Genomic DNA, 144,179 nt, shown 5'->3' with positions numbered 1-144,179 from the left:
ATAGACTTTGGGCACATATGTGAAACTCAAGGTAGCCTGAAAAATTTTATCACAATTAAGAAACAGTAAGATCAGGCCAAATTAAAAATACTGTTGATAATAATTAGTTTTTTAATCAGAAGAATTATACTTGTTTTAATCTTTCAACCAAAATATTCACTTTTACTTGATGAGGCGTAGCCTGGGTTGAAAGATGTTCCATTTGCACATTTTTATTACTGGACTATTTCTACAACAATGGTGCCTAGCAATCAGAAATTTCAGTGGATACCAAAGTGAGTCTTCCTTTTGCTCACCCATCTGGATCTGCTTCAGGTGATTTTCTTCCTGGCTCAGCCAGGTTGACTCTGTTTCATGTGTCCCTCATCCTCCTTGGACTAGCATGATAATGTGGTGTGTTCTCCTTGAGACAATGGCAGGGATGCAGAAAAGAATGCCCAACTTGAATAGGTGCATATCATACTCCCACTTGGTTCATGTTTGCTGATACCTCATTGACCCAAATAAGAGCCATGGCCAAGCCAAAGTGAAGGGCGAAGACTATAGTATCCATTCTTCTCCCTCAATAAGGAGGCCATGACAGGGGATTGGATGCAGAGAGAAGTGAAGTACTGTGGTCAATAAATAAATCTACCACATGTAATTATTGCTACAAAATTGGAAAAACCTATTTGTGGTAGAAATTGACTGAATCAGATTTCTTAGATACCCTGGATGGACACTTTCAGTTCTATGCTGAATGACAAGACAATGAGAGTATCTCATCACACCTGAAACTCTGAATGTTTTTTAACCTAGAAGGCAATAATAAAGCACTTCATGGGATGCCTCGGAGGCTCAGTGGTTGAGCATCTGCCTTCAGCTCAGGGCATGATCCTGGAGTCCTGGGATCGAGTCCCACATCGGGATCCCTGAAAGGAGCCTGCTTCTCCTCCCTCTGCCTAAGTCTCTGCCTCTTTCTGTGCCTCTTTTAATAAATAAATAAAATCTTAAAAAAAAAGCACTTCATAACTCATACTTTAATGGATTTAATGCTGTGGAAAGCATTTCCTCATGTTCTGTGAAGCATTTTGAAGTTATTTTAAAAATATGCCTAGTAACATGCCATTGGTTACCTTCTCTAATGAATAAGTAATTATTTTTCTTTATGGTGCAGTCTTTTCAGCATATTCTAGCCTCAAAATTATGAGTTTTTTCCTACTCTGGAGTGACAACTTTTAAGCTATTCAAGGGAATTCATCACTGTTTTATGTATCCTGGCATTAGCAGGGTGGTGAAGAACTGTTTTATTCCTCTTTCTCTAACCTGTATGCACACCTTTTCTTTTAATGGACAGCATACTATAGCAGGAAGAGCAGGATCTCATATCACTGCCTAGTTTTTTGTTTTTTTTATCGGGCAGCCTCAAAATACTTATGCTCAGGGGCACAATATAATTACATTCACATTTTTCACAATTTCCTTCAATGTTGAATCAAGATTAGGAGGCAATGCCAACTGTTCTCTATGATTAATGGAGTGTGGTAATTGGAATTAAGGAAAAAAATTTAATTTGAGTAGCTACACTCTTTATTGCTGCCTTCATAGCTTCTACTCTGTTAGTATCAGTCACAATATATTTTTTTCTTTTTCTAGTCTACATTTTGGTGTGCAAAAAAATCATTAACAAAAGCAAAATATATCTTTTCTAGTGTATCATGAGTTTTCAGCAACAGAAAAAAAAAGCTAGCAATTTTTCTTGTAAATTCCTAATGTACATGTGAAGAGATGATTCAAACTCTGTCCATTGGTGGCTTTATGTAACTCTAAAGTGGAATTTCTTCTGATAGGCATGAGAATAGTACTTGCTTTTTCAAATTATGCACTCTTGTTGTCATGTCATCTTGTCATTCAGGACTGTCACTCTAGGAAGAATTTTGCCAATAACTTGCTTTGTTTTCCTTCTGACTTTAATTTTTGCCATTAACTTTGTAGCTGCTTTTCTAGTCTCTTAGCAATTGTGTGATTTTTGTGTGTTCTTGTCTCAGCTGTTCAGCTTTGAATGTTGCCTTCAAAATTAGAGCCACTCTTCTGTCATGAGCAACCAAATAACCATTTGTAAGGGAAAGTATTGCTCTGCACTAGTCTTGGTTGGAAAGACTCATCTTTTTCCCATTACTGGTGAGATGTCAACACATGGAGTCATTTGCCCTTATCCAGTGAGATTCCCTTTGTAGATTTTCACTGGAATGTTGTTTACTATTTATATCTATGTCATTATTCTATATTATAGTATTTATGTAGTTATTTTCATAGCTCTTTCTATACTCCAAAAAAAGTGCTTTTTTTTCAAAGAGGCACTGACCTATTTTTTGCAGGCAAATATATATTAAATATATATTATCATCCAATGATAACAGAAAATGCCCATTTGAAAACACATTTAATGGGATGCAAGTAATATGACAGTGTATTAATCAAATCAAATACAATTACTGAGACTCAGTCTTGGCTGAGAAAAATAAACTGACCACAGTAAAAGACATACAACTAAAACAGAGTGTAAGAACATAGGATATATAATGATCCTTCCATTTTCAATCTGTTAAATGAATGTCAGTAAAATTTGTCAATAAAATATCAGTAACCAAAAAATTTCAATAACACTTTTTCATAGAGCCAACAAATAGTGTGTGTACCACTTACTTGTAGAGTTTTGTTGATCACCATTAATCTGTGGTGCATACTTTGAGAAACATTGCTTACTATTTAACTGATATTAACTGATATAGATTGTTGGTGAACTACTTGGGTTTCTGTTGCTGTTTGTTTTTGTTTTTTATAAAACACTTCTGTGTGTGTACTTAAAGTGGAGGTAAGGGAAATGAAGGTAATGCTACATGGTTTAAATTTAGTTATTAATTTAGTGCAATTTATTTGATTAACATATAATCCCTTAGTTTTATGCAAGGCACTATTTTTTTTTCTTATTTTGTCTTGAGAGAGAGAGAGAGAGAGAGAGTATAAGCAGGGGGAGGGGCAGAGGGAGAGAGAATCTCAAGCAGACTCCATGGAGGCCCATGTCATGACCCCGAGATCATGACCTGAGTTGAAATCAAGAGTCTGGCAAGTAACTGATTGAACCATCCAGGTGACCCTATGTGAGGCACTATTTTAAGTGCTTTAAAAATATTTTCTAATTCAATCCTTATAGTACCTCTATGAAGTACATACTTCTATTATTCCTTTCTTTGCAGATGGGGTAACAGAAGCATGGGGAGGCCATGAAACTTTCATTTAAATAGAGGAGGTGGGATTCAATCCAGACAGTCTGGCTTTAGATTGACTATATAAACACACATCTTTGTTACTGTGTTTTTTTTTTTTCATAAATCTTTGAATTTCCAGTGTCTTAGTATATTGAATTGTTTTCATGAAGACTAAATGAGAAGAAAACCCATTGCTTGAAAGCAACTATTTAGAATAAATTGTTGATGTAATAGTGAGTAGGAAGCAATGAAAGCAGATTTAAAAACAATAACCTTAAATTGATATTATTTGACTGCTCTGGAAATGAACAGTATGACACTTTGCAATTTGACTTTATTTTGTGAAGTCGAGTGTTTATGTAAACTTGTTGGTAGTGAAATTTTAAAAGAAATTCAGTTTAAATATGTGAACAAGTGTTTCTTATAGTTAATGAGAAAACCAGGTAGCCACAATTCGAAAGGCAACTTTGTAAATGACAGTTTATTACAGTAGGTATGTTTTCTTTTCAATGTAGAGACAGGGGTAGAAATGTTGTAAGTGGCCTTTTAAGTATTTATAGTTTAATACTTATCCTTAGCTCTATTTTTATTGGTTTTTGGATAATTTTGCTTAATGAACTAAAACTCTCCTTATTCAACATTACTTTTCTTGTCTATGTTTCAACATGCACACTCCTGAGATTTCACAGAATTCCCTTAATCAGTCTACTAGCTATTGTGTCATAATATGATGTAATGTTTCCATGAGACATAAGCGATTAATTTGAACTATGTATTTACATTCAAACTATGCCCTTTAATATGTGTTTAGCAAAATGGGAAGCTCTAAAGATGTGAGACTGTGTTAGATGTGTGAAATGTGTGTGTGTGTGTGTGTGTGTGTGTGTGCACGGGTGTGTGATGGCTTTTGAATTCTTTCTATTTCAGTGTCATTTCATGTAGGTGTAGGAAAAGTAAGTGATAAATTAAGGTCTTGCTTATACTTCAGTTGGAAGTTTCATATTTTTGGCTTTACATGCATTACATTAGCTAAGACCATGAGTGACCCAGAGGGAAGGAAAAAAAAAAAAACTTTGATATGGTACAGATTCGTATTTTGCAGGAAATCATGCTTAACCAACAAAATTTACAGACCAAAGCATACAATCTATCTGAAACTAAAGTAGTATTTCATATTACAAAGAGCAAGTAGGCTAAGAATGATTGGAAATTTGACTTAACATCCATGATCACAAGGGCCTCCTGTTTATCACAAAATCCCCAGGGTCTAGGGAAATGCTTGGTGTACCACTGAGATTTCTAAAATGAATGAATGAATGAATGAATGAATGGGCAAGAATGTAGGCTAAAAGGGCTTTTCAAATTAAAAGGTGTGTTTTATCACCAAAATTCTTTTTCAAATTTGCTTAACCAAAAAAAAAAAAAAAAAAAAAAAAAAGTTAAGGAATCCTGGGCTCTATTCTGTTACCCTGCAGGATAGTTCCCCCTGCCCCCAAGAAAATGTACCTCTCATGGTTGAGTATTGCAGCAAACTCAAGGGGCTAAGTAGCTTTCCAGATCACTTAATATCCTTCACAGAGTTAGGTTTTGTTAAATTTGCTATTAGCCAAGTGCAAAGAGAAGAGTTATCAGAAAGACACAATTCCACAGTCGAGCACAGTAAAAGAATAAATGGAAATAGAAATGTGTAAGCTGTAGGTTCTTGGGTGGGGGGTGGGGGGGTTGACACTTGCCTACTAGCTTGTTATAGGAGTTCCAACAAAGCATGGAAACCACTGGTCAGTAAAGGACACCTTGTTTTAAGACACAAAAAAATGAAAGTAAACAAATTATAGGAAGAATTCAGCAAAAACCTTCATTGAACGTATATGCCCCTTAAAACTGTGATAAAACAACCTCCATCCATAGAGTAGGTATGTTTTTGCTGGAACATATTGCTGAAAAATGCCTACAGAATATCAGTCTGTTGTAGATATTTGGTGGAAGCTGGTAATCTATGATATGGAGTAAAATTGCCCTTTGGGTTTATCAAATTTGTTTATTTAGTCAAGGAGGAAAGTCTGTAGTAATGCTTAGAAGGTAATTAGGATTTCTGCACCTGAATCAATATGGAAAGATAAGGGAATGCCGATTAGTTGGTTCAGAAGATAAACTTGAGAAGTGACATGATGTCAGTCTTCAAGTGTATAGAGAATATCAGGCAGGATAATTTTCTCTTTCTTTTCTAGCACAGTACAGTGGGAAGTGAATTTAGTCATTCTTTCATCAAATATTTTTTAAGTGCACATATTTTGCATATTACTATGAAAGATCCTATAGACAACACAGAGAAGTAAAGAACTCCCTGGTGCACAGTATCGAATGCAATTTTAAAAACTTGACTCTTTATCCTTTGTAAGGATATGAATATATACAATTTCTTCATGGCTTATTTTTGGAGAGACGGTAGTAGCTATTCCAGTTTGACAAGGACCAGAAAACCTCCTTATTTTTAGTTAAACACATAACAACCCAGAACAAAGCACATTTCTATTCCCTTTTGCGGGTAGATGTGGTTATGTCTCTAGGTTCTGACAATGATATATGAGCACAAGTAGAATGTGGAACTTGTAGAAAGTACCCTTAAAGGAAGGAAGTATGTCCTGCTCTCTCCTGTAGGCTGAACTGTGAAGCTGGATTTAGTATCACAAAGTGAAAGCTTTAAGATGAGGGTGTTGATGTGTCTTCACTATCTTAGATGGTGAGTTTGTGTGAAATAGATAACAGGCGTTCCTCCTTTAAGCAGTTTGCTTCCATTTGCATAAAATTGTTAATAAAAATCTATAATATCTATGCTCTGAATGATAGTCTTTAGAATTGCGCAGTGCAGAACCTGTATGACCATACTTGGTAAACTTGCTTGATAATCACAGAGCCACTATAAATGATCCTGAACTCCAAACACTTTTCACAATTTTCTTTTTCTTTACATCCTTCTTTTTTTTGTAACACCTTCCTCAGGAATGTAAGCTCCCCTGGAGCAGATATATTATGTCTTTTTTCATGATTATTTTCCAGTGCCTAGAACAGGGCCTGCCATATAGAGGATGCTAAAATATTTGTTGGATGACTTACTAAAGAAGACAAAAAAGAAATTAAAAAAAGAAGAGGGAAAGGGAGGAATACATTTTCCTTTGCTAAGAGTTTGTGGCTATTTGAAATGTTATGGTATGTAAAACTCTTCATTAGAATTATATGGAAAATACGATGGTAATTGTACCATTAATATTAATGATACTTTGGGATTAAGAAAACCGCTTCATTTTAAAATGTCATTTTTTTAACATGATTAATGTGTTTAAAATAACTTCTTTTATAAGCCACAGCCTGGCTACCTATGTATATTGAGAAGTGAACCACATAAAATTTAAATGGTAACCATTTTCAAGTGTTGACAAAAGAATTAAAGTTCTTTATTCTTTCCCATTTATGGAACTTCTCCCCATTTATGTAACACTGCCAGGCACTGTGTAAAACAAAGAAGGAGAGTCTCCATGTGATAGCTAACCACATTGATTCTTTCTGTGGGTTTTGAATTAGTGGAGAAATATATAAAATTTAAATAGAGAACAAAATGCTTGTTTCATTGCTATGGAAGCTGGACTGGAGAATTTAGCCTATGAGCTTTCTCACCATGGGACACCAGGCATAGAGGGAAGTATGTGTGTGGGTTTTGGGTACAACTCACCCAAGTAATTTCCAAAATCATCAGAAAGCAACTCTATAAGCTTCTTTCTTTCCCTCTGTTGCCATGTAGATTTCTCGAATATATTTGTCGTTTTCCTGAAAATTTGGGATAGGCATGAGGTAAATGTATGGGTCAATTTTTTCTTTGCATTACTCTTGTATATCAGATCACCAGGACTTAAGTATTTTCTCCTTTTTACCCCATGCTTATCTGAACTGACCAACCACAAAGAAAAAAATTCATTTGTTTCTGCATTTCTATATATTTTGAAATGTATTTTGCTCTTCCTTTTTCAAAAAAATGTTTCCAACTGTGAAGTTCATGCTACCTGGAGATAAGAAGAGAGGTGGTCACAAAGAAAGGTGCTTGAAAGAAATGTTTGATATGTATGAGAGACTGTGTTTATCCAAGTGCTTAAGTAATAAAGTAGCATCCCTGTGTGTGAAGTTAAAAGTTGGCACAGCTATTTTGAGATTCATACAGAAGCTTTCATTTAATCCCTAGCCAGACTTGGTAAGATTTACACAAACAGATTTTTAATGTTGATGTGAATTTTCCCAGGGGGGTCATTTCAGATTGGTAAATTGGAAACTGGAAGAGTGCCCTATTGGACTGAGAACTATGGATCGAAGGGCAGAGTGTATCCCCTCTCTTTATATGGATTTGTCCTGTTGTGGCATTCTCACCAGACTGCTTATCTGTAATATGGCCACTTAAAAGAAAAGAAAGCTCATGAATGTTGGTATATTTTCCAACAGATTTTTCTTCTTCATGGAAATATTTTAAGTGTAAGAAAATCTGTTTTTTTTTAATGTGCCCTTATTGAACTTAAGATTTGTTGTAGTTTTTTTTTTTAAAGCTTTTATTGATTTATTTGACAGAGAGAGCAGGAGAGCACAAGCAAGGGGAGCAGTAGTCAGAGGGGGAGAGGGGAAAGCAGATTTTCTGCTGAGAAGGGACCCACACACGGCGCTGGATCCCAGGATCCTGGGATTACAACCTGAGTAGAAAGCAGATGCTTAACTGCCTGAACCACCCAGGCACCCCATCTGGCTTATTAACAGACTTTATCTAGCTCTCAACTTTAATTAGACAGATTATCCAGATTTTTAGGAATTATCCAATGGTCAGAGTTCCCCAAGACCACCATAGGTTCAGTGATTCAGTAGAAGGACTCAGAGGACTCAGCATATAGTTATACTCATGGTAAGATTTATTACAGCAAAAGGCTACAAAGTAGAATCAGCAGAGGAAAAGTGGTGAGACAGAGTCCAGAGGAAACCAGACACACACAAGCTTCCAAGGTTCGCTCTCAGTAGAGTCACAAAGAATATGCTTAATTCTGAGCAATAAGTGGTGACAACACATGTGAAGTGTTGTCTTCCAAGGAAGCCCCTTATAGGCGTAGTGCCCAGGATTTTTAGGGAGGGCGAGAGCTGGCCATATAGGCATCCTCTGCCTGGCACGTACCCAAATTCTAGACTGCCAACTTCAGACACCGAATACATCCTGGGCTGTTACAGAATGGTGGGAACGCTCGAAATCCAAGTTCCCAGATCCCAGCCAAAGGCTGACATTGCAAATAGACCTTTCTAAGTATATTTAGCTATCTCTGTTTGGGCTTGCTAGTTAAGGCTTTGCTGCATAAAAGGTTGCTTCCTCTCTATGCGGGTTATTAGTATTTTGTACCATTTTAGTAATTCTTCAAGGAACAGAGAAAAGTAGAGGAAATTAGTCTATTAGAATATACATATATACTTACTGTAGGTTGCATATAGTCTTGCTGCATTTTTTTTCCCACTCAATTCCTTCACATTTCATAAGAAAATTAGGAGTTAGCTTCATATCCGAAGTAAGTCAGTCAGAGCAAGACAAATACCATATGATTTCACTCCTTTGTGGGATTTAGGGAACAAAACAGATGAACATATGGGTGGGTGGGGGGCAAAGAGGGAGGGAAGCAAACTGTAAGAGCCTTCTAAGGATAGAGAAATTGAGGGTTGATGGAAGAAGATGAGTGGGGGAGGATGGGTGAGATGAGTGATAGGCATTAAAGAGGGCCTGTGTTATGATGAGCACTGGGTGTTATATGTAAATGATGAGCCTCTGAATTTTACTCCTGAAACCAGTATTGCACTGTATGTTAATTGACTAGAACTTAAATAAAATCTGAAAAAAAGAGTTCATATTTTATATATTTTGTTATTAAAGGATTGATTCAGTTATTTAATTGAATTAATTATTGATTCAATTGATTCAATTTCTATAATTAAACTTTTATTTTGAGATAACTGTAGATTCAAATATAAGAAATAATAACACGAGAGAGATCTCATGCATATACCTCATCCAGTTTTCTCCAATGATAACAGTGTTGCATAACTATAGAAGCACACCAAGAAAATGGACATTGGTGCAATCCTCAGAACTGATGTAGATATCATCAGTTTTACATGTAGTCATTTGCACATGTGCCTGTGTATGTCTTTTGGTTCTATACAATTTTAGCACATGTAAATTCATGTAACTAGTACCATCGTTAAAATAGAGAATAGTTTCATCTCTAAACAATTTCTTTCTTTTTTTTTTTAAAGATTTAATTTATTTATTCATGAGAGACACAGAAAGAGAGGCAGAGACGTAGGCAGGCTCACTGTGGGGAGCCCGATGTGGGACTTGATCCCAGAACCCCGGGATCACAACCTGAGCTGAAGGTAGATGGTCAACCACTGAGCCACCCAGGTGTCCCTCTGTAACAATTTCTTGTGTTGTCCTTTGACCGCCGTAACTGTCTTCCTCCTCACCCACCTCTATTCCTCCGTCCCACCCCTTAATTCATGGTAACCAGTTATATTTTCTCTATAACTTTGTCATTCCAAGACTGTTGTATAAATGGAATTGTATGGTGTGTAACCTTTGTGTTTTTTCTCTGTGTTTTTTCACTCAGATAATTCCCTTGAGATCTACCCCAGTTGTGTGTATCAATAGTTGATGCCCTTTTATTGCTGAGTAGTATTCCATGGTATGACTGTACCATAGTTTGTTTAATTATTCACCCATTGATAGACATTTGGGTAGTTTCCAGTTTCAGCTATCACAAATAAAACTGCTATGAGAATAGATTTTTTGTATGAGAATAAATTTTCATTTTTCTGCAATAAATGCCCAAGATTGCAATTGCTGGGTTTTATGTTAATTGCATATTTATTTTTTGTAAGAAACTGCCAAAATATTATCCAGCATGGCTGTACCATTCGACAGTCCCACCAGAAAAGTGTGAGAGACAGTTTGTCCGCATCTTTACAAACATATATTGTCATTGCTTTTTATTTTGGCCTTCTGATGGGTGTTACCCATTTGGTTTTAATTTTAATTTCCCCAAACTCTAGTAATGTTCAATATTTTTCACGTATTTGCTTGCTATCAGTAAATCCTCTTTGGGGAAATGTCTACTATTCATTTTCTGATTAGATTAATTGGATTCTTTAGTTGTTGAGTTTTGAGAACTCCTTACAACTAGCCATAGATATTTGCAAATATATTTCTTGCTGTGTAGCTTATCTTTTGTATTCTCAACCACAGAACAAAAGCTTTTAATTTGATGTCCAATTCATCAGTGTTTCCTTTCATGGACTGTGCTTTTGTGCCAAATATAAGGCCTGTTTGCTTAGCCCTAGGTTCTAAAGATTTCCTTCTAGTTTTTTGTTTTTTCTAAAAGTTTTATAGCTTTTGTGTTCTATATTTAAACTTATTGCCCAGAGTGACAATTTTTAGCAAAAAACACTACCCTTAGAATTTCTTTGTGAATGGTGACACACTAGATGTGTTTTGTCACTGTATAATTGTCACATTTGCGTGAAACACAAACACATCTTGTGTATTCTGTTCTAGGGTACAGAATGTTATTAGTGGTGAGAGGTAGTAGACGAGGAAATACATAAACTTTGCATATTTGTTAAACTATCACACCCCAAATTAAATTTTATCCCAGGTTTCCATGTCAGGCTATTTCCTTTATTTGATTTGAATAATTGAAACACTTTCAAACAAAATCCAGAAGCAAATATAGTAAAATATGAGTGTTCCTTATGTTTTTTTCTAAAATCTAAAACTAAAAAATATTTTAGAAGCATTCTATCTTATAAAATTATATAGTTTTTAAAAATCTATTTATTCATGAAAGACACAGAGAGGCAGACACATAGGTAGAGGGAGAAGCAGGCTCCCTGCAGGGAGCCTGATGTGGAACTGGATCCCAGGACCCCAGGATCATGCCCTGAGCCAAAGGCAGACGCTCAGCCACTGAGCCACCCGTCCCTAAAACTATATTTTAAAAGCATTTGGAGAGTGCTTATTCAGAAATGTCTTAGAGAAAAAAATTCTCTTTGCCATTTTAAATGAAAGTATGAAATAATGCTTGACCATCATTAGTGGCTCTTCCCCAGGCTGTACTTTTTTCCCACTTTTGTTCAACTTTAACAAAATCAACAGCATCTAAAACTCAATTCCACAAAAAATGTCTGATTCTGCATGTTTTTATTTTTACTGAATTTTGCTTGAAACAAAAAAAAAACACACCATAAAATTCCTTTTAGCCTGCCACAACTGCCTTTCTGTGCTTGCCATATATTAGAATATGGTTCACTTCCTGAAAGCTAACCAAAGATTGGCTTTTTTATCCCTCTTAGGAGAAAAAATATCCCCTTTTGTAAATTGCAAAAGTTGGAATTGCAAGGAAGATTTTTCGTGCCTGTGGGTCTGGAGTCTGGGGAATAGCTCTGTTCAAATATATCAAACTATTAAAAATGTCCTTATTGCCTCTAGATGGCACACTACCATTATTTTTTCTTGGTTTTAGGAAGTCTGCTTTTTAGCCACCAGGTAGCACAGATGCCTGTTGCCAGCTCCAAGAACCATTCAATTTTCAAATACTTAAAAAAAATGGTTTTCTATTGTATTCTGAGGTTGCCTTGGACTTCTGCTACTTTCTTTTGACTCACATTTATGTTAATGCGCCTCAGTGTTCAGACATTCTGTGCCAATTATTTACAAACATACTGCTGTTTCCACCCTAATAAATTTTATATATACATACACACACTCTAAAATTGTTCACTGGCATTTATGTACTGAATCTGCCTAATAGTATTACTCATAGAAATAAAATGTAAGCATATAAATCTTAAACAAGTTTATGTCATGTCATTTCTCACCTGAATAGTGTTATATAAGCGAAATATGAACTTTGTCATATATAAACTGCCTTTTTAAATGTCATATGTAATTTTCCTTTAACTTATCATTTATGTAAAGGGGGTATGAATATGAACATCAAAAACGACGACAGAAAGGCATTAAGTAGTATGTTCAAAAATCTCATGCATGAATTCTCTATCAAAAAATAAAAAGAAAGCTCTCTTTCAGTTGGACACAGGCATTTCCTATTTGCTTTTCAGTTCTTTTAAGTCAGCATTGTTTCACAATAACATTTGAAGAAAGATTAATTTTGAATTATGTTTTAAGTATTACAGGATTTTAAGATAGAACTAATATTCGATTTACAAATCAGCCTGTATTCCATCTTAAAATTTTAGCTGATGGAAAATTTCGGGTTGGGTTATTTTTAGTGACTATAGCAAATAAAGTCAGGATACATCAGAACCAGTAATATTTACATTGTGTGACAGGAAAAATTTTGGAAGTCTCTTTAGACTTAGGGTATTCTATGAACCCAGAAGCAATATAATGGGAGAAAGAGCCATCTCCTGAGGTTATATTAAACACAGAAATGGGATGGAGAAAAACATTTTCATAGGTGCTTGATGCTTTTAGTCACTGGGCCACAGGGAAATTAAACTTGGGAATGAAATGTGGCAGGAAATTTCCCACCCTTAAAATGGTTTTTGTCATTAATTCTAACCCTGAGATTCTATGGGATTCTTTTTTTTTTAAAGATTTTATTTATTTATTCATGAGGCACAGAGAGAAAGAGAGAGAGAGAGAGAGAGCGCACCAGAGATAGGCAGAGGGAGAAGCAGACTCCATGCAGGGACCCTGATGTGAGACTTGATCCCAGGTCTCCAGGATCACACCCTGGGCCAAAGGCAGGTGCTAAACCACTGAGCCACCTAGGGATCCCCTCTGGGATTCCCAATGATTTTCTGTATTTCTCTTCAAACTCAAAAATAATGATTTGATTTGATATTTCGTGGAGGAAAAAATTTAATCATGTATCATGTCTCCTAATTTCATTTTTATAAAATTTATGTGCTTGAGAAAATATTTGTTAACCACATATCTGACAAACAACTTGTATCTAAAATACATAAAGAACTCTGAAAACTCAACGATAAAATATACACAATTGAATCAGAAAATGGGCAACAGAAATTTCACTGGAGAAGATATACAGATGGCAAATAACTACATGAAAAAATGCTGACATCATTAAACATTAGAGGAATGAAAATTAAAACTACAATGAGATACCATTATGTCTCTATCAGAATGGTTGAAGTACGAAACAGTGACAGTCCCAAATGCTGATGAGGATGTAGAAAAACTGGATCACTCACAGTTTAGTGGTGGAAATGTAATATGGTGCACCCACTCTGGAAAATATTTTAGCATTTTCTTATAAAAATAAACATGCAATTTCCATATGACCCAACAATTGCACTCTTGAACATTTCTTACAAAGAAATGAAACTCTGTGTTCAAACAAAAGCCTGTACATACAAGTATGTTTTAACAGTTTTATTTATAATGGTCAAATATCTATCTATGGGGGGATGGTTAAACAAAGTGTGGTGCATCCACACTATGGAGTACTACTTGGCAGTTAAAAAGAATAAATTACTGATACATGTAACCACCTGAATGAATCATTAGAGAATTAGCTGAGTAAAATTATAGAAGGTTAGATACTGTATGATTTCACTTATATAATGTTCTTAAAATAAGAAAATTACAGAGATGGAAAACAGATTGTGGTCATAGGGGTATAGAAATGGAGAAGTGGGCGTGGTTTTAATGGAGTACCACAAGTAAACCTTGCAGTAATGAAACTGTTCTGCATCTTGATTGTGGTGGTTGCTCCACGAGTCCACACATGTGATAATACGGTATGGAAACATGCACACATACACAACACATGCAGGCAAAACCAGGGAAATTTGAAAAGTCTGTTGGATTTAAGGTCAATTTTCTAGTCATGATAATTTACTGTAGTTATGCAAGATACTAAAACTAAAGACAGCTGGATAAAAAGGCTGTATAGGATCTCTGTGAATATATTTTGTTTTTGTTTGCAACTACTTATGAAAATAGAATTATTTTAAAATAAAAAGTTAAAAAATTGACAAGATTATTTCATCTAGAGATGATGCTATGCTAATCTCCCAGAGATTAAACAAGTTTCTACTTTGAGGCTATAACCCTTATTTTGATAATTATATGTTTGATTATAAAAAGAAACACAATTATTAGATACAGGTGTTAAATGCAAAAATGTCTCGTTTAAATAATTTTCTTCCGGAATTTGTAATTCAGCCTTTTAATGTGTCAGATATTTTATGACTATTGTCCCTTAATAGTTTCTTAATTTTTTTCCTAAGAAACCCCAAAATAAAATGAGTCAAAAATGAAGAAATATAGTACATGACATCTTGCATATAGATTTTTATAATCTTGGCAAATTCTTAACGCATTCTTTGTGAAATGGTTGACTGTATATCAAAACAAATTTCTCTTATAACACCATTGGTATTACTAGAAGTCTCCCAAATAAGTTACTAATAAAATATAAATGGATTATATAAATAAAAACCCAAACCTAATTCTCTAAGACTGAATCAGAGTGTCATGGAAACAGCAAAATTGTGGCTTTAAAAATGATAATTTATTTTAAGAAAGCATTCAACTTCAATATTTTGGCCTTTATGCAATGCTAGAATGAATCTCCTTTGAGACTGGTCTTCCTGAATTAAGGTTATATTTCTGAGCCAAATTCACCAGTTTGGAAGCAATTAAAAATCTTTGACCTATTTACAGATTTCTCCAGATTTTCTCAGCTTTCATTTTATTCTTTCATATCTTTCTGCCCTGAGAGGCTGTGGGGTGAACTTTCCAAACTTTCTGGCAAGCAATTGCTCTGTTAAGAGAGCAAATCTTTGCCTTCCTGCTCAGAGTATGAGGTACCGTATATGTGATGGCGATCTAAGTAGTCAGAATTAGACCAGAGTGGCATTTATCAAGCATCCATCCATAGTATGTACGGAGGAGAAAGAGGGAGGATTGGGCTGGGGTGTCTAGGTTGGGAGAATAAAATAGCTAAGAAATGTATCAAAATGAATAGAAAATTTTTTCATTGTTATGCGTTATACCATGGATTAGCCCAGACACTGAAATTTCTCCATGTATTTTTAGAAAGAAATCTATAATTTAAACACCATGGCAAGATAATTGGTTTAATATCAGGAGAACTGGGTTAGAGTAGGGACTTTCTAATGTTCCAGCCCCATGATCTTGAATGAGTTAATCCTGTTTTTTTAATATTCTCATATGTAAAGTGAGTCTTGTAAATACTCTTCTAAAATGGCTTTTTTTTAAAAAAAATAAAAAAAAATTTTTTTTTAAAAAATGGCTTTCATGAAGATTAGATAAATCAATGTACATGTGCAATGAATTTCCAAAGTGTTAAGGTATACTTAAATATAAGATGTTATTCCTCATTATAATTTAGCTAATGTATGTAAATTTACATGTGTAATATGAAAGTGAATGTATTCTGCATATTTGTGTGTGTAAATTTGTTCATTAAGACTGAGAACATGCTTTCTTCCCCTCTCTTAAACCAATATAAATCTATAATCCAGCACATAGAAGGTACTTAAAAATATATATTAAATGAACAGATGCCTGAGCTTCAAGAAAAAAGAATGCCCAAATCTAAAGAATTTATGTATTCTAGTTTAATTGCTATCAGGATAAGAATAAGCACAGAAACTTTTAGAGCAGGAACTGAATTATAGCATCTCTTAAGTGGAATTAAATAATTTTAGAAATGATGGTAAATGTTTTTTAACAGTTTCATTTTACTGGTACTGGCATAGTTTGAGTATCAATCATGACATTCTTCTGCTCATAAACCTTAAGTAACTCCTACTGCTTAGAAAATAAAATCAAATTCTTTAGTCTGGCACTAACCTTTTCAAATTGTTTTTCTATATTGACATTCTTGTCTCGTTTAGGTACTTCCTACCTATTATTGCTCAATTACCCTTCTTTCCCTCCTTTCTTGTCTCTTTGCCTGTGTCCAGGCTCTATCCTCATATTCAGATTCCCTTTCACTTATTTCTATGGAAACAGCTTTCATTCATCTGTCAAGTTCTGCTTCTATGTCCACTGTCTCTGTGAAATATATGTAGATATCCTCAGAGGTGACTTCTTCCTGCCTAAACATCCACTTTATGTTTACCCTCCTGCAACCCTTGTCACTTCCTAATCTAGACAGTAAACTTTTCGGTAGCAGATTCTATGTCTAATTTGCCTTTGTATTGTCAGGATTATCTGCATTGTAAATACACACTAATTATTCGTTTAGTGAACAAATGTAATGCATATGTATTTTGGTGCTTCCGCTTGTAAATGAGTTGCATTTATAAGTAATTGTTATTTACAATAACAAACATATAGGTACCCATGGTTTTGGCATATTCATCATCATTATTAGCAATTAATTTTGGCAAAGGTGCAAGGTAACTCTATAGGGAAATGATAGTCTTTTCAACAAATGGTGCTGAAACAATTGGATATCATATGCAGAGAAATAAAAAAAAAGAAACAAAGGCAAAAAGGGAATTTAGTTTTTTACCTTATCAATAACAAAATTAGTTCATAATAGATCCTTAAATGTAACCCCTAAGAGAATAAAGCACAAGACAAAGTCTTTATAATCTTGAGTTATACAAAGAGGTTTTTGATTTAATGTCATCAAAAGCATGATTCGTAAAGAAAAAAAAAAGATAAATTGGACTTTATATTGTTAAAGTTTTGCTCCTAAAAAGACACTAGTAAACGAATAGAAAAGACAAGCCAGAGAACTCAAGAAAATATAAGTGAATTATAGATCTTGATAAAGGACTTGTATCCAGAATATATGAAAAGTTCTTACAACTCAGTAAGAAGACAAACAACCCAAGTAAAATATGGGCCCAAGTTTCGAGTAATCATTTCAACATATGGATAGCAAATACGCACACGAAAACATGTTTAACATTGTTAGTCATTAGAGGCTTATAAATTAAAGCCGCAATGAGATACCCACACACCCTCTAGAAAGGTTAAAATTAGAAAGAGAATGCCAAGTGTTGTCAAGAATATGGAAAAACTAGAACCCCGAATACCTTGTTTGTGGGAATGTAATACAACAGAGCTACTCTGGAAAGCAGTTTTATAGTATCTTAAAAGTGTTAAATATATGTTTGCCATTTATACTTTTAGGTATTTACTTAATAGAAATGAAAACAAAATCAGTAAAATTTGAAAACAAATATCGGTAACATTCTATGAGAATGTTGATAGTAGCTTTGCTCATTATAGCTCCAAAATTAAAATGAACCATATGTCTGTATCCAATCAATGAATAAACAAAATGAGGCAGGCATATTCTTACAATGGACTATTTTATGGCAATTAAAAGGAGCAAATTATTGATGTAATAATGTTTATGAAACTCAAAAAATTCTAAGTAAAGGAATACATATGAAATGCTTCAATATATATAAAGTTTCAAGATAAGATAAAACTATACAGAAAGTGGATCAATGGTTGCCTGCTCTTGGAAATAGTGACTGTCTACAAATGGACTTGCTGGAACATTTTGTGGGGTAATGAAAATGTTTTAAATTGGAGTGTTGTTTGTAGGTTGTTATATTTATCTACTAAAAACCAATGACGGGCACACTAATGGGGGAATTTTGTGGTTTGTAAATTATACTACAGTAAAGCTGGTGGTGGTGGTAGGGTATCGGGGAGGAGGGGGGAGAAAGAGGGAGAGAGAGAGAGAGAAGGAGGAGTGTGGGAGAGAGGGAGAGACACAGAGATTTTATTAGATTTTGATGTCAGGGAAAGTCTCTAAGGAAATAATATTTAAGCATAGACCTAAAAGATGAATAGGAATTAGGAAAAGTAAAGAGTATTCTAGGCAAGAAATCTAAACAAAAATGAGAATGGACCTTTCAGATGACCAACGAAAGGCTGCTGTGCTCAGAGTTTATTGATAGAGAGGAGGAGTGATGAGAATTAAACAAGAAAAGGTCATATTAAAGCATGCAGGAGGCACTAAATAATTACTTGCTGAATGAATGAATATAATGAATCATGAAGGATTGGAAACTTCGGTGATAAGAACTCAGTCTCTCAAAACCATTATGATTTGAACTATTACCTTGATAATAGAAACATTTGTTCTTTTATTGATTCCAGATCTGCTTTCCTATAATATCCATTGATCCTATTTCTGTAAGTCTGGGGTTATACAGATGTCTAACTCTTCAAATGTTTACCTAAAACTAACAGGTCATTCTATAGTCTTCTCCAGGATGTGGTCTATAATTCCCTAAACTGTGTCTTACCTGACCTGTTTTACCTATCCTTTATTATTGGATTATCGTGGTAACTTGATGTGTTTCTCTCCCTGCTAAAATATTGGTCCTGAGAACAGAGAGCAGTTTTTACAAAGGCTGGAGCTAGCTGTGAGTAGAGTAGCTCACCTTTCTTTCTCCTCTTTCTGCCTGATTTTAATAGGATGCAGGATCGGAGTAGCTTTTTAATGACTATATTGTGACATGGACTCAAATGGTGTTTATTGTCAAATATGAACCTTTTTTTTTTCAACACATGCTGCTGCAGCTCAGTTTCTTTTTCTCTCTCAAGTTATTTATTACCATAAAATTAAATGTCAGAATCTTACATTTATCTCCATTATTTTTCATAAAGATTTGTTAGATCTATTTAGACTGAAATTGTTCTAAATTCTCATTCATTCTCAAAATAATTTATTGAGCATCTCTATATGGTAAATGTGGTAAACGAGGAGGTGAAATGCTTGCTATCAAAGAGCTCATATTCTAGTGGCTTTATATAACTCTAAAATATGACCCAGTTTTTTTCCCCTAGCTTCACCCAGGCTTTTAAAAGTAAAGAGTTGAAGTTGAAGGGGGCACGTGTCTGGAAACTTCGCAAAATTGACTTTAATAGATTAATAAGTACTATGTCATTTAACTAGCACAATGATTATTCCTGAACTTTCAATTTCAGGCTGAATTCCAGATGCTTTCTGCCTCCCATCTTTCCCTCTATGGACGGGATGAATTTAACATATCTTTACAAGGTAGAAGATCCTAGTTAGCTCATCTTCTCCTGCTAGGACATCTCATCACATTCCCAGGGATCAGGGTCCATCTGTGATAATGTTCGAGTCATTGCCTTGTAATAATCATAGAAGTAGTTGTAGCATGGACAAAAGTAACTGCTAATGTTTACTGATCAATTGCTAGCTTTCATACTCCTATTAAGTGCTTAAATGATTTATTTCATTTAATCATCCCAATGCTATTCTCATTTTATGTAAGAGGAAAAGGAATCATAGATCATTAAGCAACTTGCCTGAAAACACACAGCTAATAAGGGCTGTATTTATTCCCAGGCATCCTTAGGCATCAGGTGATACTGCCCTTCATGAAAACTAGAGCCATTGCATCTCCTGTCTACTGTGATGCTTCAACGGTGGCCTGGGGGCTATGTTAGAGAGAGAAAAGTGTCAGCAAGCGAGTCATGAATTTTAACAGATGGTCTGCACGTAGAAGAATGAGTACTCTAATTCAAGTCTACACTCTCTATGGTACCTCACCCTCGTGCAAGTTTTGATCAGTATGGTAATATATCTCCCTTTTTTGCACAGTAGGCTAAATGACCTGTAGTCTGAGCTTTTTGCAAGCAAGATTTAGTGGAGGGCCTCACTGACATTCAAGAACTGAGCAAAATTATCTTGACACCGTGCCCCCTCCAACTCGCACAGCTTCTTCAGGATTTCTGCAAATTTCTAGCAGGCTTATGTTCTCAGGATCCCTTGGTCCTGCCTCTCTTCAATCTTTCAGCTCCTTTTTGATTTCCCACAAATATAACGTCAGTTCAAAGCATTTTGAGCTGAAGAGATTTACTGAATATGTTTTGAGACAATATATAGAGCGAACAACTTTGAATGGAATCATAGACACAACCAGATATGGGTTTCCATGAAACCCGTGAAGCTGAAGCTTCATGGGCCCCTGCTTCCATGTTTCTTCCAAAGATCTGTTCCTAATACGAAATTGAAAATTGGAGTTCTTTTTTTCTTAACAAGGACCACCAAAATTTGTAAGCTCATCCCTACAACACTTATATCTGTCTCTGGGCATCATTATTAATTTCTTTCAGCTGTCCTCCCACCATGGGGTTTCTTTTACCCATACTCTCCAGTTTTTCTAATCTTTCTCAAGCTCTAAGTCCTTTCCCTTCCTCTTATTTTGTCACTGAACAAAAACTTTCTATTTATCTTATTTGGATGGATTTGGTTCTATCCTCTGGTGTTTTGGTGCTCCAAGTAGGGTTTGCTCCAAGTAGGCTATTTTTTTCTCAAGGATGGATCTCACAAGAAAAGGAATTCTTATGCTAACCCTTAGGATAAAAACATTTTTCCACTTCATTACATAGCTTGTCCCTCCATTCTCTTTCACCATTGATTACAAACTCTTCAACTTATTTCCATGAAAATATCTGTCTTTGATCCAAACAGGTCTGTTTCTTATGAAAGAGGTATAAACAACCATTGCTGTATTTTAATTTTAAGCCAACTTTTTGCTTTCCTAAGTAAAACCTACAACTTTGCATCAATTCTCTTTTTTATAATTCCAAATTCATTTTTGTACTCATGGATGGGTGTCCTGAGTTAAAAGTACTATTTCTTTTCTTTTTAAAAAAGATTTTATTTATTTATTCATGAGAGACACAGAGAGAGGCAGAGACTTAGAGGAAGAAGCAGGCTCCCTGTGGGGAGCCCGATGTGGGACTCAATCCCAGGACCCCAGGATCATAACCGGAGCTGAAAGCAGACGCTCAACCACTGAGTCACCCAACTGCCCTAAAAGTACTATTTCTGTTTCCTCTCGTATTCTATTCATATGTGAATCACTTCTTGGAGTCTAAGCTTCCATTCTGATTTCCTCTAGTCCATATTATAGGGATAGCCTAGGCTGAGGTCTCTTAATATATATTTTGATCATGTAGGCCACTTTTAGAATGTGATGAAAGCTGTGGACTGTGTCCTTAAATATACACATTTATAATGTTTTTTTCTGTAAGATTGGGGGCTTTCCATACCCTTGAAGTCCACCCATAAACTGTCAGGCCCATAGAAATCTGTTTAGTATGATTACTATGACTCAGAATATGTAGCAATATGTATTGAATCAGTCTGAAAATTTATTTTTTTATTTTCTGTAGTTTCAGTTTTCTTGTTATGTTCTTTGAGATATTTTTGAGATGTTCTACATTAATGCAGTGTGTTGGGTTACTATATTTTTAGCATTTTGTGGAGAGGACACTATGTAGTTGGTTGAAGTCTCCTCTAGCTTTTTATTTTATTTTTTATTACAGAACAAAGTGACTCTTCTCTTTTAAAACACATTAAGGGTTGAAAGAGTCATTAGCATGTGAATGTGGATATCTCAGGAATTGATGTACTACAATTGGAGCTGTTATATTAATGAAAGTGAGATTATCATAGAAATGAATCATATAGCCATAAACTTGTAACACACAGTGGGATCCATTAGTATGTCAGTGGAAATGATGTGATGTTATCAAAGAAAATGGGTTTTGTCTTAATGGAGAGCAAGTGTGAGCAAAACATAGAGCTGAATTTTAGAAGACTCTAAGAGGACTTAAAAGCTAAAACTATCCCTATATCTTAAAAGTCTTTAAAATAAATTCTATTGTTGAAGATGATTACATTGAGATGAGGATATTATTTATTATATCAGCTAATGAAAGTAGAAATTAATTACTATAAGATTGCTAATTTCTGCCTATCTTTTAATATGTGCAGAATTTCTGCTGATATATAGACATTTTTCTATGCCTGCATCTATCTTGGCAACCTAAGAATCTGATATAAATTCCTTTCTCTGAAAGCCATTCAAGTCCTCTCTTTAGAAAAGTGGCATTTGGTATAGAAATTGAGGATAAAATAAAAAAAAATTAAAATTTCACCTTTTATTTCCTGTGATTGCAATTATAATGGAATTGTAAATTGCCTTCTATCTTTAAAAAAAGTGAGTGGATTTCTTAAGACGAATGCATACCTATTAGCTGTTCTCAAAGTTGGAAATCTTCTCCAGTAGGTTCAGTGTGATGCTGTGTTGTAAATGAGGGGCTATTGACCCTGATGAAAAAAAAGTAAATAATTCCAGGAGATTATTTATCTAAAGATCTCAGAAGACTTCCAGCTAAATATTACCTTATGATCATCTTGGAATTGACTGTTTTTGAACTGAAGGAAATCTCACATCCCAATCTAAAAATAATATCTTCATGTGATTTCATATTTTCCTCTTTGTATTCTGGAAAACAAAAAAAAGGTTATGCAAAGAAAATATATTTTCAGTGTTTAATCAATTATTTATGTGAAATTATGTGGGAAACAAAAGCAGAAGAAAAATTATTAAATTTCCTTACTATCTACAGCCCGCTGACAAGTCCTTGAAACAAGCAGAGTGACATTGCTCTAGGGACTCCACTGCCTCCATGTTGATACTTTGCTAAGGGAAAAAGACAATCTTAGCCCAATCCCCAGGATCCTGTAAGTCTACTTTAACATATAAAAATTCCTTCAGAAATTTTCTTTATCTCTAAAGCCCCCAAGATATGTGTTGGCAATCCTCCCCCAAACATATGGCCCACCAATACACATCTGAAGGATCTCATGCCTAAGGTTTTATTAGACGGTAATAAGTGACCTTTTCCTAACAATAGCTAGCTCCCTCAAGATCCCGGAAACCTTGTTTCCAAAGTTCCTTGGAGACTTTCACTATCCCTAACCTCCTCCCAACTTGAAAGTATAGAATGGGTCACACCTCATGACTCCAGAGCAGCTCTTTCTGCCCTTCAGTCAGGTCCCCGTGGTTTAATAAAACCACCTTTTTGCACTGAAAACATCTCAAGAATTCTTTCTTGGCTTTGAACCCTAATGTCTTTCCTACATCGTGAAACATTGAAAATAAGTGAAATAATTAAGGTATAACAATATATAATCTGCTCAAAAATTTGGGAACCCATAAACTAAAACTAAAAATTTTCATGGAAATTTTAATGTTTTATAATACAATTGTGATTTCTAGAAATAAAAGTAGAATGCTTCATAAGGTAATCAGTTGATGTTTATTAATTTTTTTTAAATTTATTTACGATAGTCATACAGAGAGAGGCAGAGACACAGGCAGAGGGAGAAGCAGGCTCCATGCACCGGGAGCCCGACGTGGGATTCGATCCCGGGTCTCCAGGATCGCGCCCTGGGCCAAAGGCAGGCGCCAAACCGCTGCGCCACCCAGGGATCCCGATGTTTATTAAATTGATGAACAATGAATAACCAAGGAAAGCCTTCTCTGATTCCACAAAACAATCATTTGAATAGGTAATTGAAATATGATATGATAAATACTAAGTAATAGAACCTATAGAAGATGATGGGGTACTAATACTCTGGGCAAGTAGTTTAGGAAATTCTGAGGTTGCTATTAGCTTGTTCTCCACTGTATCTCTATATAAATCCAGGTAGATGTTTAACAAATATTTATTAAATGAGTAAGTAAAGGTATCATGACTGCCCTCTAGTAGCTAGCAGTCTGAGGAGACAGATATGTAAAATTGTCTTAATTATATGGTTGTAATAATAATGATAATGACCATTTAGTAGGTTATTTCCTTTGTGATAGAACTATGGTAGATGTTTCACTTCTATTATTTCTAAGCTTTTAAATAATCGTGAAAGATAATTATAAACTAGTAGCTGAAGTTTCTATAATAGATACTATATGCTAGTTTTTCTTTTTTCTCTGGTTTAGAGAGGGTGAGCTAGGGAGAAGAGAGTAAGGTGTGAGACTTTTTCTGGCAAAGGGTACATTGTGAACAAAGACAGAAATATGAGTGAATGGTTTGTTCAGGGATCGAGGTAGTTATTCGCTTTATTTCAATGATCAAACAATTTGTAAAAGATGTCGGAATTCAGTTTTACCCTGGACCTACTGGCCCTCTGACCTTCGTGTGACATGAGCCATTACTTTCCATGAAAGGTGAATTTTTTAATGTTAGATTAAATCTTACTCTTTCTCCAGTATATGTTGTTATATGCCACAATCTTGGCTTCATTATGGCTGGAGGGGAGAAGGTCATGAGTCCTTCTGTGTCATGCCAGAGAGAGTATGAGTGTGTCATCAGTGAGATTCACAGAGGAAGGAGGAATTATACCATACTGACTTAAAATTCTCACAAAATGTTCTTTTACACTCTTGAAGGCTAGGTCTCCTATAAATTGGTGAAGGGCCACTGAAATTGCTCCTAGGCTTTCTCCTCCCTGTTCCCCACCACTGCTTTTATATCAGAATAATGCACAGAAAACAAGCATGTGATCTCAGCTGCTCTAAAAAAAAAACAACAACAACAAAAAAAAAAAACGCCACTTTGGGTTTCTCTGTTTTTAAGATATGGCAAAAGTGATTTAAGCAAATTATGAGTCACAGTGCAAGGATATGACAAATTATAGATGAAAGTGAGAAACCCCTCTAGGAGAGGTTTATAATAAAATTGTCAACACTCTCTTTAAGAGGCCCAGCTGGAGGCAGCTCCAGTCTCTAAGATCCCGAGCCTCAGATTGTCTTTTTTCTCCTTTACTGAAGCACTAACATCAACCACAGGTGGTAAGCGGAAGCCAATTAAGCTCCCACTTTCAAAATTAACAGCATTCTGCAGCCTGGCAGTCTCATAGTCTTGGCCTATGCGTGTTAACTGTTAGGCCATTGTTACTGTCTCTTTTTCACCAGGGAACACATTAAACGCAGCAGCCAGAGCTGACCAGTGAGTCTCTACCTCTCACCTTCCCTCCTAATGAGCCTCCAGCCGTGGCTTTACCAGCACCACCCTGAGCAAACAGTGATCCTCATCTTAGAACCGACCCCCACCAGCAGGACCTGCTTCCTGCTTCTGCCTTTGGCTCCCAGGTGTGGACACAGGTGTCCCTGCGAAATCTAGTGCGCGTGCCAAAGGGAACAGAGAGCTAGCTTAGGTTCAGGTCTTTCTTGCTTGAGATTCCTGAGGCAGAAAGGATAAATACGCCGGGTAATGAGCTGCATTATCTCCTACTATCTGAAGTCATTTTGATTAATAAGATTGATTTATATATGAGTCAGTGTCTACTTTTTTTTTTTTTAAGATTTTATTTATTTAAGATAGCAAGAGAGAGCGAGAGAGAGAGAGCTGAGAGGGGAGCAGAGGGAGAGAGAAGCAGACTCACTGCTGAGCAGGGAGCCAGACGTGGGGCTCGATCCCAGGACCACGATGCAATCATGACCTGAGCTGGAGGCAGGAGCTTAACCGACTGAGCCACCCAGGAGCCCCCAACATCTACATTGTAATCAGTCCTCATATTTATCTCCCAGTGCTCTTACCCTGTTTTTCTTCACATTGTTGTTGTTGTTAACATACACACATCATTTTAAGCCATGTCTTCACCAGTGGAGGTTTGGATGACTGCAATAATTTTCTAACTCCTAGATTTCCCAAGGCACCTCTGCTTCCAATCCGCGCTTCTATTCCATCGTGGACATTTGTGGCAGATTAATCTTCATGTCGTATTTTCTGTTTGGGAACTTTAAAATGTTTCCATATTTCTACTACATTAAATCTAATGTAATTCAGGAAGTAGATAGCAGTGTGTCAGAAGGTAAAAGTCCTATATTTGGCTTCGATGACCTACTTACTCAGTTTTTTTCCTCCTTTCCTTATGTCACTATACTTCCTTCATTTAAAAAAATATGCTTTGACCACTGCCAGACTCAGTTCTGTCTTTGCTGATAAATAATATATAATCTTTTTTTTGACAAACTGCCTTTATTGTTCATAGACAATTATTTCATCTTCCAAAGTGATTTCAAAAAATAAGCTTTTGTCCTTTGAAAATTTTTCACGCACTTTCTTTGCACTATATTCCATAATATAGTTGCGCTCACCTAAAAATAACATTTCAAGTTGCTTGCCATTCAGTCAAGGTCGAGAATGTGTTTCATATTTATTTTGTGGACCTTGAGGACTCACACATATTCCTCAGTGTTATTTCATGAGGAGCACAATCTCCTGTTGGAGAAGCGGGTCTTTACACTGTCCACTTCCATGTTGTGATTTTCCATCTTCCTGCTCATTCAAATCAAGCCAATCTCATCTCCCACTCTTCTGAAAACTTCCTGGTATTCTTCGGGCTTTGTAGGTCTCCCCTACTAACTGCTGTCTCAGGAATTTATTTGGCATCTGATTTTGAAGGAGAGAACCCAGCCACTTACTGCCTTGTGATATTCTTTCTGCATGAATCATGGTTTCCCAGTTAGCAAATTCCTGAAAGGCAAAGGCTGTATCTTACATTAAATGAATGTTGCCAATGACACTTAACACTCAATAAATAATAACACTCAATAAATCCTTTTTGAATGAATAAGTGGCTGATTGTGGAGGGATTCTTAATTACTGAAATGAGAATTGAAAAGGTGAAAAATCATTGATATTTTGTTTTGCTGGTTGGGTTGTCTTTTTAGGAAATAATTAACTGTGCTTATTATGGGCAGAAAACTTCAGAACTCTGACCTTTTAGTGAGAAAAATGACAAAATGTGCATTCATTTGTATTTTTCTTTTTTTTTAAATTTGTATTTCTCTAGTTGGTTTTATTTGACTTCTTTTTCATGTGTTAAAAGCTCCTACTAATGACAGTTACTTCAAGAATCATTAGATGGAGGGGCAAAGTTCATTACAAGGATAATATAATTTTCACTCAGACTCCTGATGATTACTATTTTTTTCTGGATCCTTGTTATACTTGTGGTCTTAACCACATCATGTAGTAGTTGGATACATGCTAGTTTTTCCTTTAATGATTTTTGTATGGAGCTAGTCCTCCTCAAAAGGGCAGAACGTGTTCTTGCAAATGCTTATGTACCTCATTGTGCTGGGGATCTAAATACTTGACTGATTGGTGTTCCAACCTGAGCTCAGACACAACTGAGAAATGAACAGTCTACCTACACAGGAAGTGCCGGAAGGCTAAGCTCTTATTTTGTATTGAATTTGCATTTCATAATAATACTATGACCTTGTATGTGTATGTAAACATTTACCTTTTCAAATGCTTTCAAATTATAATCTTATTTCATCCTGTTTGGTATTTTATCCTACTGGTTCCTAACCTTTTATGATAACGTGCCTCTGGTTGATTTTATAAACTACACATGACATTTGTAATTCAGTTTCTGTTGCCCTTTATGTCATAGTGGTTTTAAATAATCTTTATACAGAAGACTTTTGCTTTTGAGAAATCAAACACCATTTTCCTCAATTTTATAGTTTAGAAGGTTTTCTATAGGCTTTTAAATATTTTTAGGACTCTATAAATTTTCTCAGCATGTCCAGTGATGAGTTGTAACCCGTAAGGTTTATCCATCGCCGTCTTTGGAAGTCACTCAACTTGTACAATACAAAGTGGTCATCAGAAGAAACATATCTGACCAGCTAGTTAGCTATATCTATCTATTATCTATCTATCTCATCTATCTCTCTGCACCGCCCCCATCCCTTATGTCCTATGTCCCAGGGCCAAGAGATAAAATAGATATCATCATTTGTTGTGCCATATCCAACTCATTTTTCTCATTCCTCATTCAAGAATCTTAGCTTCTTTGAAGTACACAGCACTCACTACCACAACTTCTAACAACCTAATGACTCTTATTCACTGAAAAACTTAGTTCCCAACTCATTATTGTCTTCCTCTCTACTCATAATACAATTATTCTTCATGGTCAAAATTCAACATTCATATGGGTGACTTATCTAAAACACTGGCCTTCTAAGTCATAAATCTCATTTCTAGAAATCTCTTCTACATCTATCTGGATCATTGCTGCCATGGCCATATGCATCGTAGGTCTTACCTCAGCTCTTGCTCTTCCAATACCCTTACTCTAGTACTTCCTAATTCCAAAGATCATTCAATCCAATCAAAACTTTATATCCCTTTTTATTTCTATCCTGTGTCTTTTACCTTTGCTTCCTTCATAGCCATCAGGGGTTCCACAGCTTAGTTGAGTGACTTCTGTAACAATCTCAACTTCTTTGCCTCTTTCTTCCTGTTACCTCCACTGTCAAAATCCCAAACTTGATTTATACCAAATTATTTTCTTTCTCTGTGGCTTCCCTAGAGAGACTGAGCATTTTTAAAAAATAAGAATTATGTAACACTATATGGTCTTTATAATCAAGAATATTTTATTTTATCTGTAAATGATGTGCTAATATTTTTTATGAATAAAATTTATAATAAACATAAGTTTGAGATATATTTCTATACTTTTTTTCCTGGAGAGTTTAACATACGTTGTCAAACATTTACTGGCACACCACTGCTAACATACATGTTATATGTAGTATATCTAAAACAAAACAAAATAGAACAAAACTCTTGATATTCTCTCTTCACAGCCCTCTCTATGATTGTTCCCCTAGGTGACTTAAATGATGTAATCATTCAATGTTGGAAAACCCTAAAACCTCATAGTCATGCTTGGTTACCCTTTTTTCTTGTCTTCTGTATTCAAATAACCAAGTCTTGTCACCTCTACTTAAAATATAAATTACTCTTTACTTCTACTGCCATCATCTTAATCTAGGACACCATTATTCACCACTACTTCTGAAACATGAAGGCAACGGATTCTGCTTCTCTTCTACTCCCAAGTTTCACACAAAGTTACCTCCCTGACAGAATGTAAATCACACTTAGGCCCCAGAAACAAGGAAGTCTGGGAAAGATATTTCGTATGCTTCTAGCCTCTGACATTCAATAAAAAAATCTAGAAAGTGGTAGGGATAAACCTGGTTGCCAAAACAAACAAGCAAAAGTGAAATACAAACTAAAAAGAAATTCCCCTCCCCACATTAAAGTGAATGGTAATAAAAGCAAACCAAAACAGATTCCTTAAGAATACCATTTTCTTCTCTAGAGAATTCCTGGTTAAAAGGAATTCTTGTATGTCTGATTCAGACAATCCCTCAGATTCATTTTTTTTCTGCCTTTTTTTTTTCTGACATATAGCAAAAACGGTAAGACCATTTTATGAGGAAAAGTGGAAAGGTTAAAGGACCAAATGGAATTTCCATTGATTCTGGACAATAGCTGCCCTTTGAAGATTTAAGAAAGACCAAAAATATTATTTCCTAAGTTACACACTTGAAAACCTAGCTGAGGGAGAAGATTAAAGCATATAGCACAAATTGAGAGCAAATATGCTGTATGATAGTACTATGCTTGATTTTGTAGCTTGTCTTACAAGAAAGAAAATATTGGTATGTTTGGAATAATGGAAAAAGAATTACTGCCTAAACCTTAAAGATCAATCAATAGTACTTAGAGTAGTGAGAGGAAGGAGGAGAGTTTCGAGTGTACCTGTGGGGGTAGGACAATAGAAGCGGAGGCTGGAAGGAGCATGTAGAGCAGTCAAATGTTTACCAACAACCTTTTAAAATCATTTCTGTGCTCTAAATTTGCCCATGCCAATTCATTCTCCATAACAATTACCACATTGAGACACAAAGACAATCATTTTTATTACCTACTCTCAGGGATTTACCCATAGTTATGCAAATTTCATCTTAGCTTTGAGTCTATCCTCTTTATTGGAAAAGCAAATCAAAAAGTAAGTGAAAAATTGTGATGAATCATAGCAATGACTTTCAATTTGAAAATTAAAAAGTGTATTAGAAAATGAGTCAATTATTGATAAATAATTGAGGGAACCATTAGTTTGTTCTAATATAATTAAAAAAAAAAGTTTCACAAGGGTGCCTGGGTGGTTCAGTTGGTTGAGTGTCAACTCTTTATTTCAGTTCAGATCATCATCTCAAAGTCCTGGGATCTAGCCCTGTGTCTTGCTTCAGCGGGGAGTCTATTTGGGGATTCTCTCTCTCCCCACCCCTGCCCTGCTAGTGCTCTTTCTCTCAAATAAATAAATAATAAATGATCTTAAAAAAAGTTTCACAAACTTTTTTTTTATGAATAATGAATAAATTTCAATGTGCCTTCACATTTTGAAGAAACATCTATTGAGTTTTGATACTGGGATGGTGGATGGCTGTCCTGTCCAGACACGAGAGAGACAGATTCGAAATGCAAATTTGGATTTGTTACCTTTTCAGAAATCGTTCGGTCATTTCCTATTATATCTATGCTTCCTAGTGTGTCATCAATTTCTTATCCCCTGTCCATCTCTTTGCCTTCATCTTTACCTTTGCTTCAGTAATTTGGTAGTAGTTGGCTGCATGCTTTATGCTGTTTTGCATCACACTTTGTTCATGTTCTTCCCCAATCTAAAAAGTCCTCCCCAAACCTGTGTAACTTCATTAATTTTTCCTCAACCTTTGAAATTTGGCTCAGGCATCAACTGCTACCTAGTACTTTCCTTAATCTTTTGTGGCTAGGTTTTATGTCCCTGTGCTTTCATAGAAACCTGATTATACTTTTGTCACTGAGCTTTCCGTAGTTTATTGATGTTATCTGTTTGCATTTCTGTCTTCCTCACTAAAATACAAACTGTGCAAGAACAGGAACCATGTCATACTGAATATTGATCATTATATGCCTTGTCTTTAGCAAAGTGCCTGACATATAATAAGAACTTGAATTGAATCGAACTGTTGTAAAGTTGGGGAAATTATTTGAAAGTCCAGATAGCTGGATTAGGGAGGGTGAGAATGCCAAGTTTTGGAATTTAGGCTACATGCAATGAGAAGACACTTTGATTTTGTGACTTTGTCCTATGCATTTAGAAAGTGCTCTGCTCATGTTTAATGTCTTCAACTATCTGAGGGGGCAGGGATTATTGACATTTTATAAATATTATGTAAATAACTGATGCTCAAAGATGAGAAGTAACTTTCTCAGTATCAGAAAGCTGGCAAAAGATGGAGTGGTGTTTTAAGCTAAAATCTGTCTGGCTTTAAAATTCTTTTACATCATGTTGAACAATATAAAGGAAGTAAGGGATGCAAATGATTATTTGATGCAATCAGTCACTCACTGATTCCTCACCAGAACACTTAGGTTGCTTTTTAAAACTTATACACATTATAAGTGAGCCCCGTTTTTCTCAATTCTATGGCACTTCTTTGGCCTACTAGAATCATGCATCCATTGAGAGAGCCAATATAGCACACAGCCTATTACATTAGGTGGGATGCCATTCAAAGTGCGGCCGGCAAATACTTCTGCCAAAGGAAATTTCAGTATAAAAGTGCTGCTGCAGGCTATTGAGCTACCCATTTGTAAGAGCTATCTGAAGTCATTTTTCTTTTCATTCTGTATCACCAGAGGTGGCTAATCCTTTGGTTCCTGTATTGTTTTTCTAGACATTCTTCTTAGAATAGTAAGCTCACACTTACTGGTTGCCTGGAATGTTCTCAGCCGACCTCTTGTGCTGTTCTGCTATGATCGCTTCTTGATGATGTCAAGAGATAAAGAGTGAAACCCGTGAAAATGACCTCCTGAGTGAAAATGACCTTGTGATGTATGAGCTAAGTCAAACAGGGTTTGTTTTAAACAGACTTTCCAGAAACCTGTGAGAAACTTGTATAAACCACAATTATTTTCTTAAATTTGAGTAAGCAAAACTGAGTTTAGGTCCTGCTTTGATACATTCCTGTATTTCTCCTTTCATAGCAGTTATTACCCATTTTTTATTTATTTATTTGATCTCTTTGTTACCTCCTAGATTCTCAACTCTATAAGTACAAAAATCTCATCTGTCTTGAGAGCTTTCATCTCATATACTTCGTGGTGCAGAGTAAGCAGTTAAAAGATAATGAATGTATAAATGACCAAATTATGAAAATTCAATTTTTGATTATATTAACCAATTATTTGATGATTGAGTTTTCCCCTGTGTTACAAAACAAAACATAATCACCTATGTCCTTTAAAACAGGGCTTCTCAAACCTTCATGTATATCTGAATCACCCCAGGATCTTGTTAAAATGCAGAGTCAGCTTTAGCAGATCTGAGGAAGGGCGTTTCTAACAAGCTTCTGAGTGTTGCCACAGTGTTGGCCCTCAGAGGACATTTTGAGTAGCAGCTGTTAGAACACTTCAACCATCATCTGGTATCCTCATGTTACCACTTCTTCGATTTTATCTATTTGCTAGCTGGCACCTGACCTTCCATCAGAAATTCATTAGCCATTTTTAGATAGCATCTATCTCTGTGACTACTCAGTCTGGAGGATACTACATGGGGACTTTCTCTAGAAGCAACTCAATCACAAGTGATTCTCTTGGAGTATCTGCCCTGTGACTTTTGATTTAGAACTCAGATCTGAAATCTCCATTGTGTGTGTGTGTGTGTGTGTGTGTGTGTGTCTTAATAGATAGTGTGTTTCTCTTGTCAGCAGATACTCAGGTCTGGCTTTTTACCTTGTCAGCTGCTTTGCAGGACCTTCCAAAATAAAATTTGTGTGCATGCCATGGCCCATGTTTTATGTCAGATCATTCTTAAAATGTCCTACTAAATGTCACAAAGATCTATCCAGATATGTTAGAATAATATAAAAATCAACAAATCGGATCCATACATGCAAATTTTATTTAATTTATGAAAATTCTTTTTCTGCACAATGGGCATAAATTGGCATCATGGGTTACTGTGAAGAATAAGGAAGATAACACTATATAATGTCTAGCTAAGCTATGTAATAAGAGCTCAATAAAGGGAGCTATTAGAGTATTTTAACCCTGACTATTGTTTAATTTTATTGCCCTGAGTTATATACAGTGCTACACAATATAGGAATTTCATGGATTTGTGGACAAAAGAGCATTTTTTTTTTAAAAAAGATTTATTTATTTACTTGAGAGAGAGATCAGGGGAAGGGGCAGAGGGAAAGACTCTCAAGCCAACTTCCTGCAGAGCATAGAGCTCAATCGGGAGCTCAATACCATGACTCTGAGATTATGACCGGAGCCGAAACAAAGGACACCCAACTGATTTGAGCCACTAAAGCTTTCCAAAAGATCAGTTTTAATATAAACTAGTTGAAAACTGAGAAGTTCTATTCCCAACCTCAACCTGAATCCAGGCTATTTACTGACCGCCTTCTATTTCATTTTTAATAGAAGAGGAACAAACTCTCAAATCACTAAATTTCAGCCAAGCTTTTTTCTTTTTTTAACCTTAAAAGTCATTTAAGAGATGACATTCTCCCCCCCTCCCCCCAAGTATTTTCTGAGCTTTGTCAACTCTGTTTTTACAACTGCCTGTTGGTGAGGCACCTTTTTTCTTATGTTTTCTATTTTTGACGTATGCTCTAATTTTGTAACTTCTACTCCTTTCTTAACTTTGTCTCATTTTTAATATTAGGTTACAGTTTTTTTTTCTGCTTTGTAGCCGTATTTTACTGTGGTTCTTTCATTATCTGTTGGCACATTAACCAGAACTTTTTGCTTTTGTTCGAGGATATAATTTCATGGGTTTGGATGGCAATCCTTTTCTTCTTTTCATGTTTAATGAGATGGGTTTTCCTGTATTCTCAGGAGTAGGCTGCTATGCAGGGGTTGGAGTGGGCCAAGGCAGCTTTTTCAATTTTACTGCTTTAAAGACTTTCTCTTCTGTTGTTAATACAAAGCATTCAAAATATGGCTTCTCTCTGTAAACATCAGACTTGAGATCCACCTTCTTGACACTCTCAGGGTCTAGTAACTGAAACTTCAATGTTCCTGACCTGTTCAATTTGGATTTTATTCCCTGCGGGTTTTTTTCGCCCCTCAGTGTGGGTTTCTGTCTTTTTGGCAGGGAGATTATTCTGGGTATTTCTGGGGTGCTTAAGGGTTTTGGCAACCATAGTACCTACCAGTCTTTCTGGAGACCCTGCTGGAGTCCACACAGTCTTCTGGTTGTCAGGAGGTATATTTGCTAATTAGTACAGTCAGAGTAGAGTTCTAGCTTTTTTTGCGGTATTTCTTGGAAATAAAATGAAGTTTGTGGGCATCTTTAGATCATCAGAATTGTCTATATTTTCCCTCCACTGTTTCTGCAAAGCTGCTAAATCCATGCAGATTTGGCTTTTCTTGTTCATGCTCTGGGTCATTGCAGAAGATGTTTATGCTATCCTAAATGTTTTGTCAGGATTTTTTTTTAAGGTTTTATTTATTTGAGAGAGAGTGAGAGAGATCACAGAGGGAGAAGAAGATGGAGAAGGAGAAGCAGATTCCCCACCAAGCAGAGAGCCTGACACAGGGCTCAATCCCAGAACCCTGAAATCATGACCTGAGTGGAAGGCAGATGCTTAACCCACTGAGCCATCCAGATGTCCTACATGTTCTGTCAGTTTTTAAGAGAGAATTGAAGAGTGATCAATGGAATAAAATCGTCTGGGGAGCTACTTAAAGATACTGGTGCCTGCCACTTGCCTCCAAGATTCAAGTAGTCTGAAGTGGAACCCAGGCATTAGCATTTATAAATCTCCGTAGCAGATTTTGGAATGCACCCTAGCAGGTAGCTACTGCTCTAGGTCAGTTCCATCATTAGTTTTTGATTCAAGTGATAGTTTGTCTCGCCGGCCCACAAGGCAGACTGGGACAACTAGAAGTGATTCCTTTAATACAAATGTAGAATTTCCTTTTCTCATATAAATGTGAAAATGAAACCCTTTCTCTCAAAACATCATTATGTATTTCCTCTATTTTTGTTGTTGTTGCCATCAGAAAATATTTTGAGAACTTAAGGGCTTTTATCTTGGTGTAATGTGGATATAGAAAAATTTCTATTCTAGTTAAAGTTGGTCCAAACTCAAATATTTTTAGTAAATATTTTTTCATGCCTTTAACTGTATTCTAAGAATTGTTAGATTTTTAGCTTCTTGAGGGCTGTTTGCTTAATTAAAACAGTGTCCTCACAACACAACAAATAGCATTTTATTATTTATATATATATATAATTAAAATTTTCCCTCTCTATTTAGGAATTAAATTTCCTTAAGGGAAGTGATAATATTTATCTTCATATGAACTTTGGTACTTAGAAAATATGTGGCATGAAGTAATGTAGAAATCAATTGAAGACGTGAAACTTCATATGAAATGAATGATTAAAATGCCAAAATTCACCCAACAGTTTGTGTATGTACCAATTGTGCAAATCAATAGCTACTTAGGATATGTGCTGTTTAAGAGTTGAATTTAATAACTTTGTTAGATTCAAACTATATGCATTTTTAGAGACAATACAGGGGTGCCTCTAAGGGATATGTTGTCTCTAAGAATATGTGCTTATATTGCAAAGGTTTATAAAATAACTTCAAGAGAAAAACAGAGTGTAAAGAAGCAAATTTAAAAAATTAAGATAAAAAAATTAAGAGAACAATGTTTAAAATTAATGGATGGATTTTGAGTGTGCTCTTTAGTAGAGACTGGGTTACTGTCCATTTCTCTGTGCACTGATTATGTGGATGTAAATCTTTGATTTCATCTTCTTACACACGTTTATTCTTTTGTCTTAAGTTATTATATATATGATGTATATATATATGATATATTCACAAAATATATATTTATTCCTATAAGATGAATTGATTGTACAAGAAGCAGTAGTGCATTCTATTCATACATTCAGGTTCTTTTTCTTCAAACTACCATGGTGTAGTAACCATGTGTTCTTAAACGTAGTCAAACATCTTCCCATGTCTGTAGAGTGAGGCAAAATGAAGACCAACTAAACTGATCAATCCAGCAAGGGGAAAACAAAAATTTTTTAAAGGTTTTATTTATTTATTCATAAGAGACATGCAGAGACAGGCAGAGACACAGGCTGAGGGAGAACCAGGCTCCCTGTTGCGAGCCTGATGAGGGGGCTTGATCCCAGGATCCTGGGATCAGGACCTAAACCGAAGGTAGACTTTCAACCACTGAACCACTGAGGCACCCCTAAATTTTGAATTTTAAGACAAGTTTTGTTTGCTTTGAAATATAACACAACACCCTAGTTTGAAAGAGGGTATATTTGAAGTTGCTAAAAACAGCTTTACTATACGAGACAGATTAGCTTGGGGTTGTAGAGGGAGACATGGGTGTTGTGCGGATTACACAGACATGAGATCACATTATTTACATTCGCTTTCCATTATTTTTACAAATCATGAATTTAAATACCAGTTTACCAATGTGTCTTGGCTCTTTTTTTAAAATGATTTATTCATATGTTCACGAGAGACAAAGAGAGAGAGAGAGAGAGAGGCAGAGACACAGGCAGAGGGAGACGCAGGCTCCCTGCAGGGAGCCTGATATGGTACCGGTTCCCAGGACCCTAGGACCACGACCTGAGCCAAAGGCAACCACTGAGCCACCAGGTGCCCATGTGTGTTGGTTCTTAAGGCACATTTAAAAAAATAAGTGGCAGAGTGTGTTTTATACTCTTCAGGTTCCCCAGAGGAGGCACTCTGCATAATTTAAATTATGGTCCAATACAAATAGAAAAGGTAGCACAGGTGTGGAGTGGCTCATTACTTTAAATGGTGGCCCTCTTTATGTTAATAAAATATAAAGCTGTCCCTCTTCTCCCTCTTCTATTACAGAAAGTGTAGCCGTGAGTTTCCTTACTGGTCAGTGCTTGTTTAAGCAAATGTCAGGAGTGATCTTGATTCAAAATTTAGGGTAAAACACTGTATTAGAATTGATTACCCCAGAGGCTATAAATACAAAATATCTGACAAAGGCCCTGACAAACAAGAAATTTATCAGGAAGCAAGCCAATTGTAGATCACAAGTACAAATCAGCAGCACTGCTTTGTTGAGCTGTCTTTCTCTGTTGAATAGAGATAAGATTGATTGGTGCAACCTTTGGCAAGCTCCCTTAGGAAACAATAAAAAGACAAAAAGTAGTGACTGGATAGGGCATAGTATAAACTTACAGTTTGGGAATTTTGCAAAAAAAAAAAAATCGGGGAAAAATCAGTGAGAAAACTATTGATAGGGAACTAGCAGATGGTATGCCAAAGAACTCTTGTCATTTATCACATTGACTGTGATTATCTTTTTGCCTTGCTTACCATAATTAGAAATGGAAAATGATTTTTTTTTTCCTTCTGGAAGAAAGTTCTTGTTTTTCTAATATAGAATGTTAAAATGACTAGGTTATAGATACTTCATTAACATTCCAAATATTTTACTTCTAGTTCTTTTATGTGAGAATCTTCAATGTGGTTACATTAGTAAACTAATCACAGGCTATAAAATAGTAAAGTAACTTTTAAATCAATTTAAATAAAGCAGAATGGTACATTGTAGTTTTCTGATTGATGGTTAATAGCAAATGGTTGAGAAATGGGAGACAACTAGAAAATACTTTAAAAATGTTATTTTTTTAGACTGTAATCATTCGAACATATACTTTATTTTTATTATCCAAAATATAAAAAGGAACCAAAAAGAATTTGTATGTGGCTAGAGGTCTTTGCTTGATTAAATTTTCCTCTCTGGAGGAAGAATAATCTATGCATTCTAAAATTGCAATTCCATGAAGCAAGATGATCATCAAGGTACATGAATTAAATCAATATTTTAATTTTCAAATACATTATAAATGTCTAGGAAATATATGTTTAGGAAAATTATTTTTAAGACATATTTGCAAAGCAGTCTTGAAGATTTATATCAATTTTGTCATAAATTGTTACACGGAAAATTGATGACTGAAAGTAGCCCAGTCATTTCTTTCCATTAAATGTCATAGAAAAATATATCAATTTTCCAAATGTCTTTACTTATGTTACTTAATGAAAACAATGATATGACATTCATGCTACTTAGGTGTGTAGGCTCTATGTTCTCATCCGAAAAATGGGATCCATTAATAATGTCAGCTTTATGAAGATTCAATGCACGTAACATATTTAGTATAGTACCTGGCATATAGTAATATAATAATTTATGGTTCTTACTATTTTAGTTTTATTTCTTTGGATCTTAAGATTTAGCAACACTACGTGGAAGAGAAACCTTGATTATTTAAAAAAAATGTAGGAAGAACACAGATTTGATCTAGTTACTTTTTCTGTTAAAAAACTTAATTTTCCCCAGGCTCTTGTTAAATAATGTCCCAGTGAGGAGCCTGCCATTCCAGGCACTGCACAATGATCCCAGTCTGCTTCTCCAGGCCCTTCCTCCATGGCACACCTCCCGTCTACCACACATTTGCATCCTGTGCAATTCTGTCTTCCAGTATGAATAACTCACTTTTGATAAACACATACTCTCTATTTCTAGCACCATTGCCTTGCTCTTGTTGTGTTCTTTGCTGAGAATATCTATTTCCAGGTTTCTACAAGCTTAAATCCTTACTAATTGTTAAACTCCTTTTAAGATCCAATCTTTAAATTTTCTATGATACTTCTCCCACTTCTCTAGCTGCCATGATGGGGGAAAAAACCCTCCCTCCTTTGACTTAGAAAATTCCATCTTTTTCTCTTATATATGTGCCCTGTCTTCTTTCTTCCATTTACCTGAAAAGCAGGGCATGCCTCATCCATCTGTATATTCCCTTCCCAACACAGCACCTTGCAGAGAGGAGACACTCTATGTACACTTACTGAATGAATGGATATTGCATCATGATGTATTTAAAATCAGTAGCTATTTGCTATCACTGATGGTAACTACTTAAAATATGTTTAAAAAGTTCTAAAGAGTGAAGAAAATTTTTATTTTAATAGCTACCATTGTAAATTTTCTAAAAATTCTAAATCTTCTCAAGGCAACCTAGCCTTAATTTGGAAATAGAGACTTGGGTATAGATAGACCTAGAAGTTGAATATTTATCTTTGCTGATTGTGGAGCACCAATCCTGGTCATTCAGATTTCAAACTTCTTTTCCTTTTTGTCAAAAATATTTGTTGGCTTGAATTATGTAGATAATTGCAAAATTCTTCATTTCTCATGATTTATTTCAATTACCGATCCTACTCGGTTTTCTGATCCTCTTTCTCTGGCAGACAGTAAATTCTCTCACCTGAGCACCTTGGTGGCTCAGTTGGCTAAGTGTCCGGCTCTTGTTTTGGCTCAGGTCACGATCTCAAAGTTGTAAGATAGAGCCCCACTTTAAGTCTGGCACTGAGCCCCACGTTGGACTCCATGCTTGAGATTCTCTTCTTCTCCCTCTTACTCTGCTGCTCCCCCTGTTTTCTCTTTTGTTCTCCCAAATAAATCTTAAAAAAAGGTACAAATTATTTCACCTAAAAAAACATTTTAGTGTCAGTTATCATATTATAATATGGCCTAAAAATAACCCTACTCCTGCCTCATGAACTGATGACCTTGTTGCAGGTAGAGAGCAACCACATACCAACTCTCCTAGTGATCAATCTGGTTACCATGCTTACAGAGTTTCCAAGAGCCTGGTCACATGGGATTCAGGATAATAATGAAAATGATGATGAAAATATCTTACACATGTTCTTTAAAAAACAAACAATGCTTCTATATTTGGCGTGGTACAGACAAAAGAAGATACTGAGATTTTTGTCCATTTTAGCTTTTCATTTGACTATGAGCATTCTTCATTATCAGGAAATACAAAATACACACGGAAATGTGAGGATCAGTCAACTCCTTGAACACATCTGCTGAGCAGTGTGCTAAATCATGTCATTCATGAATACATTCATTTATTCTTTGAGAACTTACTTTGTGCCACATGATATATTTTTTAAAGATTTTATTTATTTATTCATGAGAGACACAGAGAGAGAGAGAGACAGAGGCAGAAGGAGAAGCAGGCTCCATGCAGGGAGCCCGATGTGGGACTCGATCCAGGACTCCAGAATCACACCCTGGGTGAAAGCCAGTTGCTCAACCGCTGAGCCCCTCAGGCGTCCCCACATGATATTTTAAATACATTTAAATAAAGATATTTTTATAAAAAAATTCTATTGAATGAGATTCATTAATGTTTATTGATTTGATTTTTAATGTTACTTTACTTTTTTTCTACTTTTTTCTCTCCAGCTTTGTTGAGATGTAATTGACATATAACATCATATAAGTTTAAGGGGTACAACGGTATGATTTGATATATGTATACATTAAAAGATAAGGTTAGTTAGTACATTCATCAATTCACATAGTTATGTTTTTCCCCCAAGAATCTTATATCATCTTTTTCAACCTTTGTGCTGTTATGTTATTACAGTTGAATAAAGAAAAGGGAATTTAACTATAAAAAAATTACTCAAAAGAAATCAAAGAAAAAAAAATCCTAAGGAAATTGAATTGAATGAAAACTGTGAAAAGAGAAGAGTATTCATGTTATAATGTAATTGGCCTAAATTATATTAGGTCACCCCATTTTGATGGATTAAGACAAAAATTACCAGTAATTAACAGATAATTATTGAACATCTATCTTGTACAAAGAACTATAACATGTTGAAGGCCTATGGAGAAATAAGGTGAAAAAAGAAATAAGGTGGAAAAGAATTATAATTGGCGTTAGACATAGACAACTAATTTGGGACATATTTGGAATAATGAAAGAAAAGCAAGAGATTACACATTCATTAGAGGGACAGAAATGCTGGAAGACGGATTGTTCAGGAAGATGTCTTGCATGTGGAGACAGAGGGGAGAAGGAGAGAGAGAAAACACAAAAATACAGCACTAAGATGAAGACATTAAGGGGACTAGAAAGATAGGAAATGAATCAAATTAAAATAGCTTCTGAAAGCCTAGGGAGGCCATAGGCAGCTTAGGGGATGGTGTATTTGTTTTTTTTGTGAGAAATCCATGGATTAAATCTTTTTGGGGAGGGACTCCTGGTGGCTTAGTGGTTGAGTGTCTGTCTTCGGCTCGGCTCGGGGTGTGATCCTGGGGTTGGGATCGAGCCTCACATCGGGCTCCTGTGGACAGCCTACTTCTCCCTCTGCTTGTGTCTCTGCCTCTTTCTCTCTTTGTCTCTCATGAATAAATAAATAAAATCTTTAAAAAAGTCTTTTTTTTGGGGGGCGGGGGGAAGATACTGAAGCTGTCAGTTTAGTATTTGGAAGTCAGAACTCAAGCTCTCTTGGTCAGAAAGGAAGCCCCAAGCAGTACACTTTTGTCCTAAGTGAACTAGAGGATTCTTGGTGTCATTTAGAAAACTAGGTAAACCACGTTATTTGTTCACTTGGGACATAAGCTGGTTACAATATTGCCTGAAATTCTAATTGAAGACAGTTTTAGGACTTATGAGAGAGAATGAGGGGCAATAAAGATTGTGTGGAGTGTATGTCTTTTAAAAGTGGTCTAGAAATCTTTCCTGATTCTATCTAAATAACTTTGGCTGTATAAATTCTTAAAGGAGCCCATTAATTTTTGGGCTATGACTGCAAAAGCTTACATAAGACTAAATTCCATTAAATTATTTTCTGGAAGCTAAATCAACCTTGTTTACAGTGGATTTGCTCTGTGATGTATTCAAACACAAGGCTTCTGCCAAGTGTTCTTGCTACCATATGTACACCTATTAATTAACTCCTTGTAAATGTCTTTGGTATTCCCTTGGGTTTGCTGAAGTTTGCTGTTGAAGCATCACTTTTGCCACAAATCCTGCTTCTCTCAGTTTTAAACATGGAGATGGAGTTCTTAGATGCCCCAATAAACAGCACTTTTCTCCCATCCAACTTTGTAACCATTTGAGAAAGAGAGATGGAAATCAGACAAATAGAGGTCAGTGTATCAACATAAATACTGATGAAGCTGATGCTGAAGGGCATGGTTTATCGTGAGAGCCAAATGGGACTTGCTAATACTTCCTTCCTGAATTAGAAAAACATACCCATTCACATATAATGCAAGGCACTTCTCTGTGCTCCTCAACGAGCATAGAGGAGAATAGAATATGCGGTCTGCGGTCAACACCGCAAGAGAGAGAGGAAGGCTATAGGCTAAGCTCATTCAGCCACTCCTTCCAGCTTCATTAATTATTAAATCACTGGGTCACCAATGGAAAGAGTATGAGGCCAAAAATGTTACTCTAATAGGATCTTTTCCTTCTGGAAGTGGGAGGTATGGGGAATATGCATCTACCCTGACATTAGAGGTCTATATTGTTGTGTTTAATATATATTTTTTAATTATTATGACAAAACTGACTGGGAACTAATGGCTTATCTTTTAAAACCATGTTCTACATTTTCCACTCCTTCTGTTTTGTGGAAAACCATTGAGAATATCCACAAAACAATATAAAGATGTTGTCTAATATAACAGATTGCTTTGTTGTTACCGGGAATTCAACTCAACTCTCAATTTGCCTCATTGACCAATTTTGTATGCTAAATGTACATTTGTCAGAAGCCTAGGGATGTTGACCTTTTCTAGATTATCTCATTCTTTTATTGTTGGGATAACATTTCTAGCTTATGTTCTGAAAGAACGTAAGTTCTTTTTTTTTTAAGATTTATTTATTTATTTCAGAGAGAGGGAGAGAGAGAGAGAGAGAGAGAGAGAGAGAGAGAGAGAGAGAACCACAGTGGGGCAAGGGGCAGAGGGAGAGAGAGTCCAAAGCAGATTCCACACTGAGCACAGAGCCCGACTACTTGGGGCTCTATCCCACGACGCTGAGATCACTACCTGAGCTGAAACCAAGAGTCAGACGTGCTTGACCGACTGTGCCACACAGGACCCCTGATAACTTACGTTCTAAAATCAACCCAAGTTCACCTGCTCAGCTGATATTATGAACAGAATTTATCCTTATGGGACATGAAAACATGATATAAACATGATACGTGTTTTTGATATTATCAGATTGTTCAAAGGTATTTGCATAAGTAGGTACAAATGTTCTTTTGAAGCTACATCTGTGAGGGAGTGATAGTTATGATTATTATTGAGATACATCCGTTTTGTGTTTCCCCTGGAATAAACTCTGTTATCTGCAGGGCACTTTCCTTGGGAGTCACATGTTCAGCACCCGCCTCCTGCCTGTGGCGCTTGAGGACTGAAAGAATGCACAGTGCTTGAATTAGTACTTTAAGACAGCAATGGCATAGGTATTGTAGCCTTTAGCTTAGGTTCAAACTCAGCTTTGCTACTTTATTTTTCATACTTTCCTTGGACAAGTTCCCTCATTTCTCTTTGCTTTGGTTTCTTTATCTGCAAAATGGAAATTCTAATAGTATTATATTTTAAGGTAATATCAATTAATATTTTATATGCTTTTAATACAGAAACACTTGTTAAAGCACTACAAATTTTAGCTAATATTTTTGTCATCCTTGTGACTGTCAGAGAGTGGCAATTTCTAAATCACTTTTACTTTTCGGTGAATATCTTGGTCTTCACCTGACAAAACAGATATAGAGGAAAGCCTGCCAGCTGGCTTGGGCCATTAGCTCTGCTCTTTACTTTCAGTGGCTCTTTCTCATCTTCTATCCATGTAATTAAGATGCTCCTGTCTCTTTGTAAAATAAAAAAGGAAACTTTTGATTCTTCCTTCCTTTCTAAGTATGAATCTCTTCTACTTTAGAACTGGGACATTCACTTCTCTTTTTCTTTTATAAATCCTCAGTTTCTAATTTAACTTGAACTTCACAAATACTTTTTGAACATATGCTTGACACTACAGGTGGTAATTGGGATACCTTGGTGAGTAAGATACATGCAGACTTTACCTGAATGGAAATTCTGCCTCTACCATTGTGCAGAAACTTCTCTCTATAAAGTTTGCAACCATATCCTAACCGGAGAATGGCCAGTTCTCCCTCTGTGTATTATGTAACAATAGCTCTAGGACATTTGAGATAGATGGCATTCTTGAAACTGAGCTCTCACTTGATCTTCATGCCACCACTCTCTCTGGGTCATTCCCTACATCTTAGGACCTCCAAATTAGTTTCCTTAAGTTCCTCTTTTTTTTTTTTTAAGAAAATAAAAGATTTACTTACTTATTTATTTATTTATTTATTTATTTATTTATTTATTTATTTATGTATTGAGAGAGAGAGAGCACATGGCAGGAGGAGGTGCAGAGGGAGAAGGAGAAAGAAACTCAAGCAGACTGCACTGAGCATGGAGCTTGATGTGTGGCTCAATCTCCCACCTATGGGATCTTGACCCCAACCAAAACCAAGAGTCAGCCACTTAACTGCCTTCTCCATCCAGGTGCCCCCAAGTTCTGCTTTTTTTTTTTTTAAGATTTTTATTAATTTATGTGGGGGGGAGGGGGCAGAGGGAGAAGCAGACTCCCTGCTGAGCAGGAAGCCCAATGTGGGGCTTTATCCCAGGACTCTGGGATCATGACCTGAATCAAAGGCACAGGCTTAACAGACTGAGTCACCCAGGGACACGTCAAGTTCCTCTTCTTTTATTATACTTTATACTTTTTTAGTTACGTCCCAGAATTTTGTATTTCATCCTCTTCTCTTGGAATCTCCAGAGTAGCATTTTTGGTTGCGTGTAGGATATTCTGATCTGTTAAATTCCAAAGTTCAGAGTCATCAAATTCAAACATGCTCAGCATCTCCCTTTCTCTCAGTTTCGCTCCTATCTGGCATTTGCGGTTTCACTTAAAAGCATCACCACTGATCCTTCCATTTCTCAAACTTGTAACTGGGAATCCTCAGTATTTCCTTCTCGCACACCATGCACAATTGATCTAGTCCCACTGTGTTTACCTTCTTCATATCTCCTTAAACTCCATTCTCCACCCTATTTGTCTACTTTTGTGTAGACTTGACTTTCCTCTAAACCATTCAGCTATGCCAGGTCTACTTAATTGACAAATCAAGCTAAATAAAAATGGAATCTTAACCTTTCACAATCTGGCGTCAGTTTTCTTTTAGAATGATAGTATTGACTTCTCTCTCATTCCAGATGCCATGGACTACATTGGACTCTCTCCCTCCCCAAATTCATATGTTGAAGCCCTAACCTATGTCAGGGCTGTATTTGGAGGTAGGGCCTCTAGAGGGTAGATAAAGGTTAAATGAGGTCATAAGGGCCCAGATCCAAAAGGATTGGTGGCCTTAAAAGAAGAAAAGAGAGCAGACTCGCTCTCTCTCTGCCATGTGAGGGCACAGTTGGAAGACATCCAGCTGCAAGCCAGAAACCTGGTTCTCACCGGGAACCAAATTGGCTAGCCCCCTGATCTGTGACTTTTAGCTTCTAGAACAGTGAAAAAAATAAATTTCTATAATTTAATCTATCTAGTCTGAGATATGCTGTTATGGCAGCTGCAACAGACCAATATACCAGTTAAGCTCAAATTTTTATTTCTGACCATTATTATTGAACAATGCCATTTCTTTGCACCCTCTCTTCCCTCTGTCCAGAATTTCTTCTCTGCTTTCATATGTAGAGCATTCTCATCTTCTAAGAGCAAGCTCAGTTATTTCTTCTTCTGTTTTTCCTAAATGTCCTCACATTCACAGAAGTGGTACTAGTAACATTTACTTTCAGAAAGCATATACTTGTATTAAAGCAATCACAACTTCGTACTTTTATATTTCTCTGCCTTAAGAGTAACCTTCTTCTCAACAGCAAAGAAACAAACAATCCAATCATGAAATGGGCAAAAGACATGAAGAGAAATCTCACAGAGGAAGACATAGACATGGCCAACATGCACATGAGAAAATGCTCTGCATCACTTGCCGTCAGGGAAATACAAATCAAAACCACAATGAGATCCCACCTCCCACCAGTGAGAATGGGGAAAATTAACAAGGCAGGAAACCACAAATGTTGGGGAGGATGCGGAGAAAAGGAACCCTCCTGCACTGTTGGTGGGAATGTGAACTGGTGCAGCCACTCTGGAAAACTGTGTGGAGGTTCCTCAAAGAGTTCAAAATAGACCTGCCCTACGACCCAGCAATTGCACCGTTGGGGATTTACCCCAAAGATACAGATGCAGTGAAACGCCGGGACACCTGCACCCTGATGATTCTAGCAGCAATGTCCATAATAGCCAAACTGTGGAAGGAGCCTCGGTGTCCATCGAAAGATGAATGGATAAAGAAGATGTGGTCTATGTGTACAATGGAATATTCCTCAGCCATTAGAAACGACAAATACCCACCATTTGCTTCAACGTGGATGGAACTGGAGGGTATTATGCTGAGTGAAGTAAGTCAGTCGGAGAAGGACAAACAGTGTATGTTCTCATTCATTTGGGGAATATAAATAATAGTGAAAGGGAATAGAAGGGAAGGGAGAAGAGATGGGTAGGAAATATCAGAAAGAGAGACAGAACATAAAGACTCCTAACTCTGGGAAACGAACTAGGGGTGATGGAAGGGGAGGAGGGCGGGGGGTGGGGGTGAGTGGGTGACGGGCACTGAGGGGGGCACTTGACGGGATGAGCACTGGGTGTTATTCTGTATGTTGGCAAATTGAACACCAATAAAAAATAAATTAATTATAAAAAAAGGAGTAACCTTCTTAAGCCAAGAAAAACTCTATTCTTTATATTTCCATGGCTAAGCACACTGTTTTGATAATGAGTAAATACTTTTGAATGAACTAAGCATTGACAAATGAACAAGAAATAGAGAGGCCGAATGAGTTCTCCCAAACCACTGGTACTGACTTAGGTGATGAAATAGTGTTCCCTGGAGTATATATTTTTTCTGAGCTATCCGTTTACTAATATCTTCAGTAATTATTCATTATCGGACTTTTACCTTGTATCATTAACTTTATTCTAAGTGGGGTAGGGAGGGAGCTGGTGAGTCAGAAATAAGGGAAAAAATGTGCTCTATAAGTAATTAGGTTTTTGTTTTGTTTCTTTAATTTTTTTCTTCAATATGTTTAAATTAATTAATTATCAAGGGAGCAAAAGTCTAACCATCTATTCTAAGCACAAGATCTTCCAATGAGGACTTAATGTGCCACATTTCTACAGGTTTCAGAGAATAACAATAAGTTTATTATTAAAATACTTGAAATTCTCCTCTTTGGTAGCAGAGATCTTCAATTTATGCCATGGAAAGGACTAATAATCATGATCATAGTTATAACTATAATAATTACAGAAATTTAGAGTTTTGAAAGAATATTTTCAATGACGGCAATAATTACCAAAATGATTCTGGCTAAAGACAAAAATATAATCTTAATATTAACAGCTTTAGAATAAGCCAGTCAATGCAATTTCATGTTTTTAATGGGCTATAAGGAAATAATAATAATATATCATTATATTGGTTTTGAATTTTAACCTGATGTAAATTGCGCTAGCATTTTATAATATAATGTTATAAATAGGAACTTTAGTTGTGTCTTCCTATCTCAGTTCTAATGAAATTTGTGACTCTAATAACAATAACTATAACATTAAAGTTTTATTGTTAATATTTGCATCAATTTGTCAGATTTTACAAACGTGCGAAATAATAAATTTTAGAATTTAACATGTAGAACTTGAGGAAGTTTTAGCAATTATTTAGTCCAAACAACCTATTGTATAGATGAAGAAACTATCCTTAGTAAGAATTTATATACACAGGTAGTCAATGGAACAGAAGAGACTCTTCTTTAGCCTTTCAGGACTATTGTACAAGAAGGCACTGCCAATACTCAGTTATAATCATTCTTCACAGTGAATGAAAATCAAAGTGTGATAGTGGAAAGAATGCAGGGTGTGAGTCCAGCAGTCCTGGATTTGAAGGTGGCCTGTGTGCCTACCTTGCTGTCTCAGAGGCTTGGGAAAATGACTTATTTTATCCTCTGCATCGTCACTTGTGAAGTAATAACAGTAATTCTATCTTGCTGTCGTGTTCTGCAGTCAAGGAGGGCATATAGTTTGTGCACCATTGCACTGCTAGAGCCTGACACAGTGCTCCACGCATAGGACGTGCTCAAAAACAGTTTATTGAGTGAGTGAATAGAGAATGAAGAACTGTGTGAATTAGAGAAGAGCGTGGAGGTAGAGTGGTTGGTGCAGTAATTCTGTGAGCCGGAAAGATGTCGGTCTGAATCATTATATAGCAAATCTCTTATATTGGTCATTTGTATTATTTCTGGTGATTAACCCATTGCGACTAATTTATTAGAGCTATATATTTGCCCAATTGCAGTAGGAAGTTTCTTCTGTCTTTCCTACCACTCCTTTTTAAACTCACTCTCTCAAGTTATGGTGTATTTTCTTATCTCGGGATTCACTCCTAGACTGTTTTCCTAGCGTTTCCCATCATTTTCTACTGATGGCTACAGAAAGTCCAGCCCACTCTATTATCCCATCTCCAATCTTCATCAAATTTAAAGCACCTCCATTCCCCAGACTGGGTTTACTGAGGACAGGACAACCTGTAATAAGAAAGGATGGTGTGGCCAACTTCTCTACTTTTTCTCCACTTGCTTCCCACTGTGCTAATTTCACCCCCACCCCTACTCTAGAGTCCGGAATTTAGGGGAGGAAGGAGAGTTAAGAAGGCAGAAAGGGTTTCATTCAACATGTACAGTTACAGCCTAACATTGATACTCCTTGGGCATGGCAGATGGCAAGCTTACTTTTTCTTTTGTGGGATCTTTTTGTGGATTAGAAAATTCTACTACTAGAGTACTCCAGACTCAATTTTATTGATGCTCATAACTCCCTACTTTCCTCCCTCCTCTGCTCCTTGGGGACCTTTGCCCATCTAAATAGACCTCTTGTCGGGGGGGGGGGTCTCTATGAAGACCAATCAAAATCAGCTCACTACCATAGGATCTGCATCTGTACCATTAGTGTATTGGTTTGCTAGGGCTGCCATTACAAAGCACCACAGACTGGGTGGTTGAACAACAGAAGTTTATGAAGTTTATTTCCTCACAGTTCTGGAGGCTTAGAAGACTGAGAACAGGGCATTGGTAAGGTTGGTTTCTTCTGGGGCTTCTCTCCTTGGCTTGTAGATGACCACCTTCTTGCGTCTTCACATGATCTTCCCTGGGTGTGTGTTTGTGTCTAAATTTCCTCTTATCAACGCCAGTCATATGTCATTAGAATCTATTGTAATTTTAAAGACTCAATTTTCTAGTCCAGTAACATTCTGAAGTTCTGGGGGTTAGAACTTCAACACATGAATTTTGAAAGGACACAGTTTATTCCAGAATCCTTATAAATGCACATATTCAGGACCGCTTCACCAGATTTTGCAAGCTCAGGCAGTTATCAGCAAAGATTTCTCTTATGGGGTTTGGCCACAATCTGCCTCTTCCACTTAAACTTCTCATGTGCACATTGCACACCAGTCCCTATGTTCTTCAAATTCCAGAGAACACATGTCAAGTTTTGCCAGTAGTTCTCTAGTTTTGAAGGGTGTGCTGAGAGTATCTTCTACTCACTGACTGGAAACTCCCTCTTCAATAAAATCCTCCTTCCAGGCATCTTCCATCTCTTCTTTTAAATGCCTGAGGGGAAGGGCGGTGAGGGGCTAATGATGGCAGGACAATACCGGTGTCGTTGGCCCCAGTACCTTGACTCCTATCATATTGTTCTTAGCTTTGGGGCATCTGTGGACACTCTTATACTACTATAAACAATACTTTAGTAAGTACACATGTACTAACATCATTGTGCATATTCATATTTATTTACTAGACACATTTCTAGAAGTCATTGTTTATGGTGTCTTGATAAATGGAACATTTTATTTTTAATGCAGATAAATGTCTTTTTTCACTACGTTTTGTGCTTTGTTGTTTCATTTTAGAAAATCTTTCCTGATAAGAAGCCTAAACATATTTGTATGTATTTTCATCTAGGTGCATTAAAATTTCTGCCTTTAAGATTTTGAAGTATTTAGAGTTTATTATTTCTGTATTTATGGTATGAGGAGTGCATCTCATTTTTTTCACATGCTCACATAATCATTGTCCCAACAGCATCAATTGGATAGACCATTCTTACTTTGCTGACTTTCAGTGCCGTCTCTACCATGTATAAAGTGTCCATACATGCACTGGACTGTTTCTGAGTTTTGCATTCTGTTCCATTGATATTTTTTTGTTCCTCACCTTAGCATCACCACCAGCTGTCATAATGACCATGGCTTTATATTATTCTTGACATCTGGTGAGGCAAATTCACCAGCACTTCTTCCCAATTTAGTTGTTTTAGATATTCTTGATCCTTATCTACTTGATATGAATTTTAGGATCAGCTTTTCAGATTCCACAAAAATTTCTGTGATCCTCCAACCCACTCCTTGCCATCAGCACCAACTGCTCACTGGGAAACCTTCAGTCACTGGAGAAACAGGATATATAGGGAAGCTGATGCAGCAATGACAATGTCTACTTTGATCTCTCTCTACAAGGATCAAGGAGGCTGCTAAACAACATCTTATGCCGTACACTGATATAGATGATGAAGATTGGCCTGAACCACTAACCGGTCTTGGGTAGTATAACCTAGAGTATATACTAAGGTAGCAAGTACTGACTTTTGTGCTGTTCCCTTATCATCTCTTACCAATTTGAAGGCAGTCTGGACACATTGTATAAAAATAACCCCTGATTTAATCTAGGAATTACTCTGCATGCTAGAATTTTATTGTAAAAAAGCAGCTGCTGAGTCTGGACAGTTATATCTTTAAATATAAATAGGCAAAAAAATTGATGACTAACTAAAAAAAAAAAAAAAAGTCCCGAGTGGGGCTCCTAGGTGGCTCAATCAGTTAAGACCTGCCTTGGCTCAGGTCTTGATCTCAGGGTCCTGAGATTGAGCCTCATGTTGGGCCCCCAGTTCAATGAGGAGTCTGCTTATCCCTCTGCCCCTGCCACTCTGCCTCACTCATGCACGTGCATGCACATGTGCTCACAACACACACACACACACACACACACACACACACAAACATTTTCTCTCTCTCTCTCTCTCTCTCTCTCACTCAGAAAGACAGGATAAACTTTTGTGTTATGGATTCAGTGGCTCATTCAATAAACATTGATTCAGTGCTGTGTGATCCAGACGCTGTACCAGGTACTTAGGGTGCAAAGATGAGGATGACACCCCTCCATCCTCAAAGAACTGCCAGGGAGATAAAACACATAAGGATGCAGGAACGAGTGATTGGAGCAGTGGGAGCTGTATGTACGGGGCACAGTGGGCATTACCAGAAATGGATGGCCCCTCCTCCTCTGGCTTACCTGAGCAGGGCTGAGTAAATGTCCTTCCCGGATACATGGCTGTGGGAGAAATGCAACGGAGAGGGAAGAATCAGTAGGCAAAGGATATAATCTAAACTTGAAGCATGAAGTGTTCTGGTATGCCCAAGAACTGGCAGTAGTTTTTAAAATACGAAATGTTAGGTGAGAGAGCTTTAGAGAGAATAAAGCTAAAAAAGCCAATTAGACCATAGATGCTTTGTATTCTATTGTATTCTATTCTGGGGATGTGGATACTGTAGACAGAGAAAAACTGAAGGAAAGAACAGGAGTCAGACAAAGCTCACTCTGACTAAAATTAGGACTCCAGTGTCAAGAAGACTGGAAATTGGAGGCGTGGGGACCAGACAATTGCAATATTGCAAGTAGAGGTAATGTAGGAATGAAATAAAGCAATAGTGGTGGAAATAGAGAAAAAGTGGATGGACTGATGTATCATTAGGATGGTGGAATCAATAGGACTTATGGACAGTTTATATGTGGGGATTAGGGGTTTAGGGGCTCAGGGACAGCTATAAATATGAGAAAATTCCTGTCTGGCTTGGGAAATTGGGTGAATTGTAGCAGTTGTAGCTCTAGTCATACAATATTATTGCTCATCCACCTAGGTAGATTTGCTTTTATGTGATCAATATAAGTTCCATTGCTTATCAAATAAAATGCAAATTGAATATAGGCCTTGTCTTGAGATGTTTGTTGTAATGTATCATGAGGATTAAATTTTAGGATTTCCACTTGAAAAAGGTTTCTCAGAACACCTGTGAGTAACAATGAAGTAATCATTTTTATGTTTTATTTCCTATCCAAAAATTCAATGAACACCAAGAGAAGAATTTCATGTTTACTTGTCAAGCTGAGAAAAATTAACACTTTAATGTTTCAAGTCTACTGAATTTTCAAAAAAGATTTATATATTTATGAGAGAGAGAGAGAGAGAGAGAGAGAGAGAGAGAGGGAGACTGTGAGCAGGGGGAGGGGCAGAAGGAGAGAGAGAGAGAGAGAGAGAATCTCGGGCAGACTCTTGGGTGAGCACTGAGCCCGACTTGGGGCTCAAGCTAATGACCCTGAGATCATGACCTAAGCTGAAATCAAGTCAGATGGTTAACCGACTGGGACACCCAGGATCCCCTCAAGTCAACTGGATTCTTTTGCAGAATTTCTGGCATGCACCTCCGATGAAAAAGAATAGATGCTATGCATTATGTATAACTAACCAAGGTGACTCAGACAGTAAGCTGCTGTGAAAAAAAAAATCTCAAAAATGAAGCTGCAAAAAACTTTTGACAATCATTTTAATGTCATTAGGTATTTGGAAAGTATTACATATGGATTAAAATTAGGGAAATAACTTTGAAAAATTAAGACTTAGAGGGCGTACTTATGTTGGAACATGGATTTAATTATCTGTTCTTTGCTTTCAAACATATATGAGTATTGTTTTCATTACCTAGGAGAGAGGTTACTAAAAATGGTATGTCTCATTTTTCTCTATTTACTAATTACTTCAGTTAAATTGCTATAGTAGAGTTGGCAAATAGATTTTGAATTTATCACTTTAAATGCATTTTTATCAACAATATAATCAGTTTATTTGGTTCTCTTTGTTTTTGTTTTGAAGTTTTCTTGTGGTTTGATTACTGAGAAGATTTTAGTGTTTCATTATCTTTCAAAACTCTTTACGCTATCAAAACTTGGGAAGTTTTGAAGGCATTATATTTTTCTTGTAGTAAGTCTAAGATATAATAATCACTTAGGTAGTGAAAGTGGTATGTTTTGATTTGTTAAATTTTTAGTATTCAATTTGTATAGCTTTGGAGGAAGAAGGATCAATGACATTTCTTGTTTTGACGGAATGGATTATAATCGTAACCAGTGTTACTTAAGTTCTTGGCTCACTGCTATATTTTCATTGTTGTTCAGTTTTAAATTAGTCACGCAATTGAAATACAATTTGTAAGGATAATAATTGAACATACTGAAACTTGTGAGTAATCTACAAGAGGGTCAAATAAAGGTTTTTGTCGTAACATCGATAGGATATGTGAGTTATAAATAATGCTTTCAGAACTGAATATTGCAAAAAGTCTGTGGTTGTGTATTGGAGAACAAAAAGGTTAAGAAAGCTGAGCCATTGGAAATTATTTCCAAGTTTTATAAAATATGCCATCTTTTTACAAAATCTGTTATTTATACTTCCTCACATTTCATTCATTTTTAGAAAATTTATTAGTGTCATCTAGTTAAAAGGAATAGGACTCGTCAAAATTTGAATCTTTGCACAAGATATTTTGACTAGATAGGTGAAAAAAACAATAATGAAAGGGTAGGACTTTTGAGGTAGCTCAGTGAATCTAATGTTCCTCTAAGACATGTGCTTTAAAGATCTACGTATAAGATGGGTTCATCTTTCATATTCTTTTAAAATTCACAGTGTGCTTTTAGCAATAAGTTTAAAAATATTTTCTTCTTCATGGCAAACTTCTGAATTTGTATTGCTTCTGCTTTACACTCTCCTTCCCCACTCTTTGCTAATTGTTTTGTACCAGAAAGAAACCCATATGTTATAAGACTATTAATATGTTCCTGTTAATATTTCATCACAGCATCACATTTTGTTCTTTGTGCTAGCATAATTTTTAAGGCATTTTGCTATGATGTTAGCTAAACTGTTCCTAACTCTGAGCTTTAAATAGTTTTCACAGTTTGGATACATCATTTGGTGAATATGATGATCTCACTTAAAAATTTTGGAGTTTCCTACAATTTGATATTACACAAATATCTATCAAAACATTTAATTTAACGTTTAACAGTCTTTCTCTTCGTGTTTTCACATTCCAAGATCTCTTGACTTAATCTTCTTTATATCCTTACATGTTAGAATATCTATTCTTCTAAGTTTTGTATCGAAGATGCATGTGTGTCTGTGTGTGCTTATATAGATTAACGTATATGTTCTCACAGAAAAAATGAACTTTTTTTCCCTTCTAGGAGAAAAATGTACTTTCCTATGTGGGTGCACTAAAGCAACTTTCAGCAAATTTTCAGAGTTGCTGGGCTGATGGAAGAATCACAAAATATATTAGTACGGGAAAAGGAAAGGTGTTTTTTACTCTCTGCTTGAAAAGTGACAGAAGAAAAGAATCCTTGAGAAATGTGTCAAATAGATCTTTTTTTTCCCCCTTGTGGAAGAAAAGAGGCTGAAGCTAAAAAGAGAAGGCAGCCTTTGTGAGTTTTACTTGCAAACTGTGCAGCCTACCTAAGGTTTTTGTTCAATCTTAACACATTGAACATCTTGAAGTATCTAAGAATATAGAGAGAGAGAGCAGCAGTGGGATCTAAGGTAGAGTATTATTCTAATTATCAGTTCTAAAGTTTAAGTATTTTTTAGTTGCTTAAGAAGTGATTCAAACTTTGAGATACTTCCAGCATTTTTAAAGACTCAAAATATGTATCTATGTGAAAACTGGATCAGTTAGTTGGGCTCCATGAATCTATTCTCACAGGTTCATGAACTGTGGCAATGCTGATTATATTTGCTTCATATTTTCATCATTTCTGTCGTCTGAAGCAATTCAAACTGGCCGTACGTTCTTTCTTCTGATACTCGGTAAGAAATGTATTGTTACATACCGAGAGACTTCTGCAAGAATGTTGTTAGCTAACAACATTCTCACTCCCTAAATCTCCTAAGAAATTAGAAACGCACTTTATTGCATGAAATTTGCCTCTCATGTAATCTCATTCAATGTAGCCTCAATATATGACACAGCATATATGGTCAGTAAATATTTGGGCCGTAATGACAAACAATGTACACGGGGCCCCTAATGGTGATGAGTTCTGATGAAGAATGAGAACATTAAATAGATTTTTTTTAAAAAAAATATTTATTTATTTGTGAGAGAGAGAGAGTAAGAAAGAGAGAGCATGCACACATGCACAAGCATGGGGGTGGGGAAGGGGTGAGAGGAGAGGGAGGTGGACAAGCAGACTCCCATGCTGAGTGTGGAGCCTGATGTGGGGCTCGATCCCACAACCCTGATATCATGACTTCAACCAAAGAATCAGCAGTTTAACCAACTGAGCCACCAGGTGCCCTGAGAATATTAAATAGATTTAAATGAATGGATAATTAGTAATGAACTGTACGGGTTGAAAATTCACATTTATAAAAAAATAGGTCCACATGTTTTCTTTTTCCTAATTACCTGATTTTTTTAAAAAAATATTATTTATTTATTTATTTATTTATTTATTTATTTATTTATTCATGAGAGAGAGAGAGAGAGAGAGAGAGAGAGAGAGAGAGGCAGAGACAGGCAGAGGGAGAAGCAGGCTCCATGTAGGGAATCCGACATGGGACTCAATCCCGGGTCTCCAGGATCATGCCCTGGGCTGCAGGTGGTGCTAAACCGCTGAGCCACCTGGGCTGCCCCAAATACTACATTTCTGCACGAGAAATGTAACTACGCATTTTGGTCTACTGATGTCATAGGAAGAAAACCCCTAAACTTTCTATTTGACTGTGAAGGATGAGTTATGGAAAACATTTATTTTCAATAGATTATGGATCATGTACATTTATGTTCACAACACCAGGATAAAAAATATATACTTTTAAGTGATCAGAATCTCTCCCAGGGAAAGTCTAGAATTCTTTTTAATACAATAAATTCCAAGTTGCTTACATATGAAGTATATATTTAGTCCCATCTGGTGCCACCACAAATTCAAATAAATGAGCCAGGGTATTCTAAAATCACAAACTGAGATATTTTAGGCAAAAAAAAAATTGTTTCAACTTAATTTCTATAGTAGCCTATCTTTTTCTACTTTAGAATGATAAAGAAGGTTACATGTTACTTGTTGTACAAGGGTCACCAAATTTGTCCTGTAGGTTATAATCCCAGGATAGCCTTGGGAATGAGAAGTCTGCAGGCTGGCCTGGCTTTTGATACTTCTTTTTGAACAGTGATCTCTTTAGCTACAAAAGGCTTTCAAGAGCTCCTCTGGAAACAAACTCCAAAGACAGAACCTTTCAAAATGAACATTCTTGTCTATCCTAGGGCTAGCCTTTAAGTCAATAAGGCACTAGGGGTGTATTGTAAAGGAAAGCGTTTTTTTTTTTTTTTCCAAGTCCCCATCTGAGTGAAATGAAATAGAACTCTGATGAAGGCTGAGGCACTGGTGACAGCATTTCGTCATTAGAAAGGTGCTAAATGGCATGGGAAGCCTGGCTATAAATTCATACTGCTATTCAACTCATGTCACTTTGAAAATTATGTGTAAAACCAGCCCTGGATGTTCAAATATATTTTTATACAAGGCAGATTATTACTTGGGGTTAATTACAAAGATGGGTTCTTTCGCGTGTGAGTCTTCTCTTTAGTGGCTGGCAGGGGGCAGCAGACCACAAAGATAACCTTTACCATGCACAAGTAAATTTTGTTTCTCCATTAAAATAATTCTTGAGTTAGTGATGGCATTCCAGAAATAATTGGTCCCAAGATAGGCCATGGAATAAGTGGCAGGAGGAGTAGAAAATGGAGGGCCTTGAATGCCACCCTAATAATTTTTAGCTTTGCGTGAACTGTTACTGGAGGTTTATAAGGAGGTGGATGACATGACCATCTGTGAGTTGCATATATTAAGATTTGCATTTTAGAAGAATCATTTTTTAAAAGATTTTATTTATTTATTCATGAAAGACACACACACAGAGAGAGAGGCAGACAGGCAGAAGGAGAAGCAGGCTCCATGCAGGAAGCCCCACGTGGGTCTCGATCCTGGGATTCCAGGATCATGCCCTGGGCCAAAGGCAGGCACTAAACCTCTGAGCCACCCAGGGATCCCAAGAATCATTTTTTAAAGAATTTATTTATGTATGAGAGACACACACAGAGAGAGAGGTAGAGACATAGGCAAAGAGAGAAACAGGCTCCCTGCAGGGAACCTGATGTGGGACTTGATCCCAAGACTGTGAAGTCACGCCCTGAGCCAAAGGCACAGATATTCAAACCACTGAGCCACCTGGGTGCTCCTAAGTACAGATTATTGAAAGAGAATTAACTGAACTTGGTACATAATTAAATGCAGTGATGAAGTGTTTAGAATTACTCCTGGGTTTGTGAATGGGGAAAATGGGTAGATCTCCCTACAGAATCTGAGATAAGGATTGTGAATGATGAACAAATGTTTTATTGTGTGTGTGTGTGTGTGTGTGTGAGTGCATGCACGGGTGTGGAGAAATTATAATTTCTATGGGACATGTAAGTGGAGATATGTAGCAGAATTCTGAAAAAGTGGACCCAGAAAGCAGGAGAATATTATAGACCAGAGAGACAGAGGTTCGTGATCCATAAATATGTAAGTGGCAGTTGGAAGAAGACATCATGCATGTGATTGTCCAGGAAGTGAGTGGGGAGGGATGAGACTTGGAAGGGCAGGACCTCTGAAGAAATTCCTTCCTGTGTATAAAAATCCCACTTAGGTAGCAAGGGGAAATACTCTATTTTCCATACTCTGTTTCCAGGACTTCCGACTGGTACTCAGGGATTCCGGTATAGATGGACAACACTTTGGGAAACAATTATTGAGGTGATCAACCATTTGAGTCTGCGAGAGAAGCAGGGACTAAAATGGTAGAAGCAGTTCCAGGGAAGAGTCAGTCCCAGAAGCCACTGCAGGAGAAGCTTTAGAGAAGAAGGGCATTATCATCGGTGTTGAAAATTTCAGAAAGCTTTAAATTTCAGGGTCCTGAGAGGTTCCTTATTCCTACTGGGTGTTGCAGGCTGTCATCTTCTGTGCTGTTGGCACCGCCCTCTTTTCTTCCTTGGCCACTGGCTTCCCCCACTTCTCCTAATGCAATGAAGACTCAAAAACTTTGGGGGGAAGACTGCCACCATTCTCTGTTTCTGGACACTAACTCCCAACTGAGGAAACAATTCCCTTTTAGCAAAAGTCAGATCGAATGTTATCCAAGGTAAGTCCATAACTAAAAGAGGACTCTCCATCAGCTTTCATCTCTGCTAGGTAGGGGCACTCTCTCCAGAAGTAGGATGAAACAGGACTATTGGAAGCGGCATGTTTCAGACATCCTTGTATTTTCATATCAAATACGCTACTTGAATCCAGGAAGTTGCTTCATTCCCACAACATTTGTTTTGGCCTCAAGTGTGAGGGTGCTGTGTTTTGCTGCATGAAACCATCCTACTTCCCACATTCCTCCCCACTTCCCAACACACCTGCAGCCTTGTGGAAATCACCCACAGGGATTGGAAGCCCCTGAAGCGGTCGGCAAACAAACAGTAAATGCTATTCATAAATCTCTAAGTCAAGCCTGAAGCAAACTCACAGGGAACACCAGAAAATGAATTTTATTTTAAATCGCAATAGGGATCAGCAGATACAGCTTGTGATTTCAGGATGATTAAGCGTAGGATTCAGTTAAGAGGTTTCACCTCTCCAGAAAATATAAGACAAACAGTCCCACGACTGACCTATAGATCTTTGCTGTTTTGGGCATAATAAAACGACAGTTCTGATCAAGTATTGCCTTAGCAGGTCTTGTACAACTTGACTGAACTGTTTAATTCAGAACACAAGCAAGTCAATTTTGGGTTCAGTGACTGAGATTTTTTTTTTTTATGGGTTTGAAATGATTTATGTGTAAATTTCTTTTGGTAATTCTAATAAGCATTGCTTTTGACAGAAAACTAGAATTGACAAGAACTTTGGGCTTCAGAATCCTTTTAATATGCTTATGCCAATTCTCCTAATGGAATATGAATGTTGATAAACACAGCATATCCAAAACATCTAGATGTGATTTAAAATTTTATTTCTACCATTTGTTTTATAACGTGTGATTGCCTTGATGCAGAAAATTGATAGGGGCCAAACAATCTATTGTAGGCAATCTGTTAAAAATATCTTGAAGGATAAAATTAGAAAACAAATTAAAGGGAAATGTGATCCATGCTTACATGAGCACCGAGGATTCATGGTCCACACAGAGGGGTGCTTAGTGCCAGCCTCTATTTCTTGATCGTTTTTTCCCCATGTCTCCTCCTCCAGTTTCCTTTCAAGGTTCATTAGGGCAAACATTAATAAATTTCAACTCCCATCCTTCTTGCCTTTGTACAATCTTTATGGTGAAAGCCTGCATCCTCCCCCTCTTTCAGTGACTTTATATCCTTTACTAAACATCTATTTTTTGAATACAAGTGTATTGCTGAAATAAGTGGTATATAACATTTAGGATCTTTATATTCCAGTGAACACATGTTATATATCAGTAATGTGCTTCTTGTATGTTAAGGAGGGGAAAAAAATCTACCACTCACAGATCTCTAAGGAGTGGGGCAAGAATAAATAGGTGAGCTCTGGCTTACAAAATAGTGCAGTGACAGCTGCTTTGGACTCATAAATGAGATGTTTGAAAAGGGCATGAATAGGGCAGGAGAAAAAAATACTTTGCTTAGCAACACACCTGTTTTTCTTCTTGTTATAGATTCTTGCGAGATGGATTTCTTCAATTAGAACTCATTTTGCCTCTTTCTCTCCCTCCCATTGAGCTTTCTAACGCAAAACTAAACACCAACATCAAAGGAATGTTGGATTTTGGAGATGTTTGATATAAAGCAAATGAAGACAGCGCCTCTACCAGATGTATAATTCTTACCTGAAGTGGTGAATGTAACAAAAAGCATACAGTAATTCTATGGATACAGACCATTTATTTGCTTTTGAAATTATATACATTAAAAATGCAGAATAGTTAGGAAGCATAGCTATATATGTTTCCAAGAATAGAAGGGTTATTTCTAGTTCCTGGATAAAATTTATTCCTTTTTCCCCTTCAAGTACATTACTAGAGTTATGGATTTGATGAAAAAATTAACGTACCAGTTTTGAAAGTCATTTTGTTTCCTTAAAAATAAAAGTTAAATTTCAAGATTTCTTCAAAACGTAGGCCTCAGGTGTGTGAGTTCCTTCCTTCAGTGTCTACTGCTGCTTGTTTGTTTTGAAATTTATCTTCTTTCCACATCTAAGGGAGTAACTACAGCTTCTTAGAATTAGAGAAAAATTGGCAAGCTAGGTAAAATGTAGCTGGCAAAACTTATCCTATATAAGATTGAAGTGGGTTTATGGTCAGGTGGGGAGATTTGAAGCAGTAGACAGTAAGACAAGGCGACTGTGACTTTAAATGACAAAGTGGCATGTTCATTGAAGTGCTATCCTAGAGGAACAGTAACCAACTGTGTCAAGAAAGTAAGCATTATTTTTCGAGCTCCAGTTGACAATGAGATCCTTTATTTCTCTGTTGGAGAAATCTTCTGACGGTGTTACTCATAATTACCTTACTTACTTTCATATGCTTGAGAATAAAAAAATGGCACATCACTACAACCAAAGGAAGTGAAGAGTGTTTTATCGCATCTTTTTGAGTAGGAATTATTAGGAATTCATTTATGGAGTGACAGTGTCAGTGCAAGGTATATTCAGTCAAAAGCTAATGTGTATATACTAGGTTTTCAGTGAGTTCATATTGAAAATTCTTGACGATTGTTTTCCTCTTAATTGTTTTTCCCAGTTGTTACCTTAAAAGCTAAATTTCCAGGAAACACACAAAGAGATTTTTTTTTAAATAATTTTTATTTATTTACTCAAGAGAGGCACACAGAGAGAGGCAGAGACACACAGGCAGAGGGAGAAGCAGGCTCCCTGCAAGGAGCCTGATGTGGGACTTGATCCAGGGACTCCAGGATCATGCCCCAAGTGAAGGCAGATGCCCAACCACTGAGCCACCCAGGCGTCCCCACACAAAGAGATTTTTAAAGCAATGCTTTTTGATCTTTGGGGACCCAGGTGTCCTCACAGTTATTGTTTTTGTACCTTAATAGAGAATTTATTTAACAGGCTTTTAGCACTGAGCAATATATCAAGAGTGCATAGAGGTTTTGCTGCTTGCCCTGGAGGCATTTTGGCGTAGCGGGAGAAGCAGAAATAGATAAGCAATTAGAGTATAGTATGATAAGTGGGAAGACAGTGGCAAACACAAGGATGATGGCAGTTTAATAAAAGGCAGCATGCAAGCCAGATTTGGTCTTCAGCAAAGGATTCCTACGGTTTATGATTATTTGGCTGAAAGATAAATCACATATTTCAATTGTAAAGAATAATGTGTAAAAAGGACTAGAAAAAAAGAAAGATTCTAAGAAGCTGCAATTAGTTCAGCATTAGTTCAGCAGGAGCATAAAGGGAGGGGTGTCGAGAGAAGAGACAAGAGGCTGAAGCAGGAGCCAAGCCCAGGAAAGTCCATTGAAAGGAATTCCTGAGAGCAGTGGGGATCCACTTTTTTTTTTTTTTTTTTTTTTTAGATTTTAAAATTTATTTTAGAGAGAGAGAGCACATGCAAGCAAGGGGATGGGCAGAGAAGGAGGGAACTAATCCTCAAGCAGACTCCCTGCTGAGGCAGAACCTGACTGGGGCTCCACCCAGGACCCTTAGATCTTGACCTGAGCCGAAATCAGAGTCAGATGCTTTACCGACTGAGCCACCCAGGTGCCCCTCCTCCTAAATATTTTAAAGGATTCTAACCCTCTTCTTCCACTCTAGCCCCCTCTTCCCTACCACTCTGATCTTATGTTGTTCAATTAATCTTAATCTTTAAATATTTTTGTCAGATTATGCTATCTGTTCCTAAGAGAAGCTTGCTAAAAATACCACTATAATAATGAATTTGCTTAGTTCTTTCCTTAGTTCTGTTTTACTTTATAAATTTTGAGGATATGCTGTTAGGTACATATATATTTAGGTTTATAATGTTTTGCCAGCATGTCACCATTATAAAATATGTCTGTGTCTAGTATGTTTTTTTTTTCATTTCAGCACATCTCATCAGTAATTAATACAGCTATACCAGCTTTGCTTTGATTAGTGTTTTTATGATGTACCAGTCTTCTAATCCAGAAGAAATAAAATAGACATTCAACAAGAGATTTAATAAAGGCAATTAATTTTATAGATGTGGAGAGTTAAAGTGCAAAAACAGGAATACTGAGGTAACCCACAGATAAAAAAAAAAAAAAACTGTTGGGAGCAGCTACTTTCTTAGCCTGGGGAAACAAGCAAACAAAAAAGTTGAAGTGAAAAGAAAGTCCCTGTAGAGTTGGTGCTAAGATCTTAAAAAAAAAAAAAAAAAAAAAAAAAAAAAAGTGACACTCAAGGCAAAAAGGAGTGGACCAGTAGAACCGATGCTCAGACCTCTAAGGAGGTAGCGCTCTCCATATACTGTTTATATTACTGAAGGCCATGATGAGGCTGTTTATGGAAGAATCAATGGAAGCAGGTGGCCTTGGCCTGCCACTTCTGGAGCCATCCAACACTGATCACTGTTAATAGAAATAATAATAAGGGAAGTAGGACCCCTTTCACGTTTTTTTTGGGCTTCCAGATCGCTCTAGTGATACTTACTGGAAAAACTAACAGAAACCCACCTGGCATTTCTGGCACAACATGTAGTTGCAGGATTCTGGATCACAGAGCAAAATACACAGAGGTTTAGTATATTGAAAGGATTATAGATAAATAACCAACAAACATAATATATATTTTTCTCCCTTTACTTCAACCTCTCTATAGTCTTATATTTTAAAAGTATTGCTTTTGAGCACCATAAGGTTGCATTTAAAAAAAAAATTGAGTCTAACATTCTCTGTTAGAGAATTTATTCAATTTATAGTTATATTATTTATATAATAAATTTAGTCAATTTATATTTAGTCTATAGTACATATAATTACTATTATATTAATTAGTAACACACTTGGGTTTAGACCTACCATATTGCTATTTGCTTTTTGTCCATCCAGCTTTGTTTCTTTATCTCTCCTTTATTGACTTTTTGAATAAACTATTTTTATTACTATTATTTCATTTTTTCCCTTAAATCAGCTTGGTAATTTCACATCCTTTCACCATTATTTTGTGAGTATTCTAAGATTGCAACATGCATATTTTACAAATGAGAGTCTAATGTAAATTAGTACTTTTTCCTCTCCCCAACCCAGTTTTAGGTGGTTAGCAGCTCTGATTCCCCCATCCCTGAACTTTAGTTTTTTGTCCTTTGGTGCTAAATTTCTCAGCCTCTCAGAAGTCTTTACCTAGGTAGACATAAGCCCCTAAGGGAAAAGTGGTTCTTGATTTCTTTAAATCCTGTTTTTCTAGTTCTCAACAGGAGGATTGCTCTGAATTATCTAATCATTCACAACAGAATGTAGAAGTTTTTACAGTCTTGTGTTCACCTTAGAGAATAATACAGGCCAGATCATATCATTCCTCAGTTCAAAATCTTTTAGTGGATCTTTATTTTATGTGAGTGAAAGGCAAGGTTCTGTTGGATCCTCCTCCTTACCCATTTCTTCTCTGACTTCATCTCCTACAAGTAACACTTTTCTTCAGCTGCACTGGTTTCTGTGCTGTTTCTCAAATATGACAGACTTGTCCTAAATTCAGACCATTTGCATTTTCTCTTCCTTTTGCCTAGAATAAGATACTTTTCTATTCTCAGTGAGGTCTTATCCAATGATCCTAGTTAAAATTGAAGTCCTTAGGTACTATTCTAACTTCATTTATTTTTCACCTTAGAAATTGTTATTTTCTAATATATTTTATAAATTACTATCATTACCTTTTTTTATCTGTGTGCTTTCTATTAGAACATAAATTCTAATCTAACATAGAACATATCCATTAGAACATATGTTCTGATATGACAGTGATTCTTTTAATTATTTACTATATATCTCTGGCATCTAGAATAATGCCTGGCACACAGTAGATGCTTGATAAATACTTTTTGACTGATTAAATGAATAACATAATTACCAGCAGGGCAAGTATTCTGAATTTAGATTTGAGAAATATTAAGTGAAATTAATTAATCACATAGTAATATTAATGTTGGAGGAATCTAGAATGATCATCAGATTTCTGGCCCAGAGACAGCTTCTCTTCCTCTTAACAAAAAAGTATTTACCAAAAAAATATAAATATAAAAGGTATTTACTAATCTTCCTTTTTTCTATTTTACTGTGTTGATGTCTCATATCACTAGTAACTCCAAATATTAGCTCCATATTGATGCTCTCCAAGATGCTGTCGATGATGTCAAAGGCCAAAGTATAACCTATGAGCTACGTTCCCTGCATCTATTGAATTCAGGTAGAATTTCCTAGATGTCAATTAAATGATGGAAATGGTAAGTGCTACTGAAATTGAAGGACAGACATTTCTACAGTTTGAAAGCTTCAGAAAAGCTGTAGAAGAGAAATAATCTTTTTTTTGTGCTCACTAACATTTGGATAGGATGTGGCTATTTGAAAAGATTGGTCTTTCAGGTTCAAACAGGGCACTAGAATGAACATAAATGTGGAGGTAGAAATGGGATAAATAGAATGGATTTGGGGAGAATGTAGAACAATCAGAATGGAGCATGCAGGATGAACATATATATATATATATATATATAGAAATGAAGATCTTTAAACTGTTTTTAAGAAAGTTGAGTATATCCGTTTAAATAGAAAATGATTTTCAGTGATGCAGAATATTTATTGAGGAGACAAGTGGAAGATGAAGCTGGAGAATTGATAATAGACAAATGCTTGATTCAGTCCGTATCAATACCAAAGCATTTTTGAAAAATATGTTCTATTTGATATGTTTTTTCATTTACTTATTTTTTGAATAGATTCAGTATATGTTGTATTCTCCACATTAGAGTGATTTGTCATAATTTTTAAATCATCACTTTGGTTTTTTATTGGGGGAAGAGATACAGTTTTAGTTTTTAGGGGATTGATTTCCTCTCTCCACCCTTTCCATAAGAAGGGAAATCAAATAATGAATGCACATTGTTAAGAGATGTGGGGGTTGCAAACCCTGGATCAGAAAAGCTATCCAGTTTATTAAAAAACAAACAAAAGGAGCTGAAAATAAAATGCAGACTAGGTACAGGTGAAGGTAAATTGAAAAGTAGAAATCTCATGTGAACTATTAAAGTCCTTTGAAGTATTAATGGAAATAATTTTTGTTTTCTGTGGAACCAGAATATCAATGAGATCAGCTATATTCACTAGACTGGCTCTGGCCAACTTTTGGGTTTCTGTAGTTTGGGCTTAATCCCCTCCTGAGCTCTCTCAGGCCACCTGCTGTAGTAGAAAAATCCTAGGACTAACTGCCACATAAATGTCAACAGTCTTGGGCAAGTCAATCAACCTCTCCAAGCCTTGGTTTCCTCATATGATATATCAAAGTATTGAAGAGGGTATTCTCTGTGTCTCCAAGATTGCATGCTTCTCCAGGAGACTTTCTCTGGAACTTGTACCTCATCTGGGTCTTTGGCTAGCTGCATGAGGACGACTAGACCAGATCCAGGACTATCGTATCACCAGTATGATGTTTATAAGAGGATTTGCTCATGGAAACAAACAAGTAAAACTGATGCTAAGCTAGAATTGATGCTGTAAAATGCCAGTGCAGGCCCTTTTCAGTTGGAAGTTTTCTTGGAGGAAAAGCATGTTATTTAAGTAAGTTTGCTGTTACCACATACTCTTTCAGAACATAAGGGAGGGTGAAGAATCTAGTTGGTTTCTGTCTTAGAGGACAGAGGGTAAAGATCTGTTTACCTTGTGGAAACTTGTGCCTAGATTTAGCTTCTGCAGTAACCCTGGCATCTGTAAATACAGACCTGTTACCTTCAAGCTGCTACAGATTTCACTGCAGACTGTATTATTTACCTGAGGTGACAGAGACAGACCCAGCAGAACTGAAGCTTTTAATACATTTATAGTTTTTTAATTGAATGCTTCAGACTATAGTTGCAAGTTATATAATATTCAGTAATGCATTTTTAGGTAATTGGTTTGTATGAGGATCTTTATTGTTTATCAATATAGAGTAAGTAATTTACGTTTATGGGTTTTGTTTGTATGCATGAAGGGGTTCAGTAAAATACAGAAAGCAAGGACTTTTGAGACAGACTTGGGTTCAAATTTTAGTTCCACCATTTTCTAAATGTACAGTCTCGAAATAGTTGCATATAGTTGCATAACCATTCCAAGACTTGATTTCCCATTCTAAAAATGGGTATAATAAAACCAAATTCAGTTGCTGTGTGGACAAATACTATAAGTCATGTTCCTGCATAGTTCTGATTTAGCAGATTCTAGAAATAAATTGTTAAATGAATGAAGTTAGTTTCCTCTGCTTTTGTTCCTTCCTCAACCTCTTTAGTTCCTGAAAGTTGTGAAAAATAATATATAGCAGTGGTAGCAGGTATGAATGATCAAAATAAAATACTTTCTCTTGAGTAACTCCCACCTGACCAGCGTGAGATAAATCAGAGGTGCTGTCCTTGTACAACAGACGTGCTATCTAAGCATTAAGTGTTTTATTCTTTTCTTTTTTTTTAGTCAGTGCGTATGTATATTCTCTCTTCTGTGGATTTGAGATTAAGTACTAATACCAATGCAAATTTAATAGCCTGAGATGGAGAATGAATAGGAGAAAATATTTTAACCCAATCATCTTGATCTAGTATCAAAAATATAATAGATATGAGAGATTTTAGTTAATAATGCTTAGCTACCAAGAAGTTAAAGACCTAAGCTGAATGTGTGGAATTTTGTTTTTGAAAGCTCATATTTTGCAAAGACCATTATCTATTTTAAGAGTTTTCTAAATTTGAAGTAATGTTTTTGCTATTCTTTATCTCTTAAAAAGAATCCGGTGAGGGAGTTGGACTTCGTGTCATTAACATTAGTGTGAATTGCTGTTATATTTAGGAGAAGCAACAGACATCCTGGGAATCTGAAAGATGAATTACACATCATTGAGTGAAGGATAGAGAAAGAGAATGGGAAAAAAGATAGAAGTAACTAAAATCCCTAAAAATAAAGTTATAAAAAGAGTAGAAGAGCATCGTATTTAGTGGGGTAAGGAATAGGTTATATCTTTAAAAATAATAATGGCGATTAATTTTAAAAGAAGGGGTCCTTAAAATTACCCAAATCTATTGCCTATTTCTTCCACTGTATCTCTGTTAACACCACCAAAGCATTTATTAAATGTATACCGCCCTCACACAAAACATCTGCCACAGGTTATCATCACAAAGATACAATGGCCAATATAATTAGGGGGAACATGAGCCAAAGCTGGGCAGGTCAGGATTTAGAAGGGCAAATTATCATTTGGTTTGGGAACTCTGGAACTACCAACCATCTTGTTGAGAAACTGACATGGTTGTGCTTATTCTGAATAGACAGCCCCAAATGGTAAGCAAATAAACAAAAATTGACTTTGGGTGTAGGCAGACCTGGTTATAGCTTCTTGCTCTGACTCTTCAGAGCTTTGTGATCTTTGGCAAGTAATTGTTTGTCTTGGAGGCTCTGTTTCATTTTCTGCAGAATGGAGGCGATAGTTTTTTTTTTTAAAGTGTGATTATTAAACGATATTGGCTGTAAAGCACTTGGCAAATAAAAGGTGCTCCTTGCATGGTTGTTTCTTATTTTTTTCCCTTAGGACTGGGCACTGAGGAGCTGCTTATTATGTATTTTTGGTATTGAGTATTTAACTCTTGGGATGAGTTAAGAAGTATAAATATTTGTTAACAGGTATAGAATATTTGTTAATAAGTATAAAATATTAACAGCAATGATGATGGCAACACAAAATGCAAAGCTTGACACGTGAAAAGGATCAATAATTGTTGGCTTCCATTTGCCCTCATTTATAAAATAACAGAGGTGGACTAGATGGTTTTCAGCGTCTTTTCTGGTTTTTCAGAATTCTACAATTTAGAAGACTCTGATTCTCTTCATAAGAAAGTGTAGCTTTGTGTGTACTTTTATATAGAAAAATACCCAGTTTCAATAGGGCTCTCCATCTTGCTACACATCAAAGGGGAACTCCAAATCCTCCATAAAAACTGATTGTCTGTTAAAAAAAAAAACAACAACAATAAAACCCTCCTTCCCTTATTCTTTTTGTGAAAGGAAGGAATAAGGAAAAGTTGAGGGAAAATGAATGGCTAGTGAACTCTAAGGACATTGAAACAGAGGCAGAAAGAAGATTGAGTGATAATTATAAAAATGGATGGAACCCAGGGAGAAAAATGTTAGTGAAATCATGTTTGAGAGCAGGGCAAAATGCCTAGATGGGAATGAATGCCTGAATATAAGAGGACAATAGATTACAGCATTGTAGAAGAGAGGAAGAAATGCTCAAAAGAAGGCAGGAGAGCAAAAAAATACGAGCAGAGTGTTCTGATAAAAAAAAAAAAGGCTTAAAAATAAAGGGAAGAGTGTGTGACAAGTAGACAACAGATACACATTTTTCTAACCTGGCTTGCAAATATCTATTATTAATGTGGTTTTCCTCTGATTTAGCCACTGATAACCTGCTCTCTTTATGAAGTCATCATCATATGACAGGTTCTCCTCTGACTTACCTCCAAACAGCTAAAAAAAACAAAAAACAAAACAATATAAGAAAAACCATAAGCTGTGAATATAGGAGTAATAGGAGGGAAAATATAATTAGTAGAACCAACGAAGGCAGTGAAAATTTTGATGGAGGCCAAATTAAAGCACTGAAACAAATATGGCTTTTAGGAAAGAAAACACTAGCTTAAGACTGCTTGTATTTGTTTGGAATTTTAGAACACAAACTCTATTAAGGAACAGATAAGTAGCTTTCTCAGAATAGCATTGCCACATTAAAATTTTATACCACTTGGGAAAATGTACAAACATCATGCTTATGGTTCCCTAAAAACAAATTTAAATCGAAACCATATGTTAACTGATAAAATTAAGATCAAAATTTGACCCAAATAGTTTTCTATTTTTAATGGGCAATATTCCCTATAAAATACAGATTTAATAGTAATATGCTACTCCTTTTACTTTGATGGACAAAAAAGTTCCCTAAATTATCTGTGTCTCCTGTGCATCTCCAGGATTACAGATTTGTCCCTTGTTCTTAGCATGATAAGGCTTTTCTATTTCCTTCCAGACTTCTCCCTCCAGAATTCATTCCCATTTGTTTTTAATCCAGTCATCAGATTCTTAATGTGTGATGCCCAGAACAGAACACATCATTCTTGGAGGGAGACTAGAGTGATGATATCTATGTTGTACTTTAGGAAGATTAATTTGGCAGCTGTGTGCAGGATTGATTAGTGTCTGCAAATTTTTACAACACTGTGAAAGTCTGTATAAGGTCAAATTTTCATTCTGAGAGTTTGACTTCTTGTTTGGGGGACTTTTATTTGGCCTCAGTTCTTTCCAGACTGGAAAACATCTGCATTTAGTTTCAGGCTATTTTTATGCCTTGGTTATTGCAATTGCCCTTGACAGTGAGATCTTGGAGGAGGGCATCCCTCATCCTCTTCTCCAGGCCTCGATGGTAGTAGCTGTTCCAACAGCGAATGTAGAAACCGCTCAGCATTCTAGACATGAGAGGGAAATCATGGGGATGGGACAGGATGCAAATAAACATAGGAAGAAAAACAGAGAAAGGAAAAGAGGATGAGTGAGAGAAGACAATATCAATGAGTCTATCCTATCATTCATCCCCTTATCCAAAGGTTTCTAGTATTATGCAATTTTATTTGCCTGAAAATAGTGCATTGCCTATAAAAATTCTCATATCTCCATTCTTTTAAAAAATTTAAATAGATTTTTAACTGTTTGCAGCTTGCAGAAAAAGAGTTTTGGTGTGTTTTGACATATTTAAAAAGATGTATAAAAATGCAACACATTCCTTTAGATCCAGGACCATTGTGCTCCTTCTGCTTCTACTGAAACAACATTTGCTTAGTTAATTCCTTCTTTCACATCTTCTTTCAGATCTGTGCTCAAGCATCCTCAGCCAAGTCCTGGCCTTCTCAATTAGGACAAATCTCACAGAAGTGCAAATCTTCCCTGCATGACTTCTGCATAGGTGTAATTTGACAATTTTAGATAATTTTCATTATATTCATTTCCTTCACTATGCCATGAACTCTATGATGGCAGGAACCTTTTTTTTTTTTTTTAAAATCACCATTGTATCCCCTGCTCCAGGCAAATGCCTGGAATACAGTGGGTGCTCAATAACCATTTAATGAAATGATCAAATTTATGATGAATTTGCCAGACCACTGAAGGATATCAGAGAAAATAGGAATCTATTAGCTGAATTTCAGCAAAAACTTTTGAAAGGTAGGTGAGATGGGACAATATCAGGATTTACTATTATAATGTATTTCTTCCACTTGTAGATTTCAAGTTATCTTTTTTTCAGCTAAGCTTGCTAACAAACAAGATGAAAACAAATTGAACTTGCAATCAGAATTGCTAAATCCTAAAGTGGTAAACCAAATTTTCTATGGGGTGTCTGTGTGGCTCAGTCTGTTAAGCATTCAACTCTTGATTTTGGATTAGGGTCCCTAATCATGATCTCAGGATCCTGGGATCCAGTCTCACATCAAGCTTTATGCTCAGCGCGAGGAGTCTGCTTGAGGATTCTCTCTCCTTCTGCCCCCCATCCTGCTCTCTCTCTCTCTCTCAAATAAATAAAATCTTGAAAGAAGTAGTAAACCAAATTTTCTAAAAGAGTAAAATGTTTTCAATCATATTACTGTCACTAAAAATTGTTAATGGTCAATTTAAATCGCTATATAAGATTTTTTTTTTAAAGTATAGTTTTCTTGGGTGGCTCAGTGGTTGAGCATCTGCCTTTGGCCCTGAGTGTGATCCCAGAGTCCCAGGATCGAGTCCCGCAACAGGCTCCCTGCATGGAGCCTGCTTCTCCCTCTGCCTGTGTCTCTGCCTCTCTCTCTGTGTCTCTCATGAATAAATAATATCTTTTTAAAAAGTATAGTTTTCTTTGTATATTTAGGTATTCTCATTGTGTGTATCGATTTCAAAATATATGTAACAATAAAACTCTAGGACCTGTCTGCAAGAGTTAAATTCATATAGCAACTTTCTTTTCTATTTTCTCTCTCTTATTTTTTAAGAGATATTATTTATTTGACAGTGAGAGGGAGAGAGAGCACAAACAGAGGGAGCAGCAGAGGGACAGGGAGACGCAGCCTCCCTGCTGAGTAGGGAGACTGATGTGGGACTCAATTCCAGGACTCTGGGATCATGACCTGAGCCAAAGGCAGACACTTAACCCACTGAGCCACCCAGGTGCCCCCTACTCTCTCTTTAAATCTGCTCCTTGGACCACTTCTTTTCTATCTTGGATGAATTTCAAGCAGACTCTATAGTTTTCTGGTAGCTCTTTATACAATAGAAAGTCCTTTGATCAGTTTGAATCTCAACAGATATGAATTTCAGTAATTAAAATGTGCAGTCCAATGTCAATCATCAGCACTTTTACTTCTTTTGGACTTAGGTTCTCCTCATCCTCATTTCAGGACATGTCAACAGGAAGCTTGAGAGAGAGGCAGTCCTGTGATGGCCCCCTTACTATGTCCCATCTGGCCTTTCTCATCAACCAATCCTCCCCTATCCCAAATGAGGTTCCTCTGGATCTTTTAGGATTTTTGTGGGAGAAGGGAGTAATAGAGTTAGATGAAGAGAGGTGGAAAGCAGGAAAGATCTTACTTAACTGCTACTGTCACTTTCTGGCATTACCATTCTCTGGACTAGTGGAAGTTCAAAGCTGTTCTTTTCTCTCCGGTGGTGCTTTTCTGGGTTTCTCAGAGACTTCTTTACTATTTGTGATGTGAACGTTGGGACTTTCTGTGATTGCTTAGAGATCCCTCCTCAGACCCTGGGCATCAGGCTGTTAGTTACCACTTGTATTGACGTCCTATTGCCCCATACTCGTTGCCTTTGTGGATTCCACGATTTGGCTTTGGATAGACATGCTCCCTTGACTTACCATTGGTGGCCATGCGGCTACTGTCTGGTGATGCCCTGGCCATTCTGTTAATCAGGGACCAACTAGCCAGCCATGATCACTTGCATTTAAATTTCCAGATGTGGATCTAAGTCTAGCACTAGCATGTGTAGTCCACTAACTCCAGGGGCACACAAGCCATACTTGCTTTTGATTCTCTTGAAGTCACTTTTATTCAGCATATAGTTAGAGTTGGGGGATGGGAGGATGGTTCTGATCACCTCCTGTAACATTCTGGTTTTTGGTCTAGACTTCATCTTGGAATATGGTAATAGTTGACATGTACTATTTTGTATTTGGTCTTTAGGGTCTCGGTTTGAAATGGAGACAGTGTCTCATTTTAGCATCCTGTGACACATGTAATAAATAAGCAAATACATAAATAATAAATACATAGATAAAGCATGTTTTATTATATATCTATATCAAAAAAATTAAAGTGGTTTGCAAATCACTCTTTTATAATACGGCTTCATAGACTCTTCTGTAGAACAGTTGCAATAGTTTTTTTTTTTTTTTGCGGGAAGAGGAATTTACCTACTGCTTCACTTTTTAGTAAAGTTAATATATTTTCATTTTTTGCACCTTTGCTAATGGTTGTCTTTAAACTTTTGATCTTTATATCATTAAATCCAGTGGTCAGTTTTCAGTCTTTGTCTCATTTGACCTATCAGTAGCATCTGGCATGCTCCAAACCTCAATGCTTTTCTTAAACTTTATTTTTACTTATTAATTTATTTTGTGACTTGGTTTCCAGTTCACCACATGATCAGTCCCTTCCCCCACCTGAGCCCTCTTCCAAGTCATTTTTCTGGTTTAGTTTTATATAGTTCTACTGCTTGTTTGCTGAATATTTAGGAACTATAGGTTCATTAATTTTTGTCAAATTTATACATTTTGGGGGACTATTTCTTCAAAATTGTATCACTCTTCCATCTCTTTTCTCTTTTCCTGGATCTCCAATTAAACATATATTAAGCTGTTTCATATTGTTTCATAACTTTCTGAGGACATATATTTTCTTCTTAATCTTTTTATCTATGGCTTTTATCATGTTATTAAGTTTCCACATCTTCTACAATGTTTAATATTCTATGAATCTTAACCAACATATGGTTTACTTCAGGTATTGCAGGGTCTTTTTTTTTTTCAATAAAATCAATTAGAATCTTTTAAATCTTCCATGTGTTTTCTTCTTATATTCACATTCTCTATTACATTCTTGAGAATATTTTTAAAGTTCAAAATAGCCGTTTTAAATCCTTGTCTGAGAATCCATCATCTCTGTCATTTCTGGATCTATGTTCCCTGCTTTAAAAAATATGAGATAATTTTGCCTGCTTTAAAAAGAAAAGATAGTTTTGCCTGGTTGATCAAATTTTACATTATAAAACATTAGATTTTCTTGTATTCATTAAAAAAATTTGGACTGTGAAATAGCATACGGTAGGTGAAAGGTATTAGGATGACTCTATAACCTCTGACTCTTGATGTCCATGCCCTTGCATAATTTCCTCCCCCTGAGTCCTTCTAATCACTAGTATATGGTGAAGACGATGGGGTGTTGCTCTCCTTATTGGGGTTATGTTATATATGGCAAAGGTGGTAGGATGATCATTCCTGTTATGTTATGTTAGACTCCATCTAACAGATTGGAGCTTGAAGCTCTCCTTGCAGGCCTGATGAAGAAAGTGGCCATATTCGTTGGTTTCTATGGCAGGGAACTGTGGGTGGTATCTAGGACCTGAGGGTGGGCTACAGCTAAGAGCAAACCAAAAGCCAGGGCAGGGCCTTCAGTCCTACAACAATGGAAATGGATCCTGAAAACAACCTGGGTGAACTTGGATGTAGATTACTACCTGGTGAGCCTTGAGGTGACACTGCAAATGGGCAGATATCTTGACTGTAACCTGATTTAAGTTGAAAAATTTATGATAATTTTTATACAACAATGGAAAGTTAATATACACATAGTCAAGTTACTTTTGGATCACTTTGGTCCGGGCTTGATTTTTACTTTTTTATAGTGCATCCAGACAGCATTAACTCTAGGGAAAAAAAATTATCCTTTCTCAAAATGTGAGCCTCTTGAGGCCTCTATTGAATGAGCTGTGTATTAGGAAATCTCTTCACTCTCCCCAGTGGAACACAAACTGTTCCCAGACCTGTGCAAGTTTAGGAATTGTGTGGCTTATTGTCTTAACCTGGTTGTCTCCTCAGTCTCATGGATTTTCATCCTACATTGGCACTGGCACAGAATGGTACTCTGCCAAAGATTTGAGAGGACCCCTCTGAGAGCATGAGCTCTTTCCTTATACAGATCCTTCTCTATGGGATACTGTGCCCTGCAAATTCCAGAGTCTCTTGAGCTCTTCTATCTGTCTTTCAGTTCAGCAAACTGCCAAGCTCTGTTTGCTGCATCCTGGAAACTGTCTTCAGGCAGAAAGCTGGCCGATTCTCAGACTCACCTTGTTTGTTTTCCTTCTCAGGGATCTCACAGTCCTGGGCTGCTTGATGCCCAATGTCTGAAAATAATTATTTCATACATTTTTTTTTCCTGTTTTGTTTGTTTGTTTCAGGCAGGAGGGCAATTTCCCAAGCAGTTCGTACCTGAGGCATGCTTTATTTTGTGATCTATCATGAGGACTGCTTTGCCTGCTTTGTTTGGATTTCCCTGCTTTGTTCATTGCTGGATCCCCCTAGTACCGGGAATATTGCATGTACATAGTAAATGATCAATAAGTATTTTTTTGAATGAATGAATTGAGACATATTATTCTTAGTGTCTGTGGAGTATTTTCCTCCTTCTGATTTATTTTACTCACCTTGAGAGCATAGGTGGCCTTGGAGTCTCTCGCTGTTTCACTTGGGATATTTCACAGAATCCTTTCATTAACTCTTTCTCGCTTCTCTGAGTTAATTCCTGAGGTATTTGTTTGTTCGTTAGTTTAACAATACACACTGAAAACTTAGTATGTACCAGGTGCTCTTTTAGGCACCTGTTAAAAAAACATGCTCCTCAGCCTTTCCCTTTTCCCTGTTATTACCCTAATCTACTTTGTATCTCCACCCCCTCTTTTTTTTCTTTCGTAAGTTTTAGAGTGGCATCTGAAAATTCTTTAAACACAGTGGTCACTAGTGTTTTATTTTTATTTTTGTTTTCTTGTTTTTTTTTGTTTTTTATCTTAAGAATAGATGAGTCTGTTAGAAGTACCCTTTAGTGTAGCTGGCTAGCAGTGATGGAGCAACACTTGACCTTGGGGAGGCATGGACAATTTGGTAGAGCAAAGGCTACAGAGAATGACTAATTGGCACCTCTACTCGTTTCCACACTTGCAGGGTACCAAAGAGAAAATAAAATGTCCTAGAACATCATTTCTCTAAAAATAGTCTATTGGAAGACAGTGAATACAATGATAATAATAAGTATCTTTTGAAATGTTCTAATTTAAAATATTTTGACTGCGAAGTATGCTTTTCCCACAAAAACATTGTTTTACGTAGGTTGTACACAATTTTCTGCAAAAAATGTGGTGGTTCAGTTTAAGTGTCCCTATTTAGAAAATATACTAGAAGCTTTCATTTTAGGCTCTTAAAAAATGAAGTAAAGCTAATTTCCTATGAAAATAATCACAGAATGATGTAGTTCAGCTTTATACTCAATAAAACAAAATATTGTATCCATCGTCTGGTAGTTCTGTGGCCACAATAAATCTTAGTTTATGAAAAATTTTTTCAGTAGTGCCTTTAGAGATTAAAAATACTAGAAATTTATTTTTATAACCCTGCTTTTTAAATTCTGTTTTTCAAACTACCAGACTGTTAGCTCTATGAGGATAGAATCAGTCCTTTTTGCTCATTGATGTAACTCCAGAACTGGCACATTCTAGATGCTTAATAATTTTTTTGCTAAATTAGTGAATTCTATGTATTATTAACTAATATTATTACTCATGTTGAAAGAAGAAGGAAGGTATCAGTGATCATCTAGATTTTTCAAATTTGCTATATAAATAATAGTCTTTTATCAAATGGTTTAATTGTGTAGGTACACACAAGTTGAAAGATATCTCTAATTTAAAAGGACAAGATTCACTCATTAAAAAATCTAATTGAAGGGGTGGTGGAAGGGGAGGAGGGCGGGGGGTGGGGGTGAATGGGTGACGGGCACTGAGGGGGGGACACTTGATGGGATGAGCACTGGGTGTTATTCTGTATGTTGGTAAATTAAACACCAATAAAAAATTAATTTATAAAAAAAATCTAGTTGATTCAATAGGAAAAATTTATTTCCATTGACAAACTACATGGAGACGTATTAGAACATGAAGCTTATAATAAATAAAAGGAAAAAAAATTGAATTATATATGTTTAGTAGAAATGACGTCAAAATATGCAGTACGGTTCTTCGGGAAAGCTAAAAACAACACGAGTTACCACGATGAAATGCAGGTCACAATTATTTAAATTTGTTTCTCTCCATCAGGCACTTAGAGAAGTTCATGGACAAGGAAAACTCTGGATAAATTAAGGAGAGTATAAAAGGAGAGTTTTCACTTCTGACCCCTTTTCCTATGGGTCTTTCTTGGAGGAAGAGTTAAAGAGGAAGAGTATTTTTAGGATTTTGAAGGCTTGATTCTCTCGTGAAATTTCATGACCCAGAAGAGCAAACGTTACCATTCTATCCAAATAAGCCTTTTCTTCTGCTCTCTGCAGCAAGCTCTGGTCACCACATACTTTGCTCTGGCTTGCTGAAGACTTGTGGAGGCCTGGTCTTGTTAGAGTCCTATTAAGATGTGTATCTGGCTTCTATTTGGATACAAGCTACCATGGCTGACCTAATATATCCTGAAAGTGATATGATGCAGTCAAAGCCTGCCTAAGTTAGTTATCTTCTCAGGTTTTCAGGATGCTCACTGTCCTCGTATTTGTTTTCCTTTGATAGTTTTCTGAAGCTTTTCGAAAGTTTTGTTGTTGCTGTTGTTACCTCTTCTGATAGGACTTATTTGGCCCATGTTGTTGGCTACTGAATTGGCTACAGTGAGTCATGATGCCACTCTTTGGCGACCAAGTCTTTAGGTCTGCTTATGAATGTAATGAGATGCTGCGCTTGCTTTCTACTCTTAAGGGGAATAAGAAAGAGTTGGCTCTGTTTTTGTTTGTTTGGTTTTGCTTTGAGGAAGATTAAACTCAAAACTCACTAATGTATAGTGTACTAAAAGCAAAATCAGGAAGGAATAATATTTGACCAAAGTCAGGATTCTAATGAAACATACAGCAATGTCCTTAATCTTTTGTTTTTAAATTCTTCCATGTTATTGCTCCTCCTTGAATAGTTTTCAAAAGTAAAAACTACTCTTGCATTACATATATAAAGGTTTATGATGAATCAGGTGATTTTTAGAGTGGCCTCTCCCCTCTGTGAATGTTTATAAAAATAGAAATGAAAGCAAATTATGTTTGCCACAGATTCAAATTTTATCAAAGGAGCAAGAAGCCACATACATTCATATAGACATTAATGCTCTGTTTTGAAGGAAATCAAATAATACAGTTTATTTATTGGTAAGCACGGTTTGCTGTGGTCTTGGAAATCAGTCATAAAATTTTATAAGTTATAAAAGAGTAATGGCCTCCAAGAGGCCAGTGGAAACTTTTGTTTAGAGAAGGAAAAGAAAAATAACAATTTAGTGACCAAGTCTTTCAGATGAGATTTTGGGTAGTAAATACAAAGTTATCTTATATAATATTAATGCTCTTTTTGTATGAAGAAGTGAACAAAGCAAGTCTGTATATTCTCTTCACTGGAAAGTGTGCATGATTGTAACTATAATGTGATGAGGATACTATTATTATCTAACTTCTGGAATCCATCTTTCCCACTTTTACATTTATTTGTTTCCTCAGCTATTTATGCTGTGAAAAAACTTGGACAAGGGACCACATCTTATATTTTGTGCTTTTATCATAGTGTCATTTAATTTAGTGTTCTCATAATTTAACTAATGAATGAGTAAGTAATTTCTTTTCAGCCTTGTGATCAGTTGTATTAGGGTTTGTAGGCATATAATTAATTTCGTATCGGATATATTGGACATCATTTTCTTTGTGGTGCTCAGGATATTCAAGGATGGAACTTCTAAAGCTCCTAATCCTCTTTGCAGGAGTAGTTTGCTGTAAGGAAGAGAGTGAAGACCAATAACAAAGATCTGTGAAAGGCAAATTATATTGCAGAGCCGCATGTGCTATCTAACTTGATCCTCAGGGGGAACAAGTATAAAAATCCCTTCATCCTGGTTTGCCTGGGACTTTGCTGGTTTTAGCACCGAAAAATTTGAGTCCTAGGAACCCCGTAAGTCCGTTTAATCAATATACAAAATTTCAGTGGGTCAGACCGTATCTCATCTATGTCTGTGTCTGTAACTGTGAATGAATCCACATATTAAATCCACATATTAAATCGCTATATATATGTATATCTAGATAGATATGCACACAGGTATAGATAGCCATAGAGATAGAGATATCTAGATACATGTATACATAGCGATTCAGGCAAGGATGAGAAAACTTCCCATCTCCCCATTTGTGTTGCAAAACTTGGCATTATTCACCTCTCTAATTGAGCAATTTGTGTCTGATGTGCATTTTTTTTTAAAGCAAATCATATAGGCACACTGTTGGTTAGTTTTTAGTTTTCTCTTTTTATCTATCATCTATCTGTTTTATTTTATTAGTTAAAAAATCACAAACTACAGGACACATTGATGACAGACATTCTTGGAAGAAGCAGCATTTCTTCTGTGCTGGATTCATTTTCCTTTTGAAACTGATATTCTTAAATTCCCCAAACCTGAATTTTTATGTACATTTTTAATGTAAGTTTTAAGTGTAAATTTTCAAAGCATGGATACCATTAATATAATAACTGAAAAAAAATGCTCCAGATAGCACTTCACCTATGTTGTGTATATGAACAACAAAAATGGACATATCTCATATATGGGAGATATTTCTTTCCAGTGACTCCATGATTAAGGCTTTTAAAAGCCTATACAACTTCAGTTTATGATCAATGTCATATACAGAATTAACCTCCTCGGGCCTCACCATCCTGTGGTTAATATTTCACATTACCATTTATACCCACATTCCACCTCCCTGTAGATCTCATCGAATCACTGTGCATCTTAATTTTCTAATCAAAATCTCCCTGTCCTGCACTATGAGTTCCTGGGTCTTTCATGTGTGTTCCATCTTTTTCATCTAAGGCCATAGGGAGCGACTAAAGGATGTAGCTTGCTATTCCAGCCTCTGCCCTCCCTGAAAACAATGCTGGTCTCTGCTCTTTTTTTTTTTTTTTTTTTACTTATGGAGATGTATTTTGCTGTGAAATGCTATATCTTATTTTTTAGTTTATCCCAGCACTTGGGATATAGTCTAACACATAATAACTGTTCAGTAACAATGTGTAGATTGTGTGGATGAATCAGTGAATTCATTTACTCACACATAGTTATTGAATGTTTAATATGTGCAATCACAGTGCTGGCCACTGAGGCTACAATGATGGGCCTAGGAGACATCGGTGTTTCCCCATACAGAGGCCACTTAGAGTTCACTGGGATACACAGATGAGTGAACAGGCAATTGTAATGCAGTATAAGGTGCCATGTGCCGTGGGACAGGAGTGCAGGATGCGGAGAAGCCCAGAAGAGGTACCCAGCTATTCCATGTAGGATCCACTCAGGCTACATTGGCCTGTAGACGGCTGGTGGTTCTGGTGAGGTATGTTTTGTTGGAGATGGGCAGAGAAGTTCTTTACTTCTCTGAGCCCAGAAATACATCTTCTGAGCACAGTTCTCTCTCTAAAAGAGACTGAGCATCTCTACAAATTCTAATTCATTTCTGGGCTTGAGGACTTTTTAAAAAACATGCATACATTTAAAGCAGAAAATTGGTTCTTTATGCACTTCAGTTTCTGAAAATTTCAGAGAGAAATCTAAATTCATCTTTTTTCTTTAAAAATGTAACAAACTAAGCATAATGTCTAAAAACTATGATGAAAGCCGAAGACTAATTCACTTCTTTTTTTTTTTCTTTCTTTCTTCTTTTTTTTTTCTTTTGTCTTGGTGGAACATGCAAGGAGAAAGAGTATCTTACAGTTCTTTTTAAAGCATACATCTCAATGCTTTCTTTCTTTCTGCTTGTTTAATCATGCAGGTGTGCATGATGATGTTAGTGAGGTTTCTTTTATTTCTGGCAAAGCACTAGTATACAGTTTTATTTTTATGAAGTAAATTTCAATAGGACCAATGTACTCTTTGGAACTCATTTAATATCACATAGTGGTAGGCCAGGATAAGAAACTCTTTTAAATGAACTTTTTCTGTTGTTGTTTCCTATTCTGCATCATTCATATGCTAATATTCTGTCAAATTTCAGGATGTGTCCTAGAGCTTTAGAAAGTATTTTATCTTCAGATGCTTCATTCATGCTCATCAAAACACAGTCAAATGAGAAAATATGGCTCACTTTCTAGTCATTTTTTGACTGATAACATATTGTAGCATTTTAATGAGTATAGTACAGATATTTTAAAATGTCTTATTAATTCTTTCTTTGATTATATATATGAAACACATCAGTATGCTTTACTTAAATGAAGAGAAATGTATAGCATCTAAACATTAAATAAAATTCTCCCAGCTTTGGTCATAAGTTTTTTGAGAAAAACAGAATTTCTATTTTAACTATTAAAAATAGTAATATTAGATTCACTATTTGTGTTATTGGTAAGAGTTTTTTTATTAATAGTAACTTAACCTAGATTATGTGCTTTCATAGATGCTATACATTTTTCAGTCTTTTTTTCTAATGTAAACATTGTAGTTATTGAACATGTGACTCTCTCTGGATAATAGGATATGGTCATGGTTGACATGTATTTCTTTTCTTCCATAGGGTGTTATACTGATGATTCCTAACATTATTTATGTCATGCTATACATAGAAAATGGTGATATATATATGACATTAGGGTCAATAATGAGGCTGCTGATGACCTTGAGGTAACTACCTGGGGGCTTGGTTGGCCCTGGGCCTTGCCCAGCTGTATAGGCCATAGAGGATCAATGTCTCACCACATCTGTGTGCCAGTCACAACCAAACTGGTTGGGCAGCTCTATATACATGTGCGAAGGGCAGCCTTGGCAAAATTTTGTAGTACATTACAATCAATGCAAACTTTGGGCTTTATTCTTTTCTTTTTCTTTTTTCCCTTCCTTTCTTCTCTTTCTTCCCTCATCTTTTAATATAACATTCATGAGAACGTTTTTGTGAACATAACCAATAGCAGTCATTCTAAAATGTTTGGATAAGGACACCTGGATGGCTCAGCAGTTGAGCATCTGCCTTTGGCTCAGCTCATGATCCTGGGGTCCTGGGATTGAGTTTTACTTTGGGCTTCCCGCAGGGAGCCTGCTTCTCCCTCTGCCTATGTTTCTGCCTCTCTCTGTGTCTCTCATGAATAAATAAATTTTAAAAATCGTTAAAAAATAAAATAAAATTTTTGGATAGCAAAAGATATAAATAACATAAAGTTATTTATAATTCCAACACCTCCAAATAACTGTGATTACACCATGTATGTGTAAATTGTGATCATATACACAGTTTTGTATGCTGCTTTAAATGAAACCTGATGTTCTGGGGACATTTCCCTATGTAATTAAACTTTTTTTTTTAAGATTTATTTATTTATTTTAGAGAGAGAGAGTGTGGAGGGGAGGTGGGGCAGAGGGAGAGACAATCTCAAGCTGACTCCCCACTGAGCATAGGGCCTGATGCGAGACTGGGTCCGAGGACCCCAAAAGATCATGACCCGAGCTGAAATCAAGAGTTGGATGCCTAACCCAAATGAGCCACCCAGGCACCTCTAAACATAGTTTTTAATTGTTGCAGATATTGCATTAAATGAATGCTCTGTAGTAAATTTTATAATTAATTTTGTTAGGTAATTCTCATTTTTCCTGGTGTTACAGTTAGTGTGTTGATATATATCCTTAAAAGTAATTAGGAAAAATTTTTAGGAGTAGAATTAAGAGAACTATTTTATTGTACTAACTACTATAACAATTAAACTCATAGAAATTAGTGCTTGGCTGGATGTGCTTTTTGCTTACATAATGGTCAATAAGGATAAGGTTTGGTTTTGGAGGCTGTGGTGCAGAAGTACCACCACTATTCAGAGTCCCAGCATAATGGTGGCAGGCTCTGTCCTTGTCAGCACATGGCTTCAGTAGTCACTCTGGGAGATGATGTCCAACCAACAAATTTGGGAAGAGAAGCAGTATCAGATAGTGCATGGAGGGTTTATATGGGTGAAGCCTGAGGGGGGTCTCAGTTCTACTCATTCTCCATTGGTAGAACTTGGTCATAGTTAGATCACATCAAATTACTAGGGTGGCTGAAAAAGGAGGTTTAGCTGTGCTCTCAGCTTCCTTGTATTCATCTCAAGATCACAATTCTAACCATGGTTAAATTTCTTGCCAATTATTTTAAGTAATATTTTACACATTTTCACCCAAATCAACAGTTAGAAATACTTGTTTTACCTTAATAGTAAAAGACATATTTAAAACAGTTTTCTGATGTTAAAGTAAAAACCAAAGACTTTCCATTGTTGCTTTAAATAGCAGTTATTTGACTACTGGTGAAATTGAACATTTTAAATAGGCATATGGGCCATTATTCTTTCTGAATTCTGAGTTTATGAATGTAACTATTTTTCTACTCTGCTGCCCATTATTTTCTTCATCACTTTAAAAGCTCTTTAATAGGGACATCTGGATGGCTCAGTTAAGTGTCTGCCTTCAGCTCAGGCCGTGATCCCAGGATCCTGGGATGGAGCCCTGCATCCGGCCCCTTGCTCAGTGGGAAGACTGCTTCTCCCTCTCTGCTGTTCCACTTGCTTGTGCTCACTAGCTCTATCTCTCTGTCAAATAAGTAAAATCTTTTTTTTTAACCCTTCATTAAAGTTAGGAAGAAAGCATTTTTTGGTATTGAGGGTTTTGTTGTTTTGTTTTTGTTGTTTGTTTGTTTTTTTTTTGGTCTACTTTGGATTTGTCCTTTAACTTTATAATAGATTTTTCATAGAAAGTCTTTAATTTTTGTATGATCAAATCTAACCGTTGTTTTCTTGATGTTTTCTTTCTTTTTATGTGCCTAGCTTTTATGGCATATTTTAACATCATCATCATCAATCATCATTTGTCCTTTTCTTAGTCCTTTGATTTTATCTTATACTTCCATCTGTTCTGGCTCTCTCTACTCTGATCATCCCCCTTTCCTGTCTCTCAGGGCTGGCCTTCTTGCCTTGTTCTGTGGACTCTCTCACTCTGCTCTTGTTTCTATTACAGTTGATTGCTTGAGAATCATTCTGCAGAGAGAAACTCTTAAATTACATGTCTCATTATTAATACACTTATTAAAATACTTAATATGTGCCAGACACTCTCGAGTGGTTCAGTGCAGTATTTCATTTCATCTTAACTTCACTTGGGCTAAAGAAGTTAGGTTACTTCCCCAAGGTCACACAAGTGAGTAGCAGAGAATGGATTTATGTTGCTGGAACTTCGAATACTGGAATCAAGCTTCTGGTAGATAATTTGGGTGAGGACCTTTCCAATGCCACTTAAATGCTCAGGTTTAATTCTTCTTTTGTAATGCCTACAGCACAATGACTAAGGGTACTCCTAAAGTTAGAGTTTCCTCTCAAAATCTCTGAAAATCTCTTGTCTCAATGGTTTGCCAATAAGGTACCCATTTCTTTCTATTCATCCTTGATACGATGCAGCAGAATCAACTTTTATTCAATTAGAAAGCTCTGTACTTCCCATAAAATAAAATGTCCTGCTTGTGAAACTTCTTTCTTTTTTTAGGGTACATGAGGAATTATTGGCACTGATTAATATAATGGGTTTGACTCAACATCCTCTCAGCCTTGATGTCCTATAGGGTTAACCGTCTTCTATCCATGGATTTAATACCTCTTTAGTCGAGATGTAAGAGACTTGTGTGATCCCCTATATGACTCAGAAATGACCCCAACTCCCTATTTGTTTAAGTCTTGTTGAACAAAAAGTTGCTGTAAATATAAACATATCATCACTACATTCTTTTCTTCCACAAAACAATAGGCTCTGAACAAAGGAGATAATGAAACTTAGTATGGAGACTATAAGCATTACATTTGGATTTGTATACTTATGTTTTAAAACCAGAGTATTTCTGGCCCTTCCACTCAATTTTTATGGTCTTTCCACTTATTTAATTTTAATTTTTATCACTCCAAACAAGTAGATATGCTCTTTATCAATTCTATTATGTGTATATATATTTGTTGGGAGGATAACAATATTTAAGGTTGATCTCATGCTATATATACAATTGTGAGAAAAAAGCAAACTTGAACCAAGCAATTGCTCCTTGGTTGGTTGCAGCATCTATTATTAGATAGCCTTTAAAACAAATATCCATAAGAATTGAATTATCATTTTCTATTTTACAATGGGAGAGTGGTTCTAACAGAACCACGAATGGTCATCTAGAATAACTTGTGACTATAAAATAATAACATAGTTTGTGGCAATTGGTCTATGGAATTTTCTCATTATTTTGGAGCCAGATCCAGTAATTTTCTTGTCTATTGACAAAGCCATTTGTACACAGTCACAAAGAAAAATAGTGTATTTAGAAGGCTTCAGAGTAAGAAATCCAGTACTTCCTTTTATGAATACTTTATATATCAAAGAAATCAGAACCGGGAGATATTTCTCTACGTTTAATCTGAATTATAAGAGACAACAATATATACAACTCTTAGCAGAGTGGTAGGCATTCTTGATACATATTTAACTTATTTTATCTTTTTTCTTGATATTTTCTCTAAACATAAGAAAATAAAGCCTTGAAAAGTTGTAAGATTTAAATCCTATGTACAATGATTCTAAAGTTATAAAATATAATCTGTTTCAATTAGGGAGCCAAGTGATATATACAGAAATTTCATATGAGGAGGTATAAATGTATTCCTTTGTTCAGTCTACTATTCTTGTTAAAGGTCAAAGTTTCCTGAGAAACCTTCCTTTCCTCTGCAAAACAAAACAAAACAAAACAACCAAAACCAAGTTAAACTCAATCTACTAGCTGTTAAACCTAGTTGCATTGCCTTGAACCAGAGGAACTTAATCTTAATCCTCTTACTGTTTTGGTCTACTTAAGTTTAGTAATAAAATTCCTTATACATCATTTTTCTTGTCTGGGATGCAGTGAGAAATATAAGTACTAAGTTCAATATTTGCAAATGATTATCATTTTCTAAGAAAAATTGATCTTGGCCACTGTGTCATATTAAAATATTTGTCTACTTCAATAAGTTTGAGTTCATCTTTTTAAAACACTTTGAAAACTATAAGCCATACAGATTTTATTTTTAGATTTACTTTTTAGAACACACAGGTTAGAGTGGTGTGGGTTTGGGGTAGTTGGAATGGGATGGAAATGTTGAGATGTATGTATTTTTTCATATAAATTACTCTATAAATCTGTAAGAAATGTTTGGGGTGTGTTTGTGAATAATGTATTGTCCTCCGGTGTGATACATTTGTTCCTATGTATTTGCATTTTACAGAGTTCAGATTGAGTCTACTGGATTACATTTGAAAATATGTCAACTTTGTAAAATAGGTTACTGGATATACCCATGTAAGTCTGAATACAGACTTAGTATATTCCGATCTTGCTTTTGGGGGCCGAAGTGCTCATATTTTACTGTAATAGTTGTCATCCATCGAATCATATGAAAGTTACTGGATCAAACACCAGCTTTTCAGGTTCTGGAGCTTTTATCATACACATACAACACTGAATGTGAATATTTCAAATTTGTATAGTTTTGATAACGTGAGAAGTAGATTTTTATAACCTATCCTCGGCCGCATCATATATTTCGGAAGTCCTGTGACTGTGACTCTGTTTCAATCCTCAAAACCTCAAGAAAGTAGTATGTCTTTATGTTCTCATACTCATGAGGTGGCCTGTTTTTACCCTGTTGAAAACTGTTAGGAATGCAATTGTGGCAAATCTTCTTGGAAAAGTGAAGAATAGTTGTGTGGAACTTTAAATTCTTATTTAAAAAGTTTTACCAGCAAAACTACATTTATACTAAACAGTATTTTGGAATGGGATGGGATGAAATCTTTAAATTAAAATCATTATTAACCTGTTTACAACTTTTCTGAACCACATAAACTTTCATGAATTAAAAAAAAATCTAATTCTACTAAACTTCCTCATATTTGCTGAAAATTTTACTTGAGAAATAAATACAAAATATGGTGTGTATTAAACAAATTAGATTTGGAATTTTAATGATGAACTATTTAAATTTCCACAATAGTCACTCTGTATATGCTAAATTAGAGTAAAAGAAATAAGCAATGGCAATGGAGGCCTCTTAATGTAATGGTTAGAACAGTGGCAGCTGTAAAAGAGGATGCATGCCTGGAAAGTTACATATGGCTGGCTCTGTGGGAAACCAACTTCTTCACTTTGTAACAAATTAGTAAACAGGGTTTCTCCATAGATGAATGTGAGACACCAAATGGCTGGATCTTCCATGATATATAGTTCTGAACATAGGAAATGCACTAAATAACCTGCCATAGTCAAGAAATTTTAGGTAAATTATAATCCAGTTAGATGAGAAAACAAGGTCAGGAGGCCACTGGGTAGAGTTTGACTGTTTTTTTTTTTTGTTGTTTGTTTGTTTGTTTGATATATGTTTAATTCAGGTCTTAATTATTTTGAGTCATAGTTTGAGCTCTGGACCAAAATGTGCCTTGGGTTTTTAACAGGAGTTTAGGCAACTTTAGGCAAGTTGCATGAACTTTACTAAGTTTGAGATTCATCTCAATATGGGAATCATAGAACAATACCTAACTCAGAGGGCTGTGATGTTTGGGGCAGTATTTCTACTTTCTTATATTATTTACTCTCCTTTGGGGAATATCAATTCTTATGCATGTTAATCCCATCTTCAGAATAATGGTGATGTCTCCAACATATGTCTTCCCTTTGTGCTTTAGACTCGCGTACTTAATTTGTTAATTTATTCGTCTCTACTTGAATTTCCCACAGAAATCTAAAATTTGTCATACCTCAAATTAGAATTTGTCTTCCATCCAGAGAAATTGTCTTGGATTCCTCCCTTCCTGTCACACCCCAAACATTGAAACCATTAATAAGCCTGAGTCTCTTTTCAAGATATAATTTTAATCTATCCTTCAGCCTCCAGTGCTACCTCCTTAAGCAAACTACAATTATCTTGCTACCAGCATCTACAATCTTATTTGTCTTTTTCCATTTGTATGTGCCTCTTATCCAGTCTCCATATCGTTGGAGCTGTGATATCCTTAGCACCTAAATTGGATCAGATCATTCTTCTGCTTTACACGCTACAGGGGCTGCCCACTGAATTTAAAATAAAACACATATTTCTTACCACGCCTCACAGGGCTGTTCGTGATGGCTTGGTGCATTACTTTGGCAAATGTGTATTGTGCTACATCCCTTTCAGCTTGCCACACAGAGCCACACTGTTTTTCCTTCAGTTCTGTGACCACTCAAAAGCTTCCCTGGCCTCAGTCATTCCGCATAAGGAAGTCATTCCTCATAAGCCATTCCGCATGACATGCTTTACCCGGTCCCTTGCCTCACATCTCGCCCCAACTCTCTGTGTGCTTTTCTCACTTTAGGCCTCAGTTAAGAGATGCCTTCCTCAGGGGGCTTCCCTGACTGTCCTAACTAATGAAGTTTCTTATCTGAGATTCTCTTTAGTCTGGTGTATTTCTATATTAATACTTAACGTTAAAATTGTCTTATTACTTATCAATTTGCTTTCTTTTTGGTTTGTATTCCCCATGAGAAGTTAATTCAAGTGAGGACAGGAATACGATCTTGTCTCGGTATTATCTAGTTTAGAATATCATTCTCTACGTAGTAACTAGCGCATAATTGACACTGAAAAAAAGATATTGAATGAATATATTTAATGCGTGGAAAGCCCAACATACAGTGTCCTCTTTATATCAAGTGCTCAGTATATATTAGCCATGACATCTTGAGCTCGTATCTTAAATCTGGGTTGAGGGTACGGGATAGGAGAGTATAAAGAAATCTTGTTAAAACAATAGTAATATTGTAATTGATTGTAATGCTTTTTTTGTTTGTTAGTTTACTTTCTATAGTTCTGTGGTGAAGTTAACATTTTTCACATATATTTCCCTGCCAAGAACATTTGAATGGTAACTATAAAATAATGGGCAGCCCTGGCGGCTCAGCGGTTTAGCACCACCTTCAGCTCAGGGTGGGATCCTGGAGACCCGGGATCGACTCCTACGTCAGGCTCCCTGCATGGAGCCTGCTTCTCCCTCTGCCTGTGTCTCTACCTCTCTCTCTCTATGTCTCTCATGCATAAATAAATAAAATCTTAAAAAAAAAAATAATGGTGCTGTGATAGTAGGGTTGGTGTTCTTCATATGCATAAAAAGACCTGTGATTTAGTTGTAACCATTAAAATGCTTTGAATGTGGACACTCAAAAACAAAGAAAATAAAAGAATCAGGGGAGAAATAGAGTTTAGACACTTTTTTTTTAACTCCAAATTAATGGTTTTTCATTATATGCAAAAAGGATGACTAAATAATCTCTGAACAAAGATTGTAGTTTATTTATCCCCCGGCAGGGTGAGAGGTGGCCTGCTGTCTTCTGCCTCCTAGGCCAAGTCCCCTTGGCTGATATTTGTCATATTGATATTTGCAACTCAGTTCTGAGGATGGTGTAACTTCTGGTCACTTGCAGTTTGGGCAAAGCTCCATCTTACCTCACTGTGGACCTCTCTGAACTTTTACTGCTTCCATTCAGTCTGAGCTTGGGTAGGGGTATAGGTTTCTTTTGTGCAGCTCTTGCTATAAAGCATTCAAGTATTCAAAGATAGAGTCCATATCTGCCTCCTTCATCTGACGTCTGGATTGTATCCACCCAAATAAGGCTCAAATGCCTGCCCCTTTGGCTTAGAGCAGGTTGAAATGGGAATCTCTTTTCACATTCTTACATAGAAATCGGAATGGGTGTCAATACTGAATACCTCCCAAACCACTGAAGACTTGACTCTTCTCTTTCATTAAAATGAAACCCCAAGGAAGGATATCTAGATACAGATATTTAATCACTTGTTTTCCTATCTCTTCACTCTTTCTAATAATTTCCTTGTACCAAAAAGAGGCATACTTTTATTTTAGTTACTGTATTTTGTAGAGTAATACACATAGTCTCATTTTCCAAAGAATAAAATGTCTTTCCTCTATTTTGTCAGAGTACTGGATTATTTGAGTCTTCCAGGTTTGGTCTTTACTATGCTGCTAACGGAGAGGAAATAAGAACATCTGACAAATGCTCTCTCAAAACAATAACCCAACAACCCAGTTTGTGAGGACTTTTGTTCCTGAAAAATCATATTTTGTTTCTCAAGCAAAATATTACCAAGGCTTCCCCTCTCTGCCACACACACACACACACACACACACACACACACACATCCTTACATTCTCTTTTTTTTTTTCTTTCTTTTTTAACATTCTCTTTTTAAAATGTTCTAATCTTATCCGAAAGGCAAATGGATGCCTTTGGCTGATTAAGTAAAGATCTACTCATAAAGGTAATCATAAAGGCCAAAGAGATAATCACATTCATAATTAACTAAATATATTCTCCTTTATACTAGGCATTTGTACTGCACACAGAATTAGGAGGATCAGGGGAAACAATTTGGTACAGATGTTAAGTTACTCATAAGACCTGAGAAAAAATATGAAAAAAACAATAGAAATCTCAGAAGATACTTCAACGTGCCTATGAATATAGTTTACTGTATATGAGTTATGCTGGGTTAGCAGGTAACTTTAGTTTCTGAAGTTCAAGGGGCTCACTATGAATCTGCCATGAGTGCACAGTATAGCCTGTTTTGGTTGCCAACATTTAAATTCAAAAGTTGTTATCTGCTCAATTTTCTCAACCTCAAATTCTCCTCTGCATATCCTATACACATTCGATCTCTTGTCCCTGATTTTGCCTGATTTAGTGAGGAGCAAGGTCTATGTAAAGAAGTTGCTCAGTCAGCACTTAGAAAAGGAAGCAAAATTTGTAGCATTGGCTCTACTGTAGATAAGCTATAAGAAAAGATTGCAGTTATTAAAATAAGATAGTGACTGTTAGATGCCTTTGCTAAAAGGTTTATTATAATAGGATATGGTTCTTGTTAATTAACTCAGTAAAATGTACTAAATCTAGAAGGTACTCTCTGGAAAACATAGAAGAGACAATTTATATGCTCTAAAGAGTGTTAGAAAATTGGCACCTTTTCATTCAAAAAAGAATAGTGCCTGTAAGAGACTCTTATAAGAAACAAACGGAGGGTTGCTGGAGGGGAAGTGGGTGAGGGATGGGGTAACTGAGTGTTGAGGTTTATGGAGAGCACTTGATGTAAGGAGCACTGGATGTTATATGCAACTAATGAATCACTAAATTCTGTCCCTGAAACTAATGATACACTATATGTTAACTAAATTGAATATAAATAAAAAAAAATTAAAAACGAGTAGTGCCTACGCATGCCATGTACTCTGCTGGAGGGCGGATAAATTGGGTATTTGACAGGAGCCAGGACACAATATCAAAATTCCGAAGTGAAGACCCAAGTGCAAAAGAATTTTAAAAGGCAACACCAAGATGTAATTCATAACACTTGAAATTTCTGTTCTATTTTGAGGTTATAAAATGATCAAGAATGGATATTGCATTAAAGAGCTTTTGAAGATTGGGGCAATTTTTTTGTGAAGTAGAAGTGGGGGTGATAGTGATTACTTTCTAAACCTATGCCCTCAAGGAGAGCTTGATATGTGTCTCCAGGTGTTGTGGGGGAAGAAGGGACAGGTGTCAGACACATACCTAAGCAATCTAAAGGCAATCTAACGTACAGAGTATGAGAGAGGGAAACAGTTGGTGCTGCTCTTGGAGTAACTCCATCCTCTAGCAGTGGTGTATTAGAAATGTAAGCCCATGATCAATATAATAGGCAATCTGCCCAAAAAAACATTCAACCAGAAGGTGAGGGTAATTCCAACAAAGAAGCACTGTTTGCAGTGACCACCAAAAAACCAGAAGGTGAAGACAAGGTGAGCTGGAGAGGGAGCAGTCAGATGAGGAGGGGTGGTTGGAGGGGCCCTTAGGAGAGCGTCCATGAACTCATGAAATCACCTAGAAGAGAAAAAATCAACTTTAAACAGCATAGCACTATGCTCAGAGAATAGAAAGCTAGTCAAGTTAAACTTTTTGTAAAGAATATTTTCTTTTCTTTTCTCTTCCTGTACTTCAAATGTAGAGCATACAGATGATGTGAACAGTAAGCTGGATGAAGAACTGAGGAGATAGAGAGAAAAAGCTGTTTATACCTGCTTCCCAGAAGGCTGCTATCTGCCTCCATCCAGATCCAGCTGCTACAAGAGGGAAGATTTAACTGTAAGTCATATTCCAAGTTTCTATTATTATCCTGGACAGGATATTTTAATTAATAAACTGAAATAATTCTCACTTAAGTGAGTCTAAGAGTAAACAGAAGAGTCATAAGTCCTACCAGGGTTTTCATTCAGGAAAGATAAATCTTTCCCTGAGGGTGTTTAAAGCTAGGTTAGGAAATAAAAAAAAAAAGGTTGTGCTGTAAAAATATTCCATCATTCACGGTTACATTAGATCGTAGGGAAACAATGTGATGCAGTCCCTGTCCCTGTCCTCAAGGGATTAAGTCCGTGATACCATATATTTGTTAGAAGACCGATACTTATGTAGGACACCATGGAGATCCCTGGGAGAGACACCAAGATAAAGAAGGATAAGAGAAAAATTTCCCAGAAAGATGGGACACAGGTTGACACAAGTCATCATCAGGAGAGAGCTTGTGCCTAAGTGTACCTGTAAGACTCAAACTCTTGGGTTAGCAACACAATGACAACAGAGTTCTGATTTTCACTTCTAACTCTTTAAACTTGAGGAACCACATGGAATAATAGAAGAGAGCTCAGCTTAGGGCCAAAATTCTGCTTCTTGGTCGTGGGCCTCCTACTCTCCTGTTAGATGGCCTAAGAAAAATCTTTCATCTTCTCTGGGTCTTTGTTTTGTCATCCAGAAGTATATCTTTCTTAATTTCAAAATTTTTGTCTTTAGAATCACAGAGGTTAATGAATTTTATACTGTTAAATGCCGCACAACTATTAGTTGTTATTCTTTTGAGAGTAGACTTGGTTTTAAATCTTGGACTGCCATGTGAGCTCTAGAGAGTTGGAATTCTTTCATTTCTTACAAGCCATGCATCCTTGGGAAGGTTGTTTAATCTCCCTGTGCCTCCAATTCTACGTGTGTAAATGGAAAACAGTGCTTATTTTGTAAGGTTATTATGAATTTTAGAAAGATGATACATGTTAAGTATCTAATTAAATGCCTGACACTTACAGGTATTCAAAATTTAAGGCTAATTATTTATTACTATTAAAGTAATGATAATAATTGCTCTTATTATTACCTATCCATCTAGCCTTGCTCCAATTATCTAGGGCTGGAGCTGTCAAGAGGCCCCTGGTAGTTATGACTAGTTTTTCCTTCTAGCTTTATGGGCAGGCAGACCTATTTGGCTGGATAAAACATCCAGAGATTTATCTAATTATGCTATCGGGGGGTGGCTCCTTATTTTTCCACTCTCGGGCCTCTTGAACATAGGCATAATGGCAGGGTTCTCATGCTCGATACACTCTCTGATTTTTTTATGAAGAATCTAACAGTATTCCCTGGTGGGAACAGATTTAAGAATCATTCAAAAATCAAATTGACATGAAAGTTTGATTCCTTCACTCCAAGAATGTGGTTAGAATTTTTTCTTCAGGGAATACAGTAGCAGTTATTACTTCTTTCCAAGCAGAAAAAGGCCTACGTTGCTAAGTTCCTCTCACTGTGGGCTGCAGCCACTCTATCAGTGGGGACATATGGCTGCATGGCTAGACTTGAGCTGTGGTTCATATGGGTATGCTTCTAACAAAACCAGACCCAAAACCAAATGAAGATTTGGGAAGGACCAATAATTAAACGTTTTATTTTTTCATCATTTGGGTAGTATTTTGGATTCATTTGATCTAAAAGCAAACAAAACAAAATTAACAAACAAAATGTTGGAATCGGTCCAAATCCTGTTTTCTTGGTTGAGATGGTATGTAGGTGACTTAACTATTTATAACAAAAGACTGCTGCTACATCTGTCTCCAAAATGAAATAAAAATAGAAACGGTTTTTTGTCCTTTGTCAATCAGCTGATCAATTAGGAATCAATGATTCCTAAGAATGTGTATATTGTTATAGGCTTATATGTCCTTATCTGAAATCCTTGGGGTCAGATGTGTATCTGGATTCAGAAACTTAAAGATTTCAGAGAGATGACAAAGTGCATTTATTATGTATTACAAAACATTGCCAGCAGGGTATGTGGCAACACCTTATAATCAAATACATTTACATTTTTGTGAAACATGCAAATAGTCAAGCTGAGTGGGATGAAATAAAGACTTTAAAGCTTCCCATCAGTTCAGGGTGGGTTTTGCTGCCAAATTTGGCTAGGTTATGTCAACTTTTGTTCACTTAGATTTTATGATTTTTATATTTTGGAATTTCACATAACAGATTGCAAATCTTAGAGTTCTAACCAAGTTTTACTGGAGTGAAAAATGCTGATAGAAAGTTTTCATTTGTGTCCAAATTGTACAAACGTATCTTGAGCAATCCAATTCACCCCAAGAGGGGCATTTAGTAACACTGTGGGCTACTGAATTGTTTCAGACTTTTTGGCTCCAGTATCATTTGTGTCCCTTAGTTCATTGTGGCAACATGAGCTTTTTTTTTTTTTTTTTTGTCTTAGTAAGGGTGACAAATAAACTCTTGACTCCCGACCCTCCTTTGGTTCTCTCTGTCTAGCTTTCCCATTGCAGTACATAGCACCTCCATCTAGCTATTCCCAAGAAATGTAACATTATTCCTATTTATATTTTCTTCTCCTTCATTCTGTGTCAATTCAAATTCACCATTTACTCTTTTTTCTAATTGCAAAAGTGGATTTCAAATCCACTCCACATAGATGCTGAAGTTTTTCTTCATAAACATTGTTCTTATTGTGTCAACCCATTGCTTAACATGTTAATGGTTTTCTGTTGCTCTTACAATATAAACTAAAGATTTTTCTTTTTTAAAAAGATTTTATTTATTTATTCATGAGAGACACAGACAGAGAGACAGAGACACACAGGCAGAGGGAGAAGCAGGCTCCCTTCAGGGAGCCCGATGCCTGACTTGATCCCAGGACCCCAGGATCACTCCCTGAGCCAAAGGCAGACGCTCAACTGCTGAGTCACCCAGGCATCCCAAACTAAAAATTTTTCACAAGAAGTGTAATTTCCTGGGCAGTCTGGCCCCTGCCTATTCTCTCCAACATTATCTATACCATGCCCTTCTATCTGCTTATTATTACTGGAAAATTCATAATTATTTATCTCTTAAGGCATTTATATAAATTGCATCCAATCTTTAGGCACTCTTCACCTTCAACTTTCTTTTCTGTCTCCTGCACACCCTCGTTTAAATGCTATTAATTAAAGAGGTTTTTCCAGAATCTAAAGTAGGTCTCCACTCTTTTTTTCACAGAACTCTGGTTTTTCCCTTCCACTTATCATGATTTGATTATATAGTTATTTCTGTGTTTTTTTTTTGGTTAATGTCTATCTCCTCTATTAGACAATAAGACCCACAGGGGCAGGGCCCATAGTTTTTGGGTCACTACTGTGGAGCCACTGCTTAGCAGAGAGCCTGGCATAGGGTAGGAGCTTAAAATGTTGGATAAATGAATTCATGAATAAATGAATAACTTAATTGGTAGTGACTAACAGCTAACACTCATTATAACAGTCTCACACTCATTATCACATTTAATCTCAAATCAACCATGTGAGGTAAGCAGGACAGGTATTATTAGCTGTAGGTTATAGATGAACATGCCAGACTTAAAAAAGATTAAATGATTTGATTAGAATCACATAAGACTAAGAATAATGTCTCAGATTTCTGATTCTTAGCCCATCCTTTTTTATTCTTTTCCTCCAACCACTATTTTTCTTTCAGTCTTTGAAAATGAAAGTAGATTTCAAAATCATGCTTACAGGTTTCAGTAGGAAAAATCAATATAATGTAAGTAGTTGAATTAAATTCCTGGAATGAATCTTGTTCCTAGTGGTTTCCTTTCCCGATTGGGCTTTGCAAAATTTCAGGAGGAGATGACACAAAAGTAACTTACTTGGGGACTCAGAAACACACTGATAAAAAGTAAAAGAATATACTAAGATACATCTAACCTTGCATTCAAGGATGTGTTCAAGGATGGAAAATCAAGTGAAGGAATGAAATATTATATGAAAGGACTGCCTATTATAATGGAAGGGTATCTGGTACTGAAAAGAGAAATGAAAACATTTTTTTTTCACTTACATGAGAATCTTATTGAGGCCTTCTTTGTTGATGAGGGCAAACTCTTTATATCTCATGTATGTTAAAATCTTACAGGTATAAATTAAGAATATTCAATTGCTCAAAAGTAATTCTGAATGAAGACCTAAACAAGACATAAACTAGGTGGCTCAGTCAGTTAAGTGTCTGACTTTACTCAGGCCATGGTCTCAGGATCCTGGGAATGAGCCCCACGAAGGGCTCTGCACTCAGCTGGGAGTCTGTTTCTCCCTCTCCTTCTACCCATCCTCTGCTTGTGTGTTCTCTCTCTCTCTCTCTCTCAAATAAATAAATAAAATCTCAAAAAAAAAAAAAAAAAAAGAATTGGGAAGGAGATGCTCTCATTGTGAAGTCCTTAATATAAAATGGGCAAAGTACACTGACCTCTTTCTCTCTCATCATTCTATTTTAAAAATACTTTGACAGATATGATAAATGAAGACAACATTCTGTTATAGATCTTGACATTTCCACAAACCAGGCTAGGCCACTTGCACACTGCCAGACCGTCATAGTACCTCTCAAAGTATTAAGTCAAATTTACTAGGTACCAGAAATGGGTTGAAAGTCAGAAGCACAGTATTTGTCAAAGGCAAGGGAGCTATTGACAAGAAAAACATTACAGTAGACTTCCAGATATACACTTTTCCTCTCAGGAAATATGGAAATTAGTTTTCTAGGAATGTGCTTCTGAACTCTCACATGGAAAGACAAGTTGAACCGTAGAAAGGCTATAGACACATGTATCAGGTTGTGAATCGTTTGTTCATGATTCATGCAAGAGAGGGCAATGGCATGACGGCTTAGCCAGCTAACAGCCTAAACTCTGAAATCACAGAGATCTGGGTTTGAATCCTGGCTCTGGTATTTGCTTTTTTTGTGGTCTTGGGAAAGTACTATTCTGTCTATGTCTCATTCTATAAAATTATAGAAATCTTTCTTTCTGTAAGTGAGGTAATACATCTAAATACTTATTCCCTTAAATGTTACCTTTCCCCATATAGGTTGTGCTTTATTTATGGTAATTGTTTCTATTTCAATGCCTACTATTCATACTCCCATATTATTGCTAAAATGAAAACAGAGACATGGGAAAAACATATTATGAAAACAGTTACTAATAAATATTTATTTTTAGCTTTGATTATTTTAAGTTGATCTTTGTAATAATTGATAACAATGCATTTTTTGAGATAATAAAGAACTCCCTCAATGAGATGTCCCCCTCCTTCCCCGTCTTTTTTTTTTTTTTTTTTGTCATTTTATATGCTTCAGTACCATTCCTGTAGATCCATATGAAGTGTTTTGCCACCTGAGCCCAGGCTTTCTGGGGACTCCTCCTTTTGTCATGTGATCCTCTTTGGCTGCAAAGCTCCCAGATTGCAAATCAACAAATGCAGGGTGGTGATTGTTCATAATTGTAAATCCACTCACTCTCTTTCCATTTTTGTTCATTGTAGGTAATCACATTTTTGTACATTTTGTGCTCAGCTGTAGAGTACATATACATTAATTGGCACTGAGGTTGCTACTGGCTACCACTTTTATTTTGGAAAAGCATTTAAGGCAAAAACACATAAAATCGTATCTAACTACTTGTTATTTGAATTCTTTATCTGCAGTTCTCTGAGAAAGCATGCACAGGCATTGGTTTTGATTATCTAGATATAATTAGAAGCTTATTGTAGAAGAAATAATATGAGAATTAGCATCTTTCATCAGTCACAAAGTGAGGCACCTTGTGAAGAGATGAAACAGGAACAGGTAGAAACGCTTTTTTTTTTAAGATTTTATTAATTTTTTTGAGAAAGAGAGAGCATACAGGAACAGGGGAAGGGGCAGAGGGAGAAGCAGATTCCCCACTGAGCAGGGTGCTAGACTTGGGGCTCCAGCCCAGGATGCCACTGGGGATCATGACCTGAGCCAAAAGCAGAAGCTTAACCACCCAGGTGGCTAAGCCACCCAGGCACCCTGGTACACATACTTTCTAAACAAGTTCTAAATTTCAACTGTAGATGGTCTCCCCCTACTTAACAATGATTTTACAATTTTTCAATTTTATAAGTGTGCGAAAGTGATGAGTATTCGTAAAAACCATACTTTGAATTTTGGTCTTTTCCTGGACTAGTGATAAGTAGGATGATTATCTCTGATGACGGGCAGTGGCATGGAGCAGCAAACTCCCATTCATTGACCCTATCAGGAGAGTAGACACCAACACACTAACAGCCATACTGTACCCATATAGTGATTCCGTTTCTCAGTTTCAGTACAGTTTTCAACAAATTACGTGAGATTGTCAACACTTTCTTATAAGATAGTCTTTGAGTTATTTTGCCCAACTGTAGGCTAATATATGTGTTCTGAGCTCATCCAGGGTGTGATGTTCATTAGGATAAGTGTATTAAATGTAATTTTGACAAGATATTTTCAAAATAAAATGGATTTTTTAGGGGTATAGCTCCATTGTAAGACGATGAAGATCTGTAATTTGCAATGAAAAACGAAGGTGGCATGATTCAACACTTTTTTGGGAAATGTTAATTTCATGACCAAGAATTTGACTAAATAGATTAAGAAATCTTAATTGGATGTTTGTGGTTTGGAAGCTATTTTAATTAATTTTGGTAGTAACCTGTTGGTGTGAAAGGACATATGCCAGAAAAATTAGATCCTGCTACTGGCTGCATCATATTCTTAACATTCCAGGAACCTTTCCCTGCTATGTAGCATGTAATTCAAAGCCTGGAAATTGCTCAAATGGTCCAAGTGGTTTCTTGAGATTCCTTTTCAAATACTCACAATATATATGAGCATATTAAGGAATTAGGAATGTTACGGCAGAAAGAACCCTTTTCAAATTTTGTTTAACCCAGAATTTTCCAAATTAGTCTGGCCATGGAAACTTACTGTTTGGAGTATGTATTAAAATCAAGGACACAAATACAGGGAGCATTGGGTTAAGTATTGGTTATAGAAGGGAACTCTTAAGTTGCAAATATGCACCTGACCAATGAAGTTTACAGTAGCAGCACACTTAAGGACATGTCATTATGAATTAATTTTCAGATTACAGACTCTCTCATATTCCAGAGGATCGCGGAATGAGGATAATAATAATTATACTAATAACTATTATTTTTGAAAAGCTATTAAGAGTCTGACATTATGCAAGCTATTAAACATGTGTAAATTTATTTAAACTTCATAACAAGTCCATAAGGCATACAGATACTATCTCTAACTTCAAGTCAAATAAGAAAAGAGACTTAAAAATATTAAGCAACTTTAAAACATCATGCAATTAATTAAGTAGGTCTGAGATGCAGAAGAGAATCACATTTCCTGAGGTTTCTATGCAGTAAAGGAGTATGGCCAAGGTGAAAGAATAGTGGATTCCTAGGAAGATTGGTCTACTGAGGTATGGGATCCCCCAAATTAAACATCTGCAACATATGTCTCCAAGAATAAATCTAGGGCTTTTTTTCATGATTCTCTCCTCTATCTAGAAAAAGAAAATATACCCTGTGCTATTTCAAAAACTATTATAACCCTAAGGGATTTAGAAGAAGTTAAATTCATATGAAAATTCATTATGAAATTGGTTGTAGATTTTTGGAAGATGACTTTGAGATTGATTCTGGTGTTGTGTCTTGCCTCTGTGGTAAAGGGGTGCTACAGTAGGTTGGTAATATCTGCCGTGGAATGGGTAGTAGCTGAAAATGCCATTTCAGCTTTAGAGGTCATTCATTTAGCTCAAAGCAGCATTTTACACTAGGGAAAAACTGAAGCACAGGGAGGTAAAAGTGACTTTGTTATGCAACAAGTAAGAGTTGAAAACATGAACAAATCTTAAATCTTTTGTTTTCAAGGTCAATAAACTTTGCCTTGAACATAATTACTATTTCTGATATTTTTTCAGTATGAGAAAAACAAGTTTCCGAGACTTTTTTTCCTCAAAGAGTTCAACTAAAACAAAGAGCTCAAAGTAAAAGAAGTAAAATTTTAAAAATCGATAGTTTCTTTTCTATAGTTATCAATTTTAGATTATTCATTTTCATCAGAAGTAAAAAAAGAGAGTAACAGATAACTCTTTTACTGCTTGTGAATAGTCCTTAATCTTGGATAAACTAGTATTGTTTGGAAAACTTAGAAAGCCCAAGCTACCAAAGAAAGTACTGAAATGTCATCAATGAAATGTAGTTTGTTTAAAATAATAGTTGGAACAGTATATTGTGTATGCTTATATATTTTTATATATATCCATCTTACATGTATATTTTAAATATACATATGCTTATGTATGTTTATATATAAGTGAGACAAATCAAAACAATGAAGGACAGGAAGGAGGAATTAGAATTATTTTGTTACAAAGTACTCATACTACCCATGAAGTGGTATAGTGCTATTTGAAAATAAATTTGGATTAGCTGTCAGTATATATTGCAAACTCTAGGGCAATCATTAGAAAAAAAGTAAAAAAAAAAAAGTATAACCAATATGCTAAGAAAAGAGAACATGGAGTCATAATAAATGCTCAGTTAAAATCACAAAAGTCAAAAAAAAAAGTGGAAAAGAAAAATAGAAACAAGGAACAAGAATAATAAATAGAAAACAGCAATGAATAAGGTGGATATTAATCTATCTCTATTAATAATTATTTTGAACAGCACTGGTCTAAATGTAACAATTAAAAGATAAAGTCAGAATGGATAAAAAAGCATGACCCAACTGAGTGTTGTCTATCAGAAACCCACTTTAAATATAAAAACAGAAATAAATTAAAAGTAAATGGATGAAGGAAAATATACTGTGCTAACATTAAGTAAAAGAAAGCAGGAGTAGCTATATTACTTTCAGATAGAGAAGACCTCAAAGTAAAGAAAGTAATCAAGAATAAGCAAGAGCAGTACTTATGGATAAAGGTGGCAGTTTTCTAAGAAGCCATAATAATTGATAACATGTGTATGCCTAAGAAGAAAGTGGCAAACTATGTGAGGTGAAAACTAATAGCACTAAAAAAAGAAATAGATGATTCCACTATTATAGTTGGAGAATTCAGTATCCCTCTGTCACACACAAACAGATGGAGCAGTTAGAAAATCAGTAGGAACATGGTTGAACTCAACAACACCATCAATGGGCTACATATAATTTACATCTAAAGACTAATTCACTTAACAGCAACAGAATACACATTCTTCTCAAGCTAATGTAGAATATTCACTAACATAGACTACATTCCGGTCCATAACACACACCCTAACAAACTTAGAAAAGCAGAAATAATATAATATTTGTTCTCAGATCTCAATGGAATTAAACTAGAAAAAAAAGGAATTAAACTAGAAATCAACAATTGAATGTTAACTGAAAAATCCCAAAGCACGTGGAGATTAAACAGTTTACTTCTAAATAACACATGAATCAAAGAAGAAATCTCAAGAGATATTTTAAAATATTTTCAACTAAATGAAAACAAAAACACAGCATATCAAAAATTTGTGGGATGTAACCAAAGCAGTGAGTGCTTAGTAGGAGATTCATAGAATTGAATGCATATTTTAGACAAGAAGATCTAAAATCAACAATCTGAATTTCTACTTTAGGCAACTAGAAAAAGAGCAAATTAAATCTAAAATAAGTAGAAGAAAAGCATAATAAGAGCAGAAATGAATGAAATTGAAAACTGGAAATCAGTAGAGAAAATAAACAAAACCAAAAGCTAGTTCTTTGAAAATATTAATGAAATTGATAAACCTCTAGCAAGGATAACTAAGGAAATAAGAGAGTGAACATAAATTACTAACATCACAGGCAAAAGCAGGGACATTACTTCAAATCCCATGGGAATTAAAAGGAATACTACAAACAACTCTATTCCCATGAGTTTGATAACCTAGATGAAATGGAACAATTCCTTAAAAGACACAATTTGCCAAAACTCACAGAAGAAATACGATCTGAAAAAAGCCCATTTCTATTAAAGGAATTAAATGAATAATCAATAACTTTCCAAAACAGCATCTGGGGCACCTGGTGGCTCAGTCAGTTAAGCATCTGCCTTTTTTTTGGCTCATGTTGTGATCCCAGGGTCTGGGATCCAGCTCCACCTTAGTTCAGCTTTTCTCTGTGCTCCTCTCCCCACCCCTGCTTGTGCGCTTGTGTGCGTGCAAACCCTTTCTCTCTTTCAAACAAACAAACAAACAAACAAACAAATAAAATCTTAAAAAAAAAAAAAAAAGGAAGAAAGCACCAAGCCCAAGCCCAGAATTCACTGGTGAATTCTACCAAATATTTAAGGAAGAAATTATACCAATTCTCTACAATCTCTTTTACCATCTACTTCCTATCTTATTTTATGAAGCCAGCATTACCCTAACCAGAACCAAACAGACATTAGGAAAGAAAACTAAAGATTAATATATCTCATGAACACAGGGCAAAAATCCTCAACAAATTGTTAGCAAACAGTATTCAATGATGTATAAAGAGAATCATACATCACAACCAAGTGGGATTTATACCAAGTATGCAAAACTGGTGTGGTATTTTGAAAGTTCAGACAAATGGATCAGTTGACAGAATAGGGAGCCTAGAAATAAAGCCACATTAATATAGAAAGTTCATCTTTGATAAAAGAGCCAGGCAATACAATGGGGCAAAGATAATTCCTTCAACAAATGGTCTGCAACAATTGGACATCCAATTCAAAATATATAAAGAAGTCGTACTATTCCTTTAGAGAACAACAACCTGAATAAAAAAGGGTGAAAGAGTTTAGCAGACGCTCACCAGAGATGTACAGATGACAAATAAGCATATGAAAACATACTCAAAAAAAAAAAGAAAGAAAGAAAAGAAAAGAAAAGAAAAGAAAAGAAAAGAAAAGAAAAGGTACTCCAGGACACTTGAATGGCTCAGTCGGTCAAACTTGGGATTCTTGATTTTAGTTCAGGTCATAACCTCAGGGTCATGAGATTGAGCCCCTTGTCAGGCTCTGTGCCTGCGGTGGAATCTGCTTGTCCCTCTCCCTCTGCTCCTCTGCCTGCTTGCCTCATGTGCTGTCTCTCTTTTTCTCAAATAAATAAATAAATAAATAAATAAATAAATAAATAAAATCTTTCAAAAAAAGATACTCCATGTGATATTAGGAAAATGTAAATCAAAATAACAATGAAATATCAATATATACCTATTGGAATGCCCCAAGTCTGGAACACTGATAACTGCAAGTGGTGGGGTTAGGATGTGGAATAACAGGAACTCCCTTACATTGTTGGTGGGAATGCGAAGTGGAATACTTTGGAAGACAATTGGTGGTTTTCTCACAAAACCAAATATACTCTTATGGTAGGACCTAGTAATTGTGCTCTTTGATATTTACTCAAAGGGTTTGATTATGTCCACACAAAAACCTCCATGTGGATATTTATAGCAGCTTTATTCAATTGTCAAAACTTGGATGCAACCAAGATGCCCTTCAGTAGGTGAATGTATAAATAAAATGTGGTACATCCTGACAATGGAAAATATTACTCAGCATTTAAAATAAATGAGCTAGGGGGAGCCTTGGTGGCTCAGTTGGTTAAGCGACCAACTCTTGGTTTCAGCTCAGGTCCTGACTCTGGCTTCGTGCTCAGCAGGCCATCTGCGTCCCTTCTCCCTCAGTCCCTCCGCAACCCCCACATGCCATTCACACACTCTCCCTCTAAAATAAAATAAAATCTTAAAAATAAATAAATGAGTTATTAAGCAAGGAAAAGAAAGGAAAGAGACTTAAATACATATAACTAAGTGAAAGGAGCCCATATAAAGAGGCTGCATATTACATGATTCAAACTATGTGACATTCTGGAAAGGGATAAACTAATGAGATAGTAAAAAGTTCAGTATTCATCAGGAGTTGGATGAAGGGGGATGAATACGCAAAGCACAGAAGAAAGTGAAAATACTCTTTATGATGTTCTAATCATGGATGCATGTCATTTGTTATAAACTTGTCCAAACCTATAGAATGTACAACATCAAGAGTGAACCCTAATGTAAACTATGGACTTTTGGTGATTATGGTATTATCGATGTAAGTTTATCAATTATAACAGATATACACTCTGGGAAGTGATGTTGATAAGGGGGAGAGGGTATGCCTCTGTGAGGACAAGGGTATATGGGAAATCACAATATTCTCAACTTTATGAATCTAAAAAAATGAAATCCTTAATAAAGTTTAAATAGCCACATGTAGCTAATGGCTACTGTATTTCAATAGTTAGCAGCTCATGTCTAATGGGTACTCTCCTAGTCACCAATTTTTTTATTCACAACTCGAGGTTTCTATTCTTTTTTTCTTCAAGGTTTGGAAATCCCTGCTCACCTTTTAGTTATTTAAATTAAATATTCTTTAATACAGTTTCCTTTAGTGGTAGCAAAATCCATTAGTATCCTTTCTAATCCAGACCTCATATGCCTATTGTCTGTGAATCTGCCCTTTTGACTATTACACTGTTAATTTACATTATTTAAGCAAGATATGTCTCTTTCCTTTTATTTTTTACTCCTGAACACTGTCTTTACTGTCAGAGGCATACAGGTTTGAAAGGCTGTATGGGGTTATGAAGCTGTAAGTAATCACATGTTTTTTGTTGATGATAATGAAGACACTGTAATGGGGAGAAAACTTTTTTTATGATTCAAGAAAAAAAATGCCCTTGATAACCTTTTTCATAAATTAAATTAGACAAATTATTGGTTGCCTTGCAATGTTCTGGCTTTGTTCTACGTTATATAGAAATGCGTCAGTTGAGTGGTGAAAGGAAATTAGAACAGGCTGTAAATGTCAGTCTATTTCTTCAGGACAGTATCCTTGTTACATTTTAGTGATTTTTTTTTTTTTACTCCCAATTACAACCACTAACATCTTTTCTGGGCTTAATAGTTGAATCATTGGAATAGATTTATAAAAGAGGACTAGAGATACCATCCAAGTTGGAAATTCAATAATAGGAAAAGGAAGAAAAAAGAGAAACAAGTGATAGAAAATAAAAGAATGGGCAAGTGTAAATGCAGATGAAACAGCTGAAAAGTCACTCGTGGAGAGTTCGGTTAAACAGCCTTTCTCACCTGACAGTGAGCAGGGAAAAATAATGAGCTTCTGGCCCCTTACTACTGATTCCACAGTGTAGTATCTCTTGCCTTGAATTAGCTGTGGTTTATGTTTTCTTTTATTATATGCTATTAAAAGTCATTGCACATCCGCATGGTGGGTTTATATAGGAAGTGGATAAACCTGCCATTTCAGCTACTGGAAGCAAGTTCTAAGGTACAGACAATGTATTTTATGAAAATGAAGAAAAATAGGCACTTTTTATAGACAGGAATGATTTAATGAGAAAAATACTTCTAATTTTAAATATCTGTATTGTGCATGCTAAAGATACTTTCTCAATATTTTGTCACTGTGACTCTTCCAATAATTGGATGGTATATTTCAAGGCATCAGTCTTATAGAGGAATGTGACATTTATTCATTCATTTGTAAAATAAAAATATATCAAGACCCAGTATATGTCAGTTCCTGTGCTGGTTGTCTGAGACACAGAGAGTAAGTCATGGCACCTGCCACCAAGATGCTCGTAGTCCCCCTGAAGATTCTTGAAACAGGCCATCAGGGAGCCCATAGGATTATGAAAAAGATGCCATTCAACAGTAGAGGAGAGTCAAAAGTTTGGGGAATTAGGGAAAGTTTGCCATCACAAATGATATCTGAGATAAATCTTAGGTGAGGAAATAGAAAGAGTATAGAGAAAGAACACTTTATGTAGAAGCACATAAAAAAGCATGAGCTTAAAAATTTTAACACACTTCAAAAATTTCATTATTGTAAGAATCAATGGTTTATGTGGATTTGGATAAGTAATAAGCTTAGAGCATCCAGATCTTGAGAAATCTTGTATGATATGTTAATTTTTTTTCCTGTATATTACAGGGAAGAGAGTTTTTAAAAAATCTATTCTTCATCTAGTGTTTCAAGAGAGGTTTTTTTAATCTATGTAGTTTGGGAAGTAATATGTCAGATTTCTAAATTAAAGCTGCTTCACTTTTTGGTAGTTCATTATTTGGTAGATCATTATTTGGTCAATAGAGACCATGTTCCAAGTGATGTATAATCATAAAATCTACTCTTCCCTCTCTATTATGAGGTCAAGATACAAAGAGAAATAATGGTTTTATTTCTCAACAAATAATGATATTAATTCTGTTTCCATGAAGATTAATCAGATCTTCCCTGAGTAACTAAACTTCTCTTTAGGTTTAATCATTGTTTAGATCTAGACTCCAGCTCGATCCCATACACTTGTATATTTACTGTTGCCTCTCTAACCCAGGAAAGACTTCATCGGGATTTAAATCCATCAATCTAAATCAATTGATCAATTGATTTAAATCCAATCATCTGGATTTAAGTCTTCAAAGAAATACAGATAAATGAAACTAAGCAGTTTAAAAATTAAGATAAATATAACCACACAAATCATCTTTGCTTTCCCACTCCATTTCCTGATAAGCCATGCAGATAATCAAAACAGAGTAGAAGATGTCTTGGATCAATTAACATGGTACAGCTGAATACACTTACACACTGAATACCCAGATGTTCCACCATGGCTCAACCTTCATTTTTTAAAAAATAATTTTATATAAAAAGAGTTTCATATTTTAAATGTTAAAAAATAGGCAATATAAAATTTGACTTCTTAAATGAGAACATTTGAAGATTATTATTTTGAAACAGAAGGATCTTTTTTTTTAGCTTAATAGTGGTCAGATTCAGAAAATGTGCAATTTTGAAATTTACATTTGAATTTTAGGTCAGATTTACACAAATAACTAATTTTAGATTTATAAAAAAAAAGAAATATATGGACCTAGATCTAGGTAAATTATAAAACATCATATGAATTTATGACTTAATGTATATATTAGATTTCTTTGATAACAATAAAGTAAATACTGTAAGGGAATATACTAGAATGATATTAAGATTAAGGCTTGGCAATGACAAGTATGAGGAAGCTCTAAATGGTATTACAGATATATTAACAGGAGTTCCATGGACTACTGCTCCATTATGGTCAGGTAACCAAACCCAAATTTCCCATGTTTCCTTGAGTGACTCTTGGCTGCTGCATACTCCTAGTGTGTCTTCATTAATCTACCTCTCTTAGGAAAAATGACATTTATTGAATGGATATTAGGGATTCATGGAACTGGTTAGAGGCTTTTATTTTATTTTATTTTATTTTATTTTATTTTATTTTATTTTTTTGGTTAGAGGCTTTTAAAGTTACATTGGGAAAATAGGCAGGAGCTGTGGAAGTTTGAGAAGGCCATGTTTGCAGGATCCACAATTATGGTCATCCCGTGGAAACATTTTTGCTTAAATGCTGATATTATGATGAATATGACGTCTAGCCTCAATACAACATTGTGATGATTCAAGCTTCAAAGTCCATGAAAAAAGTATTGGGTAAGCCACTTCAGTGATTGTGCCAGAGCAGGGAAAATTATTGCTTTAGCTTTTATGATGAGAGGTGGGTGCGACCTTGTAAGAAAAGGGTTTCCCAAAAAGGGTCCCCAAAAGAGAGAGTGAATGGCACTAATAGTGAGGATGGGGAGGTTGAGACTGGAAGTTCATAAACAACAGATGTGTCTTGTCTTCTTGTTCTTGGTCCTTGGGATACATGCAATTGGCCTATGTGTTAAATTTGGAGTGTGCATGTGTGATGAAGATGATGGCTATGATATCTGTAATTCTCATTATCATGATGACTTGAGGAGTATGCTGGCCCTAAACTAAAATATGCTAATAGAAAAAACCCTACATATGTCAATGATCAATCCTCTGAAATTTTGTATTTTTCTCTTGTGACATAGATATTTTCCTATCTTAATTCATTATTTTAATTTCTTCTTTAGATTATCTTCATTTATAAACTCATCTTCTTCTTAAATTTCCCCAAGTCCTCCCTTTTGTTACCATCTAAAATTTGTTCTCCTGTGAGCATTTGGGCTAATATAACTCTCTTATATTAAACGATGCAAGAAGCAGACCCTTATATAAGGATTTGCCTTTAAGTAGTTTGTTTGGAAAGTGATTTCAGAATACTTCATTAGGGAGTACAGAAGTGAGCAGGAAAGAGAAGATCTCCAATCAAAAAATTGTAATCAACCAAGTCACCACTATGGGTAATTGGACTTTGATCTTCCTGGGGAAATCTGACAGCCAGTGTAGAGCATGTGTATTAATATAATCCAGATGGGAGCAGAGGCATTTATATTCCATATTTATATTTTAGAGTCTCCTAAGCTTTTCTGATTTGTATGCAAGTGGCCAAAATGAGCTCTTGGAAAACAGAAAAAGCTGTAAGGCAAAGAAATACAGTGATAGCAGTTGGAATTTAGCCAGTGTGAAGTGAAATGGTAGGGATGAGGGATTAGGGATGAGGCACCAATGGCATCTACTGTAGTTTAATAGAACCTCCTCTTTCCCTAACTCTAGGTTCACAGCAGTTACTTTACTGGTTATTCTCAGATAGATTGAAATGGGATTCCCAAGTGAGCACTCAAATAGTCCGTGATTATCTGGAGACTTGGATAGGCAGTAAGCCATCAGGACCAAGACTTGTACAATAGTGAGAAGATTTAGGAGAGGAGGATAGTTGAATGGGCTATGGTCAGGGCATAAGTAAACCTAGAAAGACACAAAAGCTGGAAACAAATGGGAAGCTGTGCTAGATGGAGAAGTGCTTTGCCCAGTCTTCTCTTCAGAACTGTGATCCTCATCCCAGCTGCTGAGAGTGTTGTTGGCTGATAATCTACAGCTGAGGGGCACTTGGGTGGCTCAGTGGTTGAGCATCTGCCTTTGGTTCAGGTAGTGATCCTGGGGTTCTGGGATTGAGTCACATATCAGGTTCCCCATAGGGAGCCTGTTTCTTCCCCCACCTATGTTTCTGCCCTTTTTCTCTGTGTCTCTCATGAATAAATAACTAAAATCTTAAAAAAAAATCCACAGCTGAGTCCTTCTCTGGCAATTGCCTTTGAAAGGGACCTGTCTTGCCTAGTGTTAAGCCATGTGCTCAGGAGCAGCCTACAATACAAAGACCCTGACCTCACCTCTTATTTCATTTGAGGGCATCTCTGAAGGGCCAGGCCCACTTCTGACATCTCGGTGAGATTGGCTGAGGCCACCATGGAGACTGTATCACAGCTCAATGTCTCCCTCTGCCCAGTCCTGTTTGCCTCACTTCCTTAAGGTATGATTTAATTTTTTTCTCCAGAAAATAGCTGGTAAACCTCTTATAAGTAAATTTCCTTCTAAAATTCTACTTTTTGAGAATCCCAACTAAGACAGTAACAACTGTGGATGGACTATTGCCAAAGGCTGGGATAACGACTCATCTGATTCTACAAACATGTAGCAGGAGGCAATTACTATTACTTTATTCCAAGCATACACAGAGGTAAGCTCTGATGCTTAGTTTTAGCCCATGTATAATTATTAGTATTTATTGATGCATATCCTACCTATATTCTAATATTGAACTCCAGCAGCTTACTTTGAATTCTATTGCAGACAAATACCAAATAAATGTTGCCCCATGGAGCAAATAAAAAAGAAATTGTTTTGTGGATTGTCATGAATAGAAGTAATTCAGCAAAGATTTTAGTGTCAAAAGTAGGGTTGTCATCTAGGGAGTTTGGAGTTGTTGAGTGTGTCATTCATTTGTCAGGTCTTATTTTGTTAGTGCCAATCTATTTTTTTCTCAACAATATTGGGAGAAAAATGCTAAGCAGGTTATTGCAATTAGTTTTCTGTAAAAATAATGACCCGCATTATTGGTAGTCTTAATATCACCTTGTTATTTGTCTTTCATAGTTTCTGGTTCACCGGCAATTAAAGCCTGCTCTGGACTCAGCAGATGTTTATTTTCATGTGAAGTTTTCCATCTCCTTCCCATCTTGAATAAAAAGAGGATTTTTTTCTTGCCAGTGATACTGCCTCACTAAAGCTGTGAAATCACTTTTCTACTGTATGAACTCAAATAACTTGCTGAAAAGGCTCTCTCTTTTTCTCACAGTTAAAAACTCATTTCTTTTCTATTTATCTTAATATATCTTATATTTCCTTAGGCTAGGAAATGAGAATGAGTGTGAGGAAAAGTACTGCTATTCTCAAGGCCTTCTTTTCTGAGATCTGGAAAATTAGGCTTGACCTTTTCCCAGCAGAGCATTGCAAAATAGCTAGAGCATGTTATGGACTTGAGAAGTAAAAGACCGAATCAGGAAGACTGGGACCAAAGAAAGATCCTTTATGTATTCCAGAGAAAGTAAAAAGCTTCCTCCTTGCAGCCATATTAACATTAGATAAAAAATTTAATTAGAAGAGAATCTTTAATATGCTTGTCTGGTGTGTATTTTTACTTTTTTTTTGTCAAGAAAGTAAATGAGAGAAGCTTTAGAATTTTACCAAAGTGGTCTCATGGACATAATGAGGTTAACAAGCTAAAATTAGGCTCTTGGGCTTAGAAAAGAAAATAATTCACTTATGAAAAGAATTTTTAATTAAATGGAAGTGCCTTCATCCAAATAGTACAATTTGCGAGTCAGAGATAAGAGGTAGAGATAGACCTGAGGAGAGAAGATAATGATACTGTAAAGTTGTATGAGATTAAGAATCAAAGTGCTAATTTTAACACTCCTACACCCTTCAGCAGCCTGGTACTGCTAGAGAAAAAAACAAACAAACAAACAAACAAAAAACACGAAGAATTAGCTCTGGGAAAGGTGTAAGCACCACTTTCACCCTGGTATATGGCCCACGCTGCAAATGTGTATGTATTAGTTTCATAGGGCTGCCATAACAAATTGCCACAAATTAGGTGGCTTGCAACAACAGAAATTTGTTCTCTCACAGTTCTGGGGGCTAAAAGTCTGAAATCAAGAGGTTGTTAAGGCCATGCTAATCTCTGGGGCCTCTAGAAGGAGGATGTTTCCTTCTGGTGATGGCCAGCTGCCTTTCCTTGCTTTGTAGCTGCATCGTTGCAACCTCTGCTTCCAATGTCACATGGCATTCTCTCTGTCTCTCTTCTCCCTTTCTGTGTGTCCCTTTTCTCCACTTATGAGGACACCAGTCTTTGGATTAGTGCCAAAGGCATACTGCCTATGCCAGTATGACCTCATCTTAGCTAATTATAACTTCAAAGGCTTGATTTTCAAATAAGTTCATATTCTGAGGTTTCCATGGACATGATTTTTTTGAGGGGGGGGATGGGCAATATCCAACCTAGTACACAGTGTAAAAAACACCTCTGAAAGAATACTTCATACAAGGACATTTCTTCACAGTAAATGATACGATGTTAACTTCCTTTTTCTTCTTGGACATGCCTGTTATAATAATAGAACACACAATCTATAACACTATGGTCTGCATCTCTGAGTTTCCCCACGATAACTAAAGAGACTTCTAAGACAAAGCTCTCTAAACCTGTGATCTAAGTTATTGTGTCTAATAATTGACTTGAAAATGAAATAGGAATAATTGGTTCCTAAAAATTGAAGATATATTCTATTGGGTTTAAATTTGTGACTTTGAAGACTACTAACTGGGTAATGTATTTTTTGATACTTTTTTAAAATTCTAGGTAAATCTTAGACTTCTCAAAAAGTTTCAAAGACCATATAGAGAATGCTCTCCTATCCCACACCCTGTTTTTATTATTAACATCTTATCTTAGTCTGAAATGTTTCTCATAATTAGTGAACCAATAGTGATATGTTATTATTAATCTAAGAATTTCGAGGGAGGGACAAGATGGCAGAAGAGTAGGGTCCCCAAGTCACCTGTCCCCACCAAATTACCTAGATTACCTTCAAATCATCCTGAAAATCTACGAATTCGGCCTGAGATTTAAAGAGAGACCAGCTGGACCGCTATAGTGAGAAGAGTTCGCGCTTCTCTGAACGTGAACGGGCTTAATGACCCCATCAAAAGGCGCAGGGTTTCAGACTGGATAAAAAAGCAGAACCCATCTATTTGCTGTCTACAAGAGACTCATTTTAGACAGAAGGACACCTACAACCTGAAAATAAAAGGTTGGAGAACCATTTACCATTCAAATGGTTCTCAAAAAAGCAGGGGTAGCCATCCTCATATCAGATAACATAAAATTTACCCCGAAGACTGTAGTGAGAGAGGAAGAGGGACACTATCTCATACTTAAAGGATCTGTCCAACAAGAGGACTTAACAATCCTCAATATATATGCCCCGGATGTGGGAGCTGCCAAATACTTAAACCAATTATTAACCAAAGTGAAGAAATACTTAGATAATAATACACTTATACTTGGTGACTTCAATCTAGCTCTCTCTACCCTCGATAGGTCTTCTAAGCACAACATCTCCAAAGAAACGAGAGCTTTAAATGATACACTGGACCAGATGGATTTCACAGATATCTACAGAACTTTACATCCAAACTCAACTGAATACACATTCTTCTCAAGTGCACATGGAACGTTCTCCAGAATAGACCACATACTGGGTCACAAATCGGGTCTGAACTGATACCAAAAGATTGGGATCGTCCCCTGCATATTCTCAGACCATAACGCCTTGAAATTAGAACTAAATCACAACAAGAAGTTTGGAAGGACATCAAACATGTGGAGGTTAAGGACCATCCTGCTAAAAGATGAAAGGGTCAACCAGGAAATTAAGGAAGAATTAAAAAGATTCATGGAAACTAATGAGAATGAAGATACAACCATTCAAATCTTTGGGATGCAGCAAAAGCAGTCCTGAGGGGGAAATACATCGCAATGCAAGCATCCATTCAAAAACTGGAAAGAACAAATACAAAAGCTAACCTTACACATAAAGGAGCTAGAGAAAAAACAGCAAATGGACCCTACGCCCAGCAGAAGAGAGAAGAAGAGAGTTAATTAAAATTCGAGCAGAACTCAACAAAATTGAGACCAGAAGAACTGTGGAACAGATCAATAGAACCAGGAGTTGGTTCTTTGAAAGAATTAATAAGATAGATAAACCATTAGCCAACCTTATTAAAAAGAAGAGAGAGAAAACTCAAATTAATAAAATCATGAATGAGAAAGGAGAGATCACTACCAACACCAAGGAAATACAAACGATTTTAAAAACATATTATGAACAGCTCTACGCCAATAAATTAGGCAATCTAGAAGAAATGGACGCATTCCTGGAAAGCCACAAACTACCAAAACTGGAGCAGGAAGAAATAGAAAACCTGAACAGGCCAATAACCAGGGAGGAAATTGAAGAAGTCATCAAAAACCTCCCAAGACACGAGTCCAGGGCCAGATGGCTTCCCAGGGGAATTCTATCAAACGTTTAAAGAAGAAATCATACCTATTCTCCTAAAGCTGTTTGGAAAGATAGAAAGAGATGGAGTACTTCCAAATTCGTTCTATGAGGCCAGCATCACCTTAATTCCAAAACCAGACAAAGACCCCACCAAAAAGGAGAATTACAGACCAATATCCCTGATGAACATGGATGCAAAAATTCTCAACAAGATACTAGCCAATAGGATCCAACAACACATTAATCTAAGAATTTCTAAATTCTTTATTGAATGGCTTTTGAATCTCTTTATTTTTTAATTTAAATTCAATGTAATTAGCATATATACTGTATTATTAGTTTTAGAGGTAGAATTTAGTGGTTCATCGGTTGCAAACAACACCCAATGCTCATTATATCAAGTGCCCTCCTTTATGCCCATTTAGCCCATCCCCCCAACCACCTCCCCTCCAGCAACCCTGTTTGTTTCTTACAGTTAAGAGTCTTTTATGATTTACCTTCCTTTTTGTTTTTATCTAATTTTATTTCTCCTTCTCTTCTATGTTCATCTGTTTCTTAAATTCCACATATGAGTGAAATCATATGGTATTTGTCTTTGACCAACTTATTTCACTTAGCATAATACCCTCTAGTTCCATCCGCATTGTTGCAAATGGCAAGATTTCATTCTTTTGATGACTGAGTAATATTCCATGATATATATATATATATATATATATCATGGAATATTATATATATATGGATATTATATATATAAAAGGAAGAGGTGATATATATATCACCTCTTCCTTTTCCATTCATCTGTTGATGGACATCTGGGTTCTTTCCATATTATGGCTATTGTAGATATTGCTGCTATAAACATTGGGGAGCAAGTGCCTCTTCGAATCACTATGTCTGTATCCTTTGAATAAATACCTAGTAGTGCAGTTGCTGGGTCGTAGGTTTGCTCTATTTTTAACTTTTAGAGGAATATCCATACTGTTCTCCACAGTGCTGCACCAGTTCACATTCTCACCAACAGTATAAGAGGGTTCCTCTTTCTCTACATCCTCACCAATGTTTGTTGTTTCCTGTTTTGTTAATTTTATCCATACTGATTGGTTGAGGTGGTGTTTCATAGTTTTGATTTGTATTTCCCTGATGCTGAGTGATGTTGAGTATGTTCTCATGTGTCTGTTGGTTATTTGTATGTGTTCTTTGGAGAAATGTCTGTACATGTCGTCTGTCCATTTTTTGACTGGATTTTTGTTGTTGTTGTTATTTGGGCATTGAGTTTGGTAAGTTCTTTATAGATTTTTGGATACTAGCCCTTTATTTATCTGATAAGACATTTGCAAATAGACTCTCTCATTCTGTCTGTTACCTTCTAGTTTTATTAACTGTTTCCTTTGCAGTGCAAAAGCTTTTTATCTTGATGAAGTCCCAATAGTTCATTTTAGCTTTTGTTTTTCTTGACTTTGGAGACATGTCTAGCTAGCAAATTGCTGCAGCGTAGGTCAAAGAGGTTGTTGCTTGTGTCCTCCTCTAAGATTTTGATAGATTCCTGTCTAACATCTTTCATCCATTTTGAGTTTCATATATGGTGTAAGAAAGTGGTCCAGTTTCATTCTTCTGTATGTGACTGTCCAGTTTTCCCAACACCAATTGTTGAAGAGACTGTCTTTTTTCTACTGGATATTCTTTCCTTGTCAAAGATTAGTTGACCATAGAGTTGAGAGTCCATTTCTGGGTTCTCTATTCTGTTCCATTGATCTATGTGTCTGTTTTTGTGCCAGTACCGTCTTGCCTTGATGATTATCTTTATTTTTTTTCTTTTACTGCCCCAAGTTCCAACCCAGGATACCACATTAACATTCAGTTGTTATGTTTCCATAGAGTATTATGGCTGTCACAGTTTCTCAGATTTTCCTTTTACTTAATGGCCTTGATAATTTTGAGGAATACCGGTCAGATATTTTATAGGTTGCTTTTCTGTTGGGCTTGTCTTTTCCTTTTTTCTACACATAGACTATGGATATGTGTTGTGAGAGGAAGTTCATACAGATAAAATGGCATTGTCATATAATTCTACCAAGGATACATACTCTCAACATGACTATCACTGTATGTGTTAACCTTTATCACCTGGCTGAGGTAGTGTTTGTCAGGTTTTTCCATGATAGTTACTATTTTTGCTCCCTTTCTACACTGTATGAACAACCACTATGAACAACCCATACTTAAGGATTGGGGAGTTATACTCCACCATCTTGAGATAGTAAATAATAATAATAGTAATAAATTATTTGAAATCATTCTATATTGGACATCTGTCTTTTTTCACACATTTGTTTATTTATTCATTCAATAAATCACTTATTTAGTGATTTACCATGGACTCATGTTATTTATTTTTGCTTTGAATTACAACCAAATGATATGATATTTTCTGCTAGAATTGTTCTAGCTTTGGCTGTTGGGAGCTCTTTTAAGCTGGTTTTTGATCCCTTTCACATGCCTCCATCACATGCGTGTGTGTGTGTGTGTGTGTGTGTGTGTGTGTTTAAGTGTATAATACTTCCTTACTTTTTGGCTCATATTGTGTATTCTCCAGGCTCATATTGTGTATTCCATCCCCTAGACCTAGAATCAGCCATTTCTTCTATGAACCCTGGTTTTTTTGTATTTAAGAATGATGTTAGAAACTAAGATCTGAATGCTCATTGCATCTAAGACCTCTCAGTCAAAGCAGCTTGCAAATACGTATGTTCCTACTAACTTGTGTATGAACACAAACTCATAAGTGTTTCTGTATCTTTCCATCTGTATTTACATTAAGTTAAACGTGAGTTCATATTGATAGCACCAACTCCAAACTATTATCACATGGATCCTTTTAGCCTTTCCTCCTTGCTTATCTGTAAACTCCCACTCCAAAACTGAGACACCTGGCTCTACCATCTGGCATCAATTTACTTATTTGTTCAATTCTAGTATATGTTTATATAGTCATTTTAGGATTGTTAACTAGCACCCCCATAAGAAACAATCTTACTTACTAGAGTACAATACTTACATACAGTTTCTTTTCTCCTACAATCTTATAGTCTCCTTGCATTTCCAAAGTTACTTACATAAGATTCTTTTCTCCTTCCTCCTCAGGAAGTTATGATATACATGTGTAAGGTGGTTAGATCCTTTTTTCACAGTTTGTATGCCATCTTGGGACCCTTGATCTCCTTGATTTGTTTGCTTGTACACATTAAGGTTTTCTCTTTATGGTGAAAAATTCTATGGGTTTTGATAAGTGCATGATATCATGTGTCTATCACTGTAGTATCATATAAAATGATTAAAGCATGGGCAGCCCCAGTGGCGCAGTGGTTTGGCGCCGACTGTGGTGTGATCCTGGAGACCTGGGATCGAGTCCCATGTTGGGCTGCCTGCATGGGGCCTGCTTCTCCCTCTGCCTGTGTCTTTGCCTCTCTCTCTGTGTGTCTGTCATGAATAGATAAATAAAAAGTCTTTAAAAAAATGATTAAAGCACTAAAAATTCTTTTGTGCTTCACTTAATCACCCTTTCCCCCAACCCAAGCCACTGACAACCACTGATGTTTTCTTTCTCTATAGTTTTGCCTTTTTCAGAATGTCATACAAATAGAATCATAAAGTATATTGCCTTTTTAGACTAGCTTTTTTCACTTACGTATTTTTAAAATGTGTACCTAAAATTTACGTTTTGATATTCATCCATTTATATCACTGAATAGTATTCTATTATATGGATATACCATAGTTTGTTTATCCACTCATCTATTAAAATACATTTTGGTTGCTTCCAGTTTTTGATGATTATGAGTAAAGCTAATTCATAATGGACTCGTGTGCCGGTGCTGGGTGGATATAATTTTTCAAATCAGTTGGATAATATTGGAATGTGATTGCTGCTAAAATTATGTTTAGCTTTAAAAGACAGTGCCAAAATATCTTTCAAAGTGTTTGTATCATTTTTTTAAAAGACTTTTTATTTATTTATTCATGAGAAACACAGAGAGGAAAGAGAGAGGCAGAGACACAGGCAGAAGGAGAAGCAGGCTCTATGCAGGGAGCCTGACGTGGGACTCCATCCCGGGTCTCCAGGATCAGACCCTGGGCTGAAGGCAGCGCTAAACTGCTGAGCCACCCGGGCTTCCCAAGGTTGTATCATTTTGTATTCCCACCAGGAATGAATAGGAGTTCCTATTGCTTCACATATTCATGAGTAATTGATACTATCAGATTGGAGTGCAGTCATTCCAGTTGGTATGTAGTAATATATTACTGTTTTTTTGATTTGCATTTCCTTAATGACAAATGATGTTGAGGATATTTTCTTTTCTTTCTTTCTTTTGATTGAGGGTATTTTCATATGCTTATTTGCCATCTTCATTTCTTTGATGAGTTGTTTATATGTTTTGCTCATTATTGAGTTATTTTCTTATTGTTGAGGTCTAAGGTTTTATTATTACATAATTTTGCATATTTTGGATAAAAGTTGTTCATCTGAGAAGTGATATGAAAATTTTTTTTCAGACTGTGATTTCTCTTTTTATTCTCTTAACAGTGTGCTTTACAACAATTTAAAAACCTTTAAGTAAATTCCAACTACTAAAATTTTTCTTTCATGGATTGTACTTTTGGTGTTGAATTATATCTTAAATATTCATCACCAAACTGCAGCTCATGCAGATTTTATCCTATACTGTCTTCTACAAGTTTTATACTTTGCATTTTACATTTAGGCCTATGGTGTATTTTGAGTTAATATTATATAAAGTATGAGTCCTGTGTCTAGTTTCTTTCTTTCTTTCTTTCTTTCTTTCTTTCTTTCTTTCTTTCTTTCTTTCTTTCTTTCTTTCTTTCTTTCTTCTTCTTCCTTTTTCTTTTTTCTTTCTTTCTTCCTTTCTTTCTTTCTTTCTTTCTTTTTTTTCTTTTTCTTTCTCTCTTTCCTTCTCCTTCCTTCCTTCCTTTCTTCCTTCCTTCCTTCCTTCCTTCCTTCCTTCCTTCCTTCCTTCCTTCCTTCCTTCCTTCCCTTTTCTCCTCCTCCTTCTTCTTGTATATGGACAACCAAGTATTCCAACACCATTTATAGAAAAGACTATATTTGCATATATCCATTATATTGCCTTTTTACTTTTGTCAAAAATCAGTTGACTTTATCTATGTGGGACTATTTCTAAGCTCTCTATTTCGTTCTATTAAACTGTATCTAATATATTTCTTTTCCTAATCATGCTATTTTGTTTACTGTAGCATTGTAGTAAATCTTGAAATTAGGTGGTGAGTCCTCCAACTTTGTTCTTCTTCAGTATTGTGTTTGCTTTTCTTGCATATAAATGTTAGAATCAGTTTGTCATTTTGAATGGGATTTGAATGTTTTGAATGGGATTTCTTGAATGTGTTTTGAATGGTGTTGTATTAAATCTGTATACCAATTTGGAAAGAATTAACATCTTCACTATGTTGAATTTTCCAATCCATGAACACAAAATCTCTATTTATTTAGACTTTGTTTTACATTTTTCACCAGTGTTTTATCTTTTTAGTGTAGTTATAAATGATATTTTAAAATTTAATATTCCAATTTTTCTTTTCCTGTATATAGGAAAACAATTGACTTTGCATATTGAGTTTATATCCAGCTACTTTGCTATCAATTTTTAATTATTATAACAATTTTTTTGTTGGCTATTCACTCTCCTGGATTATCTAATCATTTTATCCTTGAATAAAGACAGTTTTATTTCTTCTTTTAAATTTTGTGTAACTTTATTGTGTCTTCCTTGTCCTACTGAATTAGCTAGGACTTTCAGTACAGTATTAAATAGGAATGTGGAAAGATGGTATCTTGCCTTATTCTTGATCTTATGTGGAAAGTCTTTAGTCTCTCCCCATTAAATATAATGTTAGCTGTAAGTTTTTTATGTATAATTTATTAAGTGAGGGAACTTCCCTTATATTTCTAGTTTTCTTTCTAGTTTTCATCCACATTATTTATTCTTTTCAAATTATTTTCAGCTATTATATCGATATGATCATTTTTAAAAATTTAGTGTTTAATGTAATGTTACAATGATTGATTAATAAATTCTGAATCAGGCTTGCATTCCTGGTCATGATGTATTACCTTTTTTATATATTGCAGGATTTAATTTGCTAACATTTTACTGAGGACTTGGTGTCTCTGTTCATGAGAGATATTGGTACTTTGTAATATCTTTATTTAATTTTGTATTAGGGTAATGTAAGTTCATAAAATGAATTGAAAAGTTTTTCTGCCTTTATTTGCTCAAAGAAGTTGTGGAGAATTGTTATTATACTGGAAAAGATTATGGAGAATTAGTGTTATTTCTTCCTAAAATTTTGGTAGAGTTACTGATACCATCTGGTCTTATGATTCCTTTTTGTAAGAATTTAAAGTATTAATTTCTTTAATAGATATACAGATATTTATATATTTCTCCTTGAGTGTATTTGGGTAGTTTGTATTTTGGGTTCACTTTATCTCAGTTAATCAAACTTGTGGGGATAGAATTTTTCATAGTATTTCCTTATTAACCTTTTACTGTGTATGGGATCAGTAGCTATAACCCTCCCTTTAATTGCTTATATTGAAAAAAATATGTCTTCTTTCTCTTTTTCTTGCTTAATCTGCAGAGAAGTATCAATGTTATTGATGTTTTCCAAGAACTAGCTTTGGAATTCATTGACTTTCTCTATTGTTTTGATGTTTTCAGTTCCATGGATTCTAACTTTTCATTATTCTTTTTTTTTCTGATTGTTTTAGGTCTATTTTGTTCTTTGTTCTCTAGGTCCCTGAAGTGGTTGCTTAGGTTATTGTGACCAATGCACTTTGTGAAGAATCAGGTTTTATAAATGAGACATGTGATGGGATATGAAACACACCTGAGAATTGACCCTTGTTCTGGTGAGGCTGGAAGACAAAGAGAATAGCAATCATCAGCTGTCTTTGACATTATAGCTCTAGGAAGTAAGCTAGCACTGATCATATTGGTAGTGAGGGTAGATGAAGAAAATAGTGGGCTGAGAACAAATTACAGACCTATATAGTTAGATAGGAAGTCAATATGTTTTCAAAGGTAAATTCAAATTCTTGCCCTTTCATGAGAAAATTGATTGTATTTTTGATTTCCACACTTTTCTCCTGATCTGATGATCCCATATTGTATCAGAGTTGAATAACTATCTGGTGAATTCAGAATTTCAAATCACCTCGTGGAGAATGATTGGAATCCTCAGTGTGCCATAAACTCCAAACAATTTGAACTGGGCAGAAAAGTACTCTTCAGCAGGAACGATGGTATTCACTGCTGGATTAGGGCCACAATTTTGTTATTGGAAGCTGATTTATAGGACCATATGGAAGTTTTACAGATTTATATGGATGTAGAAGAGAATAAAGTTCAAAAACTGATTAATACAATAGTTTTGATGTCTCTTAGGGGAAACTTTACCAAAATGTCATGAATATGGGCTTCTGACTCTATGCTTCAACTGAGGATGCTAGCTTTATCTGTATAGCAATAATGTTCTCTATCTTCTACTTCAGAAAATGTCAAATTTCATAGAACACTATACAGAATTCTGATGTTTATTTTGAAGAAGTATGACCTCTAGACAAATTTACATGTGTTCTTTGTTTTGAAACAAAGATTTGTGTTTTGAAACCAAAATCATTCTCTTATTGATTCATTATTTATTGAAAAAATATTGAGTGTCTAGCAAGTATTAGGCACTATGTTTGGCTCCGCCCTCCTAAGACCCCACTTTTTTAGAATAGGAGACAGATAAAGAACAACTAAGCAAATGTGAAATATGATTGTGTTTAGTGACTAGTGCTAAATGATTAAAGCAGATTAAGATGACTGGCATTGATTGTGTGTGTGTGTGTGTGTGTGTGTGTGTTAGCCAAGATGTTTAGAAAGGATATTTTGGAGGAAGTGACGTATATTAAAAGACTTGGATGAAATGAAGGAATAAGCATTGTAAAGCTTGAGGGATAAAGGGTTCTAGGCAGTAGTGATAGCCAGTGCAAAAGCTCTAAGTAAGAATAAGCATGGCATCTTAGAGAACTGCTCCAATGAAAGTAGAGCTGAATGTGGGAGGCAAAAATAGGTTGGAGTGGTAGTAGAAAAAGTAGTCAGGAACAGAGTACGTAGTGCCTTCTAGGCTATGTGGAGTTTGGATGCAGTATGGTATTTTGAACAGGAGACTGTGATCATTTGGGCAGCTGTGAAAAAAAGTCAGTATTGACAATTTTGCTCAGTGTTGGGAAAAACAAGACACTGATAGGTAGCATTTTATTTGAAGTTGAGAGTGACTTGAATAGAGACTGTGTTAAAAATAATAGTGGAAAAAATAATAGTGGAGAAAGTCCTGATATTCTTTAGTAGAATGTTTTTAGCAAATTCCATGGGCTCAGCCTCAGGGCTCTGCATTAAAATAATCAAGGCAGCAGAGAGGATTATTGTAGAAAATGACTAACTAATGATTTTAGGCTTGTCTCAGTTGTTCTGAGGCAATAATATAAGAGCTAATGAGCTGGATTGGAAATCAGGTGTTATTAAAAGTAATTTTGCCCTTGTGCCTAGAGAGAGTTAATGTATCTCGAAGAATATTTGCTGCTAGGTAGTGACTTGGGAATTAGGAAAATGGAGTCCCCTGAGTCCCAACCAGAGACTAAGTGAGACATGCTTCAGGGACCTCTACCTAGGACATCTCCTTTATTGTTAAATTTTTTTAGTTATTGCCTCAGCAATATGGAAACATTAATATTGTCTATTTCTGGAAGGATAAATAATTTCACAGCTAAATAAGAGTATTATATAGATATTTGAAGCTTTATACCTGTTTCAGAGCAGGGAGACAAAGGTAAATTCTTGCTAACCTGGGTAATGATGGACTGTTACTACACTGCTATACTGAAAAACTGGAGGAGAACTATAATGTATCAGCCACCCAGGCAAATCCTTTGTGTCTAAAATATATCACATTCAGTACTCATTGTCAGGATAACAGAACAGGAAAAGCTAAACGTATAACAAGCAAAGTGTTAAAAGAATGTAATTTGGTTCTGTATCTTTTTCCAGCATGCAGTTTGACTTACTTCTCTTTTAATGTATAAATTTGCTAAGTTTCAGATCATGTTTTGTTTTGTTTTTAATTCTTGAATTTTTCTTCAGCCTCTACCATAGTGTTTCTTTTAACGTTTGTTTTGTTTTTGCACTGTGGGTATTTGATAAATTGTGACTATCTAAAGAACTTGAATGTTAATCTCATATTATATGAAAATCTGGAGGGTATCTTTGTACGTAATAACATTTATATTAGAGAAGTTACTCATTATAGGAAGTGTAGCAGCTCATTAATTTACTTATTCTTTTTATTCATTCATTTATTTACTGTCTTTTATTTGATAAACATCTGGTATGTATCTGGAAACAATACTAAAGAACGCATTTATAAAAATGAGTAAGATATAGGTTGTCTTAGATGAGCTCACTTGCTAGCAGGGGTAATATAATAGAATTCAATAAATGCTTTGTGTCACAGAAACAAAATCCTGAGGTAGCACAGAGGAGGAAAGAATTTCTTGCAAGGAAGGATAAGGGAAGTCTTTTGAAAAGAAATGATCTTTGAGGGAGGTTTTCAAAGAGGAGTATGATTTTCTCATGTAGAGAGAACCAAGGTGGCCCAAAAGGTACAGATAAGGCATAATCAGGTGAAAACAAATTTATTCAGTGGAATTAAAGTATGGGATATAATGTAAGGAAAATGATGGGAGAGGGGACTGGAAAGTTGATTGGGCCATTTTGAAAAGGATCTTTATGTCACGCTAAGGAATTAAGATTTTATTTTATGAACAGTGAATAGTCCATGTCTTAGCACATTTTGTGTGTTATAACAAAATACCATAGGTTGAATGGCTTATAAGCAATAGAAATGTATTTCTCACAGTTCTAGAGGCTGGGAAGCCCAACATCAAGGTGTTGGCAGATTTGATACCTAGTGAGAGTCAGCTCCCAGTTCACTGGCAGCTTGTCTTTTCCCTATAATTTTACATGGCGGAGGAAGCAGAAGTACTCCCTCGGGCTTCTTTTATAAGGGCACTAATCCCATTCAGAGGGCTCTGCCTCATGACCTAATTACCTCCCAAATGCCTCACATCCATATCCAGTCATTTTGGGGATTAAGTTTCCACATGCAAATTCTGGTGGGACACAAACATTCAGCATAGCATCCAGCAAAGGTTTAACCACTCTTATGGACTGAATTGTGTCTGCTCCCCTCCTCCCCCGCCCCCCACAAAATTAATATGTTGAAGCCCTAACCCCCAATATGACTATATTTGGAGACAGGACCTTTTTAAGTAATTAGGAGATAACTAAGGTTAAATGAGGTCATAAGAAATGGGGCCTTGATCCAATGTAACTAGCGTCCTTGTAAGAAGAGGAAGAGGCACCAAGGATGTGCACGCACAGGGAAAATAATCATGTGAGCGCTCAATGAGAAGGCAGCTGTTGGCGATCCAGGGAGGGAGACCTCCAGAGATAGCAAACCTCTCAACTCCTTGATCTCAGGCATCTAGACTCCTTCAGAACTGTGAGAAAAAATAATTCTGTTGTTTAAGCCTCCTGGTCTGTGGTTTTGCGTTATAGCAGCCTTGGCAGATTAAGACAATGGCTAAATTATTTTGCAGGTTTCCCCCCTCTCTTTGCCTTCTGAATTACTGCTCTCTCTGTGGTTATTCCTCACCTCCCCTCACTTTTACTTTTGTGTTTTCTTCCTTGGCTCACTTTCTTTTTAGTTTCCCTTAATGCTCTTTTTAAAAATGTTGCTGTTCTGCAGGTTTTTGTTGGTGTTGTTTGGACTTAGCCTGTTTTCTTCTAATGCTGTGTATTCTCCGTGGTCAATTATATCTACTTCTATGACTTAAATATTGCTCATTTGCAAATGACTTCAAATCCATGCCTTAAGTTCGGTCTTTCCTTCTGAGTTCCTGATGGATATCTGTAGCTGTCCGTTTGGCATCTTCCCACTCATTATACAGATGGCTCAAACGCAACACGTCCCAACATGAATTATGTTTTGTTCCCAGTCTGTTTTTATTTGTGGAACCAGATTCAGAAAATATTATCACCATCTACCCAGTTTCCTAAACTGGAATTATGAGAGTCAGTCTACATTCCTCCAGAAGTCCACATTCCTGCCCATAAGTATAATTAATTGCCAATATCTAAAGATGCTACCTGTACAGCATCTCTATTAGATTTTCTTGTCAGTTCCCTTTGGCTCTGCTTTAAATCAGGCGTGAAATATTTCTTAGCTATGGTCACCTTCTGATGGATGGATATTTCATTCTATGAAAGCCAGTTATTTCTTAATATCTTATACTTTTGAGATAATAGCTCAGTAGAAGATTTCTGTGATTGGACAATTAAAAATCTGTCTAGCTTTTAACGTTTCATATAACGTAGGTTTTCCTACACAAGATGAATAATAACTACAGAATTGACATATATGCCTCCAGGGTTATTTAAGCTTAAAAATGTTAGACTGCTTAGGGTGATACTTAGTAGTTAAGGTTCATTAAGATGGTAAAGCTTCCTAGAATAGGGGACACATTTTTCTCTTATAATGTGATCTTTGTCTTACAATTTACATGTGTGACTCAGACTGAAATTTAAATAAAGCCTTTTTAAAACTCTTGGTGTGCCCCTATCTTCCTTAAACAAAGCCGCAAGATACATGTTTATAGTTCAGTCAGAAATGAGGCAACAAATTCATTCACCTAACTCACTTGGTCAATTACCATTGCCCAGGCTAAATTTTTAACTTCGAGAACCTTCTAAATTTGTTTAGTCCATTCGTTTTTTTTAGCAGATGGATTCAAATCTGTTTTACAGTTCCATTCATTTCCTTGTCCTGCTCTATTTTAGCTTTTTTAAGGTTATAAATCCAATAAAAGTTCCAAATATCTTGGCCTTCACAGTTCATGACTGGTGGTAGTGCAGATCTTTCAGCTTGGGATATAGTAGTAGTGTGTCAACTGAATGTGAAAAGAAAACCATAAACTTTTGAACTAGAAGCCAAATGTGCACAAATAAAAACTCTCTTATTTCATCTCTTACTATGGAGTTTCTTATATCATTTTCATAGATCTTTGTTATGGTTCAGCAATGTACTGTGAAATATTCTGTTGGAAAATGTGAAAAAAAAACACAGAAAATGCAAATATCAGTAGGTATTATTTCTTATTAATGATTTTTATTCATAGCTGACTTTTAATTTCTATCATATTTTCCCATTGGATATACATGCTTTTTTGTTACTGTTGTTTTTATAGATGGAAACAGATCAATGGATTAATTGGTTGGGCAAATCGATAAGAGCGTATAGATTGCTTGTCTCTGACAGAAAAGAAAGCTACCTGATTCTGAAAGCACAGCATTTTGGTTACCTATAAAGAAGAACTACAGATATCCAAATGACAAAGAACCTAATTAGAATCATTTGCTTCATGCTTGACGTTGCAGTGAAAACTGGCAAAAAGGGGAGTAGGTGTTTTTCCCTCTGTGACATTACCCACCCTCAGGTAAATAAAACTTAGAACTCAAGAATAAACCATGAACTGTTCAGTGTCATTAGTCTTGACACAGTGAAACTGAACAGCCCCTCTGTCTCCTACTGTGACATGGCCAGACGAGGTGAAAACACACACAAAGCAAGCAACTTCTCAGATTTTATGCTTGTTCTTTGGGCTGTCATAGCTTTTGGCTTCCACGAGATGCCAGTGTTTTAAGAACATTGTTGGGAAAACATGGCTGGTTAGCATTACGCAGTTACTGAAAGAAGATGACAACCATGCTGGGCAAAGGAATAGTGCTCTTATATATATATATATATATTTTTTTTTTCTCTTAACACATATATTCCATACAACATTGTTTGAATAAATCATGGATCATCCTTGACAATGAAAAAAGAAAAAAAAGGTAGAGGCATCATCCTTTAAGTAAGAAAGATCTAAAGTCATCTCCCATAAGTTACTTTCTGCTCTCTCACAATGTGTGACATGTCACAGGAGAAAGTATATCACGTAGTTAAGATCTTAGGTCTTTCGACTGAGAAACGCTTGGTTTTAAATCTTTATTCTTTCTTAATAACTGCTCGTTCCTAAACAAGTCTGCTAACTTCTCCAAGGGTCACTTTTCTCATATGTAAAATGAAGAAAAATATCTGCTTGATCAGATTGTTGTGAAGATAAAAAAAAAATAAGGTATAGTAGCACTTAACAGAGCATTCAACAGAAGATAATAATAAAGAAGAAAAAGACGATGACCAACAAGATGTTTTCCTTTATAGTAAGTTTATTATTCCTCTCATAAAATGAAACAAAGAAGTCCTGATAAGATGCATTCTGCACACTTACCACCCCTTAATATTAGACAGTATTTAACTACCTCTTAAAATGTCAATATTTAAGAGTGCCTCTGTGGTTCAGTCGGTTAAGTGTCTGACTCTTGATTTTGCCTCAGCTCATGATCTCAGGATCTTGAGATGGAGCTCCACATAGGGTTCTATGCTCAGCAGGGAGTCTGCTTGAGATTCCCACCCTCTCCCTCTGTCCCTCCTCCTCCACATGTGTGTGCATGTGCACATGCTCTCTCTCTCTTAAAAAAAAATTCTCAGTGTTCTCATTTGTATTTTCTTAGTGTTACAGCTATACCTGGACAAAACTGAGGGTATTTAAAACATAACCATCAAAATAATATTATAGGAAAAAATAGTTATAAGAGCTATTATTTATTGAATATGTATTATGCTCCATATTTTGGTACATTCTTTATAGGTAAGTTAGATAAATGACTAAAGTCATTTAAGATGATATTTAAATCGTCTTATTTCAAAACTCATGCTCTTAACCAATTTTGAAAAAAAAAAAAAAAAAAGGCCTTCTGAGTTGCAGATTTCCCTCTAAGCTCCAGAGTTGTTGATGCCAGAAACACAGATGTTTCTGGTATCTGAGGTGAGATTTGGTATATGAAATTGGTGGATAAAATTGGAAAAACTTCACAGGAACCATAAACCCATATTTTATGATTTGTATTCCCAAGTTCTTATTTTCAGGATCAAATCAAATTATCTCAACTATTGTAAATATTGTCAGTGGGCTCTGATTACTCTGCAGTAGTGGTTTAAGAACTCCCTGTGGAAACCAGCTTCTGACTCAATATAATTTATCCAGTATGGCCCCTTGCAAATTGAGTTTGCTTTCTACCACTCATTGTCTAAGGCCTATCCAAAGAAAAGACACATTCTCAGTGACTTTCTGGGATGCTGTGTATGTATGGACCACTTGACTACTAACTTGCCCCTATTGAGTGTATTCAGCTTATATACTGATTGGAGTGAAATCTGGACCATCTTCAACCTGCCATGACTGCTCCCTTCTCAATAAATAATGTTACAAGGACTATGCCTGCTTGGTCCATAGGAAACTATCATCCATGAGTGTTGAAGTGCCCTTCTGCAAAAGAAAAATCTTTCTGCCATTTTTATGACTGGTAATAGAAACTAAAATATAAGCTATTATTGTCATACACATTTTGTTCTGAAAAAAAGTAAAAGTATTATTGGGTCCTGGGCACTTCCCCAAACTGAAAACTCCTTTGTATTAAAAACCCCCAGCAAGCTCATATGCACTCCTTCCCCCGTTCTATTTGATGATTTGTATTTTAGCCCTTGAACTTTAGATCTGCAATCTCTCTTGAGCAGAAAAATAGCTGAGAAGAAAAACTGGCCTTTTACAAATCAGAAGGAAAATAGTATCCCTGGAATGACATAAGAGGATGAAACAGATCAAACATGCATTTGGTTATATATTATTGACATGACAGATGAAAGGAGATAATGATTTGAGCTTCTTTCAATGCAAATATTGAGGAACTGAAGGAAAGGACATACAGTTGGTGTATAAATGGTGAAGTGTTAGAATTGGTGTTGCTTGCTTCCCTTGTGAAGAAAGGAGGATATGGCTATGGGGAAGGAGAGATAGGTAAATGTATTATATATGAACAGTGAATATATACAATGTATACTTAACATGTAGATACATATAATATATAATATATATGTATATAATACACATGATATGGATATGCACATATATGAACACACACATGTATAAATTTTTTTTTAAAATTTATTTATGATAGTCACAGAGAGAGAGAGAGAGAGGCAGAGACACAGGCAAAGTGAGAAGCAGGCTCCATGCACCGGGAGCCCGACGTGGGACTCGATCCCGGGTCTCCAGGACCGCGCCCTGGGCCAAAGGCAGGCGCCAAACCGCTGCGCCACCCAGGGATCCCGAACACACACATGTATAAAATTAGATGATTGGTTATATATCTGCTTTCCTAGTTTGATCTTCATTACTTTTGAAGTAATTTTGTTCCAACTGGTGCTTTAAATGATGATTTGGCATAGGCCAGAATAAGAAAGATGCCCAATTCTGAGGAGCTTGATCCTAAACACTGAAACTCTAATTTATACACTGAAGTTGGTTAGGGGTAGGATGGAAAAATTATTGAATGTTGGAAAGTTGGGTAGGAGGAGTTTCACTGATTTGATTAAAAAACTATCTGAATGCTTACTGTGTTCAACATTTATGTTAGGCTGTCAGGTTAGAAGTATGCCACTAAAAGGCATCACTTCCTTTGCAATCTGCCCGGAAATATCTGATAGAAAATGAAAAACCATTATGGCTTCCTGGTAGCGAGTCCAATTACAAATGACTCCAGAGCCCTCTGCAATGTGACCTGACTCTAAATGGTCCTTTAGGATTATCATCCAGTCTGCTGTCCCTCTGCTCCCTGCCTACTCACATGTAATTGGGAAATGGAAGGCACTTATCTGTCTTGTTGATGGCACTGTGCTCATTTGATAACAGTTGCTCCACAAGAGCACAAGAAGCAAAGTACATCTGCTATAGCTATAAATTCACTCACTGGCGTGAGTAAATCATGGATATTGCAACTGGACAAATAGACATCAAGAGAGGGGGAAGGGGCAATAGGGCTTCTTTCTTCTTAAAAAAAAAGCAATAAAATAAACTTCTTCCTTCACCTTCTTCACTTGGCTTCTATTATCTTATTCATGAAAAGTACAGATAAAGGAAGAAATAGGGGAATCACATTGAGGGAGTAAGCAAGACACAAACATTTGTATTCTTGGCAGAAGGAGAATCTCAACTAAACATCAGGACTAGATTTCACTCTCTTGATCCAGTTATCCTTCAAGAATTCTGCTTCTAGCATCTGAGGTTCTCTCTTCATGCTATCCTGTCACTGCATCTGAAAATGCTCGCAATTTTTATTTCTTTCTCTGACAGTCAGGCGGGTAGGGAATCAAGGCGTATTTTGCTGTAGAATCCTGCATAGGGTCCATTTCGTGTTGATCTGGTGAACTGCATTTTTGTGAATATTCACTGCGTGTGCCTGGCCAAGGGAATAGAATTCACAGACTGAGCAGATAGTAAAGGAGTCCATTTAGAGGTAAGAATTGAATGTAGGGGTTTTATGTTTTTATACATTTTTTATGAATTATAAAAAATAAATGAACACAAAACCACATCTGCAAATAATCTGAAATATCTAAAACCATGTTTAGAGACTTGAAGAGAAGAATGTTCACCTCAGCAAGCATCGAGGAGTGTTTTGTTAGAGTGCTGTCACAGCCATAAAAGCTAGGATTGTACATCTTTTATTAGCACTTCTGATATAGAAAGCTGAAAAGCACTTTGACTCATATGTGAAAATGAAAATACCCAAACTAGAACCTCTTTCTTTTTAGTAATAAGTCTTTGTCTACTTCTGAGGGTTGTTTTACTTTTTTTTTTTTTTTTGGCATATTAGTGGTAAAACTTCTTACAAACTGAAGCAAATGCCTTTATTTGTGTCTTTACAAAAATACTTTATTTCTTAAGAAAAAAGAGGACTAGAATTATGTGAATCTATAGGCAGTTGTTACTTCAATAATTAGAAATTCTTTGAAGAACTCAAATCATTGTTTTCTAGTCAATATAGTATTAAAGCATCATAGTACTACTAATAAAAATCTGATCATTAGAAATCATATAACCTTGATAAATCCTTTACAATTTAACGTTACAAAATACCTGGCTTTCTTTCAAACACTGCTAAAATGGTCATTCTGAGTTTCATTTTACATCTGAAGGTTTATAAGATGAAGGCCCTTGCCCAAAGCCACAGACAGAGCTGGGATTAAAATGATTGAGTCCTGACTCCTGGTCTTGCCTTTCTCTTCACTTGACAACACATCATCCAGCAAAGGAGCAAATCAATAATAATGAAAACTTCCTCTTTCTCCCTGGAGTGTTAAAGAGAACAGGTTCACAGAGCAATATCTAAAGCAGCGCTGGCTGCTTGTTGACCAAGACCTTAGCCATTTTGGTGTAGATCGGCAGGGCTATTTAGGACAGCTAGCCAGGGGATGAAAACGGCAGTAAATAATGAGAACTGCAGAGAGTACAGCCCTATGGGCTAAACATAGGCCATCTTAGCCCCGACACCGATTGGCTATGTGACTTTGGGCTAATCACATAATTCCTCTGTGCCTTCTCTTGCCCACAAGCAAAGTGGGACATGGAGGCAGAGCGATCTTGCTCTCCACAGTTGTGGTATTAAATCAATCTCTGTGAACTACTTTCAAAACACAGGTGCTGGGGGTGATATTTTCTATATTGATCTTCATTTTAAATCAAGTTGGCATTTTGAAAATCTTTATTAGAGGATTTATTAACGTCTAGCTTGTTTGGGATAACGTATGATGGGTTTGAAAACAATAACAGGTGTGAATGAGATCAATGTGTGGAGTGCAAACATGAATTAAAAATTTTTAAATGCTAGAAGGAATTTTTAAATTTTTTTCCAGAATAGTGGCAGTGTGGATGAAGTTTTAGCCTAACACAAATTTTCCTGAATCAAATCCCTCCCGATTCTCTCAGTGAAGTCTCATCCCAACATTTCTATTAGTTGTCGTAGAGTCAACTCAATATAAACAATATTCAATTAACCCACCTTTCCCGCGCTCTGCCTGCAGGCCTCTGCTGGTGGACCACCGAATCGTTTTGCTTCGCGATTGCCATGTCCCTCTTTTGGAGACAGCCTGCCCAGGGTGCTCTCTCCCCATGTTTGTTGTGGCTGAAATGCTCCCCAAACTAAAGTTCTTTCAAATGTTGCAAAATGTGACTATTTCCTTTCAGCCTCCATAGAATTTCTGGGAGTAACAGATCTGTTAGTCTCAGCCTCAAATTCTTCACTTTATTGGGACTTGAAAACATCCCCTATGTAGAGATGGAAGCAGAGTCTAAAAGTTCTTATTCTTATTTCTCCTTCTAATAATTCTGTGTAAAAGTTTCCTCCATTTTCCTTCATCCAAAATGCTAACTTGGGCTATAATGCTTCAACAGAAGTCTGTAAAAAGAGCCTAGGACTCTGACCTAGCAGTTCCATAAATAGCTATATTTTGAGTCCACGTTTGGATTTAGAGGGGATTTACCTCAAATATTACCATTCCTCCCTTTTTCTCATGCCTAGGAAAAAGGGTAAATTTGTGGAAGAGGGAAAAAATATTTTTAATTATCAGTATTTTAAAACGTTTTCTCTTAAAATTGTAATTTGTAGTTCTCACTTCATTCTATCTGGGATTTACTCATTTTGGCTCCTATTAGTTATTTTTGCCTAAAATAATAAAGCAAGCAATATGGAGTTTGTTAGGTTGAGTTATATGAATTTTATAAAAATCAATTTTTTTTGATCTACAAAAATAATTTCATGTGCTGTGGTCTAAATGCTTCTATTCTTCCTGAAAAATGGCTTCCTTTTCTAAAGTCCTCAATTTAAAAAAATAATAACCAATATAGAATTTATCTGTGTTTTACAAAAAATTGTCTTATTCAGGTTAGATGGACTGAACCAGTCATCCAGCTGTGATCTTGCTACTTAGAATATTTGATTAAGGATTTTGGCCAAGAAGCACATTGTTACTAATCACTCAACTTAGGCACTGTCAGGTCTTGCTGGTACATAAATGCCTGGAACTATCGTGCTGATATATAGAAAGTATATTTTGCTAATTCTGTTTTATACAGAACCTTAGGTCTGAACAGGGCATAAAAGAACACTGAGTTCAAATATCTCATTTTTCAGAGAAGAAAACTCCAATGCAAAGAGGATTACCGCTCAGGTCAATGTAACTGAACTATAATAGTTGGTCAGATGAGGCAGGGTGGTGGGGAAAGGATGAAGTTGAAGAATTATAGAATCAGTAATCAGTGGAAAGCAGGGAGCCCTATGAGTGTTTCCTACAAATGCATAAGTTGACTTACATTAAATAGTCCTTATAAATTCCCACCATTACCAGGCTATAGCAGAGGTTGGTAGGGTCCACTTTTCCACTTCAGAAACATGTCCACACACTCCCACCCTTGCCCCCTACCTCAGATTTCACATTATCACTGTATGATTTGGTATGCTCTCCAAGACCTCCTTGGAAATTCATTTTGGTATCACTTAGGCTATATAAAAATGTCATATTTGTCAAATTAGCAGCAGAGAAGAGTCCTAAAATGTTGAGTAGTGGAAAACTGTAGCATCTGTAGTCAGAACTGATAAAGTCATGTCTCAGGACAAAGTTAATCTGACATCTGACCTTTTACATACTTGCTATTGAATATTGGTGGCTCAGGTCTCAAAAAATTGAAATTTGTGCATACACAAATTCTAGTTAGGTGGAGAATGGGAGCACAGAGAGGTAGATCTACTTTGGTCATGAGCAAGCCAGGCAAGAAAGAGAAAAATGTGGCAGTGAGTACTCAGAGTACTAATAATAGTCGATTTATGGTGGTTTCTTGGGTTCTAGAAAAAAAATGCTCAGAAGGATTCCAAGGCCCTATTGATTGGTCACAAGGTGAGTCCTAAAATATTATCTCCTTTCTTCTTTTGACAGAAACCTTAAAATATGATTTTCTGAATGGTGTTTTTCAAAGAAATTATTATCTTGCTTATTTATCTTTTGTGTAATTCTTGGATCTGTTGCAGTCATAACTTACAAAGTTTCCTTCTCTACCTATTTTATTTTCAACATAGTATTGTCAAAATCTTCATTCAATAGATAGGATTTTTCTTATTCTTGTGAAATCATTTCCCTACAACCTTCTATCCTCATCTTTGCCGTGTTTTTGGAATTGTTTGTTACTTGCCTAAGATACGCATTAAATTAAACCTGCTGGAATGTGGGCATTGTGGACCTAACAAGCCAGAGCTGTCAGTTGCCCTGGATTCTGGGATGATTCCAGCAGCCTGTCTGCTCATTTTCAAAAGAAAACACATTATCAGCAGAGTTGAAGCTGGTCTCCTTAGAAAAATAAACAAATCTCTGACTGCTCTTATAAAACTCACAGATCTTGTCAGAGTAAGTTCGATGTTGCTGACAGATCATCAATTAGAGGGTGCATTTGTGAAAACAAATGTGGGAAGTGATTGGTGTGTGGCTTTTCATGGGGGTGACATGGTTCTCACCTGATTGGGAGACAAAGTGGAATCCGTTTTATACTCAACTTTGTCTGAAACCCAGTAGTGCCAGATTTCAAAAGAACACGGATTAATTTACTAAGACTTATCACCTCTTCTCTTCAACCTATATTGATAGATTCTAGAAAAGTGTCATCACTAAAATCAATTAAAACCATATTTTGTCCTTACTTAGGTATATAATTATTTATCCCCATGGTTTGTATTAGTTCTGCTAGAGCAACAGGACATGACTTAGACTGCTGTGCTACTTGGACATTAACTGGATTCATGCCTAGCACAGAGTAAATGGTTTTGATTCACCAAAGGATAGCTTTCTGGGCTTATTGGTGGTTATTTAAAATATATCTTTATATATATATATATATATATATGTATATATATATATATATATACACACACACACACACAGTCAGAGTGACAAAACAATTTTTTTCCCATCTACATTGGAGCATTGCTAATGTGGAAATTATGTCAACTTAGATACGTTGGAAAAAGCATAATATGGAGTCAGGCTTACTTGTGTTATGCTACCTAAAGACAGTGACTTGGGCAACTTCCATATTTTCATAGAGCTCTGGTTTCAACATCAGTAAAGTGGGGATAATAATACCAATTTTGCAGTCTAGTCTTTGGATTAGAGAGCTCCTGGGTTAAAACAAAACACACAACAACTTCTTTAGTGTTTGGCACATAATAGATATTTAATGCTGGTTAACTATACGTAACAACAACAACAACAACAACACAACACTATCAACAATTTATTGAGAACCTAGGCATTAGAATCAATGATGAAAGACATTGCACTCGAAAGTTTAGGAATTTATAGCTTTGTAGCCCAGATATATCTTGAACCATTTCCACACGTTAAGCTGCTGGAAGTACCACAAAATATTCTTCGTGATACCTGTGTAACAAAATCCCGAGGCATGGACCTCAGAATTTAATCATAAGATCATATATAGAAGTATCAATAAAAATAATCTGCCAAAAGGCTTCGGCTCCAGTAAATGAAAGTATCTTTAGAAAAAAAAAATCACTTTATAGATGTTTTGCCTGAGTTTTCACAGAATATTAGTTTCGGAATGACTGTATTCCTACTATCTAAAAAAAGTGATTGAAGGACAGAGTTTCAGAATTGTGTCAGCAAGACAGATTTCAGGCTTTGTAATCTCCAAATCTTCTGGTATCCATTATTGCTCACTGCTTATCTTTTCTTTGTTTCTTTTCACTGGAGGGATGAATGTTTCAAACAATACAGAAGATGATGTATAATTACTCATCAGTGATTTAGAATATGAAAGCTTCTTTTAGATATCCATCAGAGACTTATGATATCAACAGGCTCATACATTTAGAGATTTCTAAGGAATATAAGATAAAATTGAATATTTAGGGGTACACTTTTCTATTAAAGTGATAACATCTATTAGAAGAAAGTAAACCCAATGCACTGGTTAAAAATTGAAGATATAATTAAATTATATTCTTACTTTGCTCATTTTTCATAAATGAATTTAATTTAGTGAGACATTTTTCTTTGACGCAAGGAAAAATTAAATATATCCAGAACAGAAAGGAATTAAGAGGATCCATATAACCACTTAACTTCAATATCGGTGGTTTTAAGGTAGTTTTAGAACATCTACATATGCTGTCAATAAATCACATTATTGATATCACCTTAGTTTGAAAATATGTAAGGTCTTTGTGGGACGTTTCTGGGGTTGATGTATTTTAATAACTTCCATCAGTATTACTGAAAAGGTACAAAATAAGGTACTCTAGTTGTTCTGCACAGTTTAATTAAACTCATCACACAGTTAATTGAATATGTAAATATTTCATTGAGTAATAAACTTCACACAAGGAACTCTTCTAACAGTTGGTAATATTGAACTTGGTGACACTGCAGGTTCATCAGAGAGCTAATCTATGTGAATGATGGTGTCTCTTAGAAAGAACAATGAGCTTAAAATAGAAATAAAAGTAACCGGAAAGACTGCTTAGAGCTTGAATTGGACTTTTTTCTTGAACTATTTCTGATTTACACCTATTTCTTTTTCAGAGTGTAATTGTAATTCTTAGCATCTCTGCATTTGCCAGATAAAAAAATAGCAGTATGCTATTGGAGACGCAAATGTCTTTATAAAGCAAAAACCTTGGCCTCATTGAATTACAGCCTAATTTAAAGAACTTACTCTCTTACTATTTCTTAACACTGAAATCCTGAGTAGTATTTGTAATCCAGAAACCCATCATATGGTATAATCTTCAGAAATGTTTTAGCTCCTTCCTGTGCTCTTTTGAGCACTCAGGGAAGTGAGTGCTCAAAAGAAGAGATGCCAATTTCTAGTTGCAGAGTATATTGGAAGTTGCAGACTCTCAGCTCCTTTCAGTCGGCTGTGGTTATATTAGAGATTGGTGGAGCCTCTTTTTGTCTGTCACTCATTGTCTTACTGTGCCTACGGCTTGTATTTTAATATCATATATGGTTTTGCATTAAAGTTTTCGTATGTAATTCAATAGATGTATGGGAGCATTGATCTTACTTCCAAACTGAAGACATTTTTGGGGTTCCTTCCACAGAGTGGCTGGCCACACAGTGGCTAAAGCTGTAATTTGCAACCATCATTGTTTTGGTAACTGTGTTGTAGACTACATGCTATTTGTTGAAAAATCAATCCCTTTTCAGACAACGCATTTTGTAGTCTTTTGCAATTTGATTCAAAGTCAAGAACAGAGCGGCAGGACATCTAAGAAGTATCATTCAAATTTTCACATGGTTTCAACAAGGTCTTAGGAGCCTTGATCTAACCATTGATAGAAAATATGGACCATAGTCATCCTTGGGAAAAATCACTCTACAACCATTATTAAGTTTTGGTTGCTAGTCTATAAAATAGTGCCCACATTGTGACAGTAATGAGAGTGTTAAAAAGACAATCAATTTAAAGAACCTAAGCAGTGTCAGGCATATACAAATTAATAAATATTAGTTATTATTATTATTAATATATTTTGCTATTTCTGGAAGAAGTTCCAACTTTCTTCGATCTAGCAGAACTTGAGCTAAAAATTCTTCCCTCCTCCCACCAACCCATTTCTAGCAGTTTGTCTTGTATTTCTTCTTAGATTTGCAGACTGGGATTCATTTTGCACTCAGAATGCTTGATGAACTAGGAAATATTAATAAAGCTGCTTCTTATTCACCTACTCAACGTCAAAATGTAGCAGACTGATTAAAGAGAAAGAAGACATGAATAAAATGACAGGATACACATTAATTTTTAATCACTACAGGTTCATCTAAGACACGTAGCTGACATGTTGAAAGGAATTATATTTAGGTCAGGAAGATGGCAATGTTGCTTAAGAAGCGGGTTGAATTCATCCAGTTAATGGAAAGGTAGTGGCAGGATTAGGGCATGAAGAATACAAATATCTTTCTGCTGCTTAATCATTTAGACTTTTTAAGTCCCAAACAAAGCTGGGTGGTGTCTGGTGTTAATATGTTTGGAAAAAAAATGTGTATGGAATTAAAAAAAAAAATCCTTTACTGGGGTATAATCCCCCTGGCACCCATACAATTTAACTGAAGAAAAGTCCTCAGAAAGTCTGTGGGGGAAGAGATACCTGAGCTAGCCCCTATCTGTCAGAGACAAGCGATAAGATAGATTTCAAGTGACAAAATGTTTATTATAGAATGCTAGGCTATCGATTAGTGTGAAATTGTATGGTGTTTTTTTTTTGCCATGTCATTTAATTTATTCTTCAAAGAAACTGACATGTTTGTCAGAATGAGGCATAAGGCTATTTTAACTATCTACCTAAAAGTGTTCCAATTCCTTAGCATAAAATCTGATGACATACGCATATGAACCCAACTTCTCTTCTGACCCAATTCTCTTGTTTTTCAAGTTCAGTAATTTATTTACCCATCAGAGTACCACTGTTATTATACCCACCCATTCAGCTGGGGACGATGGGGATGAGCAGGGGCTTGGTAGAAAAATGTACCCCTACATATTTATAATTAAAGTTTGTGTAGCACTCAAGATACAACTCAAATATTATCTCATTCTAAAATTGCTTCTCCTCTCTTCTCCATTTATATTCTAGGAAACAAGTAAGCCGTCTCTTTTTAAGCCTATCATTTGGAACTTATTACTTTTCATACTTTATAATAATTATTAATATATATTCCTTATTAATCTCTAAAATAATGTGCTCCTGAGGAGCAGGGGACTTTGTATTTTTACTAGTGTATACATCATAGAACTCGGCTCACTACCTTGCTAACAAAGTCACCCATTCATATATTCATCTAATAATTCGCTTATTTACTCTACAAACTCATAATGTTTTATGAATGTTTCAAGTCCCCATGGGTATTAAGTTGAGAAAGAGGGAGAGAGAAAGAGAGAGAGAGGCCCAGTTACAGAGACAGAAAGAGAGACAGAGGGTTCTTGTCCTAAAGAGCTAATACTCTAGGGAGAGACTATACAGTATCATTGTGTAATATAAGTGCAATGATATTTGGGATAAGCAAATAGTTCAATAAGAGAGGAACAAAGATATTCCTGAGAGATGGTAAGAGAGAAAGCTGAAGGCTTAGAGATGTGGCAGGAAGCCCTGTGCACTGTGCAGTCCTTAGATTTTATCCTAGAGGTGATGGGCATTTGCTAAAGAATTTTAAGTTCCAAAGTTAAGCTATTTATGTGAAGGATGTTTCTTAGCAGTCTGATCATTAAGATAGTGAGTCCAGTTTTTTTTTTTTGTGAGTCCAGTTTAAATAAGGAGATTGAACTAAACATGAATAATAAATAATAAAGCTGAAACTAAGACAGTAGCAATAGTCATAGAAAGGGAGGAATGGATTTGGGAGCTAATTTTTCTGAATGCCTGACAAAGCCCAGTCATTGATTTGGCATGAGAAGGATAGTGATAAAAGAATTAAGGATGACTCCTAGATTCCTGGTTTAGGCAACAACATGGCAACATTAATGGAGAAGGGAATATACAGCATGAGGGGTGGGTTTGGGGGAAAAAATGAGTTAGTTTTAAACTGAATGAGGTGTATGTATGTGTGTGTGTGTGTGTGTGTGTGTGATGGAGATTGAAAGTCGCTGGAATTAAACAGGTCAAGCAACTGTAAGGCTATGATTCTAAGTGGCTCATTCACAGGAGTATTTAAGGTGACTAGCAAGGTAATAGATGCTGGGTACATGGAGACAAGCATAAGTCAATGGCAAAAATTCTTGGGAGAAGTGTGTAAATGATCTGAACCATAAGTCCCTGAAAACAACTTGGAGAAATTCCTAAAAGGAATTCCCTCGATTATATGCATTACCAAATCTACTACAGTAGCAGAAGTTTCTATCATGACCATTGCTTGGTCAAGAATTGGGACCTAAGATTTCTACTGTGAAAACCAATACGATACCTAGAAGAGAAAATGCATCATGAACCAGCACTTTAGCATCAATGATACAGTCTGATAAAAGAAGCCATAAAAAGAAAAGGAAGAAAACAGTCATTGAGCATCTGTTACATTATGTCACTTAAATTGCACAGCCAACTTTGAGGTTTTATTATTTTTTAGCAATAAAAAATATATTCCAAGTGGTTAAATGAATTGCCCCATATTGTATCAGAAGTAACTCAGTTCCTAAGATGATTTTCTTCCTATCAAATAGCATAAGAATAGTAAAAATGACAACAGTGTTGGCAAATACCATTTTCCAGGCAGTACGTATCAAGTATGGTGCTGTGTGCATTATATACCACATCTTACTTAGTTCTCTTGACATCCCTATTGTTGTTGTTGTTGTTGTTATTATTATTATTATTATTATTATTATTATTACTACCATTTTTAGAGAGAGAGTGAGAGAATGGGTGCATCTGGCAGGGGAGGGACAGAGGGAGAAGGACAGAGTATGTTAAGCATGCTCCATGCCTAGTGAGGAGCTCTAGGCGAGGCTTGATCCCGCAACCCTGAGATCAAGACCTGAGCCCGAAATCAAGAGTTGGAGGCTTAACCAACTGAGCCACCCAGGTGCCCCATCCTAATTTAAATACCAGAAAACCGAGGCTCAGAGGGATCGAATAACATGAGCATTATCTTCCAGTTAATAAAACTGGTGAAATGCAGATTCAAACCCAGATGCGACTGAATTGTAAGTGTGAGTTCTTAACCATTATCCACACTGCTTCTAGACCTATAATTCCTAGGTTAAAAAAAAAAAAAGATATAACCTGATTTTTTGAAGCTTTAGGATTCATTATATTGGCGGCATTCTATTATTTAATAACTGTTAAAAAATTGGTATTTTAACAATTGAATCATCGCCAGTGTCAGCTTTCATTACATCCCAATTGCCCTTCACTCAAGAAAACTCACATATCTGTTTAGTATATGTGCTGCCGAAGCGAGCACGAAAACTCACATATCTGAGTAGAATATTGCATCTTATAATGGGATCCTGTACTTCAACAGGCGGTACTCATCTGAAGCTCATTAGGAATGTCTGTTTTAACCAGGTGTCTATCTTGCTTCACCAAATGAAGGAATCATCTTGAATATTTTCGTGACAACTCAAAGAAGATAGAGTTGATTCACAGTTGTAGCTGGCATTGCCATTGTGCTATCTTCTTGGAGTGACCAACATTCATTTAAAGCCAAAGGGTTAAGTGTGCTGGCAAACCCTGGTCCATGGCTTTTCAGTCATGAAAAGATGTAGCTGAAAGAAGTTGTTATATTAGAGCAAAACATCAGAATATAGAGAACGTGGAATGATGACATTCGTAGACTAAATCATGTTAATTATTTGCTAGTCACCTCTAAGAGAACTATACGTAAGATGGGATCGCCGAGCACACAGTTGATTCATTCCAGATAGACAGAGCCTGACATCGTTTGTTCTTTTCTTTCAAGATGGGTAATAAATATCACACTGGTCCCTAGTGGCCATTAGGACACTAAATAAATATATTTAAGAAATTACCATGCTTAGTAATTAGTATCCTGGATTTACAATCAGGAATCAGATTAACACAAACTAAAGGGAGATAGTAAACCAGCGATGAATCTAAGAACCATAAATCAATCAGAGCGCATTCAGAGTGTTGTATTCCGTGTGTCGTTGTCAGGCTATGATGCTTCTAGTCCAGTGTCTTCATTTCTGTTGCCAAGAGGCGAAAGAATACTTGGTGTTCTTAAGTGTTTTAAAACCTTAAAAATTAGGTGTGTGCGTCGCTCTGCTGATTAAGCATCCAACCCTTGATTTTGATTCAGGCCATGATCTCAGGGTCATGGGATCGAGCTCAACATCTGGTTCCACTTTGGGTGTGGAGACTGCTCAAGGTTCTCTCCCTCGTCTCCCTCAGCCCCTTCCCACAGCTCACATGTGCATGTGTGAGCTTTCTCTCTTCCACTCTGTAAAAACAAAACAAAACAAAAAACACTTAAGTATTTAACTTTTGCTTAAATGATAAATGTTATATTCTCACTATAAAGGTGTTCTTTTTACAAGTCCTACTTTACATTTATGTTCCATTCAAGTTGGATTGTTTTAGTAGACTCCGAGAAATTTTAAGCACTACCTGGCGTACTCGATAAAAGCCATAATTTAGGGCAGCCTGGGTAGCTTAGCAGTTTAGTGCTGCCTTTGGCCCAGAGTGTGATCGTGGAGACCCGGGATTGAGTCCCACATCAGGTTCCCTGCATGGAGCCTCCTTCTCCTTCTGCCTGTGTCTCTGCCTCTCTCTCTCTCTCTCTCTCTCTCTCTCTCTCTCTCGCTCTGTCTCTCATGAATAAATATATAAAATCTTAAAAAAAACATTATTTAATCCCATGGTGGGGATGTATTTAATTGATGTTTATTTTTCCACTTGATAACATTTTCAGTTTATAGGTCATTGTTCTTCCAGGGGTCTCAGTGATAGTAACTCATTTCTTTTGCACAGTATGGACAGTGTTTTTTTTTTTTTTTTAATGTTATAAAGGGAGAAACAACACCTATAAATCCAAATGCATTATGCATGGCATATATAAAGTTTAGAACAAATTGGGATTGGAATCCGGAATTATTGGATGGAGATTCCACCTACATTAGGCAAGAAAGACCTAACTGAGAGTGCAGACTGCAATGTTATTTAGCAGTTACCTATTGCTGACGTAACAAGTTACCACAAATTGAGCAGCTTAAAACAACATCTATCTATTATCGCACAGTTCCGCAGGTCAGAAATCTGGCACCGTGTGGATCAGCTGGTTATTGGGTTGATCTCCAAAGGCCAGAAACAAGGTTTTAGCTGGACAGCATTCTTTTCTGGAGGCTCTAGGGAAGAATCTCTCTCACATTCATTCAGGCGATTGATAGAATTCATTTCCTTGAGATTGTAGGATGTTGGCCCTTGTTCTCTTGCTAGTTGTCAGTGATTCTGTTCTTAGTTTGTAAAGGTTTTCCACATTCCTTAGCTCGTGGTCCCCTTTATCGTCAAAGTTAGCAATGATGGATCAAGTCCTCATACTTTAAATCTCTCTGACTCCCCTCCGCTCATCTCTCTGTTGCCTTTCTCTTCTTTGGCATTTGTCTGACTGACTTTTCTGCCTTCCTTTTATGCTCCTAAAGGCTCATGTGATTATATCAAGCCCACTCAAATAATCCAGATTAATTTTTCTATTTTTATTTTTTTAATTTTTCTATTTTTATACTTAGCTGATTAATAACCTCAACTGCCTCTGCAGTTTTCTTCACAGAAGTACCCTAAGGGTAGTTTTGCCTGAAAAACCAGGGGACTGGAATCTTGGGGAGACATTTCTTGAATTCTACTTAAGATATCAGCTATTTCAGTTTTGTTAAGGCGACAAAGGAAAAATACAAGGAACTCTTTGAAAAGAATTCAGTTTTTTGGAGAAAAACATAGCTTTATATTCTTTTATAGCTATGGGAACTAAAAAAAAATTACAAGAATTTAAAGCATGTCTCTCTGCCCTTCCCACCATCCATCCTATTCTAAATTTAATCACACATTTGGTGGTATACGATGTTTTCCTTCACTTGACTAACATTTCACACCTAGTTAAAGAGACTACTCATTTTGAAGTATTACACATTTAATCATGTGATTTGGTCAGCTTAAAATGGTAAGTTAAAATGGTCTCCAAACATTAAAACTTTAAATTGTATATTACTCCATGTAAAATATAGCTAAAAACCAATGCAAATTCTGTAGAGAGCAAATAAAAGGAAGAAAAAGGCAAAGAAAAAAAATCAAGGCACAGATGCCTATATTGTCATTAATAGGTGATGCACAGCTGCCTTTAACAGTGCACATTGATGGGATGCCTGGGTGGCTCAGCGGTTGAGCTCCTGCCTTCAGCCCAGGGCGGGATCCTTGAGTCCCAGGATCGAGTCCCACATCGGGCTCCCTGCAGGGAGCCTGCTTCTCCCCCAGCCTGTGTCTCTGCCTCTCTTTCTGTGTCTCCCATGAATAAATAAATAAAATGTTAAAAAAAAAAAAAAACAGTGCATGTTGAACTCTTCACAAAATATCACCCGTTAGACTTAGGGTCTATACCCTATAAGGGTAGTAGGGTAGTAGCCTATAAGGTTTCAAACTTGATGATGCCTTTGATGCCTTGTTTGAATAGCTCGTGGGTTTTTTTTTTTTCTTTTCTACTTGGGAAAAAAGTCTCACGTAGGTATCCTCCATATTTCCTAAAAGGGTTCTTAGGTTTACCTGTGTCTGCTCTACGGAAAGGTTTTTGTTTTTTTTCCTCCTAAATTCTCTCCACCGACACCCTGCTCTTCTCTTACATATCACTTTTGGCAGTGATTGTCACTTGCTTTCCTGTTGCTGCTTTTAATCTCTGCTGCTATCTGTGCTCCCTGACATGTCTGCCTTTTGCTGTTGTTTTTCTTCTC

Source organism: Nyctereutes procyonoides, unplaced genomic scaffold (assembly GCF_905146905.1).
Source record: "Nyctereutes procyonoides isolate TBG_1078 unplaced genomic scaffold, NYPRO_anot_genome, whole genome shotgun sequence".
Lineage (NCBI taxonomy): Eukaryota > Metazoa > Chordata > Mammalia > Carnivora > Canidae > Nyctereutes > Nyctereutes procyonoides.
Note: the sequence above shows the minus strand (reverse complement) of the source record.